At 55.5% G+C, this 136717-nt stretch overlaps 6 protein-coding genes and 2 long non-coding RNA genes across 17 annotated transcripts; 4 read left to right on the top strand and 4 right to left on the bottom strand.

The window, feature by feature from the left end:
* Positions 1 to 23799: 23799 nt before the first annotated feature.
* Positions 23800 to 54614, top strand: RSPO1 (R-spondin 1). Of its 6 annotated transcripts, none has more exons than XM_042793523.1 (6): positions 26064 to 26232; positions 48514 to 48907; positions 50899 to 51090; positions 52268 to 52417; positions 52848 to 53036; positions 53847 to 54614. In XM_042793523.1, the coding sequence occupies exons 2-6, from the start codon at positions 48814 to 48816 to the stop codon at positions 54002 to 54004; spliced, it is 783 nt and encodes a 260-aa protein (XP_042649457.1). In that variant the 5' UTR covers positions 26064 to 26232; positions 48514 to 48813; the 3' UTR covers positions 54005 to 54614. The 6 variants fall into 6 exon arrangements, with proteins under 6 accessions (XP_032843001.2, XP_042649457.1, XP_042649456.1 ...); XM_042793522.1 differs by having other exon boundaries at positions 52848 to 53265; positions 53394 to 53951; XM_032987108.2 differs by lacking the exon at positions 26064 to 26232 and adding exons at positions 39941 to 39998; positions 40124 to 40455 and having other exon boundaries at positions 52848 to 53951.
* A 6454-nt stretch (positions 54615 to 61068) lies between these two features.
* GNL2 (G protein nucleolar 2) lies at positions 61069 to 72491 on the top strand. Of its 2 annotated transcripts, XM_042793517.1 has the most exons (16): positions 61069 to 61211; positions 61301 to 61385; positions 62230 to 62324; positions 62827 to 62966; positions 64072 to 64256; positions 64700 to 64766; positions 66101 to 66259; positions 66828 to 66941; positions 67744 to 67872; positions 68576 to 68680; positions 68791 to 68949; positions 69097 to 69204; positions 69552 to 69985; positions 70624 to 70703; positions 71348 to 71439; positions 72311 to 72491. In XM_042793517.1, the coding sequence occupies exons 1-16, from the start codon at positions 61148 to 61150 to the stop codon at positions 72458 to 72460; spliced, it is 2166 nt and encodes a 721-aa protein (XP_042649451.1). In that variant the 5' UTR covers positions 61069 to 61147; the 3' UTR covers positions 72461 to 72491. The 2 variants fall into 2 exon arrangements, with proteins under 2 accessions (XP_042649451.1, XP_042649452.1); XM_042793518.1 differs by lacking the exon at positions 66828 to 66941.
* Positions 72492 to 73063: 572 nt separating this feature from the next.
* DNALI1 (dynein axonemal light intermediate chain 1) lies at positions 73064 to 76827 on the bottom strand. The gene is made up of 5 exons (XM_042793525.1): positions 76547 to 76827; positions 76290 to 76459; positions 75477 to 75655; positions 75026 to 75190; positions 73064 to 73496 (listed from the first exon to the last, which is right to left on the bottom strand). The coding sequence occupies exons 1-5, from the start codon at positions 76789 to 76791 to the stop codon at positions 73461 to 73463; spliced, it is 795 nt and encodes a 264-aa protein (XP_042649459.1). The 5' UTR covers positions 76792 to 76827; the 3' UTR covers positions 73064 to 73460.
* A 71-nt stretch (positions 76828 to 76898) lies between these two features.
* SNIP1 (Smad nuclear interacting protein 1) lies at positions 76899 to 80560 on the top strand. The gene is made up of 4 exons (XM_042793520.1): positions 76899 to 77090; positions 77186 to 77282; positions 77719 to 78308; positions 78971 to 80560. Exons 1-4 carry the CDS (start codon positions 76933 to 76935, stop codon positions 79233 to 79235), a joined length of 1110 nt encoding a protein of 369 aa, XP_042649454.1. The 5' UTR covers positions 76899 to 76932; the 3' UTR covers positions 79236 to 80560.
* Positions 78603 to 81028, bottom strand: LOC122153498. The gene is made up of 2 exons (XR_006165418.1): positions 80745 to 81028; positions 78603 to 78854 (listed from the first exon to the last, which is right to left on the bottom strand). It is a non-coding gene; the product is annotated as an uncharacterized LOC122153498 (long non-coding RNA).
* A 349-nt stretch (positions 81029 to 81377) lies between these two features.
* MEAF6 (MYST/Esa1 associated factor 6) lies at positions 81378 to 88908 on the top strand. 3 transcript variants are annotated; one of them, XR_006165417.1, is made up of 8 exons: positions 81378 to 81510; positions 81674 to 81789; positions 81871 to 81958; positions 82654 to 82699; positions 83352 to 83544; positions 86857 to 86914; positions 87547 to 87580; positions 88071 to 88908. XR_006165417.1 is itself a non-coding variant. In XM_042793526.1 (8 exons), exons 1-8 carry the CDS (start codon positions 81415 to 81417, stop codon positions 88077 to 88079), a joined length of 612 nt encoding a protein of 203 aa, XP_042649460.1. In that variant the 5' UTR covers positions 81378 to 81414; the 3' UTR covers positions 88080 to 88908. The 3 variants fall into 3 exon arrangements, 2 of the variants coding, with proteins under 2 accessions (XP_042649460.1, XP_042649461.1); XM_042793526.1 differs by lacking the exon at positions 86857 to 86914 and adding an exon at positions 86724 to 86753; XM_042793527.1 differs by lacking the exon at positions 86857 to 86914.
* Positions 88909 to 95156: 6248 nt separating this feature from the next.
* Positions 95157 to 103834, bottom strand: ZC3H12A (zinc finger CCCH-type containing 12A). Its single transcript, XM_042793519.1, has 6 exons — positions 103736 to 103834; positions 103182 to 103641; positions 99963 to 100102; positions 98956 to 99190; positions 98273 to 98379; positions 95157 to 98167 (listed from the first exon to the last, which is right to left on the bottom strand). The coding sequence occupies exons 2-6, from the start codon at positions 103517 to 103519 to the stop codon at positions 97143 to 97145; spliced, it is 1845 nt and encodes a 614-aa protein (XP_042649453.1). The 5' UTR covers positions 103520 to 103641; positions 103736 to 103834; the 3' UTR covers positions 95157 to 97142.
* A 10918-nt stretch (positions 103835 to 114752) lies between these two features.
* LOC116960205 lies at positions 114753 to 121602 on the bottom strand. 2 transcript variants are annotated; one of them, XR_004406266.2, is made up of 4 exons: positions 121538 to 121602; positions 120681 to 121439; positions 117139 to 117337; positions 114753 to 116360 (listed from the first exon to the last, which is right to left on the bottom strand). It is a non-coding gene; the product is annotated as an uncharacterized LOC116960205 (long non-coding RNA). The 2 variants fall into 2 exon arrangements; XR_004406265.2 differs by having other exon boundaries at positions 114753 to 117337.
* Between the last annotated feature and the right edge of the window lie 15115 nt (positions 121603 to 136717).

The raw sequence follows: 136717 nt of genomic DNA, 5'->3' as shown, positions 1-136717 counted from the left end.
TATCTTGTATGATATCTAGCTAGTGCCTGCCATGCCTATTTTACCACCATAACTTTTATATTCTGAGTTTCTGACATCAAAATGAAGCTCTTTGAACTCATGCTTTGCTATTTTTCTCATTGCTGGGGTTATTTTTCTGCTGCTTAATTGGAGGTGCAACGCCCAGGACCGGCGGCTGCTGTACCGCGGACCTGGGGGGTGCAACATGCAGGAGCTGGGGGTGCAGTGCCCAAGAGCTGGGGGTGCAGTGCCCAGGGTTTAGGGTGCAATGCCCAGGGTTTGGGGTGCGGTGCCCAGATTTTGGGGTGCAGTGCCCAGGGTTTGGGGTGCAGTGCCTAGGGTTTGGGGTGCAATGGCTAGGGTTTGGGGTGCAGTGCCTAGGGTTTGGGGTGCAATGCTCAGGGTTTGGGGTGCGGTGCCCAGGGTTTGGGGTGCAATGGCTAGGGTTTGGGGTGCAGTGCCCAGGGTTTGGGGTGCGGTGCCCAGGGTTTGGGGTGCAGTGCCCAGGGTTTGGGGTGCAATGTTCAAGGTTTGGGGTGCAGTGCCCAGGGTTTGGGGTGCAGTGTTCAAGGTTTGGGGTGCAGTGCCCAGGGTTTGGGGTGCAGTGCCGTGCCTCTCCCGCCCAGCTGAGCCCATCGACACCCGCTTTGGCGGCCCCCGCTCGCGCCCCGCGGGGAGCTTTGCGCAAGGCGATCTTCTGGGAGGATTTGCACATAAGTCACAGGGTTTAACCCAAATCCAATTTGCTGGAGAGGAGTGTTGGTTTAGATTATGGAAGAACAATTCACTTGTGGGTGTGCTGGGAGGGGAGCGGGCGCAGGGCGGGGGGCGGGGGGCCTTTCCCTGCCCACCACCAGCTTCGGTGGAGAGTTCACAGAGCCTGAATGAAAACAAATGTAAAACTGATAGGTACATTTGTAACCCATTACCAGGCGGGCTTTATGAAACTCTAAACTTGCTGGCGAGGGGAGGGAGGTGGCGGCTTCCAAAATATTTTTTCTTAAATGAGAAAGTTGCTCCAGCTCGCGCGGGTTCTCATGCGGGCGCTTGGCCGAGGCCGAGCCCCCGTCCCTGAACCCCGGCTGCACCTTGAGCCAATTACGGCCACGGCAGAGGCCTCGCTCCGCCCCGCTGCGTGGGGAGGGGGGTCTGGGTGCGCGCTGAGGGGTGCTGAGCTCTGGGTGCGGGGTGCTGGGTGCGGGGTGCTGGGTGCTGGGTGCTGGGTGCAGGGTGCAGGGTGCTGGGTGCGGGGTGCAGGGTGCTGGGTGCAAGGTTTGGGGTGCAGGGTTCTGGGTGCAGGGTGCTGGGTGCTGGGTGCAGGGTGCCGTGTTCGGGGTGCTGGGTGCGAGGTTTGGGGTGCTGGGTACGGGGTGCTGGGTGCTGGGTGCTGGGTGCCGTGTTCGGGGTGCTGGGTGCGAGGTTTGGGGTGCTGGGTGCTGTGTGCGGGGTGCTGGGTGCGGGGTGCTGGGTGCGGGGTGCAGGGTGCTGGGTGCTGGGTGCAGGGTGCAAGGTTTGGGGTGCAGGGTTCTGGGTGCAGGGTGCTGGGTGCTGGGTGCAGGGTGCCGTGTTCGGGGTGCTGGGTGCGAGGTTTGGGGTGCTGGGTGCTGGGTGCGGGGTGCTGGGTGCTGGGTGCGGGGTGCTGGGTGCAGGGTGCGAGGTTTGGGGTGCAGGGTTCTGGGTGCGGGGTGCTGGGTGCTGGGTGCAGGGTGCCGTGTTCGGGGTGCTGGGTGCGAGGTTTGGGGTGCTGGGTGCTGGGTGCGGGGTGCTGGGTGCTGGGTGTGGGGTGCCGGGTTTGGGGTGCTGGGTGCGAGGTTTGGGGTGCTGGGTGCTGGGTGTGGGGTGCCGGGTTCGGGGTGCCAGCTCACTGCCCAGTCCCTGCTGACGGGCTGCCCCCCCGGCCCCCAAAGCAGCCGCACGACCCTTCCGATGCCCAGCACGGCAGAGGCAGAGCTCCGAGAGCTTTGGAGCACAGCAGATCACTTCTCTCTTTTCGACATATTTGAGCAGCTTGGCCAAATATGGGTTGGCTTTTTTTCTTTCAAAAGGACAGCAAAATCTGCACCCTGTGCACGAAGCTCTGCCAAATTTCAGTCCTCTGGTTCAGGGCATGAAAGGGCAAGAGACTCTCAAAGAAGGGATTTGATAGAATATTTCTTTAGACATTGTAAAAATGTTTCCCTCAGTCTCATTCTCAGATGCAGCTGAACCAATCCGGTGAAACTTTGCATAAAACAAAACAAAATGCAATAAACCAGAATGCATCCTGGGGAAGGCATGCAGTCAACAAAATGTCAACCCAGGTGACGCCTTTTGTGGGTTTAATAGCAACTGCATGTAGGTGCTCACAACACCAGGCACCTGGCAGCCTTAGCAGCGGCCCACCTGCAGCAGGCTTTAAAAGGGCCAGGGAGGGATTTTGAAATAGAAGAAATAGTAGAAATAGAATTTATCAAAAAAAAAAAAAAAAGAATACAGAATAGAAGAAAAATTAAAAAGAAATAAATCTAGTTTTCAGTCAGCACCACAACGGACTCTGCATTGTCACTGCCCCGTCCCCAGCGCAGAGCTCCAGTGCAGCGGAAGGTGCCAGTTGGTGTCACTGGGCGGGGGGTGGCCCGTCCCACGGGGGCTCTGGCCCCTGCCAGCCCGGGGGCCGGCAGGCTGAGAGCTGCACCGGTGGCCGGTCGCTCGGTGGGTGCCTGGGCTCCGGGAACGGAGCCCCAGCAAAGCCTTGATGGGCACAAAGGGGCTGCGGAACAAGACGGCAACTGCCCTGGGTCCCCCGGGCTGGGGGGGCTGGGGGGGCTGGGGGGGCTGGGGGGGCTGGGAGGGGTGCGCGGTGCTGCCAGGGCAGGACCGTGGGGCTGCCCTGCCGGGGGGTGGGCTGGGGCCGCGCGGGGGGCTTACAGGGCAGTGTGCCCCCCCGGGAAAGGGGTTCCTGCCAGGACCCCACCTCCGCCTGTTAGCTCTTGAAATCGAAAAGGCAGCAGAGCGGTTTCTCTCCCCTGTGACTGCCCGATGCTTTGGGATCTCTCTGTTTGCATTTAGCTGTAGGTGGGGGCGGTGGTTTTTCCGTTGCCTTTCCCCGGTTGTGAAGAGGAGCCCACCCCGGGAATCCCACCACACACGAACCTCACGGAGGGTGGGAGCAGCTTCCCTGCCCGGGGGGGCTTCCTCTGGGCTCCTGACTCCTGGGGATGCTCCGGGCAGACTCCAGAAGAGCAGCATCCCCCTCCCCAGCACAGACCCCCCCAGCTGCCCCTCATTTCTCCCCACTCCCCGGGATTTGTCGGGACGGTGCAGCGCGGCGGGGCTGCGGGGGGGTGAAGCCATAGGCAGGACCCGCGAGCGCGGGTGCCCGTGCGGGTCTGACGTCCCCGTCCAGGAGCAGGGACCCGCTCCCTGATCCACACCATTAGCAAAAGCCGCTCCGTTAACACGGGTGGGGATTAGCGAACAGGCCCCAGGGAAGTTCTAGCCAGGCAAGTCAGAGGAAATGAATCCCTGTGCGTGCTTCCTTTTCAGAAGGGGCACCACCACTTTCTGGCGTGGAAGCGATGTGCGAGCATCCGTATCCCATTACAGACATCTGTGCGATAGCCCCGGTGCTCCCCAGCCTGCGCCACGCCGGCCAGCTCGCCCAGCATTTGAAAATGGAGACATCAAAGGTGTCTGCTTTATTTATGAGTCATGTTCTAGTGACTCATTCTAGTCAAAGCATGTGTTGGGGATGTTTTAGCCATTCTGATAACGTTTTTGTATAAAACCAGTACCCAGCTGTTACATAACACGGCACATTCCCCGGTCCCGCGGGGATGGGGACTGTGTCACCGTAGGGGTGCCGCAGCCCGCCTCACTCTCCGGAGCAGGAGGGTCCCCGGCGAGGTGTCGGCAGGGGGTTGGGTTGTGCCCTCACCAGCGTGTGTCCCCAGTAAGTCCCACGGAACCATTTCCACCTCTTCCCGGCAGGGCGGTGGCACGGCGCTGGCAGCCGGGGCTGCAGGGCTTGGGGACAGGGACAGCTCCGTCCAGACGTGGGTCACTGTGGGTCCCTGAACGCAGCCAGCCCGGCCCGGGCAGCCCGAGCCAAACAGACCAAACTGTGGAGGCAGTCTCTGTTCTGTTTTCATCTCCTCACATCATTTTACAGCCCTCACCAGCGCAGAATCCAAAATCCTTCGTGTCTGTCGGGTCGCGATACTTGTCCCTCAGCGAGGGTGCCGGTGGGGAGCCCTGAGCTGCTGCGGGATGGGAACGGGCGAATTTCCACCTAAGCAGCAGATCTGCTGCAAGGCTGCGACTCGCTCCGCTTGCTGAGCACCAGCACATGTTCTAGTATCCGCTTCCTAAGTGTAAATGATGGTACCTGCCAATCCAGGAGCTTTTTATGGATGTACTCACACTTGAAAATTTGACCCTCAAATCCTGTACAATGCACATGAATTTTGAAGGAAGAAATATTGGGTTTTATTTCTTAAAGGAAAATAAATGTGATTTCAGAATAAATCAATAGAACATGACTTTGCTCGGTGGAATAAGCCAAGTGGAGACATGGAAAAATAAACTCTTTCTGACAACTCCTGCTGAAAGATTCTCATCTATCCAGGTCATGGGATCAACAGCAAGAATGGCAGCCACTTGAACTCTGGCAGGCAGCCCTCCGTGCCTTTGACAGATGTTCCTGGCACTAAAGCACGAGGATGCTGTGCTGATTACTTCTGGGCCGGACAGGGCTGGCTCCTGGGCAGCCGCCGAGCCCCCGGGTGCCGCTGCGGAGCCGCAGCCCTGGAGCTCTCCCTCGCTCGGGCAGGCAGTGCCCTCGTGAAGAGCCTGCTGCTGGTGGGGAGACACCCGAGTCCCCCCCCCCGAGCCCCCCTGCACCCCGTCCCGGCATGGAGGTGGTGGGCTACGGCGGCACTGGCGGCGCAGGGGCAGCGGGCGAAGAGCTTCGGCCTCACCAGCAGCCTCTGACGAGGCTGAAGCATCGCTCAGGGCTCCGGAGGCACCGCGGGGATTTGTGCTGCCCGTGGATGTGGATCCCGATGTCCCGGGAGCTCCCGCCCCGGCGCAGAAGCGCCTGGTCCCTGCCCAGAGCCCGGGGGCACCCCCGGGAGACCCGGCCTCCCCCTCCGCCCTTTGCCTGCCGGGATGGAGGTGTTGAGCCAACAAAGACCGAGCTGGGAAGGCTGGCAGGACAGGGTCCCGCTGCGAGCTCAAAAGGTGGCACCTGGAGTCCCAGCAAAGTCACTAAAATAGGGAGAAATTCTCATTTAATTTGGTTCATTTGTTATAATGATTCTTCACCGTGGGCCATATTAAACACTTCAGTGATTTTTGCCTCTAAAACCCTCTTGCAGGGATTGTGATGAAAGGTATATTTATTGTACTTCAGCTTGGAAAGTTGTTTCAGATGTTTCCAATTCATCAACCAGTTCAGACATCTGTTCCTGGTTGGGGCAGAAGAGCTTAACTTGCACACACACACAAAAAACGCTCATTTTGGAGACTTTTATGATGAGCTTTCTAATCCTAACAAGTTGTCAAATAGCGCTAATAGCCAGGTCACCCCCAGGCCCCCCCAGCCGCAGGTAGGAGCCTGCAGCAGCCGCTCTGCTCCGGGGTCCCGGTGACACCCCCCGGCATGGGGCTGCCCCCCGGGGCTGTGTCCCCCGGGGTCCGGAGGGGAGAGACCCCCCGGTGCTGCCCCGCGAGGGGCTGGCCCAGGCGGGATGTGTCCGGGGCTGTGTGGCCAGACTGACGGGCTCGTTTTGGGATTGCAAAATCTGGCTTTAAGTTGGAACAAAACTATAATATTTAGAAATACTCTGCTACAGAAAATAAAACCTCAAAGCAAATTTTGAAGGAGGGGGACTTAATCATTTCATCGAGGCAGAAATCAATCGTTTTGTTTTGGTTACAACTTTTCAATAAATATAATCTATTTCACTCTACCAAAAAAGGCAGTGAGGTCATTCCAAATAAAAAATCAAAATGATTCATTCAGAAAAATGTCAAAACAGGATGTTTTGATAGTGTCAGCAGTCTATTTCCAGATTTCTTTCGAAAGATATTTTGGTTAAATGGACCAGGTTGCAGGAGGTGCTGTGATTTCCGAAGAAGAACCACATGCTCTGACGGGACAGGGCAGACACGGCTCCCGCCCCATCGCTGCTCCAGCGCCCGCCAGCAAAAATATCCCCGCAGATCCTGGCGAGATGCACGCACATGTCTGCACACACACACACACGCGTGCACACACGTGTGCACACACGCACAGTCACACACACATGCTTGCACACATGCGTGCTCGCATACACGCATGCACACGCACACATGTTCAATCACACACATGCACACACACGCATGCTCGCACACACATGCACACACATGCACGCACACACACATGTGCGCACACATGCGTGCTCACCCCCTCCGCCCCCCCGAGCTGTGCTGGACCAGCCGCCCGTTTCCAATCGCCGCGTCCTGTTGCTGCTGGGCCCGGAGGCGCAGGAGCAGCCGGGAGCTCTGCTCCGCAGGCGCGGTGCCCCGCTGGCACAGGCAGAGGAAGGTGCTGGGGCACCCGCCAAAGAGAAGTTGCGATGCTCCACGGGTCCCCGAGGGTGGCTCCGGCCCCGCACCCCGCAGCCAGTCGCAGCCTGGCGCTGCTCACACGGGGGGGATGGTCTGGGGCGAGCGGGGTGGCTTAGACCCCAGGTCAGGACTAGCCCTGGGGTCGGTCCTTCCCCTCGGCATCTAATGAGGTCCTGGCGGTTATTTAATGAGGTTCTGGCAGCCCCTGGGGACTGCCAGCTCTGGACAGAAAGGAGAGAAGCAGGCAGCAGCTTTGGACGTCTGTCTGGTGCATGATGGTTGGGGGGAGGCAGGGGGTCCCCGCCGGGTGCCCACGCCAGCGCCTGCCCCTGTCCCCCATCGCGAGGGTCCCAGCGGGCACCTGCACCCGCCTGGCGACGGAGACCTGGGGCGAGCAGGTTCCGTGTGAGCTGGAGCGCGCCCGGTTCCTCCAGCCACACCAGCGGGTTTGGTGATGGAAGTGGCTTTCCAGTAAAGCCACGGAGCGCGAGGAGTGAGGCGCTGCCTGCCGTGCCCCCCCGACACGGGCAGGGGGGCTGGGGACCCTCCGGGCAGCGCTGGCAGCACTGGGAACCACCAGCTCCCAGCACCAGGCTGCCTGCCCGGGAGAGCGGGGCTCCGGGAATGTCAGCTCCTTAATTAATCCTGAGCTCTGTCACCTGCCTGGGGTGTGAACCCCCAGACACACTCTGTGTCTGGCCCAAAGGGAGAGTGAGAAAAGTTAATTGAACTGCGTTCTTCACGTTCACACAGAAGCTCTCCTGTTTTTCTATGCCAAGCAGCCTGAGAGTTTCCCGGCGCCTAATCCCCTGCGAGAGACAGACTGTCTAGCGACTCGGCAAATGCAGCAAATCCCGGCCCGGTGAATCTGCCCTCTGGTGCCGTGCGGAGATTCTTTATTTAAAGCAAATGTTGCCATGGTGGGGCATAGAAAGCTCTTGACAGATGCAAGCTGGGGAACAACAGACAACGCACAATCTCATTAGCACCTGCAGCTCCATCTGGTTATTGGATTGAGATGCTTTGAATTTTTATTGTATGGCCCCCTTAGGTTCTCACCCCTCTCGCGGTGCAAGGCGCAGGTTTGTGGCAGGTCGCAGGCATCCCGGCTCGGCTCGGCACCGGCGCGTCTCCCAGCGCGACGGGACCCTTCCTGCGGGAATTAGAGACGCAGCAGCGTCAGCGCTGACCTTTGGAAACGAGGCAGGTTCTAGCGAGCTCGTGCCCGGCATGGATGAGGTACACCTGCTGACTCAGCACACCTCAGGGAGACACGGACCCTGCCTTCAGCCCAGGGAACAGCCGCCGATGGGTGGCTGAGCCTCTCACACGGCCCCCGGGAGGGATGGGAGGGGCCGGGTGGTCCAACGGCCCCCGGTGCTGCTGCCCGCGCTCCCAGAGAAAGGCCGGGCGCCTGCCCCACACGTGGAATATGGCCCCACAGGACCACTCACACCCTGGGGAGCTGGAGTGGGACACACTGGTGAAGCGGCGTGCGATGGCACGACGGGGCTGCAGCCCAGGCAGCCGCAGGCAGCGGGCAGGGTGATGGGACGGAGAGGTGCTGCCCTCGCTGCAGACGCCAGCTTTGCAGCAGTGAGGGGAAAGTGGGTTTGTGTTTATCCCTGACTCTTTCTGTCAAACCCTTCCGCGGCCTTCTGTGTTAGAACCAACGACTCACGCAGGAGGCAGGCTCCCAGCTGGGCACGCCTGCTGTCCCATCCCCGTGCCCATCCCATCCCAATCCCGTTCCTCTCTGATCCCCATTCCCAAGCACATTCCTACCCCATCCCATCTCTTCCCATCCCAATCCTGTTCCTCCCTGATCCCCGTTTCCAGGCGCATTCCCAGCCCATCTCATCTCACTTCTTCCCATCCCATCCCATTTTTTCCCACCCCATCCCATCTCTTCCCATCCCAATCCCGTTCCTCTCTGATCCCTGTTCCCAGGCACATTCCCATCCCATCTCTTCCCACCTCATCCCATCCTGTCCCACCCCACCTTGTCCCACCCCACCTCGTCCCATCCCATCCCACTCCACTCCACCCCATCCCCTCCCACCCCACCCCACCCCACCCCACCCCACCCCGCCCCACCCCACCCCGCCCCACCCCACCCCGTCCCACCCCACCCCGTCCCGTCCCGGGTGGCCGCACCGGGGCTGTCCCCGTCCAGCAGCACACAACCCATCTGCCACAGAGCTGGTGCACAGGCCGCTGGGTCCGTTTCTTACCCACATCCCAGGCAGCCGCTGCAATCAGAACAGTCTGCTTTTTGCAGTAATTATCATATTTGCCATTGCTCAGCCATCTTTATTTGTAAACTGAAGGAAATCAGAATGATCCAGCTTCAAAGCTGAGCCGAGATGCCAGGAGCTGGGCCCCACCTGGAGCTCCCACCCCGGCCGCCGGTGCACGGGCTGAGCAGAGCTCTGGCCTCGGCTGCAGTTCAGGGACTTGCTGTTCGGCACCCTCCGTGCCACGCTGGCACGCCGCCCCGTTCCCAGGCTGGCCCCGCGGCCGGGGCAGCTCGCAAACAGGGTGTGACGGAGCCTCCGAGGCGGCACTCGGCCCCCGAAGAGCCGCGCGGCACTTGCTGGTGCTGCTGCTGTGCTTCCAATTAGCTCACATCTGTTCCAGCTAGCCTCCCCTCCAGCCCCCACCTCGAGCGCCTGCAAGTGATTTTATGCAGTAATAACAGAAATCACGAAACCTGAAATGAATCTAAACAAAAGGAATCATTCAAATTACCCTTAACCCTTCGAGGACCAGGCTCTGTCTGTAACAAAGAGGCTCAGGTTCGGCGCACTCCATGACACAGATCCAGCATCTTGGCCAAATGAGTCATGACCTGCAGGAGAACCCAGCTGCACGGCTGACTCAGGCTCCCGAGCACAATGGATTATTTATGCTGGGAGTATCTGACACAGATGTGTGGTGCAGCACCCCGTGGCTTGCATGGCATCCAACCTCTTCGCTCGGCGCACAGCAAGCCTGGCCTCCGCTCCGCTGTGCGCGCTGGGGGTCCCGCGGTGACGCCTGACTTCAGGTTCTGGAGTTTTCCTGCAGGAGGGAACGGAAACGTCTGCACTGGGGAAGCTGCTGGGGCGTCCTGTCTTCCCCGTTCCATCGTGCGATGCAGTGTTATGTAATGTAAGATTTAATTTCTCCTCGGCTTAGGCAAGCTGCTCCTGCTATATTGCTCCAGTGCATCTCGGGGAGGGGGGGGGGGGAGCACCCCCCTGCATCTCTGCCGATGTTCTCCGGAGCGCGGCGCGGGCCGCGGTGCGGCACCAGCGGAGCTGGCAGCGAGCCGGCCGTGCCCCGAGCGCCCGTGACCGGCTGCCCCGGGGCCGCGGTCCCCTGCCCCGCAGCACGTGGCTCTGTCCCCCGGGGCTGCTGGCCGCGCTGCTGTCCCGAAGGGCCGCTGCAGACTTGCAGGGAAACGAGCGGGTCCTGCGCCGAGCTCAGCGCTGTGGTTTCCCACGGAAGCAGCACCAAGGAGCAGTTGGCTCCTTCTGGAGTTCTGCTTTAGCAGTCAGAAGCTCTGCAGGACCCCCCCCAGCCTCTCCTGGCCTCTCCGCTGTCCCTCTCTGGTCTGCGCGTGAGATCCCCCGCTGCCAATCTCGAGGCACGGCACTGCCCTGGCGGCTCGGGCTGGTGACCAACGTGCGCAGCGGTGACGGGCTCTGTCGCGGCTCGTGGCCAGGCTCCCCCCCGGCTGGTTTTGGCCCCGGATCGCTTGGGCGTCAGAGGGTGGGCGAGGACCCACGTGCTGCTGCGACGGAGCGGGCAGAGCCCAGCGACCCGCATCCCAGCCCATGAATGGAGCTGTCCTGCAGCATGGCCACCCTGGGATTCCTGGCCTGGAAGGCTCCAGATGTCCACAGCATTTTTATTACTGTACTCCAGAATTCTCAAAGGCCCAAATAAATAAATAATAAAGCTCTCTCTTTTTTTTTTTTTTTTTTTTTTTTTTAGGAACCCACCAGCTTCTTTCAACATGGCCCAATTCTGAGGCATTTCTGTGGGTTGTTGCAAATGACCCCCAAGCAGGAGGTTAATGCTGGTGGTTGTGGTTAGCAGTCACCCACAAGCTGGAGGCTTCTGACACTGCTAATAAGGCACATGTGTGTGAACGGAGAATTCAGCATGTGGCAGCACCAGGATTTCCTGTGTTCGGGGCTGTCTGAAGCTCCCCGGCATGACGAGCTGCCAGGGCTCAGGTTTCCCCGACCTGCCGGGGCAGGCTCCCGGCACACGGCGCTCGGCCGGCCCGACCCCGTGCCCGCTCCCCTCTGCGACGGGCACTGGCCCCAGTGGCGACGGCACACGTCCTCCCCTTCCTGGGGGTCCCCAGCAGCCCAGGGGCAGAGGGCTCAGGGCTGCACTAACGCACCTAAGGCTGGTTGTGATTTAGTGCAGAGACCTGCGCAGGAGCTCCTCTTGAGCCTGCCCACACAGCCGGCACCTCCGCAGGCTTTGTTCCAGCAGCGGAGAGCTGCCTTGCACACAGCAACCCAACCACTCCTGGTTTCCCTGCTCCCCTCTTTTCCAGGCTCCAAAATGCCCAAGTAACCTCAACCCCAGCCTGAGCAGCTGAGTGGGGCCACAACTGCAGAGCAGAGAATAAAGAACCGATTCATCAGCGCTGGTGTGGTGACCACAACTAACGGCTGCTTATCCTTCTGCATCCCCTGTACGAATACGGGTCCCATGTGAACACCTGGCTAATTTAAGGGGAAAAAAAAAAAAAGGAGCATTAAAGATGATATATTCAATAAATTAATGTCCACCTCTCCAGAGAGATGGCAGAAGAAGAAAAGGTGGAGAAGGCTCCCGAGCAGGATGAAGGGCAGGAAGGCAGCGAGTTCCCCATGGCATGTGGGGAGGTGGTGGCTTGCTGGCCACAGATCTCTGTGTTTGTGAAGCCCATTCTCATCTCTGTCAATCAGATAAATTACTCCAAACCCATAATTCTTAGGAATTTGCCTCACAAGCAGTGCAGTATTTTGACAACTTGTAGTGCTGAAAAAATGCCATTTTTACAGCAGCAGTATCACATTTTGCTATCATGCTGTAACAGCTATTTTTGCAGAGGGGGATCTACACTCCTCTTACTCTGCAGCCACAGTAAATGTGTTTTTCACTTTCTTACCATGCTTAAAAATAGCATTAAGTTTTTGCTGATCACATGATTAAAAAAAAAAAGCTAATTGAATGATGCAGGGAGTAAAAACATGTGGCACAGTAAAAACAAATTAGGTTCGCATATGTTTTGTGTAACCCTCAAGACTTGTCTGTATTAGATATCAGTAATGAAAAGAATATTAAACTCTAACAGCACAAAATACCATATGCTTAGGAATTCAAAGAGGAACAATGTATTTGCGTTGGATGCTCCTGAATGGAAAATGCCCACAAATAAGCATTTTTTCCTTAGCTGTGGAAAAACAACTATCATGCCTCTACTTTCCAGTAACCTTTTAGTGAGTTTTTGGGCACTGCCGCCGGGTCACTGGCAGCCGCTGGCCCGGGGCGCAGGAGTGGGGACACACGTTGGGGACGGCCGCGTGCCCGGCGGGGGATGCGTGCGGGGGGCTGGACCCCGTGGGCAGGGTGCCTGCCGGGGGGGCAGGCAGGGCCCGGGGCAGCCACGGCCCCCAGCTCCTCGCCCGGGCTCTCCTCGGACCCACGGTTCGGTGACGGTCACGAGGGAACAGGCTTGGCCTTGGTTTTGCCCTGTGTTCTGGGGCAGTGCTGGGGAGGCATGCCCCATCCCCGTCCCTGTCTCCATCCGCATCCCATCGCATCCCATGCCATCCCATTCCCATCTCCATCCCATCACTGTCCCCACTCCTGTCCTCATCCCCACCCCATCCCCATCCTGGTCCCCATCCCATCCCATCCCTGTCCCTGTCCCCATCCCCGTTCGTATCCCCATCCCATCCCTGTCCTCATCCTGGTCCCCATCCCATCCCACTCCTGTCCCCATCCTGGTCCCCATCCCATCCTGGTCCCCATCCCATCCCATCCCATCCCATCCCATCCCTGTCCCTGTCCCCATCCCCGTTCGTATTCCCATCCCATCCCTGTCCTCATCCTGGTCCCCATTCCATCCCATCCCACTCCTGTCCCCATCCTGGTCCCCATCCCACCCCACCCAATCCCATTCCATCCCACCCCACTCAATCCCATCCCATCCCACCCCACCCAATCCCATCCCATCCCATCCCATCCCATCCCATCCCATCCCTGTCCCCATCCCACTGTCAGGCCCCTGGGTGCAGCCCCAGGCCCCGGGCAGGAGCGTGTGTTTGTCCCTCCTGTTTACGAGCTGCGAGTGGGGATCCTCGGCGTGACTCACCGCCTGCAGCCACGAGTCAACCACAACTGTAACTTTCCAGTTCGCCTCAGAAAAAGGGGGAGGGCAGCACGAAGAGCAAGGGAGAGCTGGAAAACGTTAGGAAAAGGCAGCAAAGGCTCTAAAGAGACCAGAGGCAGCTGAGAAAAACAACAAACAGTCTTAGAAGGATATTAACATTTTAACGAGAATTCCTTTAATTTAATCACAATAAGATTCACCAAGAGCAGGAAAAAAACGGAAAGCTTCATCTGAGCCCTTAACAAAAAAATCTTCATGCTACAGGCCAGTGCTCCTGCAATTAATTCCCCTTGGTGGAGCGTTTCCATGTGCACCTCCGGAGTCAGAGCTTTCACGCCTTGGCATTCGCAGAGCAACCGAAGGGATGTCAGAGATTTATTCGCTTTAATCTTCTGCATCTTCTTCTGATGTTTGTGGCATCGCAGACATTGCCACAGCCGCTCTCTGGGACGTCCCAAGTGGAAACATGTGAGGTGGCAGGAGGCTTTGCCCCATGGCCCTCTGCAAAAACACCCCGCGAATTGCTGGGCACGGGGCTGTGAGCGGCGGGGGCGCCTTGGGGGGCTGGGGCCCCTGGAAATGGGGTGCTGACAAGTGGGGTGCTGACAAGGCACCAGCCAGAGATGCCCGGGAAATCCTGCTGTGGGCAGGAGCAGGAGTGCAGCTGGGTCAGTCCGTGGCCGGGGGCCCGTGTCAGTGGGACCCCACACCCCCATCCCGTGGGAGCCTGGGGTGCTCGCGGGGGGATTCGGGATGAGATGTCCCCAGCAGGCAGGGTGACCCTGCCCAGGGCAGCAGGGTGTCACATCTGAGCCAAGGAAGCTGCTTGGTAAGTGCTTCCCTCGCTCTGCCCCAGCAAATAAAATAAACTCATTTGGGTTTTACGTGGAAGCAATGTTTTACTGCCTCTGAGATCAGCCGTGGTGCAAGGGAGCTGAAGTCAGACAATACAAATGACATGTCCTAAACGGCATTTTTAAAAGCTCAAGGCAAGCTTGTAAAGATTTTATTTGTATACGAGGCTGTAATGAATAAAGGAATTGGCATTGCCGCCTCCGCCACCCTCCAAGAGCCCTGTCTGCTTTCCCGAAGTAAACGCACCAGGGAGCAGCGGCCGTGACGCCAGGCCCTCGGCGCCCGGGCGGCCGCGGCGTGGGGCTTGGGGCACGACCACGGCGTGGGGCTTGGGGCACGACCACGGCGTGGGGCTTGGGGCACGACCACAGTGTGGGGCTTGGGGCACGACCACGGCGTGGGGCTTGGGGCACGACCACGGCGTGGGGCTTGGGGCACGACCACGGCGTGGGACACGGGGCACGACCACAGTGTGGGGCTTGGGGCACGACCACGGCGTGGGGCTTGGGGCACGACCACGGCGTGGGGCTTGGGGCACAACCACAGTGTGGGGCTTGGGGCACGACCACGGCGTGGGACACGGGGCACAACCACAGTGTGGGGCTTGGGGCACGACCACGGCGTGGGACACGGGGCACAACCACAGTGTGGGGCTTGGGGCACGACCACGGCGTGGGACACGGGGCACGACCATGGCGTAGGACATGGGGCACGACCACGGCGTGGGGCTTGGGGCACGACCACAGCGTGGGACACGGGGCACGACCACGGTGTAGGACATGGGGCACGACCACGGCGTGGGGCTTGGGGCACAACCACAGTGTGGGGCTTGGGGCACGACCACGGCGTGGGGCTTGGGGCACGACCACGGCGTGGGACATGGGACATGACCACGGCGTGGGGCTTGGGGCACGACCACGGCGTGGGACACGGGGCACAACCACAGCGTGGGGCTTGGGGCACGACCATGGCGTGGGGCTTGGGGCACGACCACGGCGTGGGACATGGGGCACAACCACAGCGTGGGGCTTGGGGCACGACCACGGCATGGGACTTGGGGCACGACCACGGCGTGGGACATGGGGCACAACCACAGCGTGGGGCTTGGGGCACGACCATGGCGTGGGGCTTGGGGCACGACCACGGCGTGGGACATGAGGCACAACCACGGCGTGGGGCTTGGGGCACGACCACGGCGTGGGACATGGGGCACAACCACGGCGTGGGGCTTGGGGCACGACCACGGCGTGGGACATGGGGCACGACCACGGCGTGGGACATGGGACATGACCACGGCGTGGGGCTTGGGGCACGACCACGGCGTGGGACATGGGGCACAACCACAGCGTGGGACACGGGGCACAACCACAGCGTGGGACATGGGGCATGGCCACGGTGTGGGGCACAGGGCACGACCACGTCATGGGACTTGGGGCACGGGCACAGCGTGGGGCACAGGGCACGGGCACGGCGTGGGGCTTGGGGCATGGCTGCAGTGTGGGGCTCAGGGCATGGCCATGGTGTGGGGCCCGCTGCCCCCTGGGCATGGGGCTGGGGACCCCTCTCCCCATCGCCCCGCACAGCCCGGCTCTGCTCACGGCCGCAGTGAAGGGCGAAGCCGCTGCCGGCACTGCTGGTGACAAGGTGCCCCGTTTTCAGGTTTACTGCTTTGGGGAGTATTTTAACAATAACACATTTTGCATTTAACCATTTTCCTTGGCGCAGAGGTGCTGAGCCCAGGGCAGGCTTGGCCGGGACACTGCCAGCCGGGGCTGCCACTGCCATGCCCATGTCCCAGCTCCCCCGGGGGGGTCTTTCCCCCCACCCCGGCCTCTCCGGCACAAAATCCATTGCTGCCCTTTCCCAGACGCCCTTCCCAGGCTGCGCGGGGTGATTTCACCACGCTAATCCCGGGCAACTGCTGAACCATTGTCTGCCCAGCGCTGAGCTAGGATATTATGGCTGGGAAAACTTCCTTCCGAACTGCAAGCTATGTGAACAGAACTTGTTTAAAATAGCTGCTTTGACAAACAAACAGGGCCAGCTCCATTTCCATCAGCATCTCCCCTCCTCAAACATCAACATTTACATTTCGGTAACAGGAGATCGCCTTTAGAGCAGCCACAGCCGTGGCCGTGCTGATCCTCAGGGCTCTCGCCTGCGTTCCTGGCAAAGGGCAGGAGCGAGGAAGCGCTGAGCGGCCAATTTGTGCGGCGGTGGAATCCCAGCGCAGCCCGGGCAGCACCCGCTGCCTGGAGCCCGGCTCCCCAGGGCGACCGAGCGGTGTGGGCACCACAGCCACCACGGGAAGGGCTGGTGCTCCCGGGAGCGCTCCCTGGGATGGAAAGGAGTATCCCTGTCGGAACGCCCGTGAACCAAAAAGCATCCCGAGGACAGGCTTTGAAGCCCACATGGTTTTCATTTGGATGTTATTATTAAAAAAGTCACTTGCATGTTTTCTGGTAAAACAGTTTGCTGAGATGGTTTCCTCTTCTCCTCCAGCTCAGACTAGAACCCGACGGGAGCAGACACAGGGCCTGACCGTGCGCGCGTGGGCAAGGGGCGAGCTGGGATGGCAGCGTGGTCGGCTCAGCAAACACCTCTGCGAGCAACGGGCACGGGGGTGGGACAGGGCCAGTGGCCACCTGAGTGTCCCCGGCGCCGAGGTGCTGTCAGGGCTGGGTGACCCTGGGGTGCCCGACCTTCCCGCTCCAGGAGCTGGGGCCGGGGCTGGCAGGGAGTGATCGCCTGGGGGATAACAAAACACAGCTGGGTTCCCCGAGCTGCGCAGCCTTGCGGCGGGCAGTGCAGAGGCAGAGCGCGGAGGTTTTGTGGAGCAGGCAGCCCAAGCAGCTGGCTCAGCCCTCTGCCTCTCCCGCCGCCCCGGGTGCCACCGGGGACCGGCCACCCAACCTGGGCGGCCCAGCACTGCACCCCGTGGGACAGGGAGAAGCTCAGCCCGTCCGTGTTCGTGGCAGCTGCTGTGGCCAAAGGCAGCACTGGGTTGCTCCTGCCGAAGTCCGGCACGGCCGGGTCCCTGCAGTGGCCAGCCCGGGGGCTCCTCTGACGGCAGCCAGCCTGCACCGGGGACACGCAGGGGAGCTGCCGTATTGCTGCAGAGAAATCACGTTGTATCCAGAGGTGTCTGATAAAGTTAAACAGCATGGCTTGTCCGAAAAGGAAGCATGGCGTTGTGATGGGCAGCATCCCGGGGGTGCTGCCGCTGCCTCTCCAAGCCAGTTCTTGAGAAGAAAGGGTGGCCTGTGCTTTGGAAACCACTTTCACCAACTGGTAAACCCAGAGGATCCCTGCTTAGCTGGAAACTACCCCTCCAACAGAACAAATTAATTATGTCCCAAAGACAGTGTGAGAAGCAGCAAGGAGGCCAGCTGGAAGCAGCGCTGAGTCCTCTCGCACCAAGGGCCAAGTTCCACTTCACATGACATCAGTGGGCGCTTTGACGGCGATGCCAATGTAATCAAGGTCTGTCCCGGGTGCAGACAGCTGCCTTCATGGAGAGGAGAAAACCCAGGCCTTTGGATGGTGCTCCCAGCGCAAACGGTCCCCTCCCTGCTCTGCGTTCACAAGGGGATTTGGAGTGCATCACCCCGCGCTGCAGCTCAGGCAGGCTCTGCCCTTGGCACCCCCGCAGCGTCCCCGAGCCACTCCCCAGCCCCATCGCCCGGAGGGGCCTGGGACAGGGCGTCCTCCCCCCTTGCCAGCGCACTGGCCGGGGGCCGCAGCCCCGAGGGGCTGGGAAAGGTGGCGGGGGCTGCCCCGGGGGGGGTGGTGGGCAACTGAGAGTCCCTTTGCCCTGGGGAGAGGGTGAGCGTGGCCGTGTGAGGAGATGCTCTCAGCCTTGGGGACTGGGGACGAGGACCGGCAGAGAGCTGTCCCCGGCACCTCTCCTCCCCCCAGGACAGGACAAAAACCTCCCGCCGAGCCAGGACCTGGGGAAGGAGGTGGGAAGCGGCGCAGGAGCAGAGAGAGGAGAGACCCACAGCCAGCCCCGGGGGCCACCGCACTCCTCCTCAGCTGCAGCGCTGTCAGGGACGGCCCCTGCTCGGCCTGGGCATTTCAGCTTCCCGCACCCCTTCCAGCGCCAGCCCTCCAAGCCCAGCAAGCAGGACGGGGACAACCCTCCCGGGAGCGAGCCGGGCAGCGCGGTGGTGGGCACAGGTCCCCCGTGGCTTGTCCCAGCCCGTCCCCGTGCTGCTCCCGAGCACCAGCACAGCCAGGCAGCCGTGCCACGGGCTGGGGGACGCCCGGTGCCCTGCACTGCCTCCCCCCGCGAGCAGCGCTCAGGTTACACTTGACATGGTGAAGTGGCAGCAAAATGGATTTAATTTATTTACTTTTTAGATGTAATGATGGAAAACAAAACATGTTGCAAAAGTTGTTTGTTTCGTACCAGCTCTGCACAGACCCACTGAGGAAGGAGTGGCTCCTGGCAGCTCCCGCTCTTTGATGACCGGCGATTACTGAGCCAACGCGCTGCGCCAAGGACCAGACGGCTGCTGGAGACACCCTCCCTCCCCGGGGGCTGCGCTGGGCACAGCCGGGCCGCAGAGCGGGGCATCTCCCGGCAAGGGTGCCGGCGCCCGCGGGGGCTCCCGGGGCCGGCCAGGCTGCTGTGCGGAGGCGGGGGTGCTGCCGAGAGGACCCCGGCTTCATGGAGCCCGAGCAAGCGACGAAGGTGAGGGAGCTGTGAGCGAAGGGCGAGCTCCTGCACAGCCTGCAGCAGCACCCTTGGCCTGTTTTGCCCCGTGCCGGCTGCGGGGGCTCAGCACCCCTCCGGGCTGGGCGCAGGGCAGAAGCAACGCAGGGAGCGTGCCTGCTCTGCGCCTCGTGGGAGAGGGGCACCCCCCAGGAGCAGCCCGCACCCCCCGAGGCAGGACGGGGTGTGGGGACGAGGGGGGAGCCGTGGGCAGAGCCCACCCACCCAGCCAGCAGCACGGGGGCTGGCGGTGCCCGGCGTGGAGCTTGGCAGTGGCACGGGGTCGGGGCTGGGTCAGGCGGGAGGGAAGGGGGCCCGTGCATCCCAAAACCCAGGCCCTGAGATGCGCTCCGAGGAGCCAGCCCCCTTGGTCCAAACTTTCCCGGGGCACCCTCAGCCCTCAGAATTTACGACGGACCACCGAGCGTGGGCATTGTCAAGCGCCTAATTGAAAACACTGTAAAGGCAACACGGCAGCACGGCCTGGGAGCCCGATGCTGATGGCCACCCGGGTGCCCTGTGGCACTGGGGGCACGGTGTGGTGCGGCTGGCGTGCGGTGCGGGTGCAGGGCCGGGGACCCGTTCGCTGGGTAGTGCCCGGCCCCGGGTCCATCCCGATCAGGCGTCTGAGGGTGGGGGAGAGGCCCCGGGGAAACCTCCCGCAGACGTGCTGCCTCCCGCACAGGAGGGTGCTCTTTCCCAGAACTTCGGTTAGGAGATACTCATGAGTTAATTAATCCTTGAGTTTTTAAGCAGAGACATATTTATGAGCCTTGTAAGAGGCTGGGGCCCGGAGAGACGTTTCTTTATTCTTCCTCCAGCTCAGCTGAAGGAAACCATAAGGGGAAAGAGCGACTGAGCCACGAAAGCATGGAAGATGGATTTTGGGCTGGTGATGGGGAAACAAAACCCAACTTGCCTGGGTGGGAACGGTGGCCAAGTGACAGCTCCCTTCCCTCTCCTTTGTCTTCTTGTCCTTTGTCTACAGGGTGTCTAGAGCCTGGCCGCTGGATGCCAGGGTATCTCCAGCGTTTGAAGTGCATATGTGAAGCACACATGTGGTGTGAGTGCCCACCACCAGCCTCCCCGGCTCCTCTGGGCTGGAGGGGGCCACTGTCACAGTGCCATCCCCCCCCCACGCCGGCAGCACACAGCACGGGCAGTGCCAGGCGGTGCTGGGGGGGGGGGGGGGTTGGGTCCCATGGGGTCCCGGTTCCCCGCAGCTGCAGCCACCCAAAGAACAGCCAGCGAGGACACGGGCAGGGCCCAGCTCTCCTCTGCCCTCGCCTGCCCGGGCTGCCCTCGGAGGGGCAGAGGCACTCTGATTCCTTCCCCCCCGCAGTGCTGCAGGGCGTCCTCCCCAGCCCCTGCCCAGACACAGCTCCTGCACTTTGCAGCTCTCCAAACTGTGCCATAAGTGCACTTGTGGATGGGGAAGGTGTCAAACCAGCTTCTCATTGCCTGCGCTTCTCGTGCAGCCTCCCGGCAGCCGTGAGCGAGCTCTGTCCCCGGGAGCCTGGCTTCCCCTGCCAAGGGGCTCTGACCGGCTTTTCTCTGGGCCGCTGCTGTGAGCGGGTGGAAATTCCACCGGTCACCTGGAGCCGGGGAGCAGAGCGCAGCAACGCTGGGCACGTCGGCCAAGATGCCGATGGACCGAGCATGGAAGAAACATCCACTGTGCTTTCACTGGGCTTCTCTGCTTCATCACAGGCTGCCGAGAAAGTGCGTGATGGGGACAACCAGATGCCTTCCTGGGCAGGGCACATTTTTCCAAGCTAAGAGCTTGGAACTGAGGCTATTTGGCTTTATCCCTTTCCTCTGAGTGAGCTGCTTATGACATTCCCTGTCTCTCTACAGTCACCGGTTTATCTATCCACCTCAAATGATGCTTCCTCAGCTTTACTGCGCATCTTGGCCAATAGCGGCAGAGAAATGTGGCCACCACATGTTGGCAGCAATTGAATCCTGGGCACATTTTTTCTCTGCACAGCCTTTAAGCTGTGGGAACCATTTCAAAGGAAACCATTCCCCCTATAACATGCTTGTGATCTGAAGATGTCTATTTAGATGGCAGCCCGGCATTAATTTAGCAATTCACTACAGAGTTTGGCGTGATGTTTAAAGCACTAAAATAAATTGTGGTGAAGTCGTTTCCCTCAAACCAGATTGTGTGGTTTACATTATTTGTCAACCTTAAGTACAACTGGCATGTTTGTATCACTCATGCAAAGCCCCATTGTGCCTCTCTAGAAGGGGGAAGAATCCACACAGAAACGCATCCAAGTTCCTGCCCCGGCAGTCTCATGTCCCTGGGAGATCTGCCCCGGAGGCACGCAGCCCAACTGGCTGGAAGAGAGCCTGGGCTTTCCTCAGGATGATGGGTGTTAAGTGCAGGCTCATATAGGTTATATTACAAAGGGCTGTTTTAATCAGAGGCAGATTTGTACTTTCTGCCTGCAGTGCCTAAAATCCACCGAGCCGCAGTGACTCAGACACGCACCCAGGAGCGCACACGCATGCTCCCCGCCGTGTGAGCGGGGCTGCGTGGACACCTGGGCGGCTGCGCGCCCTCCGACGAGGGTGCCCCGGGTGACAGCCTGTCCCCCCCGCCCCGCGCTCCGTGGCCTCTCGCCCTGCCCGGAGTGCCCGGGGGATGGCCATGGCCAGGAGCCGCGGGAGGGAAGGGGCAAGAGGGGGGGCGGCTGCCCCAAACCTCTCAGGAGCCTGCCGGGCGCTTTGGGGCTGCCCTTTGGCAGCTCCTCTCTCCCCGGAGAGGCCAGTTTGCTGTCCCAGCCACGCGGGCAGCCAAAGGGAGCCGGGACGGGCTGAAGGTTGCCGGTCTCGGGCATGGGGACGCTGGGGATGTGTTTGCCTCTGGCCAGGCTGAGATGCTGTCCCAGCCTGGCTGGAGCACCAGGCACCCCTGCGGGGTCCCCCCGCCTCGCCGTCCGTGCCCGGGTCACGGCACTGTCCTTCTGCCTTTGGCCGCCGGTGTGCCGCGGGGCTGTGTGTGGGGTCAGGCAGGGACAGCACTTCGGCACTTTCACCAGCGCGGCCGGGAGCAGGTTGGAGGGGCGTGCTGTGGTGCTGCGCCTGCCTCCGGGCGAGCAGGCGGGATCCCGCCTGTGATCTCAGTGCTTTATCCCTTCCTTCCCGTCCCTCAGTCCCTGCAGCCAGAGAAATCCCCGGATGGCTGTCACGGCTCTCCGCACACAAGCTGGCTGGCAGCGCCGAGGGTGTTTCATTCCTCCACCTCCCAGCGCCTGGCCGATGCCAGAAGAGCTGTCCCGCGGGGAGCGGCCAAGGCTCTGCACTGACAGGGTTGCATCTCACGTCGCCTCCGGCCCCGGGAGCGGCCGCAGGCTCTCACGGGGGGTGCTCCCCATCCCGCCGAGCTGCGGTGCGGGGGCCACAGGGCAGGTCTGCTCCGCAGCGAAGGGGCAACCCCCCCCATCCTGCGCTCTGAGCGTCCCATTGCACGTCCCGGGGGTCACTGTCCAGCGGCCGAGGGTCCCCTGCCTGCCCCTGCCCCCCACGCCACCTGCCCCCTCCTCGGCAGGGCTCAGGACCCGGTTCGGAGCACGTTCCCCACCGCGCTCCCCTGCGCAGCCCGGCCCTCCGCGCTCTCCTCCCGCAGTTCACCGCACCGCAGCGTACACTCGCAGAGCAGGAGCGCGTCAGCTGCGTTTCTTCTGCAGCATCTCTGAATTGTAAGAGACACCCAATTTTCTGGAAATTTAATTCAGACAATAAAAACCTCTGCTGCTCCCAAGAGCTGTCCGTGTGTGCTCTGGCTGTGTACATGTTTGTGCTTTCATTGGATAATGGCAGGAACTCCCTTGCTCATAGGAAAATTCAAAGGGACGGAGCAGAAGCGGAGCCAGGCTGCACAGACATCTGGCAGCACCGGCTGCAGGCGCCCGTCCCCCCTCGCACCCCGCACCCCAGGGCCCTGGCAGCCGCCCAGCCAGCGCTCAGGTAGCCTGTGCAGCGTTTGTCCTCCGCAATACTTTAGATGAGACGTTGCCCAAACACATCATACTAGGGGCGGCACAAAAGCTCCCAGCCACGGCATTAAATAATTGTCACATTTTTCTTCTGTAAGGATTAACGTTCCTGCTAACCTTGCAAACCTTCATTGAACTATTGTCACCCCCCGAAACGCGGCACAATTGCCAAGGGATTAGGGTGTCTGCGGAGCAGCCTGTCCTCGCTATTGTGCGCTCCCGTGGGGTGAGGAAATCCTGTGACATCAGCCGATAAGTCCCCGCGGCGGGGACGCCAAATTCGCTGCTGGGCCAGGCGCAAGGCAGCCCCACGGGAGCCGGGGCCCAGCGCCGGCGGTGGCACCTGGGACGGTCCCTGCGGCGGGCGGGAGCGTGGCCGGGGCTGCGGGACCCGCGCTGGGGCTGCCCTCCCAGCACAGGCATCCCCTGCCCTGCGCCCTGGGGAGCCCGGCGGGCGCCAGCCCCGGCCCCTCCTGGCAGCAGGTCTCCCCGCTCGGCTGTGCCAGCGTCTGGCCGCTGCCCGCACCGGGCTCCTTAGCCTCCCGAGCCAGGCGAGCGCGTCCATAAATCTGAGTGCTGAGGAAATCCCATAAAAAATTTAACAGGAAATACGGAGCCATAAAGGGAAGCTCTTGGCATTTCTTGCCGGCTGTCGGCAATGCCCGCTGTGTGCGCTGCGCTCCGGCACCTGGCAGCCGCAGCGGGACCTTGGCTGGGACGGGCTGGGTTAGCAGCCGGTTCCCGCGGCCCTCCCCTTGGAGCAGCAACACAGCCCGATGCTCTCGGGAGCAGAACTTCAGCTTCTGCAGCGCTCAGTGCCACAGACATACAGCCCAGGCAGAGGCTGTGTTGCAAGGATGCAAGAGAGAAAAAGAATGCTAAAGCAAACACAACTTTTATGCACGTAGGTCCCAGGAGGGTCTTGCAGTGTTTATAAACGACAATACATATTGTCGTCCCAACCCCCGTGTTCAGTAGCAAAGGAAAAGAAGTGGGAAGTGTCTCCAGCTCTGGAGCCATTGCACAATAACAGAGAGCGAAGAACAACCTCTTCTGCTTGTCCCCAACATCTGGGCCCTGCATCAGCAACCCCACTCCCATGGCACCTTCCCAAGAGAAAGAGCCATCCCCTCCAGAGAGAAACTGGGAGGGTGGAGAGAGAGGGGAGTCAAGAGAGAGTGTGGTGCGGAGGGAGCAGAGCCCAGCATCCTTCTGACGGGCCCAGCTTGGACGGCTCAACCAGCAAACACCAAGCGCCTGCTCCAGTCTGCTCTGCGCAGGTAAGGACTCTTGGCTGACGTCTCCATCGTGGATGGGTGTTAGTTTGTTGGGCATTCATTTCTGTTAAGTGCTTGAGCAGGCTCTTGGAGAGGCGCCTGGGTGGGGGCTTGTGTCTTGCAGACCTGCACGAAGAGGATCTGCAACGGCAAAAGCAGGATCTGGACCCCACAGCCCAGCAGGATCTGTCCTTGCCAGCTCCTTGGCAGGGCACTCAGTATTTAGAAGCCAGCACTTGCTCATTGTTACTGCTGTGCAGTGGGATTTCATGGTAGTTTTTCATCAGCTTTGCACATGTTTGATCATACAAATAGGGGCTGAACCTCCCCACAAGTGACAGCAGCCTGGCTGCCCAGGGTCTGTTGGGGTTTTGGAGGAAAGATGTCCGTTCTCATCCAGAAGCTCACTGTATTCTCTGTGCACGTGGGGAGAATTTGGCTTCTCTTTTCTGGCGTCATGGCAGGGAAAGGGCTTCTCCCTCTGCCTTGGGGACGTGCAGGTGGCTGCGTGTGGGAAAAGAGCACTCCTAAAACATGCCTTCCGCAGGGAAGTTCAGGACAAATGTGATGCCAGCATGAACATAAAGAGAAGATGAAGGTCCCCCAAAGCCCAAGTGAATTCCCTTTTCACTGGGCTATGCCAGCAGGTGGGAGCCAGTGCCCTGGGGAGTGGTATCGGGGGCTGTGGGACCCCTGGGACTGCACCGGTGACACTGTCCTCAGCGCCGTCTGCCAGGGGGGCACCTCAGGGCACGTGCTGAGGTTTGGCTGGCGGTTGGCCATACAGCAACCGGGAGCTCCCCCTGCTAAATCCTGCAGCAGGAGCTCTCCCTGGACACCTCTGCTGGAGGTGATACGTGGCCTTTGCATTTTAATCCGTTTTGCTTCATCTGGAGAGGCTTTGAGAAATGAGCCCTGCAGTCAGGCTGGCTCTTCTCGGGCTAATTTCATGAGGCTGAAATGAGCCCTCGCGGGCAGAGGACTGGCTAGGGGCACCCAGAGCGCTGGCTGCACCCTGTGCTGCTGCGGGACTTCTCATTGCACCCTGCTCAGACCACCCCTCGTTTTCCATCAGGGTGTCCATTTGCAAAAGCAGGTGGTGACTCCAGTTACCAGAATCCATCCTGAGACATCTGGAGGGAGGCTGATTTTCAGGGGACAGCAGCAGATGGACTCAGTGCCTGCTGAAAATAAGGCCCTTCCTATATTGTCCTGAAGTCTCTAGAGGGTTTTGAAAAGACAAGCAGTTGCAAAAATCCCGGTCTTGGGAAGGCAGGAGGTGGCGATGGCCCCTCTTCGCCGGCCCGAGCCCTGCGCGGGGCAGAGCGCAGCCCAGCCCAGCGCTCGGCCACGCACGCGCAACCGCGGCGGTGAAATTGGGAAAGTTTCACTGGATTCATTTCTCACCAGAGAAGGTCGTGAGGTCCGGGATGGGTGTCCCACCCTGGGAGAAGAAATCGGCTCATGCCAGCGCAGCCACCAGCACGGCGGTCCGAGCCGCCGGCAGGCTGGGGCGGGTGGGAGTCCCCGCTTCGCCCGGCTCAGCGTGACCGGTGGCTATTGGCTATTCCGGAGCCGGTTTCCATGAGGACTTATTTTTTTTTGGTAAAAATGTTGAACAATTCTGGATTCATCCCCATGTGGAGCAGGAAAAATTTTGAAATCTTGAACATTTTTGAGGGCTTAAAAACAATTTCCCACCCAGTTATAGCCACCAGTCTCATCAGGATGTGTTTGAAACCACTCCAGCAGGAGCTGAGCAGAGCTGGTCTCAGCTGGATACCGCTCTCAACGAGAAATGCCGTGGTCAGGGGTCATGTTTCTTCAGAAAAAAGTATCTTCAATAGCTCAGGAAGTTATTAGTGTCTGCTAACAATAAGAGCTTTGGATTGATTCAATAGATGCTCATTTTAATTGTAAAATGCCAGTAATGAGAAATGTGCCATCCAATGACTCATTTTTCCCTTGTAAAAATTATTGGACATTTTTATTAGTTTTACAAATGACAGGACCTCGTATTTCTGAGAACACTTTATACAAGCCTTGCACAAGCCCACTCTCATAAAAGCGTGTCTGTGGTGACATCCGGAGCCACAAGAAGGGGAGCGGTAGAAAGGCCCAAAGTGGTGAGGACAGCCCACAAGTGGAACTGGCAGGACCGAACCCCAAGAGGGTGGGAAGGGGTGGATACAGCGCCGGAGACATGAGCCTCGGCGCTCCTTCCCAGCAGTGCCTTTCTGGAGAGGCACGGGGCAGACAGGGGGATGGGTGCCAGCCGGCGCCCCGAGGTCCGCCCGGCGCAGCGCCCCGGCCAGGGGCAGCCGTGCCGGCGCTGAGCCGGCGATGCACCGGGCGCACGGAAGGCAGGAGCCAGCCCGGGCCAGGCAGAGCTGAGCCAAGGTAAGCGCCGTCCCCAGCGCGGCCCTTCTGCGGCGGCACCGGGCGACGTCCCCTCCGCGCCCAACGGAGACGCCGCTTGGCCCCGTTAACCCCAGCGCCCCGCTTTACCCATCTCGGCGCCGCCGCTGCCGGCAGACAGCGGGGGCCTGGCGTGCGTCCGGCTTGCAAGAGTCAAGACGAGGGGGTGGAGGGGGCAGGGGGGCAGCCCGGCCCCAGCCCGGCTGCAGCAGCATCGCTGCCGGGCTGCGCGGCTGGACGGGGCTGGCGGGCAGCGCCGGCGGGGTGTCCCTCCTTCTCCGGAGAATAGAAGAGCTGCTTTGGCCAGATCGTGCTCTTTCATAAAACCCAAGCGATTTCCCATGGAGAATTAATTTGCACAAGGGGGGGGGGGAAAGTCATTTTAGGGAATTTCTCATTTCAGCATTTCATTTCTCCTCTCTTGTTGACATTATTTGTATTTTTGTTTACATCCCCTCATGACGAGTCCTCTGCAATTCTGTGCAGCGTACCATGAGCTGGCATGATATGACATAATGCAAGAGCTGAGATAGCCTACTACTTCTGTTTTAGTTTGGAGGTTATTTTAAACTTTATGTTATCCAGGAAATTTCTGAAATATTTGTCTTCATTCCAAGCCAGAATGAAAACAATTTTTGAAATGTCGGAAGTTCCCGTGAAACAAGTAGCGAGAGCTTCCAGCCCTGCCGCTGCGTGGGACAGGGTGGCCGGCCGGGAGGCTCCGGCAGCGGGGAGTGGGGAACGGGCAGTGGGGAATGGGCAGTGGGGAACAGGCAGTGGGGAACGGGCAGTGGGGAATGGGCAGTGGGGAATGGGCAGTGGGGAACAGGCAGTGGGGAATGGGCAGTGGGGAATGGGCAGTGGGGAATGGGCAGTGGGGAACAGGCAGTGGGGAACGGGCAGTGGGGAATGGGCAGTGGGGAACGGGCAGTGGGGAATTGGCAGTGGGGAATGGGCAGTGGGGAACAGGCAGTGGGGAACGGGCAGTGGGGAATGGGCAGTGGGGAATGGGCAGTGGGGAACAGGCAGTGGGGAATGGGCAGTGGGGAACAGGCAGTGGGGAACGGGCAGTGGGGAACGGGCAGTGGGGAATGGGCAGTGGGGAACAGGCAGTGGGGAACGGGCAGTGGGGAATGGGCAGTGGGGAACGGGCAGTGGGGAATGGGCAGTGGGGAACAGGCAGTGGGGAACGGGCAGTGGGGAATGGGCAGTGGGGAACGGGCAGTGGGGAATTGGCAGTGGGGAATGGGCAGTGGGGAACAGGCAGTGGGGAACGGGCAGTGGGGAATGGGCAGTGGAGAACGGGCAGTGGGGAACGGGCAGTGGGGAATGGGCAGTGGGGAACAGGCAGTGGGGAACGGGCAGTGGGGAATGGGCAGTGGGGAACGGGCAGTGGGGAATGGGCAGTGGGGAATGGGCAGTGGGGAACGGGCAGTGGAGAATGGGCAGTGGGGAACAGGCAGTGGGGAACGGGCAGTGGGGAACGGGCAGTGGGGAATGGGCAGTGGGGAACGGGCAGTGGGGAACAGGCAGTGGGGAGTGGGGAACGGGCAGTGGGGAATGGGCAGTGGGGAACAGTCAGTGGGGAATGGGCAGTGGGGAATGGGCAGTGGGGAATGGGCAGAGGGGAATGGGCAGTGGGGAATGGGCAGAGGGGAATGGGCAGTGGGGAATGGGCAGTGGGGAACGGGCAGTGGGGAATGGGCAGTGGGGAATTGGCAGTGGGGAATGGGCAGTGGGGAACGGGCAGTGGGGAATGGGCAGAGGGGAATGGGCAGTGGGGAATGGGCAGTGGGGAAAGGGCAGTGGGGAACGGGCAGTGGGGAACGGGCAGTGGGGAATGGGCAGTGGGGAACGGGCAGTGGGGAACGGGCAGAGGGGAACGGGCAGTGGGGAACAGGCAGTGGGGAATGGGCAGTGGGGAATGGGCAGAGGGGAATGGGCAGCAGGTAACAGGCAGCAGGCAGCCTGCCTCTCCCCATGCCTTGCCGCAGCCTGGTACACATTTGCTTCCCAGCAGCACGACGACAATCGTGCCTTTAGGGTGGGGGTTTAACCGGAGGGCTGGCTGAAGGAAGGGCACAGTGAGGGTGCCTGGCACGTCCCTGTGCCTGCGGGCAGCAGCAGGCACAGGGATGGCATCGGCTCAGACCCGGCACACGCCACAGCCTCCCAGCATCGTCCAGGCGAGGAGCCGGGACAGGGAGCAGAATGTGCTGTGGTGTCAGCCAAGGGCACTGGGGACAGGCAGCTCTGCCACGAGCGCGTGCAGCAAGCGCAGCCCTGCATCTCCCTCCCCACCTGGGGCAGGACGCGATGCCAGGCTGGGTGGGCTGTAGAAGTTGGGTGGTGGCAGCTTCCCCCAGCGCCGTTCTTGGTCGGTGCCATTCTGGGCCTGCCTGCGGGCTCTCGGCAGGGGCTTCAACCACCCCAATCCCCCAGGGCTGACGCCTTGCAAGGGAAGGTTGAGGCTGTGTGGGGCAGAGAAGGGACTCCGGCAGCGTCCCCATGCAGCAGGGCAGATGGCTTCCTGGTGCCAGGACATGGCTGGAGGGACCCGCGGGTGCTTTGCAAACCCTCTCTCGTTTGTGGGGCACCAGCCCGGGGAGGGAGGGGCTCAGCCGGCAGCTGCGGGGCTGCAGGCACGAGGGATCGACTTTGAGCCACCAGCCCCAACACTGCATCCACCCCGACTGAGCTGCCGTGGCACAGGCAGCGCTCTGCTGGGACCGCAGGAAAACAGGGACCCTGTAGCTGTGTGTCTGGGTGGAAAGTGCCGTCAGGTTCCCAAAGCATTTGTCTTTGCCTCTGCGCTGAGACGCTCAGTCCTCAGAGCTTTGTTTTGTGTACGCTGGGAACCGACAATTTGTAAAAACATGCTGCTGGGCTAATCCTCCATCAGCTCCCGGAGCAGAGACCAGCTGGGATCTGGCAGCTCTCTCCCTTCTCCCACTTCAGTCTGTTAAAACAGCGAGTGTCTCTGTAACCAGTAGCTTACAGGTTTTGACTTATATGCAAAGCAGAGCAGCAGCTTTCTGCAGTTGGCAGCCGGGACTGCACAGGCACGTCGTCCTCCTGCGCCAGCACGGGACCTGCTGGGCGGGCACGCCGGCTCTGCCAACAAGGTGCTGTGCGCTGTGCTGAGTCCTGGGGGTGATGCCAGCCTTGGTGGTGAAATCATCTTGGCTCTCTCCTGGCTTCAGAGCCGTTGTTATGCCCTGGAGACGCTCTTAGGGAAGGGAGCTCTTTCCACTGCACGGTCTGCTGTGGCTCCAGTCCACGAGCTAATGCATCGGGGAAGCAATAAAATTAGACTTCTAAAAAAAGGTACCTTCCTCTTTGTACGCAGGATTCACTCATGTACCCTTAACAGAGAGCACAGTAGCACCATGAGTCTTGACCCAAGTTAAAGCTCACTTGTGCTGTCTCCTCTGCTGAGCCCCAGCGTCCCAGCTCGCTGGGCAGTGGGCTCCACGGTCGAGCCGTGTGAGCACCACGTAGATCACTAGTGACGGGGGACACGCGCGCTGCCTCGCTCCAGGGAGGTTTGGGAGAAGGGAGGACGTGGATCTCCGAGGTGCTGAGATTTCATGGGGGCCAGGAGTCTGCGTGGGTAGGTGCTGGCTGGTGTCAAAGCCCAGGTCTGTCCCATCGGTTAGCAGGAGCTGGAGCCGGTGTGCACTAATCCTGGGTCTGCTGAGGGGAAAGGCTGCACAGTGACATCCCCAGCGAGCCGGCTGTCGTGGAGAATAACTACAGCCCCGAGAGCTGCGCTGTGCCCCAGGCTGTTGCATGCAGTTTGGAGGAGGCAGAACAGCAGGATGCTGCTGTTAACCACTGGCTGCCCAAACAGAGACCAGTGAGCCCACAGACTGGCTGGCTCCCTCCAGCCTGACCCCGGCTTGCCCGCGCCCACTTGCTCCCAAGCCCAGCCAGCGCTGCAGTGGCTCTGTTTGGGGTCAGCCGTGGCTGGGGCGGTGGGAGGGCGGCACAAGTGGTGCCATCGGAGAGACTGTGGGGCACCCCGAAATGTTCGGCGCCTCTTTGCTGAAGTCCTGCTCTGACGGGACAGCCCAGGCTGCGCCGGCAGAGTCGTGGGTGCTGTGCCATTGCTGGGAGTGCCCCCGTCCCGGGCTGGGGATGGAGGTGCCAGGGCCATGCCCACCACCCCGGGGTGCGGCTGGCACAAGAGCTGCCCCCTCCGTCGCCTCTCGGGCTGTACCTGGGAATGGCGGGGGCCTGGCGAGGCACGTAGCCCAGGGACCAGCTCCGCAGCACACGGGGACCTGCCCCAGGTCACCCCAGATGCCAGCGGCCGAGCAGGGACCTGGCTTGTCCCAGTTGTCCCCTTGCTCCCAGGCATGTGCTGCGGGGGGCTGTCACTCGCTGGGGTGGGAAATCCGCTGCTGGCCGGGACCGGCACGGCTGGGCTTCACCCTTCGCAAAGATGGGCAGCGTCTGCCCGCGGTGGGGGCTGAGGCAGGGGCAAAGGGAGGAGGGTCCCTCGCCCATCGCCCCCGCAGCACAGAGCTGTCCCCGCAGCGCAAGGGGGTCCCCGTGGGCTGGGGGGGCCCTGGGGAACTGTGGGAGCTGGGCGTCCATCGGGCCCGTCCCTGGAAAATGGGATCATCCCGCAACCCTCGGTGGGAAGGTACCAGTGCCAGGGCTCCGCATGTAAAGGGCCTGTGATTTTCAAGAAAACTCATTTTGAAGCTGACTGGAGTCTGTCAGAGCAAATTAGTTGCAGTTTCAGCTAGCCACTTGTTTCTGGTTTAATCCTGGGAAAGCAACTGGGCTACAAATGTTTACCTTATGAGGTAAACCATCAATATCCTTGAAACTTTGATTAAAAAAAATACTGGACTAGAGCATCTTGTGGGTTTCTTTTTTTCTTTTTTTTTTCCCTGATTCGTTTCACAATATGCCAGAAGCATGGCTTGAGTTAGGGCTTTGGCAGGGGCTTTTATCATGATGGATATAGTGGAAGATAGAAAAGAAATTTGGTTATCAGAGGATGCCAGAATTCAACTTCCTAGCACATACATTTAATAATGCAAAAGTTCTTCTTTAAAGGTCTCCTTAGAACAAATTCTAGTCATCACAAAATCCATGGAGATAAATTAAATTACATTTTAATAGTGGAGAACTCATTCCTGGGCCAGGCGCAACAGTGAAAGTATGTTCTCTCTTAGACAAAAGTAGCCTCATCTCCCATCAAAATTCTGAATGTTACCATATGAAAAACTTAATTGGAAATGAAACCCCGAAGCTCCCAGGGCAGAGGCACTATAAGGGGCTAGCATGGCTGTGGTAGCTCTCTTGCCGACATTGCAGTCACTGGAGCATTATTATTGCAAATGAAAAGGCATCTCCAAGAAATAGCATCTAGAGCGGATTTGCTGGAGCTGCATCTGGAAGCAGCTGGCCACAGGCAGTTGTGTCCAGCATGGCCCAAGCAATTCCCGGGGCAGCAAAGCAAGGAGAAGCACCGGGCTGCCCTCGACGGGCCTCGGTCGCGCCCGTGAGAGCGCTCTTGCCTTCGCCTGGCATCGCTGTTTTCTGATCTGCCACCTTTTATAAGCCAGGCTCAATCCATTCTCTTCTTCGCGCTGTCATCTTGAAGAGATTTAAAACACATACAAACGCTTCCCGTGCAGACGCTGGTAGTTAAAGTGGACAGTGTGTGCACTAAATGCTGCAGTATGGGGTGGCGCGGGGTGATGCAGGGTGCAGGCCGGGCCAGCCTCACCTCCTGCATCATGAACACTTCCAAAAACTGAAGGAAAGGGGTAAAAAGGCAGAAAGAGAGAGAGGGAAGCGCTGCCCCAGCTCTTCTGCTCTTTGCTCCCGCCGAGCTGTGGGCTGGTGGCTGGGCTTGCCCCGGCATGACGGGCCGTCCTGCCCTTCACCTCCTCATCTTCCCCTCTCCCTGCCAGTCTCGGGCTCCCCGCTCCCCTTCCCGCAGCCCCGGGAGCCCCAGTCCCCACTCTCTGCCCTCCCTCCTCCATCCCGGCCCCCCGCGCTGCCCGGCCTCCTCCCTGCCGCTCCCCGCAGTGCGCGGGGCTGGGCCTTGCTCCTCTCAATGTCTGTACAATTACCAAAATCCCTCGGCAGAATTAGCTCCTTGCAGAGCACTGCATTCAATTAATTATATAGTTTAAAACACAATACGTAGACATAACCCATCCACACCAGCAAAGCTTTTGGCTCCACTGGAAATCTCTGAAAAGCCGCAGTGCAGCGGAAGGCAGGCGCTCCTTCGGCACAGTCACAGGAGACAGTCTTTAATTGCAATTAAAATAATTATAGGTGTACTGCAAATGTCTCGGAGAACGCAGTGGAGCGAGCACTTTCTACAGCTTTTGCTGCGCAAGGGTCCCCTCAACACACATTTTCAGCTGATTTATTTAGGCTGGTGATATTCCTATCTGCCTGCCTGGGCCGGGACTGGCCCCCCCAGGTCCGTGTCCACCGTTGCTGGGGACATGGGGACGGGCACTGTTCCCCCGTCGGTGCTGCTCCAGCCTCACCCCGAGCACCAGCACCCGTGCTGCAGCCCTTTGCCTGTCAGCAGGAACCTCCGGGTTGTGCCTGCAGAGCTCCCAAACCGCCCCTGGGTCCCCAGACAACCACCCGCGGGTCCCCAAACTGCCCCCGGGTGCCTCTGCAGAGGCACAGCTGGGCAGCAAGGACCCAAGCCAGGGGCTCAGCCCGGCCCCATGCCGGTCCCAGCGCCAGCCCAGCCCGGCTGTGGCTCTGCTCTGGCTGCTGCAGGTTATGGACAGGGGACTCGGGACGCCCGAGGTCACCAGCCTGCGTCCCCATGCAGCCATCGGAGCCCACAACAATTACAAGCTTCCTGCGTGTCCTTCCTCTGGGGTTTTGTCACACATGATGTCTCACATCTGGGATTCAACCCGTTGGTGGGGATGGTAGTGCTATTTCCATGTCAAGCTGTAGCTTTTTTACCCCCAGCCGTTTCAGGGCTTACAGCTATTGTGTGGTTTTTTTAATGTTGCAAGAATTTATATTGGGAAAAAAGTGCCTTTTTTTTTTTTTTTTTCTTCTCTCAATGCCTTGGGAAATGTCATCCAGCAGGAATGTTCCCAAGAGCTGCTCGTGGCTGAGAGGAGGATGGGCTTGAGCAGGGGCCCGCATGCCCAGCTCCTGTCCCTGTGCCCAGCCTCCCGGGACCGGCCCCCTGGGCTGGGCACCCCATCCCTGCTCCCCCAGCTCTACCCCGTGCTCCCGGGGAAGCGGGGCCAGCCTGGCTCTGTGGCAGCACCAGCTCCTGCTCTGCTGCTGCTTGGCACAACGGCAGAAGCCTGGAGAGGGACAAGCTGTTCATGGAGCTGCTCCTGCTGCAGAGGCTCTCAGTTTCGTGTCTTCTTGGCTGTGCCAGTGGCCTCTTGCACTTCCAGCTCTGGACGGAGTTACAAGAAACGCTCGAAGTCCCAGCCCTGTGGTGTGTCATCATTTAAACTTGTCTTTAATAGCGTCCCAAAGCAATTTACTTTTCCCGAACATCAAAGCCCCCAGAGCGATGCTGGGAGAGGCAGGGCTTCCCCACCAGTCCCAGTGGCTCCCGCACCCACCTGCCCTGCCCCGCTCCCGGGCACTGGACCCCCTCCCTGCCCGTGGCCACCAGACCCGGCTGGTTGTCCCCTCGCTTGCTGGCCCACAGAGCAGACCCTGCTTCAGCCCGAGCGAGAGGCGTGACGTGCTTTGGAAACGGATTAGCGCTGTGTGATGGACTGGGGCTGCGGCTGGGTTTGCTGAGCAGGACTGTCATCCTGGGGAGAGCGACGCATCTCGGGTGGGGTTGTGAGAGCAGAGGGGAGGGAGAGCCGGGACACTGCACGCGGGACGAGAAGGCAGATCTTCCCCATGCGAGTACAAGAGAGGTTTAGATTGACTGCCCCACTGTAAAGGTGCTGGATGCCTTTTTCCAGGCTCAGCATCACTTCCACACGACTCATTATGGGACAGAAAAGGCTGCAGGCAGAAGCGTCCGCGTTCGCCGGTGGTTTTGCTATGACCAACCTCAGAGGGCTCTGGCTCATGTGTGGGGAAGGGAGGGCAGGGAGGAGCTGAGCTGCTGAAGAGCTGAGTTGTCCGAGAAAAGCAAATCCGCCTCCTTGTTGGACATTTACACAGCAGGGAACTGACAGACTCAGAGGGAGACAGCCGTGGGCCGTGCGTGGGGCCGTGCGTGGGGCTGTGTGTGGGGCCGTGCGTGGGGCTGTGCGTGGGGCTGTGCGTGGGGCCGTGCGTGGGGCCGTGCGTTGGGCCGTGCGTGGGGCTGTGCGTGGGGCTGTGCGTGGGGCTGGGCTGCAGCCGGGGCCCCCCTGCCATCACCCTGCTGTCCCCCACGACGGTACCAACGCCGAGGCAGAGCAGCGAAGCCCCAGCACAGGGGGTGGCTCCATCTTGCAGGGGCGAGGTGCGGTGACCTGTGCGGGGACTGACACAGGGACGGGGCTGCGGCTGGCGTGGATGGCCTGATGAGAGCACACCGTGAAAATCCAGCCCCAGGAGCAGGTACCAAGGGAAAAACAGTAGTGAGGAGAAAGAACTGGCGAAGAAATGCACCTCCTTGTCTTCTGCCAGGATCCAGAGTGGCCCACCACCCTCCTGCGTGTCAGGGAATGCTGGGGGGTGCTGGGGGATGCAGGTGGAGCCACTCCTCAGTGGAACCCTGTGCCCAGGGTGATCCCACCATCCTCCCCAGCCTCAGAAGCTTTGTTAGAGGAAATCTTACAGAAAAATTGTAGCAGCTCCTGCCTCTACACAGAACACTGCTGTCCCTGCCAGAGCTCAGTGCTGGTTTGCCTCAAGGAATCTGTGAGATCCATCCTGCTGTGATCTGTAACAATATTGGGATTAAATTAGCTTCCCTGAGCTGCAGAGGGGTCAGTGTGTGAGGCCCCCTGGTTAATCCAGCAGGCCAAAGAGAACAGAAGCCTCCCTGCATTGGGAAAGGAAAACAACGGGGTCTGTTTGCAATCCGTGGAGCTAATTCAAACAGCATTCCTTAAACAACAGGGGAAAAGGGCCTTCGAAGCAAATGAAAAAGGAGCATTTTCCAACATGCGCATAACGTCGCTCCTTGGAAAGAGGCGAAATGTCCAGCCTGTGCGAGCCGCAGTGTCAGAAAACCTGGCAGGCGTGAAAGAGATCCTGAAAGCAGGGTGGCTCTCCGGGGCGCGCAGGCGAGCTCTGCCTCCCGGCCCCGTGCCTGGCGGGCACAAAGCAAGTGGGTCCCGCCGACCCCTCTTGACCTGCCCGTGGGGGTGTGGGGGTGCAGGCAGGCTCCCGGCAGGCTGCCCGCGCCACGTCTGGCGTGGGCTGGGGCACACGGGTCTTGCTCTTCCTTCACCCGCAAAGCGCGTTCCTCTGCAGTCACCTTCACGGCCGCGCAGCTCGCGGGCGCTCAGCACCAAAGCGGGGTGACCTCCTCGGGGACGCCCCCGGACAGAAGTGCTCCCCGGCACAGGCCGCTGCCCGGCCGAGAGCCCCGGCTTGCTTGCTCTGCCTGGGAAGAAGAGGCTTGCCTGGGTGACCCTCTCAGAAAGTCAGCTCCCCTTCCTCTCGCTCCCACATCTCCCCGTGGAAGGCGGGATCCTGCGTGCCCCTCTGCCCGACCCCCCCGCACAGCCTGTGCAGCCTGTGTCAGGAACCCGATAGTTGTCTTTGCAACCAGAGCAGTTGTTTACGCAGTAAGTTAGGCACTTGGGATAACTGTATTACCGGGCACTGAGGGCTGCAGGTGTTCAGATATTATTAAAAACAATTGCCCAGGCTATCAATCATTCTGCAGGAGATAAGCCTTCTGAGAAGCAGACCCCCGTGTTGAATCAGGGTGCAGAGAAGCAGCACGCTGCAGGTCAAGGCTAGGAGCGTCAGAGACAACTTCAGGACGTTCTTGCTTTCCTTCTGCTTTCTCGGCAAGCGTCTTTTTTGCTTTTTGCTTATGCTGAGATATTATCAAAGGCTGATGAGGCACCAGGAATGAGTAATGCACCCTCTGTGCCAGCTGAGAACTTGTAGGCACTGGTGCCTGCCTCCTGCACACAGGGTTAACGTCGAGGGCGCAGATTCTGGGTCTGACAGAAGCTGTGGTGCTCAGTGCCGGCGATGCTGGATGCAGACCCTACCTGCGCCCCAGGGCCCCCCCCGATCTCAGCTGCACCCCGAGGCTGAGGGATGCGGCTCCTGGCAGGAGGCAGCTCAGCCCGAGCCTGGAAGTCCCCGTGGTTCCCAGACAGGGTGGGCTTTCCGTGAGGGAATGGCCGAGAGGGGCAGAGGGGGATGCAGGGCAGGAACCCAAGAGGGATGAACTCAGACCAAAAGGTGGCAGGATTTAAATGGGGAGGGGAACCGCAGGCTTGAACGGTGGGCAGGGGGGATGTGGGGGAGTCGGCGCTTCTTCTGCAGAAACGGGGGAGCGAGGCTCTGCCCCCGGCTTGGCGCAGAGCAGGACATGGAGCCCGGCCGGGGGAAGGCTGGAGCCGAACGGGCAGGGTCACCCAGGCGTGCAGGATGAGGCCTGCCGCTTGCTCTTCCACCTAACGCAACCGAGAGTGGTGAATTGAGGCGGCCCCTTTGCTGCCCCTCCGCCCGCACGGCGCGCTCCCGAGCGCTCGCTGCGGGCCGTGGGCGATGCTCCCCGGCACCGGGAGCCGGGACCTTCCCGGGCTGCTGGGCGCCTGCTCGGCAGGGGCTTCGGCGGGCGGCAGGAAAAGCCTCCCAGGTCAGCAGCTCTGCTTCCAATCTGGAGCTGCTTGGCGTTTTTAGCCTGCTAAAACATGGAATTTCGTGTCCTTTTGTACAAGAGAGAAACGGCCTGTTTAGGATTAATGTAGGATCAGCCTCAACGTCCATTAGCTAAAGAAAACCAAAACGGTAAATTAGTTGCCTGTCAGAAGGAGAAGAAATGTGGCACTTGATGCTGGATTTACTGTGGAGAGTGTTAAGGCAGGATTTAGTGTGATTTACTGTCCCCTGCAATGATACCTTCTAACACCAGGGAGCTGGCAAGCATGTCTCCTTTGCCTTCAGTCAGATACACTTTTCTGTTCACTAATTATTGATGTGGCCGGTAGCCCTATTCTTGCAGCTGGGTTTGTCAGCATTGCCATTATAGAGCTCTGTCTTCAGGGTTTATTGCTCAGTTATAAACATTTGCTCCAGACTGAAACTTGATCTACAGCTGTCAACTGGAGCTGCAGTGCTCTGAGAGATTAGAAAGAAAAAGGTTTGGCTATTCAATGCAAGCATAAAATACAAGATCTTTGGTTCATTGGGTTTTTTACTCTTACAGTCAACTAAGTAATTTTGTCCCAGAGCAACATTTGATGGTACTTCAGAATTTCTTAGGATAGAATGTAAAAAAGCTCCAAATATAAATAGAAAAGGTCTTTAATATTGAGACTTGCAACAGTGACCGCTTAGCATCTGCCCAATATTCAAAACACGTTCACTAATGCTCCTGTGAGATAGCAATGCTCTCAGAAGATATCGTTTACAAGTAGGAAACTAAGGACATTTAATGAGGTGCCAAAGCAAATTCAGGATGAATAAAACTTCCATGTACATGTGCATTAACACAAACACAACTCAAAGGAAAACCTGCGTAAGGGGTGAATTTCCCTTCTTGCCTGTTTCAGGTTATTTTGCATCTTTGTGTTCTTACCTGCCCCCGCGCGAGCGCTGTGCAAAGCAGAGGTGATTGTGAGTGTGAAGACCACAGATCTGTGAGAGTGTCCGAACCCCTCCAGCGAGGGACCCGAGGGGACATTCAGGAGCCACCGTAGGGCCCGTCACAGCCTTTGGAAGAGCCTGTGCCCTCCGGCTTCCAGCTAGGAGCCCTGCAAGCTTGGGGAGCATCGACTGGAGATAATGCTGCTCCTCTTTGCTTCAAGACGTTTGTGAGCGCTGCAGCATGGTGTCCTGTGCTGCCACTAGGAACACTTGGAAGCTAAGGCAGAATTTTACTCATTACGGAAGAATGATGGCATCTGCTTGAGTGGATCTTACACCTAAAATAAATACTGAAACATGTTCAGATGTTTGGAGAAGCTGATGCCCAAAAGGGGGAAGGTAAAGATGGAGCATTTGGTGCATCTCCTTCTGCAGGTCCCTGGCTCCTGCCCATTGCAGGCCACTGGTTTGGGCTTTAAGGAAACTACCTTGTGTTATGGCCAAATAACCTGCATGTAGAGAGTTTAGAAGATATTGCCACTGATTTTTCCAGCACCCCTCAAAAAGCACAGCCTGCAAGCCACCTTCAGCCAGAGGAAGCCAGAGGCAATTGGACAAGGACAGCATTAGAGAGGGGCAAGCTTTCTGTCTGAGATTACCGAGAGAGGGAAGGTGGATGTGAAGGAGCAGCAGCCTCACCCCCAGGGGCAGAGCCCAAGAGCGCGGGTGGTGCGAGGCAGGGAGAAGATGCACTGCGTCCTCATAGACTGGGGATGATGGTCTGAAATGCTGAGGAAGGGAGGATGGGGCAGATGTTGCCATCCCTCCCACTGCACCCCTGTGTCCTCCCAAGCCCACCCTTGGGTGGGCCAGGGCCCCCACCCCGCAAAGCAGGAACGTGTGACCTGCCCACGCTCCCCCCGGGCTCTTGGGGGCACTGAAGGGAAGCAACAACCCCCCCCCCCAGGGGACTGCTGGGGTGCGAGGGGCACGGCACCCGAGGGGCTGGCCACACAGCTGTGCCCCTGGGACCACCCGCCGGGGCACTAGGGCTCTCGGCAGAGCCCCCCGGCCGCGGGCACCACATCATCCCCACGAGTGTCAGTCGTGCGGGGACACGCTGCTGCCAGCCCCATGGCACTGACGGCCGCTCGGGAAGGAGGCAGACGCCGGTTCCTGTTCATGGCTTGTAGAGAGACACTGGTGCGGGGTCCAGCGCCAGCTCCCCGCCTGAGCCCCCCGGTGCAGAGCGGGCATGGGGGTCCCCTGCGCCTCCCCCGGGGCTCCCCCGGGGCTGGGGCCCTTCTGCCTCCTCGGGGGGGGACGAGCGAGCCGGGGCTGCCGAACGAAGGCTGGCGCGGGCCAGTGGCCGGATGGTGCCCAGGCCGGGTCCTGCTCGGCTCGCCGGCCGTGGCAGCTCCCGGGGAAGGAGCCCGAGCCTCGGCGCTCCCCGGTGCGCCCACGCGGAGCAGGGCTCCGTCCCGCACCCCTCCTGGCCACCCCGGCCAGTGGGGAGAAGGGAAGGGGGGGGTCGCTCCTGGCTGCCCGGGCGGGATGAAGGGCAGGTATCCCAGCGCAGCCTCGCTGCCCCCACGCTGTTCTCCCGAGCGTGAGCATTTCCTTCTGCTGCACAGCCAGAGATGGAAAAATAACCAGGCTTTCGAGCTGCTCGCCTTAGTGCCTTCCCCCTCCAGAGGATAATAAGCTGCTTTTAATATTTGACATGTTTATTAACAGATGCAGTTGTGACAGCTGATGACTTCATACGCCAGTTACCACTGAAATGTTAGTAATAACTCAGAATTAACTGTCATAAATAAAGAAGACTACAAAGACAACTAGATGGTGTGTCATTCTGCAGTAATTTACTGAGACCCCGTTGGCTCTGGATGCAATGCTGGAAGGTCCTTTGTGGAGCTCCAGTCCGGGTTTTGCAACAGTCACAATATTTTGGCTGGATATTGTCTTAGGAGGTGGTACTAGTGGGGTGGAATTCCCTCATGCAGGAGTTTGCACTAGATGCCTTTACAAAGCTGGATACTCTGGTAATAATAATAATAAAAAACCCCTACCCGGTGGATGGGGATGGAGTCTACGGCATTGAGACCAGGATTTATTAATGTGCAAATTGCTCTGATATGATCACATACTTTCTGCTTTGCATACGCAGGGAGCAGCGTGGGCTGATGGAGTATGAACTAGCCTGGGCGATCTTTACGAGCTGAAATCCTGCACATCACAGAAGGGTTTGTTTCTCTGCGCAAAACCTGGGAAGCTGTTAGAAACCTGCTTTAAAAAACAAGTGAACAATATACCCAGACCCAAACGCACCAGACTTCTCCATGAACTCGCCATGAATATATTTTTCATTTTTTTTGACAGAAACGTGTATGTAACTTTCTCTGGAGGAACCGAGGATTTTTGTAGTTGGTCTTGTAGTATTTTAAAACTGAGAAACCAGTAGAGTCTTTTCAGCAGTGATGAGGGAGTGACAAGTCAGAGGTAAGGGTTTCAGAATGCATGTTTGTTTAGATGAAGCTTTTGCAATGTGGGCTGCTAATGAGGAACGCAAGCCTTGTCAGCATCCGACTTGCGGGTTTGCCTTGTGCAATGTGGATAATGAGTTCAGACAATGAAAGCTGTGAGAAATCACAGCGCGATCTGTTGGGATCCCCGTCTCCCCCACCCCCAAGGTGTGTGGGGCTTTGCAGGGAAGCTGGGCTGCTGCGTGCTGTCCCCTGCCACTGTTTTACCTTCCCAGACCCGGGAAGGGGACACGGGGAGCCAGTCGCAACATTGATCAGTTCGCTGGAGTTTGTTGCTGATACTGGACCAGCCCCAGGGTCCCGCCGGCCGCAGCGCAGACGCTGTGAGCTGCGCAGCGGGCTGCAGTGCCCTGCCTGCTCTCCCGCTGCCTTCCAGAGCCAGGAGCGTGCCCGAGCTGAGCAATGAGGGCACCAGGCAGTTAAGCACTTGCTGTCTTGATATTGTCGTGGCTGCGCCCAACTCAGCCTCCTGCAGAGCTCGGCACCCATGGGGGCACGGCAGGCACCTGGAGAGCGCGGGGTAAGTACGTCCTCTCTGGCTTTTCGGAATGGGGATCAGTGGGGAAATGGTTAACAGTGATCATGGTAGGAATTAGACGTCCGTGTTAACACCCCACGCTGATGTGCAGGGGAAGTGCTGCTGGATCTCGGCGCTGGGCTGCCGAGCCTGTGTGTTAGCGAGGGCTCGGGGCTGCTACAGCCAGGCAGGGTCGCGGGTCCCCACCGAGGGCTCGGGCCAAGGTGACATTTCAGCCTCTGTCCTGGTCCTCCGCACCGACCGAGCCAGGGTGCTGGGAAAGGCGGGTGCAAGAGGCTGGGGAACGGTCACCCCTGGGCTGCTGCGGTTTCTTGTAGGCTCAGGCATGTGCGTTCCCTTGAACGGCCCTGGAGACAGCTGAGGGGGTGTTCAGGTGAGGCGGTTTGGGTTTGAAGGGGGTGCCTTACAGTAAAAGGCATTAAAATAGGGTAGTACTGGCAGAAGCAAATGTTGCGCGGCATGGCAAGCCTGGAGCCTTTCCTCTCCTGCACAGAGGTCGGCAGGTACCAGTGCAAAAAATCCTGTTACCTGAAGGTGGGTGAACTTGGGGCAGTTCTTACAGTGCTGTGTGTGGTGGCCAGGTTTAGGCTGAGATCCCGCGGGGACCCAGCACTTGCAGTGAAACATCTGCCTGGAGCGTTCTCCAGTTTGAATTATTTTGTCCAAAGGCCATCCATGACCCCGGAGCAGGCGAGCTCCCGACTGCCCGGTCCCCCCGTCTCCGCTGCGAGGGGACGCAGAGGCTGGGTGGGAGGACGGCCTGGGAACGCCGGCGCTGCGACATGCCTGGAAACCACCCTGGAAAAAAGGCTCATTTCAGCTGGATCAGCTCCCCAGCCCCAGCGCGGCTGCTGCGAGAGCAGCAGCACCACCCTGAGGGACACGGCAGGGAGCGAGCCGGGGGTGCAGGGCACGGACGTGACCCCCTGAGCACCGCTGAAATAAGCTGGCCATGCCAGCGTGCGCAGGCAGCGGCAGAGCAGGGCACGAACCCCACGTTCCCATCGCCCGAGCTAGAGCCGGGCTGGCAGAGCACCTCCCTGCCTGCACTGCAGGGCCATGAGGCTGCACCCATGGCAGAGCTGGGGCCAGGTCAGCCTCCCCCAGCCCGTGGGGATGGCCCCGGAGCAGGAAAGTGGGGACCACGCAGCTGGGAGCGGGGGGGACTGGCCGGCAGAGACACCTTCGCGGGGGCTGCGTGAGGGAGACCGGTCGTCTCCCTGAGGATGGAAGTGCCTGTCTTTGCCTGAGACCTGGCAAACACAGAGACAGCCTCCCAGCCGTACCCACCACCGCCTGCCTCCGAGGACGATCCCCTGGATTGCCGCCTCCCCGCACGCTGGTGGGCAGCCAGGTGTCCTGGGCTGGCTGCGGCACCTTCCTCATTGCAAACCGCCCCGAGCGATGCCAGGCTCCGCAGAGCTCAGAGCTGGGTCCCCCTGTCCTGGCGATGCGGGTGGCTGTCACCCCTCAGAAAGGCAGAACTGGCACGTGCCTGTGCCAGCCCTGCAGCTGCAGCTGCTCCGGGGAAGGCTCGGGCTGCCCTGCTCGCTCCCACCAACCAAACGCCCCGTCCGGCCCCACGGCCAAACGTGAGGCTGCCGGTGTTTTTTCCCAGTGGGGTTTCCTTGTGCTGCTGAAGTCAGTGCTGCTCCTGGCTCTGCAGGGCTCAGGTTTCCCAGGCAGTGACGTTTCGGTGGGAGAGCCAGTGCACTGGGAATCCCTGCAGGAAGCTCCCACTTGGCAGATGCTTCCCGTGCACATGGCCAAGCAGAAAGCCCCCGGTGCTGCTGAGGGTCTTTGCTCCCGGCCCCATCTCTGCCGTTGCCTGGAGAAGCTGATTAGCACAGTGGCTTGTGACTCACTGGGCTCCTGTAAGCCCTGGAAATTTGCTTTTAAAAAGCCTCCATTTAGAGTCAGTTGTGGAAAGTTGCTGTAAGTCCTCGTTTGGACACATTTTACACTGAAATAAGAGGGGAATTGGGTATCGAGCTGAACGTGTGCACACCCATGTAGGATGAGAGCCTTTGCAGCCCTGGCTGTGCTTCCCATTTTGCGTTAGAGCCCCCTGCTCAGGGTCTCTGGGCTGTACACTAACACGGTGTGCATCTGCTCTGCACCCCCAGGGAATGAGCACATCCCCGCATGGCAAGAGGGCCTTTGGGGTTGTTGAGGAGCCCTTTTGATGGAAGAGTGAGGTTTTCAGTGCCCTGGTCTGCGTTGCTCTGAAATGAACTGTTTTGCAATTCCTGGTCTGAAATTTGCTTTTGTTGCTGCTGTTCCAGTGCCTTTTGTCCCTGCTTGGCATTTGGCGAGTTACCGAACTGTGGGAGGCTTAAACCTACCTGAAATTGTACCTAACAGAAATAGGTTTGCTCTTTCGGTGACTGCAGCTGAATCCCCAGGCAGTTTCCCAGCCTGTGGCACCGGGGCTGTGCCTGCTGGGATGACTCCGGTGTGTTTTCAGATGCTGCTCTGGTTTTGTGCAGAAGCAGCACACGCCGAGCCTGCAGCGGGCTTCAGGGCGTCGCTGCTTCCTTCTCCTCCAAACCAGTATGTCTCCTCTCTGCACTAGCGAGAGGGTAATGGAAATCCCCCAGTAAAAAATTTCCTGATGTTTTACAGTGCTGAAGCACAAGCGCTCCTGGAGAGAGGCCTGTGGCACTATTAATTGCAGCGTTAGTTGGAGCAGCTACTGTGCCGGGCACTGTGCGAGGCGGGCGAGGAGCTGGTGCTGAGCGGAGCGGGGGGCTGGAGCTGGCGGGGAGGCTGGGGGTGCTGCTGCGGGCGAGCTCGGGGGAGACCCCCCCGGCAGGCCGGGGCAGCGGGGCGGCCGTGGGCAGCAGCCTCTCCTCGGCGTATTCCCCATTAGCGGGTCACAGCACGGCTCCGCAGATCCGGGGAATGCAGTGCAGAAGCTGGTGGAAGGAGTCAGACCTCAACAATGCTGTGGAGAACTCTGCTGCCAGATTGGTTTTTATTATTTTATTTTTTCAGTGAAGTTTATGGGTTAGGGATTTTGCAGAACTTGGCACTCGGATATAATATCAAATGAAGACCTTCTGGTTCGGAAATTTGACTTAATGCAGCCTTCTTTTATTGCTTCAAGGATTAAGCAGAACAAAGTGGCTCTGCATGTGCATGTGCAGAGATGTTTGCCGGCCGGAGGCGCGTGAGACACCCTGTGGCAGCCACGATGGCCGAGCCCGGCGCGCGTGGGACCCTCTCCCGTGGAGGGTTTCGCAGTGCTGCTAGACAGCTGCACGCCGTGTGCTGCCAAGGCTGCGTGAGCCGCCTCCCTCCCGCTGCGGGGCTGGCCGGGCGGGCAGGCAGCTCCGGCACGGGGGTCCCCGCCGCAGGAGGGATGGTGCAGCCAGAGCACAGACATCGGGTTTGGGGAGCACCAGCGCCGCGGGCACGTCTCTGTGGGCCTGTGGACCAGGAATAGCGGCGCCGCGGGGTTGAAGGCGCTTCGGTGCTCACCCCTGCGCCCCGGTCCCTTGCTGCCGCCCGCCGAGGCCGCTCTGCAGGGCAGGGCCGCACTGGGGAGGGTGCGGGCGGCTCACGGTGGCAGCAGCCCCTCCTGACGCAGGGTGCAGGGGGCCACCCCAGCACCGCCCCATCCCACTGCGGCTTGGCACTGGCCTGGGGGCTTTGGTGGGCACTGGGGAGCCGTGCCACCCTCAGAGGGGATGGCTGGTCCCGTGCTGGTCTGCAGGAGCACGTCTCCTCCCACCTCTGCCTAAGTCTCCTTTATCTCCACTCCAGTACTCGCTGGGATTTGTCACCCTCGGACACCAGGCAGCAGCTCATCGTGCTGGGAGCGAGGACGCCCCACGGACCCCATCCTCGCGTGTGGCCCTGCTCTCCCTAGCACCCCACTCTCATTTCCTCCTCCTCTTCCTCCTCCCGCTCCCCTCCCAGCGCCTCTGATACCCCGGTGCCGGTACCATCACTTGACGGGCTTGTTGAAAGCTTGCCCGAAGGCAGGTTGGGGAATCTGTGGGCAGCGTGGGGCTGGCTGCTGCCACGAACAACCTCCCCGGGGCCGGACTCTGCCTGCCCTGGGGCTGGGGGGTGCTCGGGGCGATTTGGCCCGGTGGGGCTGTCCCCCACGGCCGAGCCCACTGGGTGCAGGGTGGGGAGACAAACCTGGGTGAAACCCTCCAAAACCACGACTCTTCCTGCAGGGAAAGACACTCTGAAACCTGCTCTCCTCGTGTTTTCGTGCCCCCAAACAGACTACCAAGGGGAATCCAGATTCTCCATCCAGCTCCAGGACCTGGAAACCCGAATTCCCCGCACTCGGAGCTGATGTCCAGCTGGCCCTTGGCTGCCGACCTGGCAGTTCCCGGGGGTTCATTACTGCTGCTGCTGTAATCGGACTTTATCCTGCCTCCAGCCCTTGCACAAGCATCTGGTCCTTCTCTCCCAGCCTCAGTAAACCTTTGGAGAGCCCGTTTACATTACAGATAGCCTGATTCATTCAGCAAGAGGCAATATATCAGCAATTTAGTTATTGCGGATTAGGTCTCGAATATCTCAGGGATATAATGTTGGTCTTTCTCACCTTGTGTGTAGGAGGACTAATGGTAAATTATCTGGATGGTTTACATTTTCTGGTTTGTATTGGAGCTCCCAAGGACCAATTTATCCTGACTGAATTGCAAACAAGGCTTACTGTCATCTCAGATGCAGGGGCCAGGTCTCTCCATAAATGAATTCAGAGCAATTCAGGTTGCCCCAAATTCTTCCTGTCGATGGGATAATGGCATAAATCCTGCTAATGTTTAGACTGGAAATTGTTTGCAGCAACCTGAGCTTGACTGATGGCTGCAATAGCAGAAAGAATCACAATTTGTGTCCTGAGGTGAGGGTGGGAAGAGCTGGAAGCCCGGCCCTTCTGCTGCAGCCTCTGCCGGTGGGCACGCCGCAGACACGGTGCTTGCCGGGCGGTTCTGAAACGCGGGGCTCCTGCTAGTGACCCGCCTTGGCCCCGGCTCTTCAGCATCCAGGGTGCCGGTGGCTTTTCTGCACTGAGTGGGCAGCTGTGGCTGGGGGCCCAGGCGCTCTTTGGGCTAGAAAGCAAGGAAACAAGGAGGAAAAAGTGTGTGCTTGTCTGGTTTGTGTTGTGGCCTCAAGGGTTCCCATGGCACTTCCCTGCCCTTGCACTGAACAAGCCCTGCGAGAAGGGCTGTGTGCCGGCAGCATAAGCTTCACGCTGGCTCTTGGCACGCCAGGGCTCTATTTGCTCCCTAAGAATATCCCTGCTGCTGTCCCCGCACCGAGGGGACTTTGCCTCAACTGAGTGTTGTGTAAACACGGCGGGACGCGGCGCGGGTTCAGCGTGTACTTCCTGCGAACGCGCTTCACCTGCAAAGCCACTGTAATTAAAAACCAGGGGCAGGCAGCCCGGGGCGGCCGGGCCGTGCTCCCTGGGCACAGCTGTTGCTCGGCACTAATCGGGAGAGTTTGGGCCACGCCGCGCGCCAGCCAGCATCCCCGGGGTCCTCTGGCCGTGCCGTGCCATGCTGTGCCATGCTGTGCCATCTGCCCGAGGGCCCCCTGGCTCGGCTGCCTGTGCTGCCTCGCCCCGCGCCGTGCCCAGGTCCCTGCGCGGTGCGGAGCCAGGCTGGGGGGCTGCCGGGGGATCCCCACTCTGCACAGCTCTCCGCTCTGGTAAACACTCCCAACAGCCCAGCTTAAGCACTTGACAGTGTTTATAAAGCAGCTTGCAGCAAACAGACTTGGAAGTGCAGAACGGGTTGGTGTTTACACAAGCAACTAATTATTTATTTGAAAATCCTGTGGATGAGCTGTGGGCTGTAACGACAAGCACATGGGGAGCGCTGTGCTCCTGCCCCAGCAGCGCTCGGCAGAGTTGCGGCAGGGACACGGTGAAAAGTTTAAAGCCATGGGGGCGGGAGGCCGACGGCAGCGCTCTGCCGTGCCCGATGGCTCGGGGCCTCGCCGGCGCACGCCAGCCGAAGCCGGGCTGAGGTGCCCGCTCCGCGGCACGTCCCGGCGTCGGGGACCGAGCCGCTGCAGCCGGGCCACGTCTCCCCGCAGCAGCCGACTCCAGGTGCCGCCGGCCGCCGTAACCGCCCTGCAGCCGGGCTGGAGCAGGGGAGCTGCTCCGCCGGTGGCCCCTCGGCAGGTCCCCACCCCACGGTGGGCACGGGAGGTGGCCGGCACCCCGGGGCCCGTGTCCATCCCGCAAGCAGCGCGCGGGCTGCGGCCAGGCTTCGTTCCAGCACCATTGCCACAGGCCGTGTGGGGCATCGGCGATTGCGCAGTTATTATAAAGGGATTAAAACCATTTTCTGTTTCATTTGACTTCACAGGGTGAATGTTGTCGCCTTTATTCCCACACAATGGCAGCCGCTGGCGGGGCTTCGCTCTGCCAGCTGCAGAGAGAAGAGCGTGGCCCTGCCTGGCCGTGCCAGCGCTCTCGGTGCAGCCCGGAGGCCGCCCGTCCTGCACGCCAGCCATGGGGCACGCAGGAATCCGCCCCCCGGGGGATTTCCCGGGGGAGCAGCACAGGGCCCTGCCCGCGCTGCCTCTCCCCCAGGGCCGGGAGCGGGGGCTCACACGGGGCACGGGGCGGCTGGCGGGCTGGCTGTGCCCCGAGCCCTGGGCGCTGGGTCACCACCCGGCAATTCCCGGCTGCGCCGGGCTTCCCTTTGCTCTCCAAGAAGTTCGTGCAGAGCAGTGGGCTTCTTGCCCAGCCTGTCCTCCCGGCGTTGCCGTCTCGTCGCCCCGTCCTGCCACACACGTCGGGCAACTCACCGGTGCTGCTTGGCCAGGGCAGAGCGGTGCCTGCAGCCGAATGCCAGGGCTTCCTCCGGCGGCGGGAGCCGGCGAGCCCCGGGCAGAGCCGCCCCGCTCGGCACAGCCCCCGCCTGCGCAGGCAGCGCTGACCCTTCCCTGCCACTCTGGGGGAATCGGAGCTGGGAGGTTTGGAAATTCCCTCCGAGCAGAAACGCAGCATTTTGGGCAGCTCGCGGGACGAACCCGCCCCGTCCCCAGACAGCCCCGTCTCCGGCTTGGGACTGCAGGCTCGCTTTCTGCTTGGCTCGACTACCAGCCCCAGAGGTGCCCACTTGATGGGAAACATCTTGTGAGCTTGGCAGTCCGCAGAGGCCATCTGCTGCTCGAGGAGGGGCGGCCGAGGGGGACTGGCACTATTTTAAACAAGTTACAGCTATAACTGTACGCAGCATCAGCAGATGGCAAAGCCGTGTTAGGCGGCTCTATGTGTGCTGACTGTTGTTAAGCAATGCAGTGACTTGTGGGTGAGGTTGGAGGGCGTTTTGCCCCATGCCACGCCGGGTGCCGCCATCTGCCTGCACCCCCTGCGTGCTGCTCCCCCGGCTCGCCCCACAGCTCCCGCGCTCGCCCGCCGCGGTGCCGAGCCCAGCTGTGACGGGAGCGATGTCGACCGTCGAGTTAATCTCTTCTCCTCTTCCTTTGCAGTTCCTGCGAGTGCACTTGGAAACTGCAAGCAGCTAACGCTCGCTGCCAGAGCCCCCAGATGGGACTAGAGCCAAGCTCCTGCGCTCCTTACGGGGATGAAGGTAGAGCCATGTTACCTGCTACCTAAGCTTGCTGTTGCAGATGTAGTTTGTGGATATGGTCCCGTACCAGGCTTCGTGCACAGACTCTCAGCTCTGATCCCGCCCGAGACGTTTTAGCGGCAGCAGAGAGACCCCCAGCTGTGGAGCGGGCTCCTCCGACCACCCTGCGACAGAGGGGCTGCAGCGCTGGAGAGTTACTATGCAGCTTGGACTGTTTGTGGTGGTGGTTTTTCTCAGCTCGATGGATCTAACGGGCAGCAGCAAAGTGGTGAAGGGCAAGAGGCAAAGACGAAGTATGTATGAAACGCTTTTCTTCTCTGCTTCTCGTGATGCCGTACGGTTCGTGGAGATGGTGAATGTGTTTGCCGACACAGGGAGCTGGGCAGAGCCTGGGGTGCCCCGCGAGCCCTCCGAGCTCCCCAAGTCCTGCTCCGCTGCAGAGACGTGCACTACCCTGTCCCGCTGGACCTGCCAGAGCCCCGAGCCGCAGGGAATTGCCCCGGCGGCCGGCAGCTGCCCCCTCTAACCTGGGGAGCTGCCCCCCCAGCCTGCGGCTCGGGGAAGGGACCGGCTGGCCAGCGCGGCCCCCGGGGCTGCAGCCCTCGGCTGAGCGGGTGCCCGCGGCAGCGCGGGCGGCCGGAGGAGTTCTCCTCTCTGCGGAGCGGGACGGGGTCGGCCTCCCCGCCCCGGCAGCCGAGGCCCCTGCCCGCCCTCCCCGCCGCGGGCACCGAGCCGGCAGGCAGTCCTGCGCGACCCTCCGGGCCCCCCACCATCGCCAGGCACCTTCCCGGGAGAAGCGAGGCGCAGGAGGAAGGGACACGTGTGGGCACGAGCCGTGCATCACCCCCCGGCCGCCCCGTCCCGCCCGGACCCCCCGGCTCTGCCCCGGGCAGCGGCCGGGCCCGGGGGCCCGTTCAGCTGCTGGGGGTGCTGGGCCGTGGGGCGACCCGAGGGCAGGGGGATGGATGATCCCTCCAGCCCCGACGGTCCTTGGCCGCTCGCAGCTCGGGGCGCAGGCAGGGCTGCCGGGCTGAAACGGCACAAGAGCAGCCAGATGGATTTGCCCTCATTTATGTAAGCTAGTTTTAGAACTGTTTTACATTAAAACTGTTTTAAATTAAATTATATTAAAATTATTTTATATTAAACTGGGACTGCTGAGCCCTGTGAGAACGAGGAAAACTTAATGTCATGGCTAATGCTATAAAGTGCAGTTTCCAGCGAGGGCCCAGTTTATACCTCCGCCACAGAGGCAGACCTTGGCACCACAGCCCAGCGCTGCGGCAGGGATGGGGCCGGACCCCCGGGGGTCTCTGTGTACAGGGGGGCCAGGGCCCAAAATGCCGAGGGGAGGTCCCAGTCCAGACCCGGCAGCCGGGCACTGAGGGTCCGCGGGGCTGGGGACCACCTCTGCTTCCCGTTTCGTTTGCAGAGGTTGCGGCAGCCTCCGCGCCCGCGGACCCGGCGGTGGGGCTGGGACAGGCAGCAGGGGAGCTGCCGGGGCCTCGGGTCACTGCGGGGGGAGAGGAAAGTTTTCTTACCTCTCAGTCTGGCACGTGAACACTGTGGTGCTCCGTGCTTGCTTTTGAAGTGTAGTAAACACAGTATTTAAAAGAATACATTTTTTTAAATACACAGCTTTTCTATAAACAAGGACACTGCTTGCATAATAAACTAATAAAAATAACCTGCATTCTAGCCTGCAAAGAATGCTATTGGTTTCAAAACAAGCAGCATTTTATATGATAATTAAAAGCAGAAAACTCTCAAGACATGGGATTGAGTATTTTTCTTGGACTGAATTTAGGAGCTGAGAACACATCTCTATTTTGGGGGCAGTGAAATCTCCTGCACTGCCAGATATAGTTAACATAAGCGGGGTCAGAGCAAGATCTACCTTGGGACGCTGGCTCGAGGCGCAGCGCAGGATTACTCAGACGGTTTCTCCCCAGCACCGCGCGGCTCCGGGCCCCGCTCGTCCCGCAGCGCGCCCGTAGCTCGGCGGGGTGGCACCGCCAGCGCCGGGAGGGGACCCGGCGGTGCCGAAGGACGGGCCGGGGGGCTGGGGGCTGCCGGGGACACGGCGCCGGGACTCTGCGAAGAGTCGGTGGCCGCTTCGGGGTCCTGCTCCCCTCGCGCCGGTGCCTGGCGCCCGGGGGCACCGGGCACGGGGCCGGGAGCCGCGGCCAGCGCCCCCGCGCAGCAGGAGCCCGGCCCTGCCCTCCCCGCCCGCGGTGCCGGTGCGCGGCGGGCGCTGACCGCCACCTCTCTCTTGCTCTCCCAGTTAGCACCGAGCTGAGTCAGGGCTGCGCCAGGGGCTGCGACCTGTGCTCCGAGTTCAATGGGTGCCTGAGATGTTCCCCCAAACTCTTCATCCTTCTGGAGAGGAATGATATCCGGCAAATTGGGATTTGCCTACCGTCTTGTCCGCTGGGATACTTCGGCCTTCGCAATACAGACATGAACAAGTGCATCAGTGAGTAGGGGCGCGGGAGGGCGGCGGCGCTTTGCCGGGGCGGGGGCTGCCGAGGGGCCGCTGCGGCTGTACCGAAGGGGAGGTGGCGGTGCTGAGCAGAGCAGCCGGCTGCCCGGGGCACAGCCCCAGCGATCCTGCCGAGGCTGGATAACGCCCAGGCGCTTCCCCGCCGCGGTGCTGTGCAGCTGGGGCAGCTGGGGCAGCGTGCAGCCAGGCCGGCACGCTCCTTCCCTCGGAACAGCCCCCTGAAGAGAGCCCTCGGAGGGCAGGCGAGCACCCAGTGCCCCCACATCAGCCCTCCCATGCACGTTTGGACTTGAGTTTTGGCCTCCCCACTCTCTGAGAGCCTCTGTGGGTCTCTCCGTGCTGTGGGCACGGGGTGGTGATGGACCAGTGGTCCCTCAGAGCAGAGAGCCACCGGCAAAGCCTTCAGGGCTGGGTTACCCCGGTGCTGCACGCTCAGCACCGCAGAGCTACGCTGCGGACGTGGCACCTTGCGGGACGTCTGGGAAGCTCTGCCACCTGGGCTGCCAGACTGGCACCCTCTTTCGCTGGGAGGAAGGAGGAGGAGGGAGATCCTTTCAGCTCTTAAGGTACTGCTCACTCAAGTACCTTTTCTTCTCTCCTCTGCCTGTTCACCGTAGCCAAGCAGCTCTCTGAACGAGATCCTTGGCCTGGGGCTGCCTCTTTCAGCCAGAGCACCAGAAAGGAGCTGGACATGGAAAACTGTGATCACTTCCCTGGCAGTTTCATGCAAACCACCCTCACGGCCAGATTTCTGTCTAACTCCGTTTCTTTGCAGCCCTATAGCTGCAGCTGGAGCAGTTGATACGGGACTTTATTCTTTGCACTGTCCCGCTTTGGCTGACTGATGCTCAAGCTGAACATCAGCCCAAAGTTCTTCCACCCTGCCTGCCTGTGTTCTGGCAGCGGCTGCTGCTGGCTGTGAGAGCTGCAGCACCGTGGCTCTGTCCTGTCCCAGGGAATGGTGCAAAGAAAACCGACTTCTACCTGAGCGGCACAGCCAGGCCTGGCAGGACGTTCAGAGACTTGCCCTGGCTGCTGGCAGACCCCTTGGAGCCAGGAGCGAACTTCGGTTAGCAGCCAAGAGCTTCCTGAGTCTTTCGCTCACATCAGACTACATGACAGCTTTGTGGTTTGTTTTTTTTTTCCCCAGAATGCAAAATTGAGAACTGTGAGTCCTGTTTCAGTCGAAACTTTTGCACAAAGTGTAAGGAAGGTTTGTATTTGCACAAAGGGAGGTGTTACGTCACATGCCCCGAAGGCTACTCTGCTGCCAACGGCACCATGGAGTGCAGCAGTCCTGGTAAGCGACGCTCGGGCACCTCGCGCGGAGCTTTCCGCGCCTCTGCCGGGTCCAGTCGCGTGTAGCGCTGCACTTTGGGCTAGGTGACAAAACGATCCCCTCGGGGATGCTGGCTCATCATACCCGTGTCGAGCGGGTGATGGTCCAGGGCAGACCCAGCCCTTCAGAGGGCAGAGCCCTCTGGAAACCAGCCCAGACGGGGAACAGCACCCCGGCGTTGCTGCCGCGCGTTTGTGAAGCGTGACTCAGGGTTCGTGTGGCCCAGCAAGGGAGGGGGTGCCTTGGGAAGCTGGGAGGCTGCTGGGGAAACGCAGGTGCCCTTCGGGCCTGGCGTGGGGGAGAGGTGCGGTGGTGAGCAAGGGCTCCGGGACGGCCTGGGGCGGCAGCGTAGAAACGAGAGTTACTGCTGGCGTCTCTTGTTGTCTGGCAGCACAATGTGAAATGAGTGAGTGGGGGCCCTGGGGGCCCTGCTCCAAGAAGAGGAAGCTCTGTGGCTTCAAGAAGGGCAACGAAGACCGAACGCGGCGGATTCTGCAGGCTCCCTCTGGAGACGTGTCCCTGTGTCCTGCCACCACAGAGGTGCGGCGATGCACTGTGCAGAAGAGCCAGTGCCCCGAAGGTGAGCAGACGCGGAATACCTCGCCGCCCCTCCCCAGCACCCTTTGTTTGTCAGGAACAAGCATTCAGCCAGGTGTCCGGCCCCGCAAACGCGCTGCGCATCTCCGTGCCCTCCGCGGTGCAGGGGACACAACGGGACGGCAGCTGGGAAGGCCCCTGGGCGGGAGTGGCACGGCCCCCCGGGCGGGTGATGCTCGGCACAGCTTGCCGCGTGTCCCACGCGCTTTCGGGTACTTCAGCTGCTTCTCTGGCAGAGCGCAGCAGGGCGGCAGAGCAGCCGAAGGTGCGCGCCTGTGCGCCGCGGCTGTGGGAGTCGTCTCCTCCTCGACCAGAATGCTTAGGTCTGTGTTTTTCCCAGGAATTAGCGTGTCTTCAGGATGAATGGTGGTTTGGTCATCGCTTTATGGGGTGGACGAGGATTGCAGCTGGGTTGAGTGTTTTGAGGGAAACTGGTTCTGAGCGGTGAGTAACAGCACAGGGATTAAACAGCCGGGCAGGGGGAGGCAGACACGGCTGGTCTGCTCCTCTGATGCACCGGGCAGCGTGCGTTAGCTAAGGGGCTTGGTATGCGGCCGCGGAGAAATGCAAGTGCTAACGCTTCTGCTGGAGACCGACAATTACAAAGCTAAATCCAGATTTGATCCTTCTTCCCTGTTTATATTTAGGCACCGGCTCGCACTGCAAGGCCCAGCCCGGCACACAGGGCAGCTCCCGGGCACCCCTGGGCGTGGGGAGGGGCGCAGGCCCTGGGGGGCCGCCGGCCAGCTCGCTCTGCCGGAGAGCCTCACGGTGCCCCTTTGCTTCACTGCAGGGAAAAAGAAGAAAAAGGAAGAGCAAGGAAAGCAAGACAACACAAATGGGAACAGAAATCAGAAAGACACCAAAGACGCTAAGTCTGGCACCAAGAAGAGGAAGAGCAAACAGAGAGGGGCCGCGGTCCCTGCGACGTCCGCTAGCCCTGCCCAGTAGCTGCCCCTTTACGTCACCTGATGGCAAGACTTCATTGCTGCTATGTATATGAAAGCTTTATTGAACCAGAGCACTGCTACAAACACGTACACATGTCCAGAAAGACAGACATATACTCCCAGACCGACCCACAGACCCGACAGAAACCACACAGACGATATTTAAGGAGGCTGCACACACACCCGCCATCCAGGATCACAGAAGGATGCTGCCGAGCAGAGGAGGGGGAGCGCACCCGGAGGGCAGCCCACCTCCCCAGGGCTCTGCGGGGGACGCTGCGGGGAGGAGAGGTGGAGTATGAGCCAGCAAAGGACCCAGACGTGAGACTTCATGACCAAAGGCCTCGAGACCGGGCGCGTGGCCCCGGCGCAGCGCGGCTGCAGCCAGAGGGATGAGACTGGACCCGCACGGCCGCTCCCCCCGACCCGGGCCCCGGACTCGCACACAGGCAGTGGCCTCTTTCTCTTCCCCCCCACCCTTTATTTTGTGTTTTAAGCTGTATGACTTTATCATTGCGAATACATGTTAAACGTTTGTGGTAAGAGGTCAGTGGTATCTGCCCTGAATCTGCTTCAAAGAGTTATTTCAAATTAAAAAACAAAAAACAAAATGACAACCAGCTTCCTGAGTGTGTGGTTCATGCCTTGGCCCCTATGGAGGCTGGTGTCCCACAGGACAGAGACTCACTTGTGGAAGGGAAACTCACCAAAGCTTTAAGAAAATCCCAGAAAATGTTGCCAGCTGCACTGCAGCCACAAATCAGCTGTCCTGCGCTCGCAGGACCCCAGCTGTGCTCTGCAGAGCCCCTGAGGAATTTCCCACTGAAGGATCCAGTTAACATGCAGCAGACTGAGAAAATGAGAGGTTACAACAAACCGCAGGTTGCCGAAACGTTGTGACTCCGCTCGTACAGTCACAGCTGCGGGACTCCATCCCGGGCTAGGGACACGCTCGTCCGTGCGCCCGGACACTGCCCGGGCGCGTAGCAGGAGGGAAGGCAGGCGGGAGGGGGAAGGCACGGTTCGGGCTCTGCAGAAGAGAAGCAAACCTTTAAGTTTGGTAGAAACTACTGGTCTGCATGCCAGCGACTGGAATTCCCTGGATTCAGCACAAGTGCTCCTGCTTTGCAAGAGCCGGCACCCGGGCAGAGGGACCGGGACGAGCACCGTGCGGGACGAGGACCTGGTGAGACCCGCGTGGGGCACCCATGAACGCTGCCTTCCCTGCACGGAGAGCTTCACCCTCGGCAGTGTCACGAGGTGGCATGCTGCTCAGTTGCCCTTACATTTTAAAACGCGTTTCCTCGATGTAAGTATGTGCAGACATTTAATTCCTCTAGAGTTCTGCAAAAGCCCTCTGGCCCCGAGGGACGGAGCCAGGGGAGGTGCTGTGGCTGCCGGAGACGTGCCCGGGGCGGATCAGCGACGTGCTGCTGAAGCTCCCAGCTCCCCTGGTAAGGCGATGGGCAGGGAAAAGCTCACCCCAAAGCTAAACCTGGCGAATACAATCTCGGCTGTGCTTGCTTTCGTACCACCTTCTCTGCGCCGCGGTTCTGGAGGGCAGAGTGAGGCAGCGAGAGCAGGGATGCTGCGGGGGAGCCCCCCGCTCGCCCCACCAGCCCGCGCCCGGCAGCCCTGCTCCTCTCTGGAGAAGAGCCGGTGGCTCGGGGCGCCCGCCGAGGACTCGGCCTCGGCGGGGACACCGAAACTCTCTCGTCGCTTCACGGCTGGTCCGGCTCAGTGCAGAACGTGGGAGCTGCGCAGTTGTTTCAGCTCCGGAGCTGTACCAAGCTCGCGGGGACTGCTCTGCCGGCAGCAGCACCTTTCAGCCCATCATCCACTTTGTGTTTAAGTAAACAAGAAGCCGTTACATCTTTTAAAGGGGATTCCATTTCAGCACAATGATAAACGACCAGCATACCAAGCAGAGAGAGAAAGAGGTTCTTAAATGTCATCCTTCGAGTTGTTTATGGATCATGTTCAGACGATTCCTGAAAGCCTCCCAGCTGAAAGATCAGATCTCACTTTATTTTCTAGCCTCAGCTAGTCTGTGAGATAAGTATTCTGTTTGTGCCATGGCGTTGCATGTAAGCAGAACCATTTTTCCCTTCCGCTTTTTAGCAGCAATAATCAGTAACCCTTTCATGAACCTCAGCTTGCTAATTCATAAACGACTCCTCCCTCCCTCCTGCTGCAGTATCTCAGTCCAGTTCTCAACAAGGATTAGAGAAAAGAGAGAGTGCATTAGTAAGGCTTTATACACGGAGGCTCTGTTAACTGACTGGATTCCCTACGGTAACTCATGGCAATATTAGCACAACTATTTCAAATCTAAACTGCATATAACAAATCAAAACAACCTATTTTATAGAACTCTCTAGAGTTTTTTAGAAAAACTGACAAACTTCTTTCTGTTGTAGCTTTTTCCCTTCTTTCTTCCTTTTTCATAGCAAAATGAGAAGAAAAAGGGAGAAAGGCAAAGGAAAGTTTAAAATGCATATTAAGAAAATCCAAGATTTTTCAGTATGGGTGATTTTAAAATTAAATTGTTTTAGAAAAATTAGGAGGATAACATAAAAAATAAATCCAATTTCTTTTCCTTTTTTTTTTTTTTTTTTTTTTTTTAATCAGCTTGAGAACTGTGCTTATTCACACTTCCAGAGAGCTGGTTCATTTATGAATTTAGAAACATTTCGCCTTTGACCAATGTGATTTGCATGCTGAGCTTAACAGTCCAAGCCGGTGATTTCCACAGATAGGCTGATGTCATCTTAACTCACATGCACATGAACGCTCTCTTTCAGCCCATTAAATAAAATCTGTTGTGGTGTTCTCTCCATCGCATCACTGTAAAACATGCTTCTTTAAACAAATAAATAAATAAATGGGTTTGCTGAACAAGCTCTGTTTGCTTTATTCACCAAAACTGGAGTCTAATCAAAAATGTCTAGAGAGAGCCTCTCGTAAGTAACTCCTGCCTGCGCCCAGAAGCCAAACGTCCCTGCACGGATTGTGGCATGGGAACGCTGCTGCTCCGACTTCCGCGCGTGTTCGTGGGCTGTACTTTGACCACCTTGTTCTGAACTGGAGAAGGAGTTACTGGATGTACAGACAGACAGACAGATCCTCCTCAGAAACTCTGTTGCATAGAAAACGTCTTCATTTTTACTGCTGAAAAAACTGGTGTTTATTCTCTGGAAAGAATTCTACGCAAAATCTGCAGCATAGTTCCTAGGCATTTTACTTAGCTTTTGGGTAATTCATGCCACATAATGAGGAACAAAGGGCAAGGAATAATGTATTAACAGCTTACAGTCGTGGGCTTGGAACTGTTTAACTTCTATCTCATTCATCGGGATTTAGGAGGCAAAGCAGACAAATTTCACCAAACACAGGTTGGCTGTATTATGGTCTTATCCTCTCTGTGTAATATAAATCTGTATTTTTCATCAGTTACAGTCAAGTTAAATGTATGCACGCATACTCCTCAAACAATAATTTACTAGCTTTCTACCCCCCATGGAGATGGAGGCAATGTATATACTTTTTAGTTCATGTTTACGTTAAATGGTTTCTCACTCAGAAGAAATCTTAGCTTTGATTAAAGGAAATAGAGTAGAATAGTGCAACAGGTTAACCCTAATACTATTATTTGGATTACATTGTTTGAGAACACTAAAAGGGATATTTTATATATAGTTACAGACTTTTATTAAGTCAATAGTCTTCACAGAGAGAGATGTTAGGCACAACATTTTAAAAAAAACCTCAATTAAAATTACAGAAATACCAGCTGTATTTAACCAGTCACCATAAATGAATCACACCAATGCCATACATGATAATGTCTTATACCCAACTGAATGCCAAATCACAGTTTAGATGGAGCTGCTTGCCAGAATCTCCATGATTTTTGAAGAGCAGCAGGATCCTAGCGGAAAAAAAAAAAAAAAAAAACAGAGGCAAGCTGGTAGACAACACAGCGTTATTTACAGCACAAGCTAAAATGCTTGGTTAGAACCTCGTCTGCCATTCACCACTGAAATGGCCTGCGAAAAGCCACGTCAAATCCTACAACACGCCGGGCTAACATGCATCAGGCGGTATGAGCAGCTTCCCAGAAAAGAAGTCACCTTTCACGACCATTAAAATCAAATAACAGGAGTAAAACATTTATATGCGAATGCTTTAGCTCCCCGACTGCTAGCAAACACTTAATTCCTGCGAGGTCTGCAGCGCGCGTTCAGAGCCAGGCAGGCAGCCCGCGCTCGCAAAGTCCTTCTTGCCTTTTTTGCTTGACCTCGATTTTCTCCTCCCTCCAGTTTTCCCCTGTTGCTTTCAGTCGCCATTTGGGGAACTCCAGATCCAAGGCAACGATATCTGGGATGGCTTTGTTTTTTTCTGTTAAGGAGCCGTCAAACCTGGAGCCTTTTGCCAAGGAGCCCCGCATCCCACTCTTGTAAGCTATATCCCAGAAAACCTATCCCCGTGGAACTGAGTTGGGAAAACTACGTGGTGATAAACCATCTACAGTACCTCTGGCCATGCTTGGGATGATTTCGAAGGCTAGCTAGGAAACCCACTCCTGTCTTTGTGCTCTGCAGGGAATCACAGCAACAAGGAAGAGTAAGATGGCTGATGTTGCCTTTATCCTGTTAAATAAAACAAAGTAGCTCGATACCACACCGAAAAAGTGCTCTGACTACAAGTCCAGTCTTGTTCTGAAGTCTTGGAAATTTATTTTTCCTTCATTTAATTGACAAAATCTGTAGATCATACAAGGAAGACAGTTCCTGCCAAAAATCAAACATCACTAGTTTTTAATAATACAATGGGAATAACCCCTTAGAACATATGTAATTATGGCAATGAGTCATTCTGATGGCATCACATAACCACATTCACTGGGATTTCGACAAGGAAGAGGCCACATAAAATTCAAAATGATTTCATTTCAGCAACGATCAGGCTAGTCGTGTCAGTGAAGCTGAGGCCGTTTGGCAGATCCGGCAGGCCTGGCCTCTCTCACTAACCCCCTGTCCTGCCTGGTATGCTCTACGGACAGGGTCCCACTGCAGCCAATTCAAAGAGAAGGGAAAAAAGTTGAAAATTGAAACAGGAAGATGCATCAATAGCAGATAAAAAGCTTGTGAGTCATTCAGCAACAAAAAGCAGAGTAAAATATCTGACTCATATGTTATCAGATACACAAGTAAACAACCACAGTTCCAGAGATACTGCAAGTTAAATACTAACTGTTAGCCCCAGTAATGTAATTTTGGTCAGGAAAACCATGAGAGAGAGGCGAGCACAGCTGAAAGGATGAATTTATTCCACTTTGAATGCAATTCCCATATGTTATCAGTATAATCTTTTCTTATGACAGAAAATAGGGGCTTGTAGCTCACTCTGACTGGGACGACAGGGTTCACCATAAGCAAGGCTGGGGAAAGTGGTGCTGAGACCTCCCTGGTAAAGCTTTCAACGTGGGAATTCAACAATTAACTCTGAGGCATTACCAATAAAAGTTCTCCACGACATAACCTCATGTCTAAAGCTAGCTATTTCTATTCTTCCACAGAAAGGGACAGCAATTTTCTGGATGCGCTCCAAGGTATCTTGCTAACAATAAAAAGGGTGTTTTCTTAAGGAAAAGGAAGAAAGAGTGGGGGAGAACAGAGCAAGTATTACTCAACTATTTAGTCTAAAAATTTGAAAATCAAAAGGATCTTCTGACAGATTGATATCATCTCTAATAGAAAACACACTTGTCCTGGGAAAACTCTTTTACATGAGCCTCGAGTCTGATAGCTTAAACAATTATCTACAATTTGGAATTAATTTTTTATGCCCACATCAATGCGTATTTTTTAAATGCCCAAGGCATAGGTAATTCTATTAAGAGAAAAAACAGAAATTGTAGACTTAAACCAAACAGACTGAAAATTCAAGACTGCCATCTTACAAAACATCTCACCAGTCTTGACTCATTAGGACTTTGTTGTACAACAGGGACTACGCGCTACCTAAAAGCGAAATGCTGAAAATCATTAAAAGAACAAAATCTCAGAAGCTCTGTTATTGTTCTGGATTTAGAAGAGCATTAGCAGAGCTAGGAGGAAATTGAACTAGCCATGGATACTCTGCTGCTAATGAGTACTTAGAAATGATGGGCCAGACCTTTGTTTTGGGGAACGATTCCCCAACATGCTGAGCAGTCTGGCCCCAGCCCAATCTCTGGTATAAATTAACACCGTTTCCGTGGAGCTTTGTTAATTCTCCCTAGGTGAGGATCTTTCCAGTTGCTATTGAGCTCTGGCAGTAACACGAATGTAGGCTTAGTCTTTAGACAGATGATTTGCCTAAATTTCAGTTACTGTGCTGTCCATGCAGTTCTTTACATGCACACAGGCCAGCGTTATTTCCAACTGTCAAAACGAATTGCCAGTAACCCAGAACCCCCCCGTGCGCCCGCAGCCATCCCACCAGCGCTGCCCCCCGCCCCAGCGCTCCAGCAGCGCCCCGCACCCGCAGCCCAGGCTGCCGACCGCGCGCCTCCCTCTGCCGATGGCAATCGGCTAACGCCAGCGCTCCCAAATGATTCTTATTATGCTTCTGCGAACAAACAACATTTCACAAACAATGAGGGCTCCAGTGCCAGCGCCCTCCTTATTACAGCCTTCTCTTCCTTTGAACCGGCTGCGGTCCCCGTGCTGCCCCGGGCGGCGGCCCCGGCCAGGCCCCGCCGCCCCTCGCCCGCCGCGGGGGCCGCGCTGCCGGGTCGGGGCCGGGTCGGGGCCTCCGGCGGGACCGGCTGACGGCGGCGGCGCGGCCCCGAGCTGGGGGGAGGCCCGCGGGAGCGGCGGGGCCGGGGGAGTCCGGGGGACCCGAGGGGTGGGGAGGACCCGGGGGGCCCGGCCCGGGCCAGCCCCACGCGTTGCCATGGCGACCGGGGCCCCCACGTGGTTGTCGGGGCAACCGGGTGCGCCTGCGCAGCCGGAACCTGAATCAGGGGAAGTGCGTCATGCCGCTGCCATCCCTATGCGCTCCGCGCCGGAAGTGCGTGTGATACCGCTTCCGGCCCGGTGCCGTGCGTGTGGCGGCCGTCCCGTCCCGTCCCGTCCCGGGGCCGCTGCTCGTCACGATGGTGAAGCCGCGCTACAAGGGCCGCAGCACCATCAACCCCTCCCGCGCCAGCACCAATCCCGGTAGGTGTGGAGGCCGCGGGCTGGGCCGTACCGTACCGTACCGGGCCGGGCCGGGCCGGGCCGGGCCTGACGCCGTCTTGTCTCCGCAGATCGCGTGGGGGGCGCGGGAGGAAACAACATGCGGGACCGAGCCACCATCCGGCGCCTCAACATGTACCGGCAGAAGGAGCGGAGGTGAGCGCAGCGGGGACCCTGTGCCGAGCGACAGGCCGCGACCGCAGCGAGCGGGCGGCGGTAACCGCGCTGCCAGCGCACCGGCAGCCCCGCGGCGCGCTCGGTGCAGAGCAGCAGCGTGGCCTCCGGTCACAAAAGGCCGCGTCCGTGGCACGGAGCCGCTCCCGCGTGTGACACCGGCGCGGCGGGGAGCGCGGTGCGGGGCAGCTGGACTTTCGCTGGAGTGCCGCAAACCCCAAAACGCCCGGAGCTCGTTCGGCCCCGCCGCGGCGCGACTCAGACGCTCACCTCAAGGCGTGTGAAGCGCCTGCCTCCCCGGCAGCTCCCGGCTGTAAACCTGCCGCTGCCCTGCGGTAGATGCCGTGGGGGTTTCTGACAGTCCTGGTTCAGATTGGCAGTTTTGTTTTGTTTCATCAGATTTCGCTTTGTTTTGAGAGCATTCTCTTACGATGAGTGTTCTGCACCAGCTGACGGGTAGAGGTGATTAAAAACTTCCATGTGAGCCCATAAGAGAAGAAAATGGTGTTTGCTTGGGAACTGTACTTTGGTGCTTTTTGCACCCCAGTAAGCCATTCCTGGTCTGACAGAAGCAGCCTTCCTCAAGAGTCTGGTCAAGCTGGAGACTCAGGGGTGTGCACTGGCTGACATCGCTTCTTCTGTGCCAGTGCTTGAATTAATTACCCTTCACAGGCAGAACCTCCTCTGGTAACGGTATCAGGGGCACCAGTTCTACGTGAAGGGTCTTTCTGGATTTTGTGGGTGTGCTTCTGGTCTAGTGAAGAAAAGTGCTGGAGGGGCCGGTGCTGCCCTTGAGTATTCACATGTTTTCTCATTTTTCACTTAGGAACAAATATGGGAAAGTGATTAAGCCTCTGCAGTATCAGTCAACAGTGGCACCAGGCACAGTTGCAAGAGTGGAACCGAATATTAAATGGTTTGGTGAGTTTTTTTTTAACTTTCGGTCTTGGCAAGCTTAGAAACTTGAGCTTTGTGTGTTTGGAGGATGTTTATTTCCAAATTGTGGTCTCAGTGCTGGATGGGATGTGCTGAAAATGATGGTGAAGGACCCCCACTGTAGGCGTAGCAACGGGCTCACACTTCACATGTACTGCACTTTGGGTGTTTGCTTTTCAGCACATTCCTCTCAAGTGTGGCTATTCTGTCTCCCTTGGTCATTTTCTGGGGTTTGCCCATGTGTGTGTTGTAGCCTATGTATGTTAAGTATTCTAGGGATACTTTAAAAATATTCTTGAAATGATGGGAAAGAAAGGGATTGGCTTATATATGCTAATTTGGGGTTTGTCTCAAGTAAAATTCTCTATTTTTTGTCACTGGTATTTTTGATTACAGGTGGAGTATTAATATTTTATTGGTGTACCCGGCGTCTTTGAAGCAGTTAAGATGAGGAGTGGTCAGATGCAATGTTTATTTTTATGTGCAGGCAATACTCGTGTGATCAAGCAATCATCCCTACAGAAATTTCAAGAAGAGATGGAAACTGTCATGAAAGATCCTTACAGAGTGGTCATGAAGCAAAGAAAGTTGCCGATGTCCCTTTTCTACGATCGGATTAAACCGCACGTGGGTATCGTTCGTGTGCACAGGGTGAAGGCTGGGTTATGTGCACAGGGGTGTCATGAATATTATTTATCTGTGGGCGATGGGGCTGTTGCTGTTCAGTCTGGTGAAACATTGTGTTCCAGAAGCATCAGAAGGGGCAGTTGGAGCGGATGACACGGGGAAGGATGTTTTTGAGAGCCTGTCACTGTGGATGTCAAACATGAAGGCAAAGAAACAGCGTATTACTTCCCCACAGTTTGTGAGAAGATCTATTATTAGAAATTCTAATTTTCCAATAGGAAACTTACCCTAAAACATCCTAGGTTAGCCTGCCAGCTTCAGATGACTATCGTACCTTGCCACCTGATGTTCTAATGCTTCTAGTATTCGTGGGACAGAGGGACCTGTTCTGAGGACGCTTCACACTGCGGACACCCTCATGTGATGAATTTGAACTCAATATGTGCTTTTTGTCTTGAATAAGAAATTCTTGTGCATGCAGCCTTCATTTCTAGTACTTTATTACCGAGTTTCTTTCATGATCTCTGAACTATTATTTTGGACTCTTGGTAGCTCTTTCTTAATACGGAAAATTCCTGGGTTTATTTCATAAAAATGTTGGCTAAATTAAGAAAGAAGTTACAAGAAACATAAATGTGCATTACAAAAACAAATTGCTTCTTTCAGCAATGAATTGTCTGCCATTCCAAAAAAAGTTGGCATTCATTACAGGCTTTAAAATCTACACTTTTGATTGTAATTATCCCTGACAGAGATCTGTGAGTTTGGCGAGATTTGTGCACTTGTTAGAAAAATAAGAAATGATCAAAGATAGAAACTGAATTTTCATCCTTGTCGCTTTAATTACATTTGACATAATTTACAGTGAATGAACTGAAGCATAGTTCTTTGGCAAGTGCAGTGTGTTCTGTTGCTTATTAAATATCCACTCTTCTGTTTCTCAAAGATTAAGCTGGAAAACTCAAACATTGTTAGGAAAGTGCCTGTAACTCTTTTCACAGGTTGCAGAGTTGTGTTGAACTAAGGTCTTGCTCACTGCATGTCATGAGAAATGGAAAAAACAGTGCTTGTGGGGTTTTTTTTTTACCATCCTGTTTTTCCTTAGAACTCCAGAGTTCACATTCTTGACACAGAAACATTTGAAACAACATTTGGCCCCAAATCACAGCGGAAAAGACCAAATCTTTCTGCAAGTGATGTGCAGTCTCTGGTGGAGAATGCTGAAGCCTCATCAGTATCTTATGATCAGGGCAAGGACCGAGACCTGGTGACAGAAGACACTGGTGTGAGGTAAATGATTCATTGTTTACATGTCTGAAAAGCCAGCTTGCTGCTGTATGAGGAGTAAGGAAAATAAAATTAACTGAATTTGGGAATTTTTTAATCCTTTTTTGTCCCTATGTATGTAACCAACCTGTTGCTTCCATGAGACTCTTCTGCCTTTATTCATAATTTGTTTTCTGCCGCCTGTCAGAATAACTCCAAACTCACGTTTTGGGTTAGATAAGGAACTGGCGAGTGGGCAGATTGGAAACTTTGGAAGAGTGCATGTTTATAGGATCTTTCTGCAAATGGGTAGATTGAAGGCAGAGGACAGGCAGAGTGGCTCAATCCCAACTGTCTGCTACTTGGGCCTCGTCTCCCCTTTTGGCTGTAAATGGCTAAATAGATTTAGAGAAGACAGCACTGTAACCCCGTTGTTGTTGCTGATGTCTCTGGTAATCCGCTTCCAGGGATGAAGCGCAAGAGGAAATATATAAGAAAGGACAGTCCAGAAGAATCTGGGGTGAGCTCTACAAGGTAAGCAACATTTATAATTTGCAGCAGTCATGCCTGTCAGCCTTTACAAAGTGAGGTGCTTCAGCACAGCATTGGAATTCCTATACAGCAGTAATCCGAAAAGCTTTGAAAACCATTTGTTGTTCTGTTAGGGAAGCTTTGATACAGTTGAATTTCCTGTAAAGTTTCTCAGAACGTTAAGACGGTGACTTCCTTCATCCAGAGATGTCCTGAGTTTGTCATTCCCTTGCCTGCTTTCCTGCCAGCGTAGTTGAACTGACCGACTTGCAACCGTACACCCTTTTTCTGGTACTGATACAGTACAGAAACACAAACAGAAAAAGCCGGCTGTAGAACAGAGCAGAGATTCCTATTCAAATCTCTGCCTTCCTGAGCTTGATTCTTGAGCTCTTGTCCCACTGGAGCAAACATCGTTAAAATACATGATCTAGGGATGGACTGGCAGAGCGAAGGTGTTAGCTTTTCTTCCAGTCTTGGGGCTTCACCACAAATAAACCAGTCACATGTCCTTAAGGGTTTTTTAGGCTGAAAACTTCTGTCATGTTGATAGGGTCATCTTTGGGGGGCTCTGACCCTCAGTTCACAGTGAGCCACCTTGACTGCTTGAGAAATGGAAACTGAGAATGAATCGGGATTGTAAAAGCAGTTTGTGTGCTTTCAGTGACACTTAAGTGTGAAATTGCTTGACTTTTTGCTCCGAGTTTCTGAATGTAGCTTAAAACCTTTTCATTTAGATCTTAAAAGCACTGGGAACGATAGAGCAAAACAGATTTCAGTAAGACACTGCCAAAAATGCAGGAAATAGCTGTGAAACAAATTCACTTGGCTTGAAGCAAGTCATAAAATGACAGCTCCCTGCTGTAGATGCTTAGTGGACTAACAGCAGGTTCCTACTTGGTTGTGTGTTTTATATTGATCCAGAAAACATACTTTATATCCTGATCCTTTATGAAATGGCAGAATTGAGTTGCTGCAGAATGGATTGGTTTTGTCTACTGAAGCAATTAATTCTCCCGTTTGGGTGCAGTGTTTTCTTTCCCAAGTGCTAGAAACATCTTCCTGATGCATAAGAACAGATAAAAGCTATTCAGCTGTCCAACTTGAATTTGGAGGTTAGTTAGGAGAAGAGAGAGTGTAGGGTCACTGTATATTGGTCTGAGCTTCACTAGCCTATGGGCAAGTAACAGTTGTTCATAAAGGGCACAAGGTTTTTAAGTTAATGTAGTTTAAATTACCAGCTTTTATTTTGGGGGTATAGATGTCTTTCAGTAGAATCTTTTAATTCTGTGTGATGATTTTTTTTTTTTTTTTTTTTTTTTTTTTTTTTTTTTCAGGTGATAGACTCATCAGATGTTGTTGTTCAAGTTCTTGATGCCAGGGACCCCATGGGTACTCGCTCCCCTCATGTGGAATCTTATCTTAAAAAGGAGAAACACTGGAAACATCTCATTTTTGTCCTGAACAAATGTGATCTTGTTCCTACCTGGGCTACCGTAAGCACAGTCCTGCCTGTTACTCCTTGGACCTTCTTTGTTCCTTTTGTAGTCTCTGCTCTAATTCTGTTGCCAGTCCTCATGCTGGTCTCAAAGGGCATAATGTAACTGGGTCAGTGGGAGCTCTCTGCTTGCCTGCTGTAAAAGTAACAATTACAATGTAAATCTGTCCAAGTTTGACTGAGTTGAGCAACCCTCACCAGCCACAAATTCTCTACTTCCTCTGTCTGGATTTAACAGTTCAGCTGATGTCTCCAGAGTATGCTAAATGTTAGTCCTCTTAAGATCCATATCCACTACAGCTGGTTTGCTTTATATTGTTAAACTAATTAGTTTTAGCTAGCAGTGAAGGCGTTTTTGGGAAATTGTTTGTCTTTTATAAAAACAATACGCAGTCCATTTAGCTGTTGGGTTGGTGAAATGCTTCAAAGGTTCTTACATAGCAGTTTTTCATAGACAGTTACGTTTGTGACCCAAGTGAAGATGCTGTGTACTTCTGCTCATAAGCAGATTGTTTCACCACCTCCGCAGCGCAGGATCCCTAACCAAGCAATGTTTTCTTCTTTAGAAGCGCTGGGTTGCTGTCCTTTCCCAGGAGTATCCAACGCTTGCTTTTCATGCCAGCCTCACAAACCCTTTTGGCAAAGGTGCTTTCATACAGCTTTTAAGGCAGTTTGGAAAGGTACAGAACAATTTTGGGCGTTTATGTTGTTGTTCAGGGGGTGGGGGTGTTTAGTGTGGAGTCTTCTGGTTTTTTTAGTGCTTGGGGTTCGGTATACTTTCCTATGGCCATTCTGTCAGCAAATGACTCCATCAATAAAGCTCTTTTCTTTGGAGAGAAAATGGAAAATATTCCTTCAGATATGTTCAAGATGTTTGTCAAACTGAGGAGATCCAGGAAGAGTGAGTTTGACCGTCTGTCTCTGGCCTAGGTTTCTTGTAGACAGAGTATCCTATTGACACTCCTAGGTCTCATTTGAATGCGTAGAAGAAAGGAACGTATTTCACTCCTGTTCATATCCTGCATGTATGAATATTCTATTAAGGTATTCTCCTTTTAAGTGTCTTCATCTTTCCAAGAAAGGCACATTCTGTTGCCTTTAGATTAGTTACTGTCTCTTCAAGCCACGTCTGTATTGTCCCCAGCTGCTGTTTGTATTTGCTTGGTTTCTCAACCTAAATCGTTTCTAAATAAGGTGTTCATAAGTAATTTTAGAGCAACAAGGAATGCAAGGGGTTCACATCTTCCTCTGAGGTAGCAAGTATTTTCTTCAGTGCTTGGAGTTCTTGGATGGCAATTTGGTTGTACCCTTATGCATTTCTCCTGACAGAAAAGAGCTGCTCTCAATTTTTTGATCTGATACTTTGGAGTCCCCTTTGCTTTCCAATATAGTGAGAACAGTAGCTGCTTAGATGTTCAGAACTGTAGTAGTAATTCTGTATTTCTCTGTGAGGTGTTAAAAAGATGCGTTTTTTCTTAACAGTTACACTCTGACAAGAAACAGATCAGCGTGGGTTTCATTGGTTATCCCAACGTTGGCAAAAGCTCAGTGATCAATACATTACGGTCTAAGAAGGTCTGCAATGTAGCCCCTATTGCAGGTGAAACAAAGGTAGGAAGAGATCTCTACATTAAAGATAAAAAATAATTACACGAGTGCATTGTCAAAGGCAGAATTTGTATAAAATTAGCTCAATGACATTTTCAGGTCTAGCACTTAAACTGTACAGGCTGTGGGATGTTGAGTCTGAGGAGTGGCTGATCAAGAGCCGTTGCTCTGAAGCACTGAGCATTCCTGAGTTCCCACTTGACCTGTGCTGTAGTGCTGCGATCCGAATGCTCAGCTGCCCTGACTCAATGTCTGTGTTCTCCTAAATCAAAGGATGGGGTATATTTGTGCTGTCAGGCTCTGTGAGGGCTGGTGTTCTACCTCTGTTCTTCAAGAACGTGACAATATACGAGAAGACAAAGTTACAGGAATCCTCTTTGCTAGCCTATTTCTTTTACTCCCAATTATCACTAAAGTTAAGGATCACAGAAGAACAAACCCACAGGATATTGGAGTTTGTTGTGATTGTAGTTTCCTCACCTTGGTCCTGTGAGTTTGTTGCAAAACTGTAGGGATAGCGCTGGCTGATACAGGAGTAAGGTGCAACCCATCTTGGCTTGCGAACAAAAATGTCAAGTTACACTCTTTCTATGTGTTAATACCAAGTTCCTAAGATGACTCCTGCGTATTGAAACAGTGCATTTAAAAAGCTGAACAGAGGGCTGTGTGGAGGGAGGTAACATGGGGAACTACTGATCTCTTTCAGGTGTGGCAATACATTACCCTGATGCGGCGGATTTTTCTCATCGACTGCCCAGGTGTAGTTTATCCATCTGGAGACACAGAAACAGACATTGTGCTGAAGGGAGTGGTATGTATCCTCACTACATGCTGGAAAATCTTTGCTGTTGTCAATATGATGGGTTCAAAGAGATGAATGCACGCTTTCCAAAGGGTTGATGTTCTACTGCTCATTTTCAGGTTCAAGTTGAAAAGATTAAGAGCCCTGAAGATCACATTAGTGCTGTGCTGCAAAGAGCCAAACCAGAGTACATCAGAAAGACATACAAAATTGATTCCTGGAAGGATGCAGAAGAATTCCTCGAGAAACTTGCTGCTAGGACTGGAAAACTGCTAAAGGTGTGACAACTTTCTGTATGTGCAGGCTGGAAGAGCGTGTGGCCTGTTACTGAACACGGGAAATACGAATGTTTCTATTGCTTACAAGTAATAGAAAGGTGATATGCCCTGCAAATGTGGACATAAATTGTTACTGGGTTCTTTCAGGGTGGTGAGCCTGACATGCAAACTGTGAGCAAGATGGTTCTCAATGACTGGCAGAGGGGCAGAATTCCTTTCTTTGTGAAGCCACCGAATGCAGAAACAGGTCCCCAGGTGAGAATGTGATGCTTGTGCCTCCTCTTCTCACATATTACTCAGTTTCCCTAATGATGTTCGCTGTTGGTTTTCCCACGGTGCCGTGTAACCTGGGCAGTGCGCGTGTTGGGCTCTGCCCAAGTCTTATGATTCAGGTGACACTCACTTGAATTTGTTGAGGACCAGGTAGCAAAGTTCTTTAGAGATGTCTGAGCCATTTTATAATCATCTGACTACCAGAAATGTCAGTAACTATCACATGGTTAGCCTGTCATCTCAGGCCTTTTCTGAAGAGACAAAAAGGAAATTGCTCTTGGAGATGGGACAGACTTTGTGGGTAATATATCCATTACACTGTCTTGTAGCCTCCTGCGTTGGAAGTAGCTGTGACATCAGGCCAAGATAATAAGGAGGAGAAAATGTCAGAGCCAGTGACATCAACTGTGGAGCCAGCAGAAGAGAAGAGTAATACAGACACTGAAATTAAGCAACTCATGTCACATGTTCGGCAGAACTTTGGGAGGATTAATGTGGCACCTCAGTTCTCAGAAGAAGACCTGATTCCTGTAGATGTGCCAGGCTTTGATGATACAGACAGTGATTCTTCTGGAGAGGAGGAGCAGGAAGAAGAGGAAGAGGAAAATGAGCAACATCAAAATTCAGTAGAGGAGGAATCACAGTTGACTGTCCCAAGTGCCAAGGAGAGCTCTAAGGCAGTTCTTAAGGCTTTGGATGAGAAGATTGCAAAATACAAAAAATTTCTGGATAAAGCCAAAGCCAAGAGATTCTCAGCAATAAGGTATCTAAATCTGTTCAGTGACTCGAGTATTTCATGAAGGGGCAAGGATTAATGGGATTCTGCTGTGGTTTCACTCCACTCATGACTTGCTTGACTGGTTCCTCTGTGTTGCCCCACACAAGTTGCCACAGTTTATCTAGCTTAGCCATAAATATTTGAACTTCTGCAAAGCTGCAGTTTGTTTTTAAAGGATTATTCCATGAAGTCCTATTTACCAGCATAACTAAAAATGTTCTCACTTTTGGAAAGCTGCCTCTCAAGATGTGGATTAGCAATCTGTTGGTATTCTGGCTGGCAGTCTCTCCTTGACGTTGGGCTCTTTCTTGAGTAGTGCCAAGGCTAATGTCCTACCTGGGTTTGCCAGCTGGGTCTCCATGCGTGTACGAAAGTATCTTAGTTCATACAGCAGGCCTAGTTTTAGAAAAGCTCATCCACCAGCATTGTGAGGACTAAGATTTTGAGCTGAAGTGTTACATTTTGTCACTTTGTGCAGCGCATGAGCCCAGTAACTCCAGAGACAAGATCGCTGTAACGTGGTTTAGGTGCAAAGGTAGTGGCTTTGCTGCTGGCAGGCTACTTCTCAGAGGTGGTTTCGTTTTGTTATAACATTCTTCTATTACTTATTTTGTCTTTTGTAGAATCCCTAAGGAGCTGAGTGAAAAAGTGTTTGCAAAATCCATGCAGAAGTCTGAAGAACCCAAAGAAACTGAAGGCAGAGGTAAAACAAGATCAGTAGATGTTCTTAATCTACATTTGGAAATCCTGTAAGTGAGAGAAGGCAGGGAGTTAAGGGGAGAGGGCTGCCTGATGACCCTGCTGCAGCCCTTCTGTAGAACACCTGTGTCATGAGCTGTGTCCCTCTACTAGTGAATGAGGGTAAAGTGAAGACAAACGTATTTCCAGAAGAATGGTGCTATGGGCAGATTGCAATCTGAGCACCTTCCCTTCCACGTGTAGCATTGCACAGAAGGGAGTGGAAGGGGTTTATGACATTATAAAAGCAGAGATACTTCAGGCTATAGGTTTTACTGTGGTGACTTCAAGAGTCTGCGGCTTCAGTTTCCACGTAGGTTTGATGAAAGGCAAAATCATGTGGGAGAACCCTCTTCTGACAGGACTGTGAAATTCTGCTGGACTTGCATGGGGCTTTGAGCAATCTGCTTCTCAAGAGCAGTTTTCATAGTAATAGGGAGTGATTCTCTGGTAAGGAACATGCATGTTGTTTCGGTAGAAGCTATTAAAGTAAGACCAAAGGAATGCTTTGCTACAGTACGTGGGATGGTGACTGACCCCAGTTGTAAGTTCTGCGAACAGATGGATGTTTTAGAAGGTGCCCGAGTGTGTGATCTCTGCTGTTTGCAGGCAGCACAGAAAATAAAAGAAAAAGGAAAGCGGAAGAGGATGACGATGACCATTTGGGGGAACAGCCTTGCAAGAAACTTACATCCAAAGAAGTAAGTGTGATTTCTTGTAGTACAACAGAAGAGCAGGGTACTAGAGCTGGCTCTTTGTATGCGTAGATTGCCCGTTACCACCGGAGAGCTTTGAGACTGGGCACCAGCAGGAGGGAGACCGAGCGTGGGCACTGCAGCTGAGGTAGGGTGGATGTGAAGAGAGGGTGACCTGCTGCGGGCGTGGGCTGTGAGCGGCATGTTCCAGCCCCAGAGGGCCCAGCAGGTCACCGCGGCAGGAGGTGCGTTGAAGGGGAGAATCCCTTGGGGGTCCCTGTTTGCCTCCGGCGCTAGCTGCCTGCTGGCGCTGCTGGGAGAGCAGGGCTCAGTGCCGGGAGAGCATTTGGAGCTAGATGGGCAGGACTGTTCTGTCTTCAAAGGGAGCTGCTGCTGCTATTTTCTGTTCGTGTCAGTCAAGTCTAAACAATCGTTCTAGAATAACTTAAATACCAAGGGAAATAGTCTGTCTCTAGGACTCTGAAAGTGGTTCGTAAGCAAACTTGTCCAGCAAGGGCTTTTGGAGCGTTGCTGTGGACTGTTAGGACTGTCAGAGGGGAGCAGAAAACTGAATTCTGTTTATGAATGTTCTGGCACGCTGCCTGTTCAAGACCTCCTAGGTGACCATGCGTACCAGGTTGCTGCTTGTATCTTGTTTACCACTTTTGTAAAGATTATAAAGTGTATCTTCCTTTAACATTTTAGGAGCATGGCAGGGTGGATTCCATATAGATGTCTGTATATTCACACCAGTAATGTTTTGAAACTTTTTACTTAAGGCATGTGGAATGCAAAGTGAACCACCCTTGAAAGAATGGAAACAAATACAGGCTATGGATACTGTGGATTTGCTAATGTGTTTTGTGTGTATTTGCAGAGAAGACGAGCAGAGAGGCAGCAGCGCTCCAAGAAAGTTGGAGTCCGGTATTATGAAACTCACAACGTGAAAAATAAGAATAAGAACAAGAAAAAAACTGGCTTGGAGGGACAAAGATCAAAGCACAAAAAACACAAACATAAGCAATAACTGCTTATTCTATTAAATTTTACATAAAACAGCTCTAGTATGCAGTGGCTTTTTTTAATATGAAACTTGTAGTTCCCATTCAGAGCCTAGTTTGACTTGTGTGTCTTGTTCCCAGGAGTAGCATCTCACTCTTTGTTTCTGCATCATCTGAAAGTTCTTTATGCAGTTGGCGATCACGGTATTTCCACATCACCATCTAAGGCCAGTAAACACTGAATTGGCAAAATATATCCTGAAGTGTTATTCAGTGGCAGTGGTTTGGTGGGATTTTTTTGGCTTGTTTGTTTTTTTTTTTTCTGGAAGCTGGTTGTATGGAGTGTTTTATATGACTAAGGTGAATTGTCTTTCCCATGTCTGCTTGCTATGTATAACCAGCTAGTTGTACAGGTACCTCAACTAAAAATTAGATGTGCTTCCACTGAGAAGCGATGCTCGGGATGGTATCACAGCCCTCTGTTTCCTTAGGAATAACCATGCAGAGAGCTTTGGTATCGCTCATCCTAGGTTACTACCAACGGTTCTGACAGGGGCTTTTGATGTACAATTAACACCAACTTGCAGCTCCTCAAGGAAATACCCTCCAAAGAATTACTTGCAATTTGATTCTTAGTGAACACGACATCTGTTTATTGTAGACACTTCATATATTGCTTCTGAATTTTCTACATTTTCAAAGTAATAATGTTATAGATGCTAGCATATAAAAATGTTTATCAGTTTATTGCTTTGAAAGTCATCTAGCAAATTACCAACAAGCAAGTCCTAGACAGGTTCACTATTCAAGGAGCTGAATACTGAGACAGAACTGAAAGAGGGTGCAGTAATTAATGAAGCTCTTGAATTTCAACTCTTCAAGAGAAAAAAGAAAGAAAGAAATACAATTACGGTGCCTTCAGTTACCGGTAAGTGAAAACTCGAGATTGTTTTATGAAGACAAATCTTTGTCACTAATTGTAGACTTCTTGCTCTCTGAGCACTGCCTGGTGGACCACAAAAACATCTACTTACTTGGTGCAATGATGCTTTCAAGTTGGGCCTGAAAAACAAATGAGACAGTAAGTCAAATTAGATTCAACTTAAAAAGTAAACCCGCGTTGCCGTAAAGTGATAAATTGCCTGTTAGATATTCAAAGCGAGGAGCTGAGGGATGCTGCAATACTTAAAGGGAAGTAAGCCAGGGTTTTTTTTTTCCCTAGATACTCCATTCCTTACTACATGTTTTATAAATTAGCTTTTCATTCTTGGCATACACACTTTTTGCATTCTGAGAAGAAAAGAGCTGGCCTTGGTTCCATACAATGAAAGACTCATTTTATAATGTAAAGTACTGAAAAGGAAATTAAATAAAAGCTGTTGAAACAGTGGTCTGAATTCTCTGATTTCAGGCTGGACTGTGTTAGCTAAATTAAATATTTGGCTCTCTAGCGTTTGGAACACAAACTCTGACTCGGGGACAAAAGTAGCTGGGAACAGCAAGTTTTTCAGTTACTGAGACAACTTGACGCCCAATTAGTAGATTGATCGGAGAGCTACCCCTGCTCGGGGAGCGTGTAGTGCATGAAGCTTCCAGGACTCTTAAACTGTCCTCTTCCTAGAGCTGCCACCGAAATAATCTACAACAGTGACACACACAGAGCTGTTAGAATACTTCTACTTCGAGGAAGAAACATGGATTCAGTGGCAGCACATACTTGATCTAATGGGTATTACATTTTGTGCCCTAAAAAAATGTCAAGCTGGCCTGATGACATCAATGGTTTAGAAAGGAGAAATGTAGGAACAGTGAAGGAAAGCAGCTCGGTGTAAAGGAAATGTTTTTAGCTGTAGCCAGAAACATTTAATGTTGTTTATGGTAACATTTTTTCTTTACTCAGAAGATGTGGGATTTTTTCCTTTCAAAAGCAAAGTAATGAGCAGAAGCTCTGTTTTCAGCAAGGCAGCATGCATAAAATTACTTCTGTAATTATGCAGTCTCTACTGTGCAAGTACCCAATTGTTCCTGTTGGGGAATATTAAATGGTGTTTCTTGTTATCAGGGAGTCAACTTGGATGGCCAACAGCAAAGAAACAAAACACCTTAATTTGCCTTCATCAGATTTTCTATTTTGCAGTGGAGAAAGGGTGCTAACTATTACAACCTTACAGTCAAGCTAGGCAGAAATAGATTCCTGGGGTATCAGTCAAGTTTGAAGCCTCAGCGTTTGGGGTTCAGCTGCACGTGTCTGCTCTTCTCCAGCTGACACTAACAATTTATCATTTTCTGAACAAATTATGATCTCTCCCCCTGGCAAATGTGTGTGTGACTAGAATTCAGTTCATCTGACCTGCTGTTTGCATCATCGGGTTTACTAGTAAAGACCAACTGCTGACTGAGCAAGGATGCAAAGGATGCAAAAGCACTATTTTCCCATTTCCTTGAGAATTTAAAGGAAATGGAACATAAATACAAATGCATCATAAATTTAACACTTCTAAAAGTATAAGGAGAAAGTTATCTTTATATATTTCCAATTACAAAATGAGAAATTTCACCATTACTATTTGGAATTGTGTTTTTTCACTAACCTTCAGCTGTTGATTTGTCCGTTTCAGGAACTGAACTTCTTCAGTGTGTTTCTTTTCTTCTATCTGCTGCCTTTCACTTTCACGTCTTTCAATAGCTGCACACTTAGCTTTCTGTTCACTCACTTGTCTTTCCAGCTCCCGCTTTTCCTCTTCTAGCTCTGCAATCTTGGAAAAGAGTACAGATCTCTCAAGTTTTGTTTGTTAATAATCAATTTTCAGTTAAGACGGGACAGAGTAGTATGTTGTACAGTCTTTCAAGTGTTCCAGACACAATAGCACATAACTTGCGAAGTGCAATTAAGCCCTGGGAAAAGAGCAAGGGAGTATTTTGCTGATCTTTGCTGCCGCCCGGTGGAAACAGAAATAACTGGTTTTGGAGAAACGATTATCTGTAATCTTACGCTGTGCCATGTGCAGAGAAGTACGTTACGGGGTTAACAGCCCAACTTACTCTTTTTTCCATGTCAGATTTTCCTTCCTCAGCTTGTAGTGCCTTCCGCATGCCAAACGCAACACTGCTCTCATACAGTGTCTGGTAAGCTGCAATCGTCATTTGGATTTCATCCCTGACTCGAAGCAGCAGCAGTCCTCGCTCTGCACAGTTAATTGTAACTTCACGGATCAGTTCATCTTTAAAGAAAGGGCACAACAGTCTCGTTAGAGTAGCTACTGTATGTTTTTCTGGAAATGGGGGATGCACGCAGGGTCCAGAGCTTGTTGTCTTTTACCTATTCTCTGCACCGCAAAAGCAATGTGGGTTTTTCTTGGTACATTAAAGCTCTAGCATCATGTGTTAGCAAATAAAAGCAGAGTGCTGGTATAGAACCTGTGGTAACAGCTGCACTAGTGATTCACTAACACTGCGACAGCAAACATTTAAAAACTTGTCATGATTTTTTGCCGTTACCAGGAAGCCTCCGGAAGAATCCTGCTCCAACCCCTGGCCCTCTGGTGCGTTCTCGGGGACCGGCACCGCAGCGCCAGAGTGTGTACGAGTGCTTAACAGTCACAGAGGGGTTTAAGTTATTTGAAATTAGCTGTTGGGGTCGGCACAGCCAAGAGGAGTTTAAGCTTCTTTGCATCTTTGACCGCTAGATGTGTGTAGGCATCCCCTGACACAGTGTCGTTGGCGTCTCAGCTCTGCTGCTGTGTGGGGCCCCGTGCAGGGCGGGCGGCTGTGGGGCTGGGGGCCCCCTGCTCGGCGGGGCTGGGGGGCCCCTGCTCGGCGGGGCTGGGGGCCGGGGGCCGCCCCCCGGGCACTGACCGAAGCACTGGCCGTACAGCTCCCGCCGCACCGGGCACAGGCCGGTCTCCCGCGCCTGCCGCTGCTGCAGCCGCAGGTCCAGCTGCTCCTGGAGGTGCACGACGTCCAGGCGGGTGCTGGGCGCGCTGGACACCTCCTGCACCCACCGCTGGTTCTCCTCCTCCCACTCCCTGCCGCGACAAGCACCGCCCGTTACCGGGCGCTCCGCGGGGGAGGGGGGGGGGGGGGGGGGTACGGGGGGGCCCGGTCCCGCTCACCGCGGCGGCAGGATGGCGTTCAGGAGCTCCTGCGGCTGCCGAGCGCACTCGGCGGCGGCTGCCGGGCGGGGCGGCGGCGGGGGGGTCGCCTTCAGCGGGCGGGCCTGCGGGGAGACAGCGGGGCGCGGGGGGCCCCCCCCGCCCCGTTCCCCCCCGCCCCTCACCACCGGGGAGCGCTTCTCGGCGCGGCGGCTGACGAGCACCGGCGGGTTGTACCGCAGCAGCGAGTCCGGCGGCGGGATCATGGCGGCCGCGGTCGTTATGGCGACGGCGGCGGCGCGCATGCGCGCTCCGGGGAGCGGGGAGGAGGCGGCGACGGAAGCGGAAGCGCTTCCGGGCGGGGGCCGGAAGCGGCGCGCGCTCCCTTTGTGGCGGCCGGCGGCGCCATGGAGGCGGCGGGCGGGCGGCGGCGGCGGCGGGCGGAGGCGGCCAGGCCGGCCGTGAAGGCCGAAAAGAGGAGCCCCCGGCGCTCCGCCTCCCGCTCGGCGCGGGGCAGCCAGTCGCCGCCGGCCGAGGAGCGGCGGGGCCGCGGCAGGAGCAGCAGGTAGGGCCGCCCCGGCGGGTGCGGGCCCCGCGCCCCCCCGCCGCCCCGCGCCTCACCCCTCCCTCCCTCCCTCCCTCCTCCCGCTGTTTTCGAAGGTCGCCCAAGAGGAAGAGCAAGTCCGGGCGGAGGAGCCGGTCCCCCCGCGGCAGGAGGAGCCGCAGCCCGCACCACAACGCCGTGAAAGTGAAGCAGGTAAACGGCGCTGCCGGCAGCAGCGGGGCCCAGCGCGCTCCCCGGGCCCGCGCCGCCTACGAAAACCGGCTCCTCGCCCGGCTGCTCTTTGCTTTCGGTCCCGGCAGCGCGGCGTGGTAGCAAAAGGCGGGTCTCGGCAGCCCGACGGCTCTTGCTGCCCGCCTCAGGCTTTGCCGGCAGCGGCTGCGTGTTGCCCACAGCCCTGGCCGCTCGCTGCCCGGCCCCACCGGCTCTCGGGGCGTCCCCGGATCTCGCTTTATTCGGTGCAGGTTGTAGGAATCTAGAGAGCCTGGCAAGGAAATAAGTTCTTCTTGCTTGGCACTCAGGCTGCGTGTGTTCCACGCGCAGGAGCGTGATGTTCATCAGCGCTGCCGCGGAGTCACGGCTCCTTCATTCTAATTCAGAGTACGTCACGATGAGCGATTCTTCGTTACAGGAGCGAGACGATCATTGTCGTAGAGGAAACGAGGAGCGAAAGCAGAGGTACCCATCAGAACAGGAACACAAGAGAGAGAGAAGCAGTGACAGAGACAGGCACAGAGAGCACTCGGACAGAAGGAAGAACCCAAACGAAAGGCCCGGAGTTCGGGGCCATGAGCGAGAGAGGGATGTTCAGAACATCCGTGAGCAGCAAGCAGAGAGGGAGTTCTACAACGAGAGGAGACGAGAGCATCGACAAAATAACGAAGGCAGCGGTGCTGACCAGAATCCAGAACTCGGGCAGTCTGATAACAAACCCAAAGAAAAAGCTGCTGTAAACAAAGAGAAGCCGAGCTTTGAACTGTCTGGCGCGCTTCTAGAGGATACCAACACGTTCCGAGGTGTGGTGATTAAGTACAGCGAGCCCCCGGAGGCTCGCATTCCGAAGAAGCGATGGCGCCTCTATCCTTTCAAAAACGATGAGTTTCTCCCAGTGATGTATATCCACAGGCAGAGTGCTTATCTTCTGGGCAGGCACCGCAGAATCGCGGATATTCCGATTGACCATCCCTCCTGCTCAAAGCAGCATGCTGTGTTCCAGTACCGGTAAGTATTGGGCTGCCTGCTGGTGGAACGGGAATGTTCAGGAGCTTCTGAAGCAAACAAACAAACAAGCAGCAAAACCTGGATGTGCACAGTTCAGAGTTACGAGTTTGCTGTAAGTACATTAGAGAGAGATGGAATTTATGTTTGACTGCTGCATGTCATCCTAGCAGTAATCAAAAATATCTGTAATTCCTCTCATTTAACCACAAGCAGCATTTCAGTAAGACAAATAACACAGCAGGTGTAAACACAGAACTGTGTGTATATCTGAATTAGAATAAACCGTAGGTGTAATTGGCAGTAAAAGTATTTCAGGGAGAGTTTTTATTCATTTGGTCTTTCACAACAAAGTCTGCCGATCTCCTCTGAAGCAGCAGGGGTTGCCTGCTGCTGGAGACAAAGATGCTCTCTTAGGGAACGGCCATCTGTTCTGTTGTAGGAATTGCTGTGCTGTACCATCAGAAGTTTTAGAAGGTGATGCAGTCTGTCAGAATCTGCTCGGTCTCGCGCAGTTTCTCATTGCTCTCATCAGACTTGCTCGGATCTCTGCAAGAGCAGATAACGCTGAGCTGCGCTGGGGCTCGTCCTGCAAACCCACCTGCTCCTGGAGCGCGTTTCCTGTCTCGCTGTTGTGACTGACTGGGTGCTTTTTGTTTTGCCAGGCTTGTGGAGTACACCCGTGCCGATGGCACCGTTGGCCGCAGAGTCAGGCCCTACATAATCGACCTGGGCTCCGGGAACGGCACTTTTCTAAACAACCAGCGGATTGAGCCTCAGCGTTACTATGAACTGAAGGAAAAGGATGTACTGAAGTTTGGGTTCAGTAGCAGGGAATATGTTCTTCTCCATGAATCTTCAGATAAATCTGAGGCCAACACAAAGGACGATGATGATGATGAGGAGAAGGAGGAAGAGTCTGACAGTTAACAGATGAGGAGGAAATTGGGGAGGGGGGGGGGGCGGGGGGGGGGAGCAGGGGAGCGAAATTCTTTGCAGTTGACCATGCATTGGGATGTAAACATTGGAGCATCGCAGCACTGATGCCTCTTACTGCCTTAAAGTCCTTTTTCTGTTGCTGATCTGTTCTTGTTTATTTTGAGGGACTTCACTGATTGTTCATCTTTGATAGTTTTGCATATCAGGAAGTACAGCTTTTTTATTATTATTACTGCATTTTTTTTGTCCCACAAGCAAAAGAGCACCTGGATGCAAAAGCTCTGATGCTGGAAATATTCAACAAATGTTGAAAGACTGTCCTCTTCTAGGAACTGATGTAAAACACAGCTGGCATATTTAAAATTTTTTTTATTAACTGTTTTCTCATAGCCCTTTGAAAATGCTACTTAACTGAATTATTAGTTAGAAAGTAACCCAATGCATTTTGTAACACATCTTGTTTAGTGGAGTTTGCCAAATTCTTTTGCCTGTCAGGAGTTCTGGACAGGAGAATTTACCAGGCTTGCTACTAAAAGGGCGGAAATGTTGCAACGCCCCTCTTGTATTTTGTTATGGTTTGGGTCCTTAGCTTGCCCTGTGATACCTTTCGGGGGGGCTTTTCACTGCATACACACACTACCCAAAACCGGCAAGGTCATCCGAAATAGAAATTAAAAGCTTCCTGGGATTTTAGGTGACAATACTGTGATTTGGGGGCTGAGGTCTAGGTCAGTGTTGCAACACGCGATGCCGAAACCGTCACTGGATGTTGAGTGTCCGGGTCTAGAGCCGGGGCCTTTGTTGCTGGTGCCACCCCTGCCCCATGGTTTTGTTTGTATTCCGCATAAATACTTTCTATGCGGCGACATGTTTTAACCAGAGTTTGCACTATTTAAGTTTTCTTTTTATAAAAAAATTATACAAGTACCTTGTTTAAAATAGTCTTCTCCCCTGTAAAAGAAAATGCTTTAGGAAGAGAAAAAACAATTCCACTCACTGAAAGTACTTGCATCTTGTGTATTTTTGGATGTCTTCTCCCCACTGCTTTATGGTATAAGAAATGTATATTTTCCACACTGTTTACTAATTCGCTTGGATGTTTGTTCTGTGGTCACAAGCTACTCCTACCTGCTGTGTATATACCTTGTGTATACAAGTGTTGCGTATTGTATACACAGGCTAGAACATTTATGGTGTAAATACGGGGCACTGCCATAGGTTTTCAAACAGTGGGTAGAATGAGTTTTGACTAGGAGGATCTCCTTTATATATACTCTAGGGGTTTTTAAATAAAGAATTTGTAAATTTAGCCCTAATTACTTTTAAGCTGTAATATTTCTCTAATGTCCTTTTTTTTTTTTTTTAATCCCTTGATCTTCCTTGGAATAGATGAACTGTCAGTACTCATGTCAGTATTAAGGGCACCAACTAAGTTTAGAAATCAGTAAGCACGCCTGCTGTACTCGAGGGGCCGCACCGCTGTGCCCGGACCCGTCTTACCTGCGGGGCGCAGGCGCTTGGGCCGTGCCCGGGCTCTTTGTCCCCGCCGGCTTCGCGCTCAGAAAGGCGAAATCACGGTGTGGTTTAAGCCGGGGATGATCCGGATCGTGAAGGGGCAAGCTGGCCCAAGTCCCACTTGCTGCAGCGGCCCTTGGCGTCTGGGAGCAGCCGGAACCCGGCTCCGGCAGGTTGGTTGGATTAGACAAGCGCGGACGAGGCGAGCGGAGCGGAGCGGAGCGCGGGGCGGGGGGGCGGAGAGCGGGGGAAGGGGCCGTGCCCGGGGAGCCCCGGGGGCCGGCGGGGCGGGGGGCCGCGGCCTGCGGGAGCGCGGCCCCGGGAGCGGGCACCGGCCCCGGGAGCGGGCACCGGCCCCGGGAGCGGGCACCGGCCCCCGCCCCGGGAGCGGGCACCGGCCCCGGGAACGGGCTGCGCCCGCTGTGCGACTTCACCCGCTCGGAGCCGCCGCCTCCCCCCCCGTCCCCCCCCGCCTCCCCCGCCCCATCTGCCGCGTTTCGCCCGCAGGGTCGGTGCCGCGGGCGCCCCGAGCGATGCCCGGCGGGGCCGGGCGGGCGGAATGGGGCCGGGCCGGGCTCGGCGCTGCCCCCGGCGGCCTCTCCCGGCAGCGCAGCCGCCGCCCCGCCCCGCCCGGCCCGCGCAGGCCGCCGCCGCCATGGCCGCGCTGCACGCCAAGGCCGGCGGCCCCCCGCAGATCCCCGACACCCGCCGGGAGCTGGCGGAGCTGGTGAAGCGCAAGCAGGAGCTGGCGGTGAGCGCCGGGGCCGGGGCCGCGGGGCGGGCGGCGGGGCCGGGGCCGCGGGGCCTGGGCCGCGGGGCGGGCGGCGGGGCCGGGCGGGCGGCGGGGCCTGGGCCGCGGGGCGGGCGGCGGGGCCGGGCCCGGGCCCGCTCCATGCGCTGCCTGTGCCCGGCAGGAGACGCTGGCCAACCTGGAGCGGCAGATCTACGCCTTCGAGGGCAGCTACCTGGAGGACACGCAGATGTACGGGAACATCATCCGCGGCTGGGACCGGTACCTCACCAACCAGAAGTGAGTCCCGGCGGCCCGGCCCGCCCCTCCCGCCCGGCACGGCCCGCCGGGCCCCCGCGATGCTGGTTCTCCCTGTTTCAGGAACTCCAACAGCAAAAACGACCGGAGGAACCGCAAGTTCAAGGAGGCCGAGAGGCTTTTTAGCAAGTCCTCGGTCACCTCGGCAGCGGTGAGTGCCGGGCCGGGCCCCGCCGGGGCAGAACAGACGCCCCTGTCCCCCGTCCCCCTGTCCTCCGTCCCCCCACCCCCTGTCCCCCGTCCCCCTATCCCCCGTCCCCCCATCCCCTATCCCCCATCCCCTGTCCCCCGTCCCCCCATCCCCTGTCCCCCGTCCCCACTCCCCGTCCCCCATCCCCCCGTCCCCCATCCCCTGTCCCCCATCCCCCCATCCCCTGTCCCCCGTCCCCCCATCCTCTGTCCCCACTCCCTGTCCCCCATCCCCACTCCCTGTCCCCCATCCCCAATCCCCATCCCTGTCCCTCTCCCCACCTCTTGGTGCTCCTCGGTGCAGCTGGTCCTGTGCTGGTCACCCAGGCTGTGACAGGGCCAGTTTTCTGTGTAAGCTCCTGTACCTGCCCCATCCCCCTCAACCCGAGCATCTTCATCCCCTTTTCCTGGTGCCCCGGGGGGTGACAGGGAGCCACAGTCAAGAACCGCCCGTGCTCCACGCTTGTCGCTGCCGTCTGTGCCTTTATCTTTTTGCTCCTAACCCCCTTCTGCCGCGCCGTGCGGGTGCAAGGTCATAAGCTCTTCCAAGCCACGGCCTGATGTGTCTTTCTCTGGGAGGTGATCTCAGTGTTTCTGAGCACCTGAAAGGCGGTAAGTGAATTGTTGCTTTCATTAACATCCCTTTTGGTTTTCCAGGCGGTCAGTGCATTAGCTGGAGTTCAGGACCAGCTCATTGAGAAGCGTAAGTCACTTTTTAATTTCTGTCAGAATTTGGAAAGAATTACCCTTTCCCGCACCGCTCGGGCGTGTCTGCAGTTGCCTGGCTCCCTGCTGCACGTGCCGCTGCCCGCAGCGCTCCCCGTCCAGGGACCTGCAGCTGCCCTCAGCCCGGCGCCTGGGCGCTCCCAGCACAGCCTCTGGCACGAGTCAGCAGCGAGGGGCACTGTGAGACACAGCAGTGAAGTTGAGCTTCCTTTCTTGAGTGAACTTTTATGCTCAGCAAGGGTTTATTGTGCATAAAACTTATCTGAATGGGTTTGGCGCTCTTTGGAGAAGGTTAGAAGAGCTGAAGCAACGCGTTGCTGTGTGTGTGTCCATCGTTTTTTAAATGCAAATGACGTAATCTTTTAAAAGGATTTTTTTAGATGGTTTTGTAGTCAATACCAGATCTGTTGCAATTCTAGTGTGCTTCAGTTGCTGAGGGGGTGGCTTGCTGTCCTTCAGAAATATTTTTCAGGTTCTCTGATTAACCTCCTGGCCGTAAGGCTCGGCGTGTCTCTGCTGCCCCGTCTGCTCTTGCTGGGGGTCGCGTCTTCCACGCGGGGCTTTGCCAGGGCAGCCGGGGGTGTGAGCGGGGAGGTAACGCTCGTGCTCGGCTCTTTGTCGTGCCCCAGGGGAGCCAGGCAGCGGCACAGAAAGCGACACTTCTCCAGACTTTCACAATCAGGAGAATGAGCCCAGCCAGGAGGATGCTGAAGAGCTGGATGGGTCTGTGCAGGGGGTGAAACCCCAGAAAGCTGCTTCCTCTACTTCTTCTGGGAGCCACCACAGCAGCCACAAAAAACGGAAGAACAAAAATCGACACAGGTTAGTGGTACCAGCAGCCTTCTTGTCGTGCCTTCTGAATGGTTGGCTGTTGTTGAATTTACTTTATTACGTGAAAGGAAGTAGTAACTTGCTAGAATAATGGGCAGCTCAGGTCATTTGCTTTGGTAATTTTTATGGTTTTTATTTGTATGCCTCCTGTAGTGTTTGCTGGGACCCCACTGTATCACGGAGGGGAAAGCTGGAGAAGTTAAGCAGCACAGGGTACTAACTCCCGCTCTGGCACAGCTGTGCTTCTCACCAGGGTTTTTCAGTTCTCCTGTCTGCCCGGGAGGGTAGAGCTCTCTTCCTCCCAGGAGAGGAAGATTGCAGTCCTGGCCTCCTGTGCTTGCTTCTTGGTCTTTGCAGAACCAAGTAGGATAGGAATGTCAGTACCTTCTTTGGAGAAGGAAGGTGAAGAAGCAAATAGGAATGTTTTGAGGCTTGTAGTCACTAAGATTACCTTCACTAAGATTTTATTTCCACTCCAAGCCCTTTCAGCTGTCAAGTCCCAAACCAAGACTCTTGATTATGACATATGAGAGTTGCTTTGTCACGTTAACCTCAAAGTGCTTGTTATTAAACTGACCTGAAATTCATGTGAAACAAAGCTTTCCTGAACTCCTTGTGGTTGAATTTAGATGACCAGTTCTGCCCCTTAAGGTGTGCCCCCGAGGCGTGGTGCAGCGTGGTGGGCTGATGGCTCCAAAACCCGAAATAAAGCCCCTGCCTCCCCGCGCTGCTCTCCACGGGCCGACGTCACCTGCTGCTGAACCGTGCCTGGGTGCCCCTCAGCAGAGCTAGCCCAGGGCTTTCTCCAGAGTCTGGCAGTGCGCTGTGGAGCCAGGCCCTGCGGGGAAAACCCACTGAAACCCATGCTCTTGGGAAGAGGAGACACTGGCGGCAGACCTGCACCTCTCTGGAGATGATTGCTGGAACCGGTACCTGAAGACTGTTAGAAGTAAAGGAGCTTTTAAAAATCATGTGTTGCTAACTCTGAGCTTGTTGGGTTTGTGTCTGGGAGGGCTTTCCTCTGTAAGGGACCCTCCCATACAATTACAAGAAAGAAATCTTCTAAAGAAAAGTGGTAAAAATTTTCAAAGATTGCAGGGGGAAGGTTGGTTAGGGAGATACGGAGGTAGGTATAGTGCTTGAAAAATGTTTAACTGCCTTTTCTCCTTCATTAGGTTTTGAGTCATTAGCATGTCTTTAATACTTAGATCAGAATCTTTTCCCTACAGCAGTCTTAATTGGGCAAACATCCTAAAGTGCTGGATGTCCCTTTGGCTCCTCATGAGCTGAGAACCCAAAGCAGTTCAAAACTCTTTTTACCTGTAGACAGTTGGAGAGAAGTTGAGGAATAACACGAGAAACTACATCTGTTGACAAGTTCAGAGAAACGAATCTGTAAAATTGAAATACAGCTTCAGAAAATTGCTATTTCAAACAAAATTTATAAAATACTCTACTAAGCACTTACACGGACAGCAAACCAATCCACTGCAGACACCATGGGGTGCAATACAAATGCTGTAAATATTATAAATTCTTTTGCTCCGTTACATAACTCGAACTTTAGCGACAGGAGTTAGGAAGAAACTGCCCTGCTGACAGGTTGTGTTGCTTTGGGGTTTCTTCTACATTCCTTCCACTGAAGCAGCTGATGCTGGCTACTGTCGGGGACAGAATGTTGGACATGAGGAGCCCTGGTCTGACCTGGTATGGCAGTTCTTACCATCCTGAGAGACGTCAGACGCATCTACATTACGGAGAGGCTTAGTAAGTTAGTCGTTGACTACTTTGTGATGCTTAGCATGGCCAGATAGGTAATTAAAAGAAGAAGATAATTTTGTTTGTTTGTAATAAAAACTCTCTTAAAATGGTGATGGCCTTTGCTGACTCTCCCCTAAATTTTGGCAGAAAAGAGTATATCTAGGTTTAAAAAACCCCAGCGAAACAGTCCCAGTCTGTTCAGAGGATTGCTAAGTGCTTGAAAATGCATTGCAGCCCAGAGTGCTCTCTCAGAAGAGACTTGAGTGTCTGTTTCTTGAGTGTCATGGAATGAAAAAGAGGAAAATACAAAGAAATACCGGTGTTTCTTTTTGTTCAGAAGCTCCTCCAGCTGCCAGCGTAGGCCTGAGTTCTGGTGACCTGTTCCTGAGGAACTGGGAGGTGTTGGGAACAGGCACCCTGGGATTTTCTGCTCTGTCTGCCACCGGGAGCAGTGTGGGAAGTTGCATTCAGACTGGGCAGAGCTGGAGTGAATAGGCAGTTTAGCTTGGACCAGTTCAGAACAGGGAATCAGATGGAGCTTACAGTGTCTCGTGAAGTCATCCTCCGTTCCCTCCGAGACCACGAGAAGGCCGAGATGATTATTCTCTGTGTGCTCAGCAGTTTTCATGGCTGAAAAGTATTTCAGGAGAAAACGGTGCTGTTTCCTCTTAGAGATTCAGTGCTGAAAAGCTGCTAAGTTACAGCTGACTGGATAAGTCCTTTCCAACAAGCAGTTGTTAGCTTTGGGGCAGGACTGTTTCTAGAGACAGTGCTGTGGAATCCGTGCGGATGCCGAGGTGAGGGGTGGGAATGTCACCAAACTGTAATTAGCTTTGGCCAAATGACCGTGTTCTCTTTCTAGCTCTCTAAAGGAAGCGAGTGCAAGAGGATGCGTGTATGCCTGTGCATTATGAGAATATTTGAATGCAAAGTTGGCCACTCAGTTCTGTGTCGTCTCCACCTCTGCCTGAACAAGCTTTGCTTTGCTGTCATGATCTAGACAAAGCTGCTGCTTCCTGACCACCCGCTCGTTTGGTTTTGCAAGCAGATCAGTTTTTCTCTTTGCCTGTGAGCTAGTGTGCACTCTCACATACCTGATAGCTTCCTTTTCCAGCACCTAAAATTCCCTCTGTAAAACCACTCTGCCTCTGTTCTAACACCTCTTTTTCCCGGAAATCCAGTTGGGGAGGGGGACTCTGGATTGCCAAATCTGGAGTGCTTTTTGTGCCCAATTCTGGTTAAGATATCTTAAGAACTTTATGGCATTTGAACACTGGCTTTATTATTTATTTTATTTTATTTTATTTTATTTTTTAGTAATCTCGCTAGGGTGGCTAATCAACTAATTTATTTAATTCATTAGTATATTAATTTCTATTGCTTTCTTCCTTTCAAATGCTGCCCCTCAGCCCGTCTGGCATGTTTGATTATGACTTTGAGTAAGTTTGACTTGAATTAGTACTTGTGCTGTGTTGTTAGTGTGTAGACACCAATGTGCCTTTTGAGACCTTTCTAACCCATAGTTTATCTGTTTAATTGTAGGTATGTATATTAGGTTAGGCTGGGAAGTTTTTTTTAAAAACAGAAAAGCGTGATGGAGGTAACATTTTATTTAATAACTTCAGCAAAATTAAATTAACTTCACTCTCCTTTACCTTTCTATTTCATTTTTAAATAGATAAACTTTTTAACTTAAAAACTTAGTCTAAAAACTGATTCTTCTGGCTTTGCTTCTTAAGGAGATTAGTGTAGACTTGGATATTTCCCTCTGGAAAAATGTAATGAACTCAGTACCTTTGACTCATATCATCCCTGTCATCTTAAACTCCTACCTCTATTCCAAGTAAACAACCATTACCACTATGTCTGAATAATTACCTGTGGCATAGTTACACATCTAACAAATTAACGTAGAGCATGCGTATTTAACCTTATTTCTTTATGCTGCATAACTTCCCTGTGATTTTTATTATGATCCTTTATTAACTCTCTTTTTGAGTGGACGGAATATACATTTTGTCAAATAATAAAGAATCCACTCTCCGTCTCTTTGCTGCTCTCTTGTCCAGTAACACTGGGACAGTGATTTGGCTCAGCCGAATTGAGAATGTGGTTTGAATTAACCAAATAGTCTTTGTTGTAGCCTGTGCCATATGCAGTAGCTGGTTCTTTGAACTCTAGTGTTGGTTTAATGTATTGAAATGGACATTTCTCTTATCTTTCCAACCACAGGATTGATCTCAAGTTAAACAAAAAGCCAAGAGCCGTAAGTATCAGTGCTCTGTCATTGTTTTCATTGCTCATCTGTAGACTTGAGTGGCTGACTGACTCCTAATCTTAAAAAGCCTCCCTCTGCTGTAATTTAAGTTCTTATTTTCATGGTTGAGGTATATCATGGTATGAAATAAGCATTGTCTTGCAGATTTAGCAGTAAATAAGCCCAGGTAGGTTTGTTATGAAGCTAGGTCACAGTTATGTCCTGTGCACATTTTATAAAAGAGCTGGTTTGCATCCTATTATCTTGTCAGGATCTGGAACATTAAAAGCAACTGGGTTTGGTTGATGCGTTCTTGAACTCAGGTTTTGAAGGGTCCTTTCTTTTGACTGTTTAGCTACAAGAAAAAAAAAAAATCTCTTTTTTGTTTTGCCTGCAACTAGTGGTATGTAGAAATGAGAGAAGACTGAGAATCCCAGCTCTGCAAGCAGAATTGAAGGTAGAAAGGTCTTAATGGGCCTGTCCTTTCCTTTCTCTGCAGGACTACTAGACTCATCGGTGCTGATGCTTCTGGGATTTAGGTCTACGTGAATCCCCACTGAGAAAAACGCCAGTCGACTGAATGAGCACGGTGGCAGCTCTCTGGCCAAGTGTCTGCAGTGGGAGTGGCTCACTCTAAAGAACTTAAATGGGGGGAGAAAATCTTGGACCGTGTACTTTGGATCATTTTTAAATCACCTGAGTTGCGGGAAGACTAAGGTGTAGTCATAGTAGTAGTCCTGAATTCCTGACTATTCTGTGCTTCCACCTCAGTTGAGAACTTCCTAAAATTGGCTGATCTTTCTGCTGCCACCCCTGTCATCTGCAAACCCATGGAGAGGTATTTCTTTTTCCACTGGAACTGGGGTATGATTCAGTATATCCCATCCGTGTTGTGAGACTTAGATTACTTTTGTTGCTAATACTTAGCTTTGTAGTTTTGTTTTTGGTTGGGGAGGGGTGTGTGTGTGTGTTTGTTTTGGTTTGGTTTTGTTTTTTTTTTAAACCAAAGTGTATAGTTAACAAGTTGACTTTTGGTTTCTGTGTTTTAATCCAAGTAGAGTGGAGGGTTCTTCATTTTGTGGAACAGCTCATTTTGATTTTTACTGAAGAAGGGAAGAAGGTGGTTAACCCTTTTCTCTAACTTTAATTTTAAACACCATCCCCTAAAATTTACGCAGTGCTTTTAGATGCAGGGAAGGCTGGAGCTCAAAGCCATCTTGCTCTTTGCTATCTTTGAGGTTGGGTGGATTCTCTTTTTAATACAAACTTCTGTCATTTGTACATAAACAATAAAGTTACATGTTTGTCTCTCTTCTCATGTTTTGTTCCGTCCGAAATTTGACTCCTGGTGCTTTTTATTCTCCACCTGCCTTATGAGGACTTTGCTGGAATTCTTCCGCTGTCTCACAGTGGCTGTTCCTTGTCTCGTAACCCTTAGGGGGTTTCCTTTGTGCTTTCCTTCCTCTGGGCGGCATAACACTGAGTACTTGAAAGGATTGCCAGGCACTGATCTCCAGCTGTGTTCAGCTAATCCTGCTTCAGGGTAGGACTGGGGTGTAAGTCGGTGTTTGCTGGTACTGGCAGAAGGCCCGCAGATGGGGGGTGAGCAGCCTGGGTCGCCACTGGGCCGGTACGCAGAGGGATGAGCGCTGGGTGCTGTCTCGGGGGCCAGGTCCAGGTACCCCTGCTGATGTTGAAACGCGCTTTGATTTTCTCAGGGCAGTAACTCGCCCTTGTTACCGGCGCTGTGATGCGTTTGCCTCTGCTTGAACGCTGCCCCGGGCCAGGGCCAGGGCCAGGGCAGGGCCGTGCCGCTCGCCTGGCAGCCCCCGGGGGGCACGGGCGGCCGTTCCCTCCCGCCGCACCTCTGCCTGCCTGGGGCCTGGGGTCTCGCTGCTCCCTCCAGGCAACCCAGGCAGTGCAGAGCGGGACCTAAGAGGGAAAACGAAGGGATAGGAGCAGAGTTCTCCCTTGTTCTGTTGTCTGGTTTGGGGATCCAGGCAGCTCTGTATTTGTTCGGGGTGGGAGCTGGCACTGCTGTAATGGCTTAATGGGAGAGTGGCAGAGCTGTCCTGCTTTGTTGTGTTTTGAGTTCCAGAGGTTAAATACAGGGAGCTGGAACATCTAGGAAACACCATAAACTTCTAAAAGGTCCTGCTTTTCCATACTTTGGGAAAAAGAAGTCACAGCTGGTGAGTTTTGAATACTTGGCCTTGGTACAAAAGCCACCACCTCCCCTCTCACCCTTTTGCTCTGTTAAAGGACACCAGTGGACGGAGCCACCCTGGCAGCCGGCCCCATGCCCTGGCAGCCTTTTGGGGCCGGCAGCTCTGTGACAGGCAGAAAAAGTAAGTGAAGGTATAAGCAGGGCGTTGGTAAGACGGGAGGGAGCCACATGTCCTGCCCTGCCCAGGCACCGCAGGACACAGGCCAGGACAGTGTGGTTCTGGCTGTGTTCCTGTGTCCCTGGATGCGGCTCCATCCCTCGGTGCCAGCCCAGCCCCGTCCTGCAGCCATCCCCCGGGAGCAGGAACCAGCCAGGAGGCAGCTCGGGGTGAGCCCAGAGCAGGTCACAGCCACCCCTCGCCCCAGGCCACCCCCAGGGCCGATCGGGCCCTGGGCAGGTTGTCTCTGGTGGAGCCCAGCAAGGAGCATCACTGTGATCTGCTGCAACTTGTCGGGAGCTTCCAGGAGCAAGGAGTAAAGTCAGCGCCAGCTCCCGGTCACCTTGCACAAGCTGGAGAAACTGGGGCCGTGGACAGATTGCAAAACCCAAGTGCTGCCCTGTTTACTTCCTCGTCGGCCAGATAAGGCCCCTCCGTCAGCTGCTCCTCACATGCTGCAACTCAGCCAGCTCCTTGCGAGGGCACTGGGGGGGAACTGGCTCTCCTGGGGTGCTCGAGGGGGTCCTCGTCCCCTGAGGGTGGCTCAGCCAGGGCTGCTGTACCGTGGAGCAGCACGGACTGCACGGGGCATGCCTGAGGAAATCCACTTCTGCCCCCTCCAAGGCAAGGAGGTGGTTAGGGGGGGCTGGAGGAGGGTGCTGAGCTTCCCCCCTCTGCCCCAGGAGGGCAAAGCCTGGAGCCCCCGGGGGGAGGCAGAGCCCAGAGCCCCCGAGGGGAGGCAGAGCTCGGAGCCCCTGGGGGGAGGCAGAGCCCGGAGCCCCCGGGGGGAGGCAGCCGCTAATCCAGGGGCTCCCGCCCTCGCTGCCCGCAGACCCCGCGCACCCACACCGAGCCCTGGCCTGTGCATCAGGCAGGGACTGAAGCGCCGAACGAGTCTGAGCTGAGCAGCAGCTCCCTGAGCAGGGCAGGGCCCTGGTCCACCACGCAGGCAGGCACCTTCCTCCAGGACAGGCCAGGGGAAACTCCAGTTTCTCCCCGCTCCTCTCCAGCTGGTGCTCGCTCGGGGCTGGAGTTTTGTGAGCAGAGCTGCTCCTCACAGTCCCGCAGCCCTGAGAACCGGCTGCCAGCACAAAGGCTGTTAGGGGAATACTTTCATTCCGGTTTTGTTACCAGCAGCAGGCAGAGGTGTCTCATGCTGTTTGGGAATTAACCTCGCACTGCTGAGGCAGGGCTGCCGTGGCCCCGGTCCTGCTGCTGGCCCAGGGCCCTGGGGAGCACAGGGGACCTGTCCCCACAGCCCCGACTGCAGCCCCCACCGCTGCCCCGGGGCCGCAGGAACGGCAGCAGCATCCCCGCAGAGTCCTCAGGAGCCCCGGCCAGGCCAGGCAGCAGCCTCCAGCGCTGTGACAAGGTCCCAGCCCGGCGGCAGCCCCAGGCCAGCCCTCCCGAGGCATTCCCCTGCCAGCCCCACCGCCACAGCGCCTCCGCAACAAGGCTTGGGACCTGGGAGGTGAAATGCAGCAGCGTTGGCTGCAGTCCCCAGCTCCTCCTGCCCGTGGAGCAGCCCCTGTGGGTGGGCAGCCCCCGTGGGTGGGCAGCCCCCACCACGCCACCTCCCCGTGAGGCAATCGCTGCCTCGCAGGCTGTGGAAACCTTTCCCCGGGGCCAACACGCCATGCAAATCCTCCTGACCTATTGCTCAACCAGACGCTGTATTTATTCCAAAACGTTTGTGCAATGCAGGCCTTGGGGGGCGCGGGGGAGGCGTGCTGGGCCAGGGGGAAGCTCAGGGCTGCTTCTGGCCCATGGCTTTGCCAGGAGGGCTGAGCAGGCTGCTGCTCCCCCCAACCACTGCAGCAAGGGGCTGAGCTCTGCTCAGGGAGAAGCAGCGACAGCAAGAAAGCGCTTCTGCTGCCCTCGTGCAGCTCCTTAAGGGAAAACGTCCCCTGGGCAAACCCCGGCCTTCAGGAGCGCAGGGTATTCAGGGCCTAAAGGCCAAGGCACCGAGGAAGGCAAACTGAAAAATGTCCGGTTAGGGGGTGAGCGCTGAGGGGTACCTGCGTGGGCAGCACTGCCACCCCCGGCCCAGCATCAGCCTCTACCCGCTCCCCTTCCCTCGGGCAGCACCCAGACCCTCTCCAGCTCTGGCACCTTTCTGGCTTGGTGCACCATTCAGGCTGCGGAGTTACTCGCTTCCTGCGTTCCTGTCTCACGGCAAGACTGTACCCCAAACTGCCTCTGAAACACACAGTGCAGAGCCGCCGCTGTGCTCGGGCCACCTCTTCCTCTTCCTCTCTGCAGGGACAAAAACAGCCCGGCAGCCTCACAGTTGGGTAAAAACAGCAGCTTGATGCTGAACCCGCCCCAGTCGGGTGGTTTTGCTGCAGCCCCCACATGACACCCCACACGTGCTTCCATTACACAGCGGCCCCTTTCCCACAGCCCGTACAGGAGCCTTGGGTCAGATTTCTGCTTCTGGAAACGCCTTAAAAAAATGTTAGAGCTGAGCTAGCCACATCCTGGAAATCCCCCGATGGGAGGGAACCAGCTGGGTTCAAATGAAAGTTCAACGAGCAAGGAGGGCACAAGGCAGCTGGTGCAGGGGAGGCAGCAAACCCTGGGGCCCCGCAGACAGCGGGGGCCTGATCCCCTGGGCTGGGAGCAGGGGCTGCATCCCCCCTCCAGAGCCCCAACCCAGCAACCCCACCCGGACCTCTGCCACGGCACAGCTTCCCCTTTCTTCCTTCCCTCTTTTGAGTATTGATTTTAAAGAAGCAAAGCCAATATATCCTGCAACACTGACTTCCGAAGGAGGGCTCTTCCCCTGCCTGTTCATCCTTTCATTGTGCAGTGGCAGCAAAGACTTTCCTTTGATGATATTTAATTACCTTTTCCATCTACTTCTAGCACAACTGGGAAGGCAAAGCGACTGTTCTTTCTCTATCCCCAAAACACACCAGTGGACCCCTCATTCCTCTTCACGAGCACCCTCACGTCCACATCAGTGACCCCGCACACACCAACCCCACCCTCCTTGGGTCCCCTCACCCTGCATTGTGCTTCTGGGGGGAGGCAGCCGCGGCAATCTGCTGAGCTGGCACCCGGCTAGAGCAGGAAGCAGCGCAGATGAGTGAGAAAGACTTGACCACTGCTGGAGGGCGATGGGTGGCACGCTCGAGTTGAACGGAAAGAGCTGGCGATGGATGGGCTCACCAGACTTGTTTTGCAGAGCGCTCAGCCGTTCAGCCAGCTCCTGCTGGCCCCGTGGTCCAACAGAAAGAGCCTTGGGTCACCTCAGCAATTCTTCTTTCCCATGGGCATGTCCTGACGCTTCTCAGGAGCCTTCTGCACCCCATTCTCCAGCTCAGCCTGGGAGCTCCCCCTTTCAAAGGGAACAGCACCAATTCCTCGCCCTCTCAGGGTAGGAAAAGCTGCTCGGAGAGGAGTCGGGCTCCTGGGGGGCTCAGCACGAGGCTTTACCACCTGCATGAGGCCGACAGGATGCAGACAAGGCAACCGTGCTAAGTACAGGAAACTTAACAGGGTGCCTGTGTGTGACCTGCTTAACTTTAACAGATCAGGAGGCTCAGAAGGAGATCTAACCTATTTTAGTTGGATACGAAACACAAAGCAAACACAGGGCAGTCATGACAGGTCCTCCCCGCCAGTGTGCCCCGAGGAAGCGGTAAGCCACAGGAAGCGTCTTGAAAATTCCACAATAACAGCACAGCCAGAGCCTGCCCCAGCGCAGCAGCCCGCCGACTCAGCGCAGACAACTGTGCAGGAGTGACAGTTCTGATCAGCATTCCCCACGCTCCCGGGCACTGCGGTGAACGGGCCCACGAGAAGGCAGCACTCACACTCCAGCACACAGCTTGCTCCGGGGGCGGGAGGCGCAGGTTCACTCACGCAGAAGCCTTGTGTGAGGAAAAGAATTCAGAGAAACAGTGGCTGGATTTCAGCTGGGTTTTCTGGGTGGCATGGCAGCACGCACAGCAGCAGTTTGTCGGAGTAATCCTGACCAGAGTTGTGTTAGGGACTGATCCTCCCAAATTGCTCCACGTGCCACCAGGACTGTCACTGCAACAGAGAATATCGTAACCAAACTAAGTGGCCACCAGCATTTCCTTTCCTGATTATGGCAATGAACCCCTGTGCTCCTGCACCAATTCCTTTAGTTGTATTGGTCCAGCTTTGATGGAAGGAAAAATAAACATTCCCTCCCACATCTACACATCCTGCAAAACTGGAATTATCTATTAAGGTATTCTACAGAAAGATCAGCCTTAAAGTCCTGCAGCATTTTTCAACTAGACTCTACTACAAACAGCAGAAAACTCTTCACCTGGCTAAAAGGTCTGATCAAATCTATGACAGCTCCTAATCCCCTCCCCACCATACACGTACAGAGCCACATGAGCTTACTGTCCCTTCAGATGACATCCCCAGGGGGGTTCTCCCACAGCCGATAAATGATCTTTCAGAGTGTGAAGTTTCAGATTTGTTTTTTGAAACAAAGCATTTTCTCCAGGAGCATCCAATTTCCTTGGGTTTGATTAACTAGAAATAGTCATCACCCTGTATTAAATCTGAATAAAGACCATATTTAACAAATCGGGTAAGAACACGCTGTACAGCAGTATAGCAGGTAGGAGGGGAAGATTCTCATACAGAAATGTGAACATTGATCTTCCTGCTGCATTTCCTTCCCAGTCTATAACAAAACTTTAGAGCAAAGTCTTGACGTGCTACAGTTAGCTCATCATCTGACACAGTTGGGCTATGTAACGGGATAAAATATGTATTTATTTCCAGACTCTACTGTGGAACTGCCCATTAAAACCGAGGCACGGCCCCCACTATTCATTCCAGAATAGTTTACAGGGTACTGCTCCGCACCCCAGACACCCGACGCTGCGGGTCTCACACTGCAGGCAGAGCCACATGCCAGCACGCTGCTGCCTCACTGCACCTCGGCATCCCCTGGGCAGTGAGCGACTTCAGTAATGCTGAATAAACAGTAAACACGGGACATGCTATTATCTGCTACAGCAACTTGATTTTTTTGACCTGTCACACTGCATCAATAACAAGCCTGTCAGTACCCAGCCATCAAACTGCGTATGGAGATCTAAGATTGCCAGAGGAGCCCCAGGGAGGAAGGCTAATTTCTCTGACTTTCCTGGAAAGCCAGCCAAAATGTTGAATGGTCTTCCAAAAAGCCACCAGAGACCAAATAATTCAACTCAGCAGTTTTTATTTATATAACACAAGTTCTTACTTTGCCATGGCTTTCACACGGCTGCCTCCATTCAGTACATAAACTATATACTGCATAATGATACAGAAAGTTCAGTAAAGTGTCAGCTTGTGAGTATAAAATGTTAATCTTCTGATTGCAAGAGAAGCATTTCACCAGAACAACAAAAAACACCATGCCAAGTAACACAATGCCTGAGTCAAGAATAGTACTAATTAAAAACAGCATCAAGCAGCAAGTTGCTGGACAATAACATTAAAAACCATTTTTCCTGTAATTTACAAGTATGCAAAGTATCAGGTTACTTAAAATTAAGAAGCATTTTGCTTACTAACATGAAACATTACTAATTTGTAATGTATCATAATTAACCAGGTATACAGGTTTCTGTGTCCCTGTGGTTTTTGTGGCACATGGTGCCAGTCTGGGTAGATAACTCCTTGGACAGTCAGAGGGAAGAACAGAGAGAGACAAAACCGCTCCTGAGGAGGGATCTCAGGAACAGCTGTATTCCACACTCCCCTTCACAATTTGCCACTCCACAACCTTGGTTTAACCACAAGATGGACGTATTTTAAAAACGTAACAAAACACACAGATACAATGTGTATCAACAAATCAACTGCTTCTGGCCTGCAAGTGCAAGAAACATCTTTGCATTCTAAGCACAATGAAATTCCAGGACCAGAACCAATTACTACAGCAATTGGTTTTGCATATTTAAAATCTGTTACAGTATCTACAGTAAAAAACATCTTACTGAGTAAGAGGGAAAGTGGGAACAGTGTTACCAAATAAATCATATTCTACATTTTTGGATGCTGCTATAGTCTGATAAAGCTGAAGGGGACAGGAAAACGTTAGTAAGAAGAAAGGTGAAGCAACAGCTTTACAGGGAAAAATATTAAGGATTCATCAGAAGCAGTACCAGCAGCAGTCCAAACACGACTACAGCTGTTCTACTGAACGCTGAAAACTATTGCTGTCTGAAAACAAAAGGCACAAGAGGCACAACGTCACGAGTCCCTGTCGGTGCTGGGCAGAGATAGCCTGAGACAGGTTAGCAGGCAAGGGCAATGCTTTAGAGCAGCACCAGCAGCGTGGTCAACCACGTGTCCCGACAACTGCATTTTCCAGCCCGCGCCAACCACCACTCGCACGCAGCCTTGGAGCAGCATCAGGCCCCTCACCAGGGAAGGGCCTGCGCTCCCAGCCCCCCCCCCCCAGGTGTCTGGCAGCTGAGCAGCTTGCTAAGCCCTTGCGCTGCGTACTGGAGAGCTACCTCATCTCAGGAAGGTGGGCTTAAGTGGGAAGGGTATGGAAAGCATCACTGAAGTGCACCAATAGAACCAAACTGATGTCAGCTAAACCTAGCTTCATACTAGATTTGTAACCCAGCATTTTCCACAGTTCTGCATGGTAGGGTTTAGTAAAGAGGCTTAGTTAAGGGCTAAGAACAGTCTTGACAATGCATTTCAGTCTTCACAAATAAGCCTCGCACCACTGCAAAGGTATCACCCCCTTATCTTTCACAAGCCCCCTGGCAGTCCTCCCTCCAGCTACCTGATAAGATGCTAAAGCCATCTCGAAACTGAAGCAGGCGGGAGGGGTAAGGTCGCAATCAGTTCTGAATAACCGCAAGAATTTAGGGTGTGCCTGACTCGCCATGCAACCCCGAAGGCAAAATCCTGCTCTGAAGCTGCAGCCTCTTCTCCTGTTGGGCACCCAGAGCCTCTTCAGCAGCCCCTGGGGATGAAGGGACCCTGCGGTGCTCTCACCTCCCAGGGGCACGCTGCCATGTCTAGACCAGAATTTGCTGTGTGCATACCACACCTCGTATAGCCTCCCCGTGGAGCCCAGTACTTCCAAGGAATAAGGGGGAGCCCCCCAAAGGCATCTACAGCAGCTACAGCACAAACATCGCCCCTCAAGCTCCTCACCTGCCTGGCCGCCCTCAGCACCCGCCTCAGAGACCCGGGTTCTGAGACTTGTACGTCAGGATCTCTGCAGCAAGCCTCTGGGGGTCCAGCAGCCGCGGGAAACGGCTCATCACAGCATCGACTAAATGGGGGTGGAATATGCCACACAGCTTGACGTGCACGTTGGCCCGCTCCTCTGCAAACTGGTCAGACACAGCCCACTGGCAGGAGTCCCCGTAGGCGGGCCCGGGGGCTCTCTGTGCTGAGCGAGGATCTCGCACACCGGTGGATCTCACCTGAGGCGGCGGCAGCGGGTACGGTTCAGACCAGTACTCGCGCGAGTGGGGTGGAGGGGCACTGAACTCGTTGGGCAGACTGTATTGCCCAGCACTGGCTGGGTGCACAGGCACTCCATAGCCTGAGAAAGAGTGAGACGGTCCTGAGTGAGTTATCTCAGGGCTATACTGCAAGAAGCTAGCACCAGAGGAGGAAGATTTATTGGAGCCAGGCTTGTAAGAGACCAGACCGTTTTGCTCTAAGCTGGGAGAATGTGGGTAGACAGGTCTCTGCCTACTGCAGGTGCAAACTGCCACCTGATCAGCATGGGAATGATCACAGTGACTGGTAGATCTGTAAGGCCACATGTCAGACAGTTGGTTCTCCAGAGACCCAATGCCCGAGTCAAAATGCTCCTGAGAGATATAAGACAGAGAGTCCATCTGAGGCTGCTGGTACCTGTCAGAGGACCTATGGCTCCCGCTGCTGGGGGGGACACTGCCTGACACACAGCCTTTGACCTGAAGTGGAACATCGCTGGGCTTCGCTTTGTGGGACAAGCTTTTCCTCTCTGCAGAGACCTTCTGCAAAGAGCTTTTATCACTCTCTGTGGGCACAGAGCACAAGAGCTCTGCCTGGGAACCTCTTTTGCCCTTTTTCTCCTCCTTGACACTGGTACTTCTGGTAGGAGACAACCTTGCATTGGCTCGGAGTTCATCAGCTAATGAGCGCTGGGGCTGATTGATCCTTTCGGGGTGGTAGAATTTACACTTAATTCCATAAGTGCATTTCTTCCCTGCAAGGAAAGGCAGAGCATGGAATGACCAGCTGAATTTTACTAGATGCATGAATTACACTTGCACAGACACCCCAGTCTTCATGTTCAGAAGGCAGGTCTTACCATAAGGGCACTGTTGTTTCTTGTGTTCTGGCACCACAGGTTTCTTTCTAAGGAAGTTATCCAGGCTGGGGCCATGTCGCCCTAAGGGATCATCTGGAGGCATAAACCTAAAGAGAAATAAATCTCAATCAGAAGCAGTTCACTTCTTTGGGTCAGGGTTTCATTTCTTCTCAAAGTCTCCCATTTCATTGACAATTATAAAAGCTATGTGAGCCCTAAAAAGCTTCCCCACTTCACTGCACAGATAATACTCCTGTCATCCAGTAGAGACCAATATGAAATGCTTCACTTCAGGCACAGAAGAAGTTGTGCTCTCTTGCTGACCAGAATTAGCACTTGCTGCTGGGCCTGCTAACAACTGTCCTGTGAGGAAATCAAGCCCTGGAGCTCTCCTAGGAATTCCATTACAGCAGAGCTCCTAGCTCCAAGCTACAAACAGCTATCAAGATGACCCCAATTCCCTAGGCCTTTGTACCTCACCAGTTGTGCAGTTTTTCTCACCATGCTTTCTTCTACAAAAAAAAAAAAAACAAAAAAACAAAAAACTTTACAGGATTTTTTTTTCCCCCATTCTGTACCAGCATTTTGCTCTTCTCATGCATCACTTGCTATTGCTTCATTAAAACACGACAGCATGCTCACACCGATCTTTTTTTAAAAGCAAAGGAAGAATGGGAACATACTTGTCATTAACAAAGGAATACATCAGCAGACGCTCCTCAATGAATTTCTTCCACTCAGGACGCTCATTCTGCAGGTCCCGATAAGTATCGTTGGAAACCACAATGCCATCAGACTCATGTGCCAGTTTCACAATGAATCGATCATCATAACAGACAACACGCTTGCCTCCAACCCGCCTGGAAGGAGTGAAGACCAGAATTTTCTTCTTTTCAAGGTCACGGAGAATGTACTGGTCTAGAACAAACACAACTGTGAGCACACTCACACAGCCCAAAGGCCTTCGCACAGATAAAGCAGCATTATAAATAAACGACAACTCATGTAAAGTCATTTCATCTCTCCACAGCCCAGCCTGTGTTCTCGCCTCTCACACCATCCTCCAGGCTGCCAGGGGTGGAATCCCAGCCCCAGTGCCTGCACAGCACCCGAGAACACTCGGCACACCACAGAGGCTGCTGTAATACAGCAGGTCCCATCCACATAAGCCTTTGCATCAAAAGCACGACTTGCATTTAAGACTGGCAGGCTAGTGTCTTTTGTAGTGCCACACTACATGCACTGATTTCTGGGTGGAGTTCCTTAGAAATCTCAGCTGTTTGCAAGCTCAGAGCAACCTCCCCTTAGTTTGAATAATGCTGACTAAATTCCCATCAAGCTTTAACTTTTAGCATGTAGAAATTCTGTACAGTCTACAATGTCAAATACATAGCATGAAGATGTGTCCCTGAAAGAGGAAAAAAAAATAAAGTAATAAAAGACAAGAAGTTAGGAAGCACAGTAGTATTACATTCTTTGTTCTCTGAATTATTCCAACTGATCCAGGCAAGAACTTGCTCCAGGGAGAAGTTAATGACTAATTCTTACTGGTCAGCTCAGCTTATTGGATCTCCTGCTACTCAGATCTTCCATTCATAAGTTAATTACTAGCTAGCCACAACTTTGCAAGCTCATTAAGTGACGAAGCAGTAAGCCTGAAAAGCTACTTTTGGTTTTCATATTTCCACACCTGTTATAAGTACATCTGGTCGAGGCTGCTCCTTCCTCCAAGATGGCACAAAGACTGTAATGTCCTTGTGTCCCCTGTCCCAAAACCACTGGACAGCCAGAAGGATACCTCGGCAGGAGAACACTTCTTTATTTCCATGGCTGCATTGAAGAAAATTAAAGATTTCAATATTCAGGTTACGTACAGACTAGTCAGGCAATACACTACGCAAATGGATCTGGCAATTCAGGCAACCTTTAGTGAGGAAGTATTAAGAGTAGCACAGTCAGTATTTGTGGCTCATCTTGTGTAAATAGCAGCACTAAGATCTTCACAGAATGACTCTTGCTTTTAGCGCCTCGGTATACCAATAAACACCCGAATCCTCACTGGGAGGGAGAAAGCAGCTGCTCCGCAACAGAGCCTTTGCTTCAACTCTGGACATACATCTTTATTTTTAGCCCTGAGTACAATGTGATCTTGAACACCGTTTGTCCTATTCTGCCAGCTAACGCCAGTGTAAACTGGGGCCTCGCTAGGTGTTTTGCTTGCAAAGTTATTCTGACAGCTTCAGGGAAGCAAGACGTTTTATGCACTCTTACCTCAAGGGCATCAGCACTTGCTTCATTATATTATGGCCCAAAAAGTCAGTTACAAATGCATTATTTGCACAAAATAGCAACATTTCCTGTTAACAGGACCAGTGCCGAGTGTCTTAACAGCACCTGGCAGTTTGAGAACAAAGTTTAACAACATCAGAAGCCACATACCAGTGCAAAAAGCTGCTTCTTAATTATTTATTAGGTAATATCAATAAGTTTCCAGAACATCGAAGAGGAAACTACCACTCCTGTTTTACAAGTGCCAGTATTTACAGTGTAATCAGCTCTTCTGTTGATCATGGTTGTGGCAAACTTTCGACACTTCTGTATTCCAGCCCAACTTGCCATTCTGAGGATCTAGCAGCCTGTGCTTCCTGGTGACACCCCAGTAAGGTGTATGATACTTCAGATAACTGGTCTCAATTCAGCAAGAATTTCCCCCCGGGGCATTAACCCTGCCCCAACATCTTACTCTTTCCATCTACAGCTGAATGACATTTCAACTCTGACCACCACTTAGCATGCCCGTGAATTCCTTCATAAATTACTGAAGAGCTTACATCCCAGCAGAGGCATTTTAAGAAGCACTATCACTGTAGTACAACTAGAAGGAAACTTTACTTCTCCTGTCCTCACCCTTCTCTGAAACTATTAAAACTGACAACTTGTACCAAAACACTTATTCTAAATTAACTACACGTTTAGCAACAAAACTAACACCTAAAGAGACACCTAACATATCTGTATTAAGAATCTCAAATTACAAAGGCTAACATTTAACAATCAGAAGAAAGATGCTCTAAAAATTTTCTCCAATGTCAGACTGGTTTTGCTATAGATAGCCAGACAGGTTACTACAATCTTTTAGAGATAAATGCAAAAAGCAGAGATTTTTTTTTTTTTTTTTTGAGCTCCCTGCTACTAATCTCAAATCTACAGAGGGTAGCTATTTGGGCTGATCTGATTTGGCAGCAGCCAAGAAAAAATTCCCTTAGAAGGAAGTAAAAGCTAATTTCCACTATGATTTGCATATGTTTGTCAAGAGCTGTTCAGGGAGGCCGCTGTACACACTGCAAATGAATCAGCAGGGAACATCACACCATCAATACAGGAAGTTTCAGAATGGAATTCCCCTTCTAGCAAATTGCTTAAAAAAGCCCGACTGCTTTTCTCATGTCAAGCTCTGTCCTATCAGCAGCCTTATTACCGCCTGGCCTGCCCTGAGTCACATTTGCTGTGATCTCTCCTGTGCTTTCTGGGATAACTCGCATGGGTAAGAGGCTCCTCCTTCAAAAAACATAACCGATTTTGTTGTTTAAGCCTGAGCATTTATCTAAGGTAAAGCTTCACTGCAAGAGTCACGCTTACCAGCCCAGGTCTCACAATGGGCCGTTCTCCTCAAGTGACTGCACAGCTGCTGAAGAGCCACAGGAACAGGACTGTGCTCCCCCGCAGAGGCCCAGGTCCCATCTTTTACTCTCTGGTCCTGCTCCATTGCCATCAGAGTTCCTTCTTTGCCCTGGGACTTGCAGGCTCTGTTCATCAGTCACCCAACAAACTGTACCCCAACTTTTCTCAGAACTGTCCTGTTCTCGGAACTGCCAACCATGGCTTAGAAGAAACTACACTGGCAAACAAATCTCCGCCCAGCGCTTTGCCCTTAGACAAAACCTATAGTAATGCCCACAGCAGCTCTGTGTGCACCCAGGTTTATTTTTTATTATAAAGTCTGTGTGCGCAAACATAGACTACAAGACCTATTTAGCTAAAGCACAGCGAAGGAGACTTGCTTCTGAACCGCAATGACAGGGCCCAATTCAGAAACCTGGTGCATTAAATTAGCAGAGCCCAGCGCCCGCTGCGCGGAGGTGGGGCGTGCAGCACCAGGGGCTGGCTGGGGGCAGGCCCTGCTCCCCATCCTGGGGAGCAAAAAAGCCCAGGTGAGAGCAGGGACGTCAAACCAACAGACACCCAGCCCAGAGGCTCCGGGTGCTCCGCGGACATCAGGGCTCCTGCGCTGCCAAGGTACGGCGGCAGCGCGAGCGGCTTGGCAGGGCCTGGGCCATCAGCACCAGGACACCCGAGGGGCCGAGGGGGAGCCGCAGCCCTGCCGCCGAGACCACAGGCAGGAGAGCCCCTTCGACACCTCCGCCCTTCTCTGGGCAGCACGGAAATTTCACCAAAATACAAGAGTCACCGTTTGGAGGCTGGTCTCCAATGCAGGAGATGGCTCCGTGCTACAAAGTGCTCTCTAATTAAACCTATAATTATTTATTGAGCAACTTCCTGCTGCAGAAACTTACATAAAGCCATTAGGTAAGAGGACAACGTATATTCAGTTATCCTCCTCAGAAGCCGGGCAAGAAGGAAACGGCTTTATTTTCCGGGAAGCGCGCCTGCCCTTGTCAGCGACCAGCGGTCAGGGGCGGGAGGGGCCGCCAAGCCAGACCCCTGCCCACAACGCGGTGCTCGGCCCCGTGGGAGCCGCTGCGGCGCCTCGGAAAACATTCCCAGGCGCTGCCGGGGCTTCCCGCGGCGGCCGGTTGGGGCGAGAGCCCCCCCGGGGCTTGCCGGACCCCGAGCTGCGAGGGGCCACGCGAGCCCCGGGCCCCCCCGTGTCCCCGTCCCCCCCGCGCACCTCATGGCCACGTTGCTGCCATCGATGACGATGGGCTTCAGGTTCTCGCCCTCCGGCTCCTCCGGGGGCGGCCCGGGCGCGGGGGGCTTGTTGGCCGCCCCCCCCCGCGGCACCAGCGGGGCCTCCTTGGCCTCCGGCGGGGCCTCGGCGCCCTCCCGCTCGGCCGGGCCGTGCTTCACCAGCTCCCCCAGCACCGCGTTGGTGTCGGCGTCCAGGCCGAGCTTCTGCAGCACGACGTGGATCTCCTCCGAGGAGTAGCCCAGCTTGCGGAAGAAATCCACCTTCAGCTGCATCTCGGCGCTGCCGCGGGGCTCCTCCCGGGGCGGCTCCGCGCTCATCCTGGCTGCGGGCCGGGCGGCGGGCGGCCGGGCGCGCCTCAGGCCAGCCCGGCTCGGGGGAGACGCCGCCCGCGCTCACGGCGCCCCGCGGGGGACTCGCGGCCTCCGCTCACGCCGCGGACCTGCGGGCCAAGACGGGCGTTAGCAGCGGGCCCGGCCCCCCTCGCCCCCCCCCCCGTTCCCGTTCGCCCCCCCCCCCCCCCCCCCGCCCCTTACCGGCCTGCCGCCCAGGGGCCGCCGCCGCGTCGCCATGGGGCCGGAGCGGGCCGGGCGGCGGCCGCCGCTTTATACCGGGGCCCGGGCAGCGCCAACGCGGAAGGGCAGAGCGGGCGGGGCGGAGCGGCGGCCGCTTCCCGCCCCGCCCCGGCCCGGCCCCGGGCCCCGCCGCTGCCCGCCCGGCCCGGCCCCCGCGGGCCCCTCCGGCGCCGGGGGGGGGCAGGGGCGGGTGGCGGCTGCAGGCACCTGCTTTTTGGGGCAAATCCCGCTGCAACGCGGGGAGATTTGCCCCGGCGGGCGGACGCTGCCTCCGGCCTCCCGGCCTCGGCCGGGCCAGCCCGTGCTCCCCGCGGCGAGACCCCGAGGTGGCGAAGCCCCGGTCGGGGAGGGCGATGCTGGTTCCGCAGAGGGCCTTCCAGCTTCCCCCTGGCTGCTGTCACTCCGAGCTTAAAAGCATTAAACCTCCCGTCCTCTCCCTTTTTTACTGCCCTCTGCCATCAGAGGCGGATGTCAAACGGTAATGGAGGCCCAGAGCTCCGAAACGCGCGCTCGGTGCTCCCCGGGGAGAGCGTGCCTCTGCCGACCCGTTCGGGGAGCAAGGCGGTACCACCCCGCTGCCCCGCACCCTCCTAAAGCCCAGGCTTTGGCCCAAGAGTTGTCAGGAGAGCATCGCCCCGGCCCCGGCGCGCTCGGCGCCTGCTTGGGAGGAGAGGACGCCTGCAAGCTGAAACTGGAAAGGGAGGGAAACGGGACAGAGGACAGGGGCCAGTGGGTTGTATCGGGTGCCAGGACAACCCTGCGCTCACCCAGGAGTCAGCACCGCTGCTGGAGCTGAGCCGAAGCTGTAGGCAGCTTTAGGCAGCGGGAACGTGTGAATGCACAGCCACAAGCTCCGGGCACATCGGCGAAGGTGCTCTGCGTGTTCTCGTGCTCTGCATGAGCTGGGCAGCCCGCGGTGACACCGGCGTCACCCGCGGGGTGGGCGCGGCAGAGCGGGGCCGGGTGCTGGCCGCGTCCCCTCCGTGCCCCGAGCGGGGGGCTGGAGCCCGACACACGCCTCGTGCACCGCTCCGATCCCGGCGTGGTGGTGGTGCGGGCGGCTGTGGTTCAGCCGGTGGAGCTTTATCCACCCTGGCCTTCCGAGGAGATGAGAGCTGACGGGAAGCATCCGACAGGCACCGGGCCCTGTCCCCTGACTACTAGCTAAAGCCACCCTTGCAGACAGTACGTAACTGCAGGAATTGAACTAACATTTCACAATGTGCAAAAATGTTTCGTCTCTTACTTCTGATTAATCATTCCTAAACAATTTAATGAAGGTAGTTGCAAATTTGCTTCCCCGAGGCCATGTACCAGAGCCCAACTTAAGAGCAAGGGAACTCTCCCAGTTACAGGAATACATTTGCATTCATCTTCCTTGTGGTTACCCTGAAACAATCATTTTTTCTTGTCTCTGGCCATGTCTGAAACCGCACTGTGTACTCAACAGTAACACACACACACAGGCTAGATTCAGATCAGAGATAATATCCTTACTCAGTACTTAAGTAGGTGCTTTCCCAACTCTTCTTTCCCTTGGAATCTACTCCAGTCAGCATGAATTTAGCATTGTTTGTGTGCTTTTGCTTCCAGGCTACAGTCTATTGCACCAAAAAGTATGGCCACAGATGTGCTTTTTATAGGAAATACCCCAAGTAGGAGCCACAAAGGTGGATCTTCTGATTTATGCAAAGCAGTGACAGCAACTGTGTGCTGCCTGTTTTGATTTGTTAAAAAGAGAAGCCGGGATAGAGAGGGGGTCTGTGGGCTTCTCCACTCAAAAAGTCAAAAGGGGTCATATGCTGGCCACACCCCAAAACTCCCAGTGGTTACTTTTGATTTTTTTTTTTTTTTTTTACTTTTTCACATTTGTAAACTGCTTTGAAGAGAAAGTGCTTCGGTTGTTCAGCATTGCGAGGGCTGTTGCGGAGCGTGAAGCTCCGGAGGATAGGAAGCTTTCCGGAACAAAGCCCCTGCGAGGACGAGGGACGCGCCGAGGCCCTTCGCCACCCCCCGCGAGGCAGGAGGCTGTTTCTCCCGCGGCGCACGAAGGGTCCCCGGCGCAGGGAGCGGGGCTGGAAGAGCAGAGCTGTCCCACACTGCCTCCTCTGCCTGCTGCCGAGAAAGGCTCCCACCGCTCCTCAGTTCCGAAGCAAGAAACCAGTTCTAAATTGGCGTGATTTGAAAGCGTATTGACCCGTTCCACCGCGCCGCACAGAGGAAGACTGTGGTTAAATCCCTCCTGCAGACGAGCCAGGGGTGTCTGCAGGGACAGTCCCGGCTCTGCTCGCCGTCCCCTGGCCTGCACGCTGTGCCGCCTTCGCCGGGGTGCCAAGCACCAGCTGCCTCCAGCCCCCCCGGAGCGCACCCCAAGGTCTCTGCCCCTCTCTGCCCACCCGGCAGGACCGCGGGAAAGCCGCTGCCTGGGGAGCAGTACCCTGCCAAAAACCACGGGCCCAGCAGCCCCCTGACACGGGGACTGGCGCAGCGCGTTGTCCTGCAGCAGGGAATGCCAGAGGAGCTGCAGGACAGGGAATCAGCCCGAGGGGAGGCAAGGGAGCCACGTTCAGAGGAGCCTAAATAGCACCAAGTCTGCCAGAGACAAGCCAACAACCATCTCATGGATTTCGTAAGGGGTGCTGGGCACCTCCGCCGTGTTTTGCAGAATTGCTTTCCAACTCGCGCGCCCCGCTTCCACGTCCAGACACCGACAAGCACCGCTTTGCTCTCGGGACAGGCCTCTTGCGCAGCTGATTTTTGGGTGATGCGCACCGGCGGTCAGGCCCTCATCTCACCGCCACCTGACTTTCCCTCTGCGGGGCTGGTGGGGTTGGGCGGCGTGCGGGGGGACACGGCCCCAGTCCCCGGGGGGCTGTGTTGGGGCTGGGCTGGGGAGAGGCAGGGCTGAGCGGGAGGCAGCGCCGTGCCAGCAGCCGGGCGGCTGCACCATCCCCTTTCTGCCGCGGGACAGGCCGTCCACGGGCACTGCTGGGCTGCCGAGCGGCGCTGGGGCCTCCGTCCAGCTGTGAGATATCTGCGCCCACAGGAAAGGGGTGGAAATCCCCTCCCCAGCGCACGTATGGCCGGGGCCTTTCCTGAGGAGGAACTTGTGAGAGCGAGGGGGAGGGCAGCGGGCAGGCACGGCCAGATGCTCGAGCACAGGACGTGCCCAGCCGCGCCAGGCTGGGTGTCAGATTCCTTCTGAATTGGGGTTTCTACTAAGCAAAAAGGGAACAAAAGCATCCGGGGCAGTGGTGACAGCAGCAGTGGGAGCCCTGTCCTATGGGCTCAGACTCTTCTGGTCCTCCGTCTCCTTCGAGTTTGCTGCTGACTCAGCGTAAGTTCTCCTCCAGTCTTGTTCCTTGCTCATGAACAAGTCTCGTAAAATCTTGACATCACATTTTTCTAGGGATTTTTCTAGGGATCACCACTCCCATGTCCCACATTTTAAAGGAAGAGCTCGTCCTCTGGCAAAGCCTTTTATCTCCCACTCATACATTTAACGCAGTCAAAATAGGTGGTATTCAAGGATCTTATTATTATCTGCTGGCAGGGAAGAGGCTGGCCCTGTGCCAGTTCCTTGTGAAGAGATGCCAGCGCTACAAAACTATTGCTAACCCGCCTCAATCAGGAGCCTTGTCAGCAAAGTGGCCGTGGACCTGGCTTGCCTACTTACGGAAGCTCAAGGCAGCTAGCTTGCTTTTAAAAATGAGCTAATTAGATCTCAATTATAAATGTCTATATGGGACCACTTATGTTAATTAAAGGCAATTTAAATGGCCTTATTTAGTAGCGTTTGGGAGTAAATTAAACTGAATTAAGGCCACTTTAATTCTGAATGAGAGTTTTATGCAGAATTTTAATGCTCTTTAATTCACTTTAGATTTAGTTACTTCAACTTAACTTTCTTAAGAGTCCTGTGTAGACAAGCCCCGAGCAATGAGGGGCAGGTACCTGTACCTGCTCAGAGCCTGAGCTCATGCCCTCCGGGGGGACGGGGCTGGGGCTGGCCGCCCTGGGATCGGTGCATTCCCGACAGCTTTGGCAGCCTAAGTCCCCTGCTCATCTGCTGTGTGACCTAATGGCTCGGCTCTCTGCACTCACCAGCATGTGCTCCTGGGCGATGCGAACAATACCAGCTAGATTAGCCGAGTCCTCCCATCACCTGCGACGTAGGGATTCAAGAGGCTGGCAGAGCTGCATCTGAATTTGCTTTTACAGTGATCAGTATAATTTATTACGCAGTACGCATCACATCCAGGAATTAAAGGAAAAAAACAAGTGATGATTTATGCCCTTTCTCTGGAAGAGGGTCACCATGCCTCATGAGGAAAGCCAAGCAATAATGCTGGAAGGAAAGCTTAGCACCATCCCTTTGTAGCAGTTTGCTTTTATAGCCGCAACCACTCACATTTATGGAGATGCTGGCTGAGAGACCATCTGCTTCTCTTGCTTGCCTCAATAAAGACGTCTCTGATGGCAGCGTCGTCGCTGGTTGCCAGAGCGAGAACCCACCAGCTGCCGCATCGCTCCGGTTTGGGAGCGTGCGCCGCGGGGGCACGGGGCTCCGCTCCCACAGGCCAGCTCCGCTCCCGTGCATGCGTCAGGCAGAGCTCCTACCCTCCCGACCCTGGTGATTCAAGAGGAGAAAAGGTAGCTCGAGGCTTCTCAGAAAAAAGGAAAATGTAGCAAGTGAGAACTAGAGGAGATGCTGAAGAGGGATTCACCGAACTTACTGACTCGCGCTTTGAGCCCGTATGCCCGCAGTACTCGTCACGTTGATAGCTGTCTTCCCAGTGCCGCCTTCATCCACGATCCCAGTATGGGATTCCTTTGCAGCTGCAGACAAATAGGCTGATTTTTCTCTGAAATACTCTCTCTTGAACTTATTCGTTGGCTTTTAGGGAGATCCTCATAAGCACTCTGCAGAATAACTTACTCCCTGCGTAGCCCGAGGGCTCCTTGCAGAGGAGACGTGTTTTGGAGGGAATCGCTTGCTCTGGAGGAGAGCGCACACCCCCGAGGGACCATGCCAGAGTAATTTATTTGGCTGTCACTGTGACTGCCTGTGTGCCTGACTAGACACGGCCTTCGGTACTACTCGGAGAAAGCAGCCTTGATCTCTACCTTTGGTCTTAGTGAGTGATGGCATTAAGTTATAGGACGGGCTTACTTCCTCAGTGACAGATGGACTGGGCACACCCTGACTATTTTTTTCTCTTGTGCTTCCATCCAGGAAAAGAGACATCCTTTCAAGGTCTTTTTGACTATAAATCTGTTATCGTTGAGGGTTGAAGTGACAGAGACAGCAGAAGTCTTGCCATATGCATGAGCGCGAGGTCTCGGCTGACCGGCCAGGGATGGTGACCCTGCAAGGGGGCTGTGAGATGAATCCTCCCCGTCTGTCCCACTCCAGGGCTGTGCAGCTCGGCGTGCATCTCCTGTGGTCTTCCACGAGAGGTAAAACTGCACACCAGCGAGGCACCGAGAAACCACGGCTGGGGTCAGCTCCTGAGAAACGCTGTCACCGGCCGTCCTGGCTGCAAGGAAAGGGCTTGGCAGGGCCTGGGAAAGCGGTTCCCTCGCATCCCTGTGCCAAACCCGGGAGGCCTGGGCCCACTGCCCCTGCCCAGGATGGGTCCGTGACTCAATATCTGGGTGAATCCTCCCTGCTGTGATCACCTCATCCCAGCAGATGTGTTTAACAGAAGTACCCAGAGCATTTGCACCCAGGTAGCACCGTCTCCTTTCCAAAGCAGAGCTCCTGGCTTACCGGGTAGCCTCGGGTTTACCACAGCAGAGTCAAAAGCAGAGAGAAGCAACAGACTTAACTAATAACGATGGGGAAAACCAAGCAGTTACGCAAGTGTCTGTGACAGCAGCTATTTACCGTTTTGCTAAGCCCTTCCCAGTCCCAGCCCCTCTGCCGGAAAATGTCAGCTTCTCCAGAAACATTCCTGCCTGCTCAGCCCAAGTTTTGTTTAGATGCATCATCTGTAGCTGTGGATTTGCTGTACTCTGACATGCCTGGGAGCGTTTACTACTTCAGAGCTAGAAGAATAATAAAAGTTGAACAAACATTTCATGGTATTAACATAAGATGTTTAAATAGAGAGCCACAGAATATTTTATCCCACCCAGAGCAATGTGAAGAGCAGAGGATTTATGCCTATTGCTGTGCAAATACCTCCTGAGAAGTTGCATCCGTCTGGGAAACAGTTTTTGTTCTAAGGACCCGAGAGCAGAGCACGCCTGAGCCAAGCGAGCGGCAGGCAGCGGCGCTGGGACCAATCCTGCTCTCCCCCCCCGCGGACCTCGCTGGGGGGCAGGGGTGCAGAGCTCACTGTGCCCACGCCACCGGCACGCAGAGGGGAGACGGCACAGCTACACCTCCGGAGCCCCAGCCCCCAGAAGAGCTGGTTGGGGATGCCCCTCGCTCTGCCGGAGGAGGGAGATGCCTTTGCTCTTTGCCTGTGCCCGGCGTGTGGGCACGGGGGGGCGGCGGGGCTGCGGCTCAGCGCGCGGGCTGGGAGCGAGCCGGCTCAGCGAGGCTGGCTCTGCAGCGAGGCGCTGAGGCAGCGCAGCATCATGGCTCGTAGCTGTTAGTGACCCATAGGCCCGTCCCCAGCATGAATGGAGACAGGTAGCAAAAACCAGCGGTGTCAAACTCTCCCCGAGCAGAGGGACACGCAGCCCCACGCTGTCTGCTGCCGGCTCTGCTGTTGTGTTTCCAGCCCTGAGAGCAGGAACGTCGCGGAGTCACGGGGACGTGCTCTCACCTGGCAGCTCTGGGTGCCCGCAGCAGTGGGGAGCAGTGGGGGGGGCAGCCGGCCATCCCAGCCCCCACGGCCCTCAGCTCCCCCCGCCAAGGGCACTGGTACCAGCACCCGCTCTCCCCCAGGCCAGTCCCCAGCCACAGCACACGCTGGTAGTGCCACCGTGCAACAGGAGCGTTACAGGGAAGAAGGCTGTCCGTCCCGGAGTAACTTCCCGATGTGCGCAGGCTGGAGTGCCTGCTCTGGGCACCCACAGGTCGGGGAAGAACATCTCCTTACGAGCCCCGCTGAAGAGTACAAACCCAAGGGGGGGTAACTCCTCGACAGCAGCTTTGGGACCTCTCGTGCTAGGCGGGCTCATCGGGAACCCCCCGGGACACAGGCTGGGTCTCCCCAGTGCTGCTGTTAAAGCTGCGTGGAACGGGAGGTCCTGGCCGCAGCAGGCACCGAGCTGAGCGCTCGCCGCTGGTCAGGAAACTCATTTCCTCCTTCTCCCAGCCAGGACGGTGGGGTCAGCGCGGACCCCAGACACGGGGGCTGTGCCGCTGCCCGCCTGCCTGCGCAATGTGGGACAGCGCTGGCTGCCCCCAAGCCCTCCCACGAGACGGATGTGTGTCACCGGGGCAGAAAGACAAACAGACTGCACGGCTCTCGCCCCGCGGCTCCCATGATGTCAGTGGCAGCGGGAGCCGCTCCAGTTGCGAGCTGGTGTGACTCAGCCTGTGTCAGCGGGGCCGGCAGGCAGGGTCCGAGGTGGTTCCCTACCTGCGCCGGCTGAGCGCGGGGAAGGTGTTAACTGGCCCACGGATCAGTGGCAAAGCTGGCTTCCAGCGTTTGGCGGGCGGCCACCAGCACGGACGAGGACTGAGCTGTCTGGTATCAGAGGAAAGCTCCGCGTTTCGCACACCTCGCAGCCGTTGTGCAATGCACACAACGCAGAAGTACAAACAGGGCTGGCCTCTCCCTCCGCTTACAGTGCTGTTAGAGCAGCCTGTCTCCGTCGGGCAAGACCGTGCTTTCGCTACCTGTGGCTGGGGATTTCCCCGGCACGAGGCGTGCCGCGCTGGTGTGGAGCTGGAGCAGCCGCCGGCTGCGCCGGGCCCTGGCTGCTCCTGGGGAGCTGCGGATTCCCGAGGTGTGGGGAGCCCGGGGAGCTCCCCCTGGCCCAGCACCGCGCTCAGGACGCTGCGGCCGGCGCCTTGGACCCCTGCCACCTCCCGCGCTGCCCAGCCCCGATCCCCGGCTGCTCAGTCCTGCTGATGTTCCGCAGCGGGAGGGCACAGCCGGGCCCCAGCCTGTCTTTCCACTTTTACACAACAGTGTACAAAAGGAGTGATGCATTTGTTGCAAAACAGCATCTGGAGCAGAAGACTCAAGAGACACAATATTCAGGAACACGTGGGATCTGGGGTCTGTTTGTCAGATTATTCCAGTTAAGAGCTCACAAGCCTTTGACAATATCCTTCAACCCACACGCCTGATTCACATCTGACATCAAGTACAGAGGGCAAAGAAGTAATCGCACTTTTAGTTTTGCTTTTTGGGACAAACCACCCCTTTTCTAATAATTAGATGTTTTCTCAGCCTTCTACCTAGAGGACTGAATTTTACAATTCAGTCCAAACTTTCTAATGGATTGTCCCCAGCTTTGTGGTGTGAGCATTTGGGATGAAAAGGACGATACAATACAGAGAGTGGGTTACTGAGGGGCTAAGGGCCAATCCATCTTCCAGTCATGCTGATAAACGCATGTTGCATTTCTGGACTTGTCTGTCCGATCTCACGTGCAGAAATGGAATGATTTCCTTTGGTTTATAATCTTGAACTCTCTCTACAGTAAATATCAAGCAATTCTGATTGCTTAGAGCAGAAGGTAATTCTGGAGTGCCTCTCCCAAGTCCCTCTTTGCTATCCTGCCTATTTGCAGACTTGAACAAGCAGCACATCCTTCTCTTCCTTCCTGATCTACGCACAGTGTTTCTGTGAAGGGCAGAACGCTGGCTGTTTACCAGCAATAATTGCATTTTTGTCAAAAATGTGTTTTCATGAAAACGGAAGGCTGGCTTTCGGTTTCTGTTGCATTAGCAGTGACTCTGCCCGTTAACGTGCTGTTGACATCAAGTGAAAAACCTGTGCATGCAACAGCTCCTTAAAAAATACTACCAGTATGAGCCCAGCGGTCTGTTCTAACTTCTTGCTTGGCTAAGACTCCAGCGTCCTCAGCCAAGTGCCTACGGAGGCATCGTGCCTCATCTCGATTTCTGGGTGTTGCTGCCGTGACACGCTCCGGGCCACCCCCACGCAGCACGATCCGGGTGGGTCCGGGGGGGCCGCGCTGCAGCGTGAGCAGAGCCGAGGCGGCGGGGGCAAGGATCGCAGGGAGAGAGCGGCCAACCTCGCCGGGGCGGCCGCGGTGCTGCGGGGGGGCCCGGCTCACCCCGCGGGACCCCGCACCCCCGGGGGCCGCGGCGGGGGGCATGGGGGGGGGGGGGCGTAGCCGCGGGGCTCCAGCGCCGGATTCGTGCGGCCACGCTCCCACCTAGAGGAGCCGCTCCGGAGCTGCAGGGCCGGGCAGCGCCCGCGGGGCTCTGCCCGCCGGGGGGATGCTGGATGCTCCCGGGGAGGGGGGGGATGCTCCCGGGGAGGGGGGGGGGATGCTGCCGGGGAGGGGGGGGGGATGCTGCCGGGGAGGCGGGGGGGGGGATGCTGCCGGGGAGGCGGGGGGGGGGATGCTGCCGGGGAGGCGGGGGGGGGGATGCTGCCGGGGAGGGGATGCCGCCGGGCCCCGAGGGTGAGCGGGGGATGCTGCCGGGGCAGAAGGAAGGGTGGAGGGGATGCTCCCGGGGAGGGGGGGGGGGGGGGCTTCCCCGCACAGCCGAGCTCCGGCGGGGGCACAGGGCCAATGCGAGAGGCTTCTCCGCGGTCCTGCTGCTGCCGGAGCCCAGGGCTGTGAAACCCGGACCGAACCCCCCCACCACCACCCTGAGAGGTTTTGGGGGGTGTTTGTGGGGAGCAGTGCGGGGCAGGAGTTATCCCCCCCACCATTCCCTGCAGACTGGCCCATTGGTGGAGTGACACTCCACGGTGAAGGCTTCAGAGCTATGCTTACTGCAAAGCTGCAAGTACTAATCCATTTAACATGACTAGTAAGAAAAAAAATAAAAATCCATGCTAATAACCTGTTGCAGAGTAAGGCATTTAGACAATTCTCTATCTTTTTGTAATTCTTTGTAATAATAATTAAATGACCTTTAAAATGGCAGTGGGTGGAAAAATTCAGTAAAGCTGAATAGCTATTCAGCAACTGCTAAAGAATATTGAAAATCAAGAAGAAAAAACCTCACTTTGATGTTAAGGGATGAGGAAAAATAAAAAGAAGTGAAGCAACCAAGTGTGAAGCTGGAAGTTTTGTCTTTGTTTGCACTGATTTACATATCCTGTTGGGCACAGTAACTATGGGAGCACTAAAAACCCAACAGATCCATAAACAAAGCCCAGTGCACTGGAACCTCAACTGGTCTCAGAACAGCGTTAAACTGCCAGAGGGGAGATTTAGGTGAGATCTAAAGTGGAAATTGTTCCCTGCGCGGGGCGGGGGGGGGTGAGGCGCTGGCCCCGGGTGCCCAGAGCAGCTGTGGGTGCCCCCTCCCTGGAAGGGTTCAAGGCCAGGTTGGACGGGGCTGGGAGCACCCTGGGCTGGGGGAAGGGGGCCCTGCCCGGGGCAGGGGGGGCCTTTGAGGTCCCTTCCAACCCAAACCATTCTAGGATTGACACAAAGTTTGCTTACCAGGGAGCTCTGCTGCGACCAGTTGGAGTGTGGCTGGGCCGGGGCTGCTGAGGGCTCAGGTCCTTCCCGAGGAGATGCTTAAATCGCCCGTGCGCTCACAGGCCGGGTCTGAAAAGCCGGGGCTGCAGAGGGAGGTGCTGGTCCCTCCGCCTCGTATCCACTTGCCAAGCAGCGAATGTCCCCTCCGCCCTTCTCGCCTTGGGCACCAGTTTCCTCCTTGCCCCTGCAGTGCCAGGGCAGCTTTGGGACCGACCCGAGGCCATGGTGATGGTTTCATGGTGCTGGCCATCGGCAGGGCTCAACGAGTGCCCTCGCGCCGGGGCAGAGGGACCCGGCTGCCTGTGCCAGCACTCCCGCTTGCCGGGGGGCCACAGCTCGGCCAGGGGCACGGCGGGGGGACACGGGGCCGGCGGGTCCCCAGATGGAAGCAGCGGGTGGGTGGTGGAGGCCAAACCATCCTGGGAGAGGAGGCAGAGCCGCGCCGCCGGCCCCACCGCCTGCCCGTATCGCCGCTCCACAGCTGCACGCTGGATTTGATCCCCTACAATACACAGGATTTATCTCTCTCACTTTCATGTGCCTTTAAGGAAACACCACTTTTTATCTCATTTCTGACGCTTTTTATCATCACAAAGAGTTTTTAATGAAATGAGAAAGCGTCTCTTTCTGCAGGCCGGAGCGGCGTGGGTAATTTCAATATAAAACAAACAAGGCAGCTTTCAAAATTAAAATTTTATGTGTGGCATTTTCTCATTTAACGGAATGCACAAAGATGGGCAAAACCAATTAACAGGAGGTTGAGACTCAGGACTTGGCAAAATTAAACAACAGGACTCTGCAAAAGAAATGATTTGTTCAAAGGGAGCTAGAGAAAGTCACAGAGAGGAGGAGAGGAAGCAAGGCTGCTCTTGAAAATTCACCACCTCTTAAAAAAAGAGATGCAAACAAATCTGCATCTTACCTCATGCTCCTCAGACAGGCTTCAGAGCCCCCATAGACCAAGTGGAAACACTGGGAATGGCAAAGACAACACCTAGGCACACCAGTTTCAGGGGAGAGCGGAGGACGTCCTAAGTCAGGGCTCGGCTGCTGCGAGCAGCGGGAGAGGCTGGTTCCCCAAACGTACCTGCCCCAGGCTGGCAGTGTGCAGGGCTCCCCTGGACACCCGCCAGGAAGGTGCTGCTTCCTTCCCCAGGTATCCCTCTGCTCCCAAACCCCCTCCCACCAAGAAAAAAGAATCAGTTCCAACAGAAGTTAAGCTGGAGACAAAAAGGAACCAAGGGTGGAGAGGAAGAAGGTGGCTGAGCAGGAGGGCAGCAATGCTGCCACCCACCCCAGGCACTGCCCCAGCAGCTGCACAGCTCCCGCTTGGCTGTGATCAGCGGTGCGGTTAGTAATGCCCCGGGGGGGGCTCCAGATGAACCCTCTTAAAAGAGAGGAAGAGGGGAGAATTAAGGCTAATCACTCGTTATCAGCCTGTGGGCTGTGCCTGCAGAGTTCAAGATTTACAGCCCCTGGGAGCAAGTCTGAGTTGGCCTCTGATTGCTGCAATCACTGCAAAATGGGGATGGGGCTTATTTGCCTGTTTTGCACATTATTTGTGGGGTGAAGTGCTGAATTCTTTAAGGTGGCAAGGTGTCTGGATGTATTTAGCCACTGATTCAGCCGTGCTGGGCCAGAGCAGGGGCTGTCAGTCCTGCCTTACAGCATCACTCAAGTGAGTGAGTCAAGCATTTATCTCAGGTGTGCTGCCCTTTGCCAGAGCAGCAGAGATCACAGTGGGAGAGAGTCCCTCTGCCTGGTGAATAAAATATGGAGCAGCATTATTTACTGTGCTTCCAGCTCTGGTTTCCACAGAGCAACCGATGGAGAAGGCAAAAGTCACATGTTAATGAGGGGCAGCAGCCTGCTCCTTGCCTGTAGTGGCTCTCAGCTCTGTGTCTTGAAAGGAGATGCGATTCCTAGGAGGAAGAACTCGGGAAGGGATGGGCTGAGCAGCGGTTGGCTGATCCCACAGATCTGCCTGGGCAGAAAGACGTCATGAGCGCTTTACACCCTCTTATGTGAGAGCCGCAGCACTATTTCAGCCCAAAGCTATTTATGACTGACAGTGTGGCAGAGCCAGATGAGAGGGGGGAGCCCCCGGCCGGGGTTTGGAGGGGACACCAGCTCCCAGCCAGCCTGCTCGCTGGCCCGGGGGCACAGGTACCTGCTGGCTCTGGGGCTCCCAGGCCTGCCGGAGCACAGGCACGGAGCAGAAACCCTCCTGTGTCTGGGAAACAAAACTTTTCACTGAAAGGAGAGAAGGAAGCAAGCCCGTGGAAAGAGAAGAACAGGCTACCAAGCCAGGTAATCCATCTCTGGAGCATCTGCGTCAAGATGATTCATGTCTTCCAATTTACTCCCAGCTCAAATCTAGAGTAAATCAGCCCAGACTGTGTCTGCCCCGTGCGGTGGGACACAACGCCGAGGTGCAGCCGAACATCCCGCCCATCCATCTCGCCGGTATCGCAGCTCCTGAATTTAATGTTTGTCCTACGTAATTAGTGCCAAGCTGTTTGTTTGTTGATAGGTGAAGGGAGGGGAGGGAGTGCCCTGAGAAGGGAGATGGGATGTGAAAGGGGATGATGAGAATGGATTTTGTTTTAATATGCTGTTCAGCTGCTTTTCTACAGCAATTCCTTTCACATGAGAACAGCCCAGGAAGAACGTTATCAATGTGAATTCCCACCTGTAATAAGAAAGTTGTCCAAAGTCTTAATTATGTTTTTAAACTACTTACAATTCTCCTGCCTCCTTACCGTGGCCTTTGTGCCGGCCCCGAGCTGTGCCCACGCCGGCTCCGCCTGCCTGCGGGACACGGAGGGCACGGGCGAAAAGGCGACACGGGGGAAGCTGGTGCCACTGTCCTGGTGTCCCATCCCTGCACAGCTCTGCGTGGAGACGCCCCGCTTTGGTGAGAAACCAGAAATCCATCCAGGGGCGTCTGGAAAGGAGAAGCTGCAAAACAAAACAAAGCCAGAAGGCTGCTCCCCGGCCGTTCCTTATGTTGGCATCTCACACTTCGTTACAGCCAATTACTGACGAAGGGCCCGGGCAATATTTCGAAGACAAGCTACGAGGTGCCCCAATCCCACCTTCAGTGGAAGCCGTTTGGTTGGGTTAATTTTTGTTTATAATCAGTTTGAGGGCAATTTCATTTTCAAGTTATTGATTTGAATTTCATGGCGTTTGAAAAACGCTGGAAAAAAGATTTTATCTCATTAAGGAAAAATGTTGAAAGAATGCGTGCCTTGGCCTCAGGGCTTTTGAAAATAAGTTTGTTTATACATAAACTGGCAATTTTGGGCTAACTATGAGCTGACTGTAACATCGGTAATTTTACAGTATGCCAAATATAAAATGGGGGGAGGGGACCCCCCTAAGGGTCACGTGCACTCAGAATTTCCCAGGTGTGCGGAGGGTGACAAGGAGCTTTTGCCGTTTTGCTGCAGAAAGCCGAGGGAAAGACAAGCAGCAGAAGAGGGTTTGGGGGCGCGAGGGAGTTTCATCTTCATCCCTCGACTGTTTGTCGCTGGCGTGAGGCGGCAGCTCTGCCGCGGCCGGGGGGCTGCTCCCCTTCTCATTTTCTGGCGATCGGGAGTAACCGCGGCCGCAGTCAGCCCCGATTGTCCGCACGGGGCGCGGGCTCCAAGGGTCGAGGCCCCAGCCCCAGGAGCACAACCACCCCGAATCACGGGCAGGACCCCGCCGCGCCGTGCTGCCCAGAGCCGGCGGGGGGGCAGAGGGGCCGCCGCCCCCCGGCCTTCTCTGCTCCCCCAAAATCCCTCCCCGGGGGTGCCCGGAGAAGCGGTTGCGGCTCCGCTGCCGCTCTGCCCAGCTCTGCAGGCTGGGGAGCCCAGCCGACTGGCTTTGCCAAGGATGAGTGTAATTAAAAGGTTTGGCTGGCAGTCCTGGAAACAGGGACAAAGTGCAATAAGTCTGTTAATGAGCCAGACTCGCTTTAAACACTAATTCAGCTTATGATGAGAGCACCGTTGCTGTTCAGATTAAGTATTTATCTACTTGTTTAATACGAATCAATAAATGAATAACAGCTCAATGGAAGTGACATTTGTGGAACTCCACAGTCATTTGTAACTCACTCATGTTTTAATGTCTCTTCTAATGAGCAATACCAGCTCTGCGCAGCTCCGGCTGTGCACTGAAAGAAATGAACCTGTGCAGACCGTCCTCAAAAGTTTCCCTCAGGGCAGTTCCTAAAAGGATCCACGAAGGAGAACTTTTAGCTGCTCTTGGGCAGGCCCTATCTCTTAGCATCCTGCAGACACGGTTTCTGGAGCTGTGCCTCCAAAGTGTCCTAGAAAAGGTCCCCAGAAGAAATCATTTCCAGAAGGGCTGGCCTTTATGCACTCCAGCCATGTTTAATTTGCTGAATATTTCATGTTGTTGGGTTTGGTAGCTCTTCTAACTCCTCAAAAGTGAGAAGGCAAACTTTAAAATCTATTATCTTGGGCCATTTTGCATCTGTTACCCCATGGCTGGAGTCCCAGTGCTGGAGGCACCATATGGTTCGCATTGTTATTAGAAAAGCAGCACACACGCAAAGAGCAGCAGGACTGAAAGAATGGTCTGGAATTAAAATTCACCTTCTTGCTAACTGCAGACTAAATGACTAAGCCAGAGGGAGTGGATATCTCATTGCAGTGGTTAGAGTGGTGTTTATTTCTCTTCTGAAGGAGCCCTGAAGTATTTCTATATTGTGTCTGATTTAAAAACACAGGAGTCCCTTCCACTCCAAGTGCAGCACAACGCTTCCTCCTACCGCTAATGAGAGCTGCACCAATATGAAAGTGGTAAAACAGGCCCTAAATAGTACTCACATTTTTCATGATATGAGAAAGAAGAATGTCCCCGAAGGGAGCTGCTTCCGTTAAGCACTGGCACGGTGGAAATAATCTGTTTATATAGCAGACCTGCAATTAGGTACCTGGGTGAGCTGCCTGTCACCCTCCCGCAGAACACGCCTCAGGCCGGTGCAAGGAGGCTGCAAAGGGGGGGCCTCCTGGCCCCCACCCCCCTGTTCCATCAGCGACAAATGTGGGTGGCAGAATAAACTCCACCCAGCCTCTGTCTGTGGGCGCAGTTCTTTCCGTGGGTGCCGGGGGTCCCGCTGGGCCGGGGGCCCTGTCCAGGAGCGGGCACCCCCCCACTGCTGGCGCTGCAGCGGGGCCAGGTCTGGCCCCAAACTCCCACCTGCCCCCCCGGCTCCATGCATGAGAGATGAATGAGGGGCTGGGAGAGCCGTTTTCTGACCCCGTGGACACGAATAACCTGGGTGCACGAGTGGCTGCGGACCACGAGCCTAAATTTTTGTCTCCCTGGGGTACTGCTTGGGGGGGGGGGGGGTCGCAGGGAGGAGGTAGGAATGCTTTTGTGGTGAAAGCAGAAAGATCCCCCGCCCCTGCTGCGCGGTGGGTATGGGCAGGCAGTTTTCCACCTCTGCCGTGAGGAGCCCGGCAGCAGGCTGCCGACAGAGCTCGGCGTGTGCTCGGATAAAAACCGCAGCCCGGCGCTCTCCGGTCGGAGGCGATGGCAGCTCCCCAGCCCAGCCCGCCGCGGTGCTCCCCGCCGTGGGCAGGGGACGCGCTTCCCCAGGCTGCGGGCTGAATGCTTGAGGGGACCTGGGCTCGGCAGCCGTAAGGCGCCGGTTGGAGGATGCTGCCCGTTAATGAGATCCCGGAGGGCTTTCTGCTTTCACCTTTCTCCGCTCTCCTCTGCAGTTACGACGGCAGCCGGGCTGGCACTGCCATCAGCATCTCCTGCTACCACGCAGCTTACGGGGAATTTGCCGCGGGACTTGCTCTGCAAGCTGAAATTTGGCATCAAAGGGTCTTCCCTCCTCTTGAAGTTGAAGCTAAGAGCCCGTTAGAAACATGGCGGTTTGGGGAGGGAGCGCAGGCTGAACAAGCTCCCGAGGCGGGCCACTGCTCTCCGTACTGGGCCGAGCGGCCCCCGGGATCAAGTGGATCCCTTCCCGCTCCCCAGCACGTCCAGGCTGAGACACCTTGAACTCGTGTAAAACACAGAGAACCGGCAGCTGAGCCCGAACCCCACCACCGCACCAGAACCTGCCCCAAAGGTTCCCTACCAACCAGCCCCCGGGCTGTTGGAGGCTGCCCGGCCCCGGCCCGGCCCCCCAGCCCCTGCCCCACGGCGGCAGCGCTGCCCAGCGCTCGGGCAGGGACACCTGCGGAAGGCGAGACGCCTTTGGCCGTACGGGTGCCAGCACCAGGCATACATAGAAATGGAAGCCGTTTTCTTGAGGAGCCGGCAGTGTTACCTGCTCTTTTTGAAGAAAGGAAATACCGCTGCCTCCCTCGTGCCCTTTTGATGATGCCAGTGGTCCCCCGCGGCACCCAGGGACCTTCGTGCCCTCCCCTCGCCAGGCTCTGTCTGGCCAAGCCAGGGCAGGACTCGGATTTCAGCTCTGATTTCCTCGGCTCCGTTTTATCCCTCTGCATGGAGGTTTTTTCCAGGACTCGTAGCCGTCTTTGATCTCAGAATATTGATGTAAATATTGTATGATCCTGCCTCAGCCTCCAGGAAACCCAGATGTTCAATTGATTAGATCTTAACATCGAGTTCAAGAACTCTGAAAAGCACATGAAATAATAAACTTGTTCCAGTGTGAAGTTTCTCTGTTCAGGATCAAATTCAGGGTCAATCCATTATTCTTGACAGCTATTGCAGGAGACAGAGTGGTTAAGTAAACTAATTGCAGGGTGGATTCTGCATGAGCTGAAGTCAACAGGTCACATACAATTAATATTTAAATCAATCTGACGCAGAAAGGCGTAATAGGCTTCTCAGAGCTGTGGACTGCATGCAGCCTGTGAGAAGGGTTGAAACGTCTCACAGGAGGGACCGGGCGGACTCGAGGGCTGACGCTGCGATGACATCTGAGCGCAGCCGCCGCTCCTGCGCGTCCCTCCGCACCATCGCTTCTGCCGGCCGAGACAGGCCGAGCTTGCTTGGGGTGTCCTTACGCATAAACTTGGCTTACATTTCAACAGCAGGGGATCCAGCTTCGTTTTTACCTCTAGAAGAGACACTCACTTTTGGTGTTAGGAGAATTATGTTCTTCCCCCCAACACCTGAAATGCTCGTTAGCAGAAATTAGCAAAACCTGTCTCTCACCTAGAAGGGGAGTGGTGGGGGTTTGCGTCCTGGTCGGTTAACCCTTCCCATGAGGGACGGCTCCTAAGACAAAGGAAAGTGGAAAAAATGAGGTGTTAAGAGTTACAGTCATTTTTAATAAAGCCCATCCAGGCGGTGAAAGTGCTGCTCTGCAGCGGCTGCAGGGGATGGGTCTGCAGCAGAGCACGAGTGCTACAGGGTTGGGAACCCAGAGACAGAGAAAACAACACATTAACGATAGTCAGCTCTGCTTTACCTCGGTGCAGGTGACCCAGTGCCCGGCCCCAGGGCTCTTTCCCTGGGGCTGGTCCCCACGCCCCGGGGGCTCCCTGCCCCTCCCCAGGCCACCCAGCTGCAGCCCCCACCTTCCCCCAAGGTCTGTGCGAGCGCCGGGGGAGCCTTCCCGCTGTTTGGGGAGGGTTCAGACACCCTGTGCAGCCCCGGGTCTGGGTGCCAGGGTCCCAGTGCCGCTGCGTGGGACGTGTTGCTGAGGACACGGAAGACGGAGGGACCCTCCCCCAGCTCACACGTGCTGTGGCCGCCTGGAGCACAGGGTGGGGGTGCAGGGGTGGGGGTGCAGGGTTGGGGGTGCACAGGAACGGGGGGTGCAGGGTTGGGGGTGCACGGGATGGGGGTGCACAGGAACAGGGTGCACAGGAACGGGGGGTGCAGGGTTGGGGGTGCACAGGAAGGGGGTGCACGGGAAGGGGGTGCAGGGTTGGGGGTGCACAGGAAGGGGGGTGCACAGGAGCGGGGTGCATGGGAAGGGGGTGCAGGGTTGGGGGTGCACAGGAACGGGGTGCATGGGAAGGGGGTGCAGGGTTGGGGGTGCTCAGGAAGGGGAGTGCACAGGAACGGGGTGCACGGGAAGGGGGTGCAGGGTTGGGGGTGCTCAGGAAGGGGGGTGCACAGGAACGAGGTGCATGTGAAGGGGGTGCAGGGTTGGGGGTGCTCAGGAAGGGGGGTGCACAGGAGCGGGGTGCATGGGAAGGGGGTGCAGGGTTGGGGGTGCACAGGAAGGGGGGTGCACAGGAACGGGGTGCACGGGAAGGCTGCTGCTCTGCCGCTTCTGAAGAACAAGGAGGTGTCTTCGCTCGACTTCAGCCGTGGGCTGCCGGGACCTCTGCTCTGCGCTTTCCTCAGCGCGTGGCCCTGTGCCACGCAGGGCACCGCGCCGCTCCAGTGCCGTCCCGGTGATTACAGGGATTAGAGATCGGATCAGAGATCTGCCAGCTCACGGCGCGGGGCAGCCCCGCTGGACGTGGGCAGCGTGACCTTGCAGGGGTGTTTATTGCTGCTTGCACCTGGATTTGGAGACAGCAGGATGAGGAATAACATGCTTAATTGTGGCAGCAGTGACAGTCTAAATTTTATCATGTCTTACTGGTTATGCCGGTGTTTCTAATCACCAGGGAGCACTGGCGAGGAGCTGGGACCGGCAGAAATCAGGGCTGGTGGCCGAAGCGCCCGTTGACCGGCTCACACGAGGGGCTGGCGGGGGCCCCGAGCTGCTCCGTCTGCTGCCCACGGAGCGCCACAGCCGGGCAGTGCTGATGGATTCCGTGTCCATCGTGGGAGGATGCAGCCGGGCAGTGCTGATGGATTCCGTGTCCATCGTGGGAGGATGCAGCCGGGCAGTGCTGATGGATTCCGTGTCCATCGTGGGAGGATGCAGCCGGGCAGTGCTGATGGATTCCGTGTCCATTGTGGGAGGATGCAGCTGGGCAGTGCTGATGGATTCCGTGTCCATCGTGGGAGGATGCAGGCGGGGCAGTGCTGATGGATTCCGTGTCCATCGTGGGAGGATGCAGGCCGGGCAGTGCTGATGGATTCCGTGTCCATCGTGGGAGGATGCAGCCGGGCAGTGCTGATGGATTCCGTGTCCATCGTGGGAGGATGCAGCCGGGCAGTGCTGATGGATTCCGTGTCCATCGTGGGAGGATGCAGCCGGGCAGTGCTGATGGATTCCGTGTCCATCGTGGGAGGATGCAGCTGGGCAGTGCTGATGGATTCCGTGTCCATCGTGGGAGGATGCAGGCCGGGCAGCTGCAGTGCCGGGTGGGCTGAGCGGGGCCAGCCTGGGCCCCCCCATCCCCGCACGGTCGGGGCTGTAAGAGGAGCTGCTGGATGTGCTGCGGGGCCTGTCCGGGGGTGACGGGGCCCTTACGATGCCGAGCTGCCTCCCAGCACGGAGGGGACGGGGACCCCGAGGTCTGAGGCTGCACGTGGCCGGGTCGGGGCAGCAGCACGGCGCTGGAGCAGGGCTGGACCCCAGCAAAACGCTCGGCAGCCCCGGCCAGCCTGGGATCACTGGGTGGAGAGCCGTGTAAGGCTGAGCCCAAGTTTTCCTAGAGTTCCTTGTGCTGTTGTTTAGCTAAGTTTAAATGAGCTGTGATTAAGCTAATTTCAAGCTAATTAACTCAGAAAGATATCCTCCACTTTTTAAAATTCTAAGTGGTTGTTCATTAGGAGCAAGTGAACGGGTAAAGGCTGCGTCACTGCAGCACGAGGAGCTAAATGCAGAATAAGCAGCAGAGTCATTACTGAAATATGAATATTTCTTATCTAATTAAATGGCATAATTAATGGACTGTTACTGTACTGCTGCTGTAGGATGCGTGCCCTTGTGCAAGCAGGCAGCGGGGAGCCGGGGATTCAGCTCCCAACTCCGGCCCAGGACACGGACCAGGAGCCTGCCTGGAAATAGCCCCCGCTTAGAGGCTGGCTCGTGCCCAGGGCAGGAGGCCATGCACATCCTTCCTGCGCCGGTCTGCTCAAAAACCAAGATGGAAAATCCCACCCCAGCCACGCTGCTGGGCCAGCTGTGATGTGGCTGCATCCCAGCACTGCCAGGGTGATGAAAAATGGAAGAAAACAAGATTGGGAGAGGAAACTGCAGGTCTGTCTGGGGAGACAGCGCTGTCTGTGGCTGAGAGCAATGAGTCTGGTAGTGTTGTTGCTGAGATCTAATGGCTTTTGCGGTTCAGTTTCTGGCTCACTGGAGCATCACTTGATTGAACGCACAGAGGAAGGGCTGGGCAATCCCCAAACTGTCTTGCCCTTCAGTTCAGGCTGAGCGAGCAGGAGGGAGCGGAGCAGGCAGAGCCGCGGCAGCATCCCCGCCCGCAGCGGCTGCCGGGGCTGCCTGCTCGGTGCACGGGGGCTGGAGGAGCCGGGATCCCTCACCCACCCTCCTGCACCCCGATGCTCCCCCCCTGCCATCGGCAAACCCCCAAGAAAATGTGGCGAAGGAGCTCTGGCTGTGCCTGGCAGAGGCCGAGGTGGCAGCGGGGGGGATTTCACAAGCAGCAGATGATGCTCAAGGAGGCGACCTCTGCACGGAAACCCCACGGAGCCGTGACACAGAGCCTCACTGGGTGCAGCAAAGATCTAAACTGCGTATCATCATAACTCATGAGTTTTCCTTTCCTGCCCGGGTCATTCTGCATTGAATGGAAACTAGAGAGCTCTTTCCTTTATTCTTACGTCCTTCTCTCCACACCTCTTGTTCCTTCAAGTGAAAAACCTGAAAATCCCTGAGAAGGTCATGAAATACAGTTACAATGGAGTGAGAGGCATTAGATTGAAGAATTGATCCCGGTAGCAAAGCCATTTCCCTCTGTTGTGCACATATAAATAAATCTGGATTGCGTGCTGAGTGATGAGCCGCCTCGGCGGACGGGCTCTCGGCACAGGGAGGGGGGCAGAGCGAGCTCAGCGGCGTGTCCCTGGCCGTGTTCTCAGTGTGCTCCTCTCCCAGCCCTCGGGAGGGGCTGGTGGGACCGTGGTGGTCCTGGTGGGATCGTGGTGGTCGTGGTAGGACCATGGTGGTCCTGGCGGGACCGTGACACTGGGTGTCCCACCGACAGGCACCAGCCCGGGTCTCTCTCCGGCTTGTTTTGCAACCTGCAGCATCGCACCGGGCACGAAGGATCGCCAGCCCCGGCTACTGGAGGCAGAGTGACCCCCCCTGCAAAGCCTCAGCCCCCGACAGACATGGGCTGGGAGGAGGCACCTTTGAGGCTGCCGAACTTTAAGAAAGGGCTTTGGAAAAGACCTGATAGTTCATGTCTGACTCATGCATATGTGAGTAAAGGTAAGGAGAGGGTCCGTCTCCCCGCTGCTCGAGCTCTCCAGCACGCTCCTTCCAGGTGACGGTGCCGCCCTGGGGACGCCCTTCTGCTGCGGGAGCATCACAGGCAGAATTTCTCCAGGATTCAATACTGTGAAGCCAAGTGAACAAGCAACGTGGAAGCAACCTGGCCTTGGGACCCTTATGTAAATTCTACCCTGAGTTTTCCCAAACCAGTCAGAGAGACCCTCTGGGTACCTGGGAGCCCCCGTTTCCCTGCCTTGTCTGGACCAGTTCAGGGCCACGAGCTTCTCCACTAATGCCAGGCCAGGCCAAAGCGCTCCCCCTTCCCCACAGCTCTCAGGAGCACACCCCCTCACAGCCCTTCTGCAGGGAACGTGGTGGCCCGCTTTGGGTTTCTCACTGCCCTGATTCCTTCCAGCACCCCACAGTGATACTATTGAAATTTCAGTCATCAGTTTCAGAAATTATTTCTGAAGTTTCCACTGCCCTTGGAGTTGCAATAATTTATTCATGCATTTTCCCCCAGGAACAGGAGCCACCACCCCTGTCAGCAGCTCCTTGCTCTGATGTCTTCGGGTTGAAACAGACTTTTTTTCTTGATAGTTGCAAACAATAATAACACTACCCAGAGCCTGCAGCCCCTCTTCTGCTCCTTGCAGGGAGACAAGGACATGCACCACTGACGCTTTAACAGCAGGTTTCCTTCCTCCCTCGCTGCCCGGCTCACGATGCACGGCTGTGCTGCAGTGACACAGCTCCCATGCTGTTAAGCTCCGTTTAAATGGAACGGCACAGCAAAATGTCTTTCCAAAGGGGATGATAGATCAGTGCTAAAATCTATTTTGCTTCACAACGCAACGATATCTTCTAGCGGGAGAAAAGACACTATTTTGAATGCAATCCGATATGAACCGTTCCTCTCTAGCTGCGCTCTCCCCAAGCCTGCTCCGACTAACCCGACCTGAGCGCGGGGGTTGAACAGCTAACGGCTCTGTGCGGGAGAGCTCTGCTTGCATGGCTGCGTAGTTTGATGCTAATTCGAGGTAATGAGTTGAACTTAAAAGTCATAATGTCCAGTTCTGCTATCTCTCATCTGTGGCTTCAGAGATTTATGAAAGGTTTAGTGCAAACTAATTCTTTGTGAGAGCTTGCTCTAGTGATTAGCAGTGATGAAGGGAAACACTACATGATTATTTCATCACTCTCAGAAACACAAAGAGATTTTTTTCTCCCCTCTGTATCCTTGACTTCTTTAAAGGAAAGTAGAAGTGAAGTTGTGGGGGAAGAGCAGAAAAACCATCCCAGTTTTGGGACCTGGCGTTGTGCTCCAGCTTCCCCTGCGAAGGCAGACAGTGCTGCACCTTGCTGATGCTCCCGCGCTGCTGCACGGTCATTTCACCGCACGTTGGTACCAGCCTTGGTGCCAGTGCCGGGACACCCTTGTGCCAGGTGACGACCAAGCCGAGGGTCTTGCTGCCTGCAGGATGGCTGGATGCTTTACTGTCCTCTCCTGTGACGGAGCAGCCTCTCTGCATTTCTCTCTTCTCGCAGATGTATTGACTTCAGCCCCCTCGGCTCCACGCAGGCAGCGTGCCGGCAGTGCTCCCCTCCCTTCTCCTGGAGTTTCCTTCTACTCGCTTCTCTGCACGTTAGTTGGGCCTCCTCCCCCTGTGACGCTGTTTTACTCCGAAGGTTCCCCGTTTCTGGCAGGCAGAGGCGGGTGAAAGGGGCTCGGTCTCCGGCAGGTCCCAGTCCAGCCGCTTTCAGCCCAGCATCGCCAGGTGTCCTCCGCTGACACCGTCAGCTGGGCCAGGCACAGTGCAGCTCCCAGGGGACAGGGAGACAACAAACCAGATCGACAAACACAAGATATTGCAGAGAAAAATACTCTCTTTCCGCGTTATGAAGACTGAATTGTCCCTGAGGGAGCCTCTCCGCTTCGAAGGAGAAGGCTGGGAACTGGATGGCTTTGCCCGAGTACGAGGAGGGCCTTAAACTGAGGTTAACGACTCTGTGGGCATTATCCAGCCTCCGGCCCGGGACCCCCGGAGCTGGTGGGGACAAACGGCCACGCTGGGCGGCGGGCGGTGCTGGAGACGTGCCCGGCCGCGTCCCCGGCCGATCCCCAACGGGACCAACTCAGACGCTGGAAATGAAGCAGGTGCCTCGTTGGGCAGGGGGGGATCGTTACTGGCATTTAAATGAGGGGCTCTGGCATCCTGTGAAGTGCAAAGGTCTGGCGCTACAGATCTGGGAGGAAAAGCTCTTCGTCTGAATGTAGTTCACAATAATAATGGCAACATATGGCAGGTGACATTTCAAAGCAGCTAAATCTCACCAAGGCACAGGTAGGCTTCCTAAATGTAAAATATTCATCCTGCTGCATTAGAAAATGTGAGAGACAAAATCTACTACTGACAATTCTGGGAGTTAGAAGAAAGTCCCTGGAAAATGACTTAGTAAATAATACCAAAGTTCACAAATTTAAGTGTCTTAGGAGTGCACTTTCCCGACAGTTGAACATTCCCTTTAAGTCTCATCATCTTGTAACAAATTAAAAGCAAACAGGCATTCATCAAAAGGGAATATCCTCAATTGTTATAGCAAATTGACTCTAGATTATTGCTAGAGATTGGGTGTGCCAGTGGGATGGGGACCCTGGGCTCCAGCTCCTCGAGCAGAGCAGGGCGGACACTCACCCGCACGGGAAGGGTGAGTTAAAACACCCACCGGCCGAATCGGAGCCACCGCCGTGACACCCCACGCCACTCCCCGGCTCCCCTCGTGCTCCTCCTCACCACACTCCTCCTCACCACACTCCTCCTCACCACACTCCTCCTCACCACACTCCTCCTCACCACACTCCTCCTCACCGCGCTCCTCCTCACCACACTCCTCCTCACCACACTCCTCCTCACCACACTCCTCCTCACCGCGCTCCTCCTCACCGCGCTCCTCCTCACCGCGCTCCTCCTCACCACACTCCTCCTCACCACACTCCTCCTCACCGCGCTCCTCCCCACCGCGCTCCTCCTCACCACACTCCTCCTCGCTGCTCCAGCCTCCAGGATGTAACTCCCGGCCATGGGGGGACAGGGCCAGCACCTCCAGGAGAGGGGGATGCTGGAGAGGAGCTGGCTGCTCCATGTCTGCTGGGGCAGTTTGCACCATTTATGTTGTTTCACGGCAATTGTCTCATGCAAGCTGCTTAATTAAACTAAAAACATCAGTTATTGAGGAAAAAAAAAAAAAAACAATAAAAATTGCCCCTGAAGCACAGAAATGAAACAATTTTTAGGTAATTATTTGAAGGTTCAGCGGCAGCAAACAAAGCTAAGAGGCACGTGAGGCAAAGAGCTCCTCTCAGTGAAGAACCCCCTCCCAAAGTCTGAGCCCGGGGCTCTCTCGCCCGGGCTGTGAGAGCTGACACAGTCGGGCTGCCGGGCTCGCGGGGAGCGTTGGCCACCGGCGCGGCCGGTGTGTTGGGCAGTGGCCGGCAGCCAGCCCCTCTCGGAGGCACCAGCTTTGGGCCCAGCCAGCACACCCGCGCTTCGCCGGCAGAATTACATTTTTTAATGCATTTCCAAGGGCAGGGGACACCAACCCCAAACTCAAGCTGTTCATTTTTCCCGTGTCTTGGCTCCCCCTGATTTGTTGGCAATTTCTGTCCCGTCCCCAGCCCCATCTCCGCGTCGGCTGGGGCAAGCCGCGTGCCTGCGCCGGGGAGCAGCGAGCAGGCACCGGCCGGCTGCGGCGGGGACAGCAGCGAGGGCTGGGGGGCAGCCGAGCTGCCGCCGGGCGAGCAGAGAGGGGCAGCTCTGGGCTCCTCGGAGGGTGTCGGCGTCCCTGCGTCGCTTTGATTTCCCCTCTGCCTCAGCCACGTAGTTTCTGGGGCTGTTGCTGTTCCCGAGGTGTCAGGATGGGCTCAGCAGAGCCGGGGGGGCTCTGGCACTGCCCTGTCCGTGTGGCCAGTTCAGGAGGGAGCAAGGTGTGGAGAGCCCGTCGGTTCGCCCTTGCTTTCCACCCCCCTCTGGCCCGTGGTCACCACCGCGTTACTCCAACGTCAATCAATTGCCAGGGAGGAATTACTTCTATCGCCAACTAGGACTCTTAGGTTTTAATTACACCGGCAGTAAAAATGTTGAAACTGGTTTCTGCTCCTCCATTTCCACCACTGGAGCTATGAACGGCCGTGCAGGAGGCGGTGGCAGCCCCAGCATGTCTTTCAGAGACCTGTTGGGAAACATCGCTTTGTGTGGGTCCTGGCAACTGAGAAGGTGCTTGGGGTCCCTTCGCCCCCCGGGATTGCCCGGCAGAGCTGCTGCGAGCACCCCACCACAAGGCCAGCCATCTGTCTGTCTGTCTGTCCACGTAGCTTGTGGTGGTTATCACGGTCTCTACTCTGTGTCAGCTTTCTGTTTGTTAATGTGGTTGAGCAAATCGATAGCAAGTTGTTGTTTTGTTTTTTTTTTTAACCATTATAAAACAGCCAAGATACGAGTGGGTGAAAAATGACAGATGAGCGGAAGCAAATCCTCCAGAATCATAAAAGATACCAGAGGAGAAAAAAGAGACTTTTTACTGTGATTGTGCAGAAAATCAATAAAGCACCACTACAAGGCGGTGCTGCAGATAACAAGCAGATTATATCAGTTTTCATGGAACATATTGTTTGGCAGGCAGAATGCTCTCAGAGGCTGTAATGGTGCATCATAAAGTTTAAGTTAGTGTTGTTGGCTAGGAGATTTAAATAAAACCTAAATGCTGACATTTTTGATGCTTATTATTTATTCAATAGCCTGAGATGTCAAACCTTGTTGTCTTCAGTTTTCTAAGCAAGAGAAGCTCCAGGCAGAGGAGGTTATCCTCACCCGCGTGATGGACAGCCACCTCGTCCCGTGCTTCAGCACAATCCCAGGTGAATATTCTCCCAGAAACGGGCTCGAGGGCAGCCGCGGGGACCCTCGCCCCTTCGACACAGCAGCCACGCCTGCCCGCGCCCTCGGCCGGCCGCAGCCCCCCCGAGCACCCCCGGGGCGAGCGGGGGCTCCATCCCCGCGCCGGGGCTGCTGCCGTGTGCCGGCCCGGGCGAACCGCCGCGGGGCATTAACGGGATGGGCTAATTACTGCGGGACTCCACGCTTTGCCCTGCAAATCAAGCTGATCGACGCCGTGCCAATGACAGAGGAGAAATAAGCTGGCCCTGAGCAGCTAACCTTCCCTCCCCGCCCCTAGATCATCTGGGACATCAGATCAATAGAAGAAATATTATTGGTGCTTAAAGTCAAACGGTTTCAATCTACCCATCTGAAACGCTATTATTTTTTCTCCACAGGACACGTTTTTAATAGGCCCATTGCCAATTGCAGGCAGTTGCAGAGCGCTCACTCTTATGCTAATTGCAAAGCTAATTGTTCTTATTGCAAAACCCATTATATAGTATAGTTATATTGCAGTTAACGAGATGTTTGGATTAAATGGCTCACTAAAAGTCAATAAAAAGAAATTTGCTTGACTATTCCCTTAATTTTTCAGATGCAGTATTAATACACTGTTAATTGTCCCTAAAGGCCTGGATTCATTAAACTGCTTAAAGCAGGACTAATATATATATATATATAGTGCAAATGCATCCAAGCAGAGCGCCATAGCAGCGAGCACAAAACATCAGCGGGACGTTTGGCAGCACAGATGCCAGATGGGCACGTGGCCGCCCAGCAGAGCTGGCCCGAACGGTGGCACCGGGCAGCGCCGGTCCCCGGCCAGCGCAGCATCACCCCCCGTGCTGCGCCCCGAGACCGGGGCAGCCTGGCAGAAACTGCCCGTGAGCGTGGGGGAGAGCCCACGGGGGGAGTGGGTGTACGGGGGGGACGCGGGGCGGCCGGGCTGTCTGCAGCCTGCTCTGCCCCTCGGCAGCCAGTGGAGCATGGCGCGGCCGCTTCAGCGCCTATGGCCTTCCCTTCCCCTTCCCTTCCCCTCCCTTCTCCATTTCTTCCTGTCCCTTCCCCGTCCCTTCCCATCCCTTCCTGTCCTTCACCACCCCTTCCCATCCCTTCTCTTCCCATCCCTTCCCTTCCTCATCCCTTCCCATCCCTTCCCATCCTTTCCCTTCTCTTCCCATCCTTCCTCCTTCCCCTCCCTTCCCATCCCTCCCCGTCCTTTCCCATCCCTTCCCATCCCTCCCATCCTTTCCCATCCCTTCCCATCCCTTCCCGTCCTTTCCCCTTCCCTTCCCATCCCTCCCCTTCCCCATCCCCTCCCATCCTTTCCCCGTCCCTTCCCCATTTCTCCCTGTCCTTTCCCCGTCCTTTCCCATCCCGTCCCCATCCTTTCCCCTCCCTTCCCATTCCTTCCCCATCCCCAGGGTCCGTGTGCCGGCACCATTCGGCACTGCAGGACGGCGTGGGGATGGCTCACCTACACGGGGTCTGTGGTGAGGGTGCCTGCCTTACAATAACTATCTTTTTATTTGGGTTTACTAGCATTTTGCCTGCAATTTCTGAAGGCAGATTGTCAGCCTTTTGGGACACAACAAAGCACAGCAGGAGCAATATGAATATATCTCCTTGCCAAAATTAGATGGAAGAGCTTGTAGCAGTTTTAGAAAGAATCCCAAGCATCTGAACTCTGAGCAGAAAAGCCTCATTTCACCTGTAATGAACTATAAGGAATGAATAAATGCCTTTTATACTAACTTGTCTTGCAAAAACCCCCCTTCCTACTTCACTCGTCTCATTGTTGTGTGCACTCCATGGGATGCTGCTGTTGGGTTTTCACCTGCTACTTGAACACAGAGCTGGAGCTGCGCAGAGAGCAGTCAGAGCTCGTGTCCAGTCTCGGGGAGATGCCGGCTGGGTGGGCAGAGGTGGGTGAGAGATCTCTGCCCGGGGAACATTTTCAAGGGCAAATGCAAAACAATCTGGTGAATACCAAGACTATTTTAAATAGAAGTGAATGTGCAAAGGAAATCCTTTAGTCTCACTTCCCACTTTGCCTGGCACAGGCTCCTGACATGCTGCCAAGCAAGACATGACAGCGAATCACGCCCTTAAATATGAACAGAGGAGTGAGAAGCTGAAAAGGAGAATAAAGGGGCAGTCGCACTCCTATTGCATGAAACGAGCCTGTTCCTAGCGACCCGACGGCTTAATTAGCTAACCTGAGAACAAAGAGAAACGGGAGCAATGAAGGATGCTGGTCTCACTGGTTCCGTTTCCAGGAAGGTATTCTTGCTGGCTTTCAAAGCCCATGTGCCAGGCGCTAGCTTTGGCACAGCCGGGTCACCGGGGCTGCATCGAGCAGAGCAGGCTGCGGCATCCCCTGAGCCGAGGCTCCGCTGCCCCCGGCTCCCACCGCTGCCTTTGCACTTCTCAGGGTGTTTCAGGGCTCCTTTGTTCTCAGACAGACTTACTATAGTTCTGCAAATGTGCTCTTAAAAAATAATGATGCTAATCCACAGCGCTGCAGCCCACTATGCAGCGAGGTACAACGTGCAGCACGTACAGCTTAGTTACTTCAAAGTGTGCAGCAGAATAAACAAGATGACAAGGAACCATGAAAGGCACAACACGAAATGAGATTTAACGAGAGTTCAGAGTCATTACCTAGATCAAAGTTAGACAGGACACAGGCGCGTTCAGAAATGGGCCGTGAGAGCTGAGGGGGAGCAGCAGAGCTCGCCGGGCTCGGGGGCGCGGCGGTGGGGACAGGCAGGGATTTGTGCTCACGTGCGGCCGGAGGGTGAGGCTCAGAGACGGGTGTAGGGGAGCTGCTTCCAAAAATCGAGGGCGGCTGAACGGATCCAGCAAAGGCTGCGGGAGCAGGGGCACGCGTCTGCGGGGAAAGGGGTGGGCAGAAAAGTAGAGCGAGGCTCGTGTCGTGCCTGACCTGGCGCCGAGAGCAGCAGTGCCCTGCCACTAAAGCCACCAAAGTCCAGGTCCCGTATGGTCCCGGCCAGCACAGGGAGGGGAGGGGAAGGGGGAGGGAGGGCGGCTGAGAAGCCCCTTTGCTCCCCCCCCAGCCTGACTGAGCGCCCTGGCCCCGAGGACTTTCACTGGACGCACAAGTGGCTCGGCGGAACGGGAGAAGCTGTGCTGCAGGGCCAGGGTGTGAGGGCTGGTCTGTGTGTGTGGGGAGCAGATTAGTCTATAATTAAAAATCAAGAAAGACAGCAGCGATCTCCAGCACATACATCCGTGAGCACAAAAGAGAAAGAAGGGCAGCGAGGAGCAGGACAGCTGCTATGAATATGCTGTAAATCAATTTAAACCCCAGAAACCAGGATCTCAGTGCACCTCGCCCTTCACACTCATGATGGAAATTGTTGCATTTTGCAAGTCCCTATTGTTTCTCCAAGTTACAGGGCACCATTCGAGAAAGCCAAGCTATGAAAGGCTTCCCACCATGTTTTATATTTTCCTCTTGAACTTATTCCAATAGCAAGAGAAAGGAAAATAAAAGCACAACTTTAAAATCCCCCAAGGTTACACTCAGACGCCACTGAAAACCCTTCTCTGAAAACTTCTGTTCCAACTGGGAAAAGACAGAGCAATCCATCATGCCCGAAAGGCGAATGGCAGCAAGTAAAGTCCTCTCGGGAAGTCTGTCTGTCTGTCTGTCTGTCTGTGTGCAGGCCGGCCGCGCCGACGTCTCCCGCTGCCGGGGAGGGGGCTGAGCGCCGCCGGGGCCGCCGGCTTTGCCGGGAGCGATGCGGCCCCGTGCCGTAACACCCCGGTGAAACAGCCGCCAGCTCGGAATCTGCTTTGAGCGGGGCAGGACCCCCGGGGCACCGGTGGAGCACTGGGCTCTCCCACCAGCACCCCGAAAGGCCCAGGGGACACAGGCGTTGTCCCCTGGGGCTGCCATCACCTTGGTGGCACTGGCTGTGGGTGCCCAGGCTGCCCGCGGCTCGATAATCCCACTGCTCCCACAAACCAACTCTGAAAACCAGTACTGCTGCAGAGGAGGAGGAGGAGGAGGAGGAGGAGGAGGAGGAGGAGGAGGAGGAGGACGAGGACGAGGATGAGGATGAGGACGAGGATGAGGACGAGGACGAGGACGAGGATGAGGACGAGGACGAGGATGAGGAGGACGAGGAGGAGGACGAGGAGGACGAGGAGGAGGAGGAGGAGGAGGACTCTTCCTTTGGAAGGATGCACCCGCATCAGAGGAGACGAGGGCTGTGCCCCGGGCAGAATCTCGGCCAGTGCCTGCAAACGGCCCCGTGCCCCGCTCGCCCCGTGCCCCCCGCGGCACCCCCCGCTCGGTGTGCTGGGCCGGGGTGGTGGGCAGCGCAGCCCGGGCAGCCGCGGGCGCTGCCACCCTTCACCCACCCCAGGCAGCCCGGGCACGGCACCCGGGGCCAGGGAGAGCTGCCGGCAGCGGGAAACGGGCCGGAGCGACGTCCCCGTCCCACCGCGCTGCCACGCTGCAGCAGCCGGTGTCTCGATGCAAGAGACCTGCTCCAACCAAGCACCAAAGGAAAACATGGAGTAAACGAAGCTTTAAAGTTATTTTCAAATTAAATTACAGTGAGTAGATCAGGATTAAGCAAATGCCTCTATAATTTCAGGAACCGGCTTTGTGCTATAACTTTACATTGTTATTGAGAAAATGGGTGAGCTTTGCTGAACCTCTCTTTTATGAGGCTCTGACTGCGGGACCGGCGGGGCCTTCTCTATCAATCCTCCTTCCAAAGTGGGTGTTTGGTGGCTTTGAAATGCATCCCCGGCAGCCTTTGATAACCCAAGTGTCTCCAGCTTGCCCCCCCACCGCCGGCACCGCGCTCCAGCCATCCGCCCGAAGCCAACTTGAAATTACCACATTGCTGCAAAGCTAGAAACCCAGGGAGAGAACATAATGAATAATTTAATGCCAGTCCCACCTCGAAACCCGGCTGTGCAGGAGGCTGTTCTCCCTCTCGATGGGGAGCTGCAGGGATAAGCCCAGAGAGCAGCGTTAGCACGTACCCAGCGGCAGGACGAGAGCAGCGTCCCCAAGAGCCCGCGCGGTGTGACAGCTCGGGCTGCCTGCCGTAATTATGGGGCTTGCCGTTACGTTTTGCGTAACAGCTGATTAATGAGTTGGTGATGACAAAGTGCTCTGAGGAGCCAAGCGCCGTGCCGTCACTGCAGACCGGTCACCAGGACCAGAGCCAGCTGGGGCAGGATCGGGCCGCTCCCGGGGCAGCCGGCGCCCGAACTGTCTTATCGAGGGACCCAAACCGCTTCCAGCAGGCGAGAAACCTCCCCGCCGGCGGGACTTCGCTGTGCCATTTGCATTTCCCCACACTCACATCACCAGTCGTTATTGCCTTGCCAAGAAACAAGCTTCTGTTCCGTAGGACTAATCTTCAGTTTCATTAAGAGCAGGGCTTGATTACTAAATTTTTAACCAGGGGAAGCTCCCTAGTCCATTACTGCCTTCCCCCCATGTTTATTAAAGCAATAACTTTGTTTTTAAAAGGGACATGTTTCCCTTGAGCTCTCTCACACTTTGGTGCCCTGATTAAAAAATATAAATTAGAGATTGAGCAGGTCTCTTGCTTCAAAGGAGCGTAAATTGGGAGGCTCAAAATCCTGGGGAAAGTCAGACCATGAAACGCGCTGAGATGGGTCTGCAGACGATCGCGCGTGAGATGAGAAGAGGATGAAGGTGTAGGTGGAGCAACACGCCGAGGCCCTTATTTACAGCTCTGCACACTTTGTGGAAGTTCTGATTAAAATTTCATTACCGCTTTCTTTCACAGACAGGAAGGGCTCTGCAGGATGCTCTGCCGGGTGGCACGGCTCCCTGCCTCCAGAGCCTTTGCGGAGCAGCTGCTCCCGCGTCCCCCGGCCCCGCATCCCCTCCAAGCTCTGCACCATCTCTCGCCTTTGCGGTTTGCAGCCCAAATCCGAGGGAGCAGGAGCAGCTCGGGGTGCAGGAGGGGCAGGAGGGCTGGGGCTGATGGGCAGCAGCGGTGCAGATGTCCCCCAGCGGTAGTGTCGGAGGCAGGCTGCGGGGATAAACCTGGAATAAAGGTTTATTCTAATGTGGTTTCAGCATCCTACAGGGGATTTGTTGCTTTAACTACATTTGAAAGC

The sequence above is a fragment of the Tyto alba genome, unplaced genomic scaffold, assembly GCF_018691265.1.
Source record: "Tyto alba isolate M040663 unplaced genomic scaffold, T.alba_DEE_v4.0 Super-Scaffold_20, whole genome shotgun sequence".
Lineage (NCBI taxonomy): Eukaryota > Metazoa > Chordata > Aves > Strigiformes > Tytonidae > Tyto > Tyto alba.
This window is presented reverse-complemented; position numbering and strand designations above follow the sequence as displayed.

Bases quoted from the DNA above. Each gene is read 5' to 3' on its own strand.
- RSPO1 (XM_032987110.2), top strand. From the start codon at position 48,814: ATGCAGCTTGGACTGTTTGTGGTGGTGGTTTTTCTCAGCTCGATGGAT. The intron at 51,091-52,267 runs GTGAGTAGGGGC...TTTTTTCCCCAG, and splicing joins AGACATGAACAAGTGCATCA to AATGCAAAATTGAGAACTGT. The intron at 52,418-52,847 runs GTAAGCGACGCT...GTTGTCTGGCAG, and splicing joins CATGGAGTGCAGCAGTCCTG to CACAATGTGAAATGAGTGAG.
- GNL2 (XM_042793517.1), top strand. From the start codon at position 61,148: ATGGTGAAGCCGCGCTACAAGGGCCGCAGCACCATCAACCCCTCCCGC. The intron at 62,967-64,071 runs GTGGGTATCGTT...GTTTTTCCTTAG, and splicing joins ACGATCGGATTAAACCGCAC to AACTCCAGAGTTCACATTCT. The intron at 71,440-72,310 runs GTAAGTGTGATT...GTGTATTTGCAG, and splicing joins AGAAACTTACATCCAAAGAA to AGAAGACGAGCAGAGAGGCA.
- DNALI1 (XM_042793525.1), bottom strand. From the start codon at position 76,791: ATGATCCCGCCGCCGGACTCGCTGCTGCGGTACAACCCGCCGGTGCTC. The intron at 75,656-76,289 runs GTCAGTGCCCGG...CTTTCTTTAAAG, and splicing joins GCTGTACGGCCAGTGCTTCG to ATGAACTGATCCGTGAAGTT. The intron at 75,191-75,476 runs GTAAGTTGGGCT...CTCTTTTCCAAG, and splicing joins AATCTGACATGGAAAAAAGA to ATTGCAGAGCTAGAAGAGGA.
- SNIP1 (XM_042793520.1), top strand. From the start codon at position 76,933: ATGGAGGCGGCGGGCGGGCGGCGGCGGCGGCGGGCGGAGGCGGCCAGG. The intron at 77,091-77,185 runs GTAGGGCCGCCC...CTGTTTTCGAAG, and splicing joins GGCCGCGGCAGGAGCAGCAG to GTCGCCCAAGAGGAAGAGCA. The intron at 77,283-77,718 runs GTAAACGGCGCT...TCTTCGTTACAG, and splicing joins ACGCCGTGAAAGTGAAGCAG to GAGCGAGACGATCATTGTCG.
- MEAF6 (XM_042793526.1), top strand. From the start codon at position 81,415: ATGGCCGCGCTGCACGCCAAGGCCGGCGGCCCCCCGCAGATCCCCGAC. The intron at 81,959-82,653 runs GTGAGTGCCGGG...TTGGTTTTCCAG, and splicing joins CCTCGGTCACCTCGGCAGCG to GCGGTCAGTGCATTAGCTGG. The intron at 82,700-83,351 runs GTAAGTCACTTT...GTCGTGCCCCAG, and splicing joins GGACCAGCTCATTGAGAAGC to GGGAGCCAGGCAGCGGCACA.
- ZC3H12A (XM_042793519.1), bottom strand. From the start codon at position 103,519: ATGAGCGCGGAGCCGCCCCGGGAGGAGCCCCGCGGCAGCGCCGAGATG. The intron at 98,380-98,955 runs GTATGTTCCCAT...ATTTCTCTTTAG, and splicing joins TATTCCTTTGTTAATGACAA to GTTTATGCCTCCAGATGATC. The intron at 98,168-98,272 runs GTAAGACCTGCC...CTTTCCTTGCAG, and splicing joins GAAACAACAGTGCCCTTATG to GGAAGAAATGCACTTATGGA.